At 41.1% G+C, this 144179-nt stretch overlaps 2 protein-coding genes across 3 annotated transcripts in view; one reads left to right on the top strand and one right to left on the bottom strand.

Moving 5' to 3' along the window:
• The window catches only part of PALMD (palmdelphin), a 65214-nt gene extending 21006 nt beyond the window's left edge, over positions 1-44208 (top strand). The window contains exons 3-9 of one of the 2 annotated variants that reach the window (XR_008631292.1): positions 3053-3177; positions 35711-35825; positions 35976-36009; positions 36111-36224; positions 38435-39529; positions 43656-43770; positions 43868-44208. Coding sequence is in view for 1 of the 2 variants with exons in the window: in XM_004614648.2 (XP_004614705.2) it covers positions 3053-3177; positions 35711-35825; positions 35976-36009; positions 36111-36224; positions 38435-39529; positions 43868-43911 (1527 nt within the window). In the remaining variant the exon portion in view is untranslated. The remainder of the gene's footprint in view (positions 1-3052; positions 3178-35710; positions 35826-35975; positions 36010-36110; positions 36225-38434; positions 39530-43655; positions 43771-43867) is intronic. The other variant, XM_004614648.2, reaches the window with a different exon arrangement.
• A 13681-nt stretch (positions 44209-57889) lies between these two features.
• FRRS1 (ferric chelate reductase 1) lies at positions 57890-118859 on the bottom strand. Its single transcript, XM_012934089.2, has 16 exons — positions 118845-118859; positions 105451-105646; positions 104286-104422; positions 102931-103025; positions 100803-100950; positions 95738-95920; positions 88863-88961; positions 87412-87559; positions 70373-70486; positions 68459-68571; positions 66718-66804; positions 64317-64414; positions 64005-64063; positions 62752-62895; positions 59462-59523; positions 57890-59382 (listed from the first exon to the last, which is right to left on the bottom strand). Exons 2-16 carry the CDS (start codon positions 105644-105646, stop codon positions 59290-59292), a joined length of 1776 nt encoding a protein of 591 aa, XP_012789543.2. The 5' UTR covers positions 118845-118859; the 3' UTR covers positions 57890-59289.
• Positions 118860-144179: the final 25320 nt, after the last annotated feature.

The following is a 144179-nucleotide window of genomic DNA, read 5'->3' as shown; positions in this document are numbered from 1 at the left end:
GGGAAAACAGTTTTTACAAACAGCTCCACGGCTATAATTAAAGGGTAAGATAACACTGTGGGAAGGAATCTCTGGCTACAAACCTGAATAACACAAACTGCCCTTACAAGGCAAGTTGTCCACAAGCAATTGTTTGAGACTCTGAAAATACCAACTCAAAAATGATGGCGCGGATAAGGCCTTGACTTAATCCAGTGGTTTTCCAACTGTGTTCCAGGCATTCAGAGATGTTCAGGCCTCCCACACTTCAACTAAAGCAGCCCAGGAGTTTCCTATTATACAATTACAGTTGCAAATAATATTAATTTGTCATCCATATAACATTTCTTCCTGGTTTGAGAGCCACTAACTAATATAAACATCTTGGGCAATTATCTTGCACAATGTATCTTATTTAATTTTTTTAATTCAGAGATATTTATATTCCAGTGGTTTTCATTCTAGCACCTTTTTATTATTATTATTATTATTGGCTCTAGCACCCTTTTAAAAGAGACAAAAGGATTTCTTACTTGCTCTCATCTTTTTTATACTGTTGGAAAAGTCCTAGGAAAAAAAAACTTGCCATTCTTCTCTCTCCACACTGTACCCACTAACAAATTGTTGAAGTGGAAATTATTTTTAGTTCTTTGTCCTCTTATCTTTATCTAAAGTAGCCTTACATCAATGTACTCCTGCCTCAGGGTACTCTGAATCTGTCTCCACTGGCCTTCCCTGCTATTCCTTCTTCATTCTTTTATAGTTTAGCATCTTTTGTTTCCACATGAAGAATTCCTGTGAGCACTTCTTGTCAGACCCATTTAGTGATGATGCAGTCCCTCAGCATCTCCACACTCACTTAGATGGTCAATGTCCAGTGAATAATTATTAAACAAATCATGTACAGAGGCAGATGGTCACTGTGCCTTTTCCTCAGGGAGAAAGTGAGAAACTTAAACTCTGGACATTCGGATATCCTCCGCTTCTCAAAATTTTCAGTCATACAACTTTTCTGCAGATCTTTCCTGAAAGACCTGCATTAACACCTGATTTCACTACCTGAAAGAAATCTGAGAGGATTTTCTCTTTCAGGACTCAACTCAAAAAGTACCACTGCCAGGTGACCAGGTTAGTCCCCAACATGCAGGATGACGCAGCACCTCAGCTACCTCAGACCCTCACATTGAACCATCCTCCCAGTTGGCTGAGAATCATCCCCTGGAAGGGCTCATTGACCTCTGAGCACAGCTTAGGAGGACCCCCACCCAAAAAAAGCAAAATCAGTACACAGCGCTTGTTTGGTCTCAGTCATTCTAAAGGCAGCTTCCTGCCCTGACCAGCTAGAGGATAAACAAAGCTCCTGTCCTAATAACTAGTAGATGGGCTGGATATTTATATTATTTCAGTACTTACTACATATTCGTTAGTCACTGTCACTGTCATTGTTGTCCCGTTGTTCACAGATTTGCTCAAGTGGGCACCAGTAACATCTCCGTTGTGACTTGTTACTGTTTTTGGCATATCGAGTACACCACGGGTAGCTTGCCAGGCTCTGTCGTGCAGGCAGGATACTCTCAGTAGCTTGCCGGGCTCTCCGAGAGGGACGGAGGAATTGAACCCGGGTAGGCCACATGCAAGGCAAACACCCTACCCGCTGTGCTATCGCTCTAGCCCATTAGTAACATACTTTTTTAAAATTTCCTGTGTTATTTGGCATGACTTCATCAGGTTACTTTTGGGGTCTAGAAACACTAAAAAAATCCATGAAGATGATTAATAATTGCTACTTCCCTAGTGCCATGATTGTCACAGGCATGCTCTGTTCTCAGATATCAGGGGAGACCCATAATGCCTTACAGTGTCCAACCTGGATAGGGTGCCAGCTCAACAACTCCCCAACTTGTAGGTGTCTTCACTTGCTTTGAATCTTCTGAAGTTCAGGAATAAGAATATAATTTTTTCCATGCAAACTCAAGAAGATTTTGTTTTCCCTAAGATGAAGCAACAAATGAATTTTGTTGTTGCGTTATAGTCAACAAAAATTCAACTCATAAATATTTAGACAAATCAGTGAACGTTTTGCATGGTATTATTGGAATATAAAGAGAGCTGAACTTAAAAAAAGAAGTTTATGTCTAGAATCAGGAAGAGTCTCAGAATGAAAAGACAAGATTTGGGGTTGAGGAAATAGTACATGTGAACTGCATGGCCTAAGGCAATTTTCAATCATTATATGATACAATAGCAATCTTTGCCCACCATTCAAGTTAATACCACAAAATATATTTTGAAGTTGTAGCTATATGCTTTCCATTTTGATGAAAATCAAAATGGCTTCAGTAGTGATTCAATTTGTCAAGAACATAATACATATACCCATTAACCAGATGAATAGCAGTCAAGTATCGCATAATGAAGCCCTATTACTTGACTATTATAATCAAAAAGCAAGCATGCAACATAGTAAACATGGGTGACTTGGAAAGAGTTCTCTGAGCATGAGAATGGGGTTAGAGGTTGAGATTAGGAGAGATAAATGGCTAGGTGAGAAGTAGGACAAAGATCTTCATTTAAAAAAAATCGGGGAGGAAGGGTTTTCACTAGATCTTGAAAGATAAAGAAGAATTTAATTAAATTTAGAAAAACTGACTTTCTAAAGACTCACCAAGGGAGCAGTGGAAAAAAAACAGATTCATTCAAGCAAGGCCGTGAGAAAACAATTTTTCTCCAATATGTTGGATTAGAGTGATAGCACAGCAGGTAGGGTGTTTGCCTTGCACATGGCCAATCCAGGTTTGATTCCTCCATCCCTCTCAGAGAGCCCGGCAAGCTACCAAGAGTATCCTGCCCACACAGCAGAGCCGGCAAGCTACCTGAGGCATATTCAGTATGCCCAAAACAGTAAGAACAAGTGTCGCAATGGAGACGTTACTGGTGCCCACTCAAGCAAATCGATGAACAACGGGATGATGGAGCTACAATGCTATGTTGACTGTTAAAATTCATAGTATCTTAAAGAAGACAGAGATTTTGTTAACTAATATGAGAACCTGTCTTTGTTTCCTGCTTCCAGAAAAAGGCCTTGAGGGAGAAATGGCTTCTAGATGGAGTCACCAGTGGAAAAGAACAAGAAGAGATGAAGAAGCAAAATCAGCAAGATCAGCATCAGATTCGAGTCCTAGAGCAAAGTATCCTCAGGTATGGCCCTTGGCGATACTCCTTATCTATTTTTATTTGGTCTCTATCCCATGATGCATGTAGAAGAGCCATTCTAGGATCAATAGTACAGTGGGGCAGATGCTTGCCTTGCATGCTGCCAACCCAGTTTCTATCACCAGCAACTTGCATGGTTCCCCCAAGCCCTGCCAGGAGTTATCCCTGCATCCAGAGGACAGCCATAGATAACCCAAAACTTTTACTTTCAAGTGAAAAATAAAAAAGTACTTTTCTAATTTTTTAGGGATAGAATCACATCCTCCACTTAGATTTGTAATAGGAATTTGTACCATGAGTATCATATACACATAGCAAAACAAGACTTTTAGAGGGCAGGAATGAATTACACCCAGATTTATGTAGGGGTTACTCCTGACTTAGTGCTTCAGAATCATTTCCATTGTTGCTTAGGGGACTATGAGATACCAGAGGTCCCACATGCGAAGCAGAGTGGTGACTTATCCAGAGATCTCTGCACTTATTTCTTTAGCTATGAAATGGTAGTGACATTGTCTATTTTTAAGAGATGTAGAACAAGTAAAAAAGTCTAGTTGCTAAACTCCTCATAGCTACCTGACCATGCAGATGATCGAACAACCCAAACCCCCACCATCACCTTCAGATTCTAAGGGGATGTTCACACTGTCCTGCCATCATAACTTTCCCAGACCCTCCCCGGGTAAGAGATTTTAGGGGGTATGTCATTAACAGTGACTCACTTCTAACAGTGACTCGCTTCTACTGCTCGGATCATTGGATCACGGGTGTTGACTTCACTTATTACCTACGCCTTTCTCCACCCAGCACCACTAGGGAGGCCCAGGTAATCCCAGGACGGTAGGGCCCAAGCCGCACCACATGCTTAAGCCCTGCATTAAATCACCTGCCTCTTTGGGCAAGAATCACCAGGAGGGCCTGCAGGGTCTCCTGAGTACTGCTTAACAGGCCACCCCCTCCTCCCCACAAAGACGGCATAAAATAAAGAGATGTGGAAGATTTCAGAATCATTTCTAACCTATGCATGGATTAAAAAGATGGAATTTCTTATGATAATCTAATGACAATAAGTTAAAGTTTATGCTTCTTTGTAACACACATGTTAAAACCTAACTATTGGTGGTTTTTGGTTTTGCTTTGTTTTAGATTGATGGGGGGGAGGAAGAACCACATTGTTGATACTCAGGGGTTACTCCTGGCTCTGCAGTTAGGGATCACTTTCTGGTGGGTTCGGGGGATCATATGGGATGCTGGGGACTGGACCCAGTCAGCCACATGCAAGGCAAATACCCTACCCACTATACTCTTGTTCTGGTCCCAATCATTATTGGTAGCTTTTATTTTTTAGTGAGAATTGTAGAAAATATTAGAAGATGAAAATATCCAGTGGAAGCACCAAAAAGACTGTCCAGGCACACACCTTGCATGTACCCGTGTTTGATCCCAACACCGGTATAGCCCCGGGCGCCCCTGGCACCTAAGGGTTGAGCAGTCTCAATCGTTCAGGCACTCGCATACAATCACTGTGTCAGTTGGCCAGGGGGCCAAGGATTGCAGGGAGGAAGCTCCAAGTCCCAAGCACCATTTGGCAGGGATCCTTCCTCCCCTCCCCCAAATGAATCTAAAACTATCTATATGGCAACATTAGGCCTCATGTTGATAATGGGAAATGTTTACTTTCCCACTCATACTTATTTAGGTGTTTTGAGTTAAAAAATTTTATTTTATTTTATTTTATTTATTTATTTTTTTTTTTTTTTAGTTTTCCATTCAAAGATTGTATGTTTTCAGGTGTTAGAAAAGGTCGCACGGCCGCATTAGCGGCCGCGCGGCTCGGATCTGTCCCAGTCCCGAATCCTGGAGCCATGTTAGTTGCTGCTCAGTGGCGCCAGGGTTCCATCTGGAGAAGGTGTGGTGGCGGCACCTCCTCCTTCCGGCCCCCCGGTGTTGCTGGCCCCGATTCGGGTCCGGAGCATTGTCCGGGCCGCGTTGCTCACCAGAATGCCTGCCGCTTCTCTGTGGATTGTGGCATGAAGATGGCGCCGAGGGTGGGTTGAGGGCGTGACTTCCGGCGGCCGGGACCACTTGGAGTTTTGGGCTGGCGCCGCCCCACTCCAGTGGCCCCCGCGGCTCGGATCTGTCCCAGTCCCGAATCCTGGAGTCGTGTTAGTTGCTGCTCAGTGGCGCCAGGGTTCCATCTGGAGAAGGTGTGAGTTAAAAAATTTTAAATGTTACATTTTATAATTGAAATGGAGAGGTTTGGCCACACGCAGCAGTGCCCAGGAGTGACCTGTGAAAGTGTTTAGCGAACCAATGTGCAACAGGTTTGTGGATTCTAACTTGATCACATCTCCAGGCACAGGCCTTAACCCTATACTATCTCACCGGCCCCCATAATTGAAACTTTGACTTTTATGAATCCATCAGTGTTCTCTCAAAGCCATGAACTGTTCCTGAGTGGTGGATAATAAAGTATTTAAAAATAACTCAATACATCACTCTACAATTTGAGACCCTAGAACTTTTTTAGCACGTCTCTTAGCAAGAATTCCCTAGCAATGTATGAATTCGCTATTACTTTGCTTATTCCTCAACACAAAACTCCTTGTCTCTGAAGGAGGCTTGAATTTAATCCCTATAAATTCTTTACTCAGCACAAACATTTCCTTACTTGCCTCAGAGTCCCCTCCATAGAATCTTGGCAAATACTGAACACCTATATTTTCTTTGCTCTTGATGAGAATTGAAGTGGCTACATGGACTCACACTCCATTAGCAAGTTTGGGCAGCACTCTGAGTAATCCCAGAGAATTTAGTAGGACTCTGCTGATTGTTTTTAGACCTTGCCTGGGTGCTCTAAAAGGTACATTAAGTTTCCAGTAGTATGGATAGTGACTCGCCTACTTAGAGTTCCAGGCTCACAAGAGAGAGAGAGAGACAGAGACAGAATCAGATGCAGAGGAGGAGGCAGGGAAGAAGGAAGAAAGGAGGGAAGAATGGAGGCAGGGAAGGAAAACATATTTACTGAGTCTTACGAGTCTTACTATATGCCGAGCACATTATATAAAACATATTTACTGAGTCTTACGAGTCTTACTATATGCCGGGCACATTATATATATGTGTGTGTGTGTGTGTGTGTGTGTGTGTGTGTGTGTGTCACTGTCACTATCACTGCTATCCCATTGTTCAAGTTGCTCAAGCAGGCACCAGTAACGTCTCCATTGTGAAACTTGTCGTGACTGTTTTTGGCATACGGGATACGCCACAGGTAGCTTGCCTGGCTCTCCGTGAGGGGCGGAGGAATCGAACCCAGGTCAGCTGCGTGTAAGGCAAACGCCCTACCCACTGTGCTATCGCTCCAGTTCATCCACTTTAATTTTCATGACCTCCGTGAGATGAAGATTGTTATCTTTACTTTTTGCTGAGATTAAAGAAATGACACAATTAAAAAGTAGCAGATGAGTCTAACTCATTTGACTAGTTGCACTGCCTGTAAGTGATGGCACACAACATCTGCAGACTTAAAGGGATTGTCTCTGAAGCATTTCTGTCCCTTGATCCTCCCTTTCCAAACAGATCCTACCATGCTCCAGGCCTTTTCCTCTATGCTTCTCTAATCTCTGTCTTGAATGACTAACTACATGTGTCTATATCATCTCATTTCTGGCACCTCATTGCAAATGTATATCTCCAAGATGTCATTAACCCGTCTGTAACCCTTTATTAACACCAAGTGATTTTTTTCTGCTATCTTGTACATCTAGGACTGGAGCGATAGTACAGCGGGTAGGGCATTTGCCTTGCACGCAGCCAACCCGGGTTCAATTCCTCTGTCCCTCTTGGAGAGTCTGGAAAGCTACCGAGAGTATCCCACCCGCACAATAGAGCCTGACAAGCTACCCATGGCGTATTTGATATGCCAAAAACAGTAACAAGTCTCACATTGGAGATGTTACTGGTGCCCACTCCAGCAAATTGATGAACAACGGGACAACAGCACTACAGTGCATCTTGTACATTTTATAGGCTATTAAAATATCTATTTCTAGTTTTAAAATTTTATTTTATAGATGAAAATGATACTTAGGCAGATCAAACCCTACTAGTTTAAAAAGTAATATTACTTCATACCTGATAGAGTATTATATAAGTAGATCTATAATAGGTTGATAGGTGGCTTCAACCTAAGGTCATTTTTACTGGACCAAGTGTATACACCCTAAAAGTTTCCTTACTACGTGTCAATAAGAAGTAAGTCCTATTTGTGAGTTTACTTATCAATAAGTGCATTTGCGAAGAAAATGTATATAATGCTTTTAGATAAACAGAGAAGAGAAAATATCTCTTTCTGTGTTGGAATTCTTTCAGTGACATTCAATATAAAATAAACCTTACGGACCAGGAATGTAGCTCAATGGTAGATCACATTCTTTGTATGTATGAAGCCTTGAATTCAATTCCCAGAACTTCCAAGAGAGAGAAAATATGCACATATATATATATACACACACACACATACATATGTATCACTGTATCACTGTCATCCCATTGCTCATCAATTTGCTCGAGCAGGCACTGGTAATGTCTCCATTATGAGACTTGTTGTTACTGTTTTTGCTATATCAAATATGCCACAGGGAGCTTGCCAGGCTCTGAGTGTGGGTGGGATACTCTTGGTAGCTTGCCAGGCTCTCTGAGATGGACGGAGGAATCGAACCAGAATCAGCCTCATGCAAGGCAAATACCCTACCTGCCATGATGTGGATAGATAGATAGATAGATAGATAGATAGATAGATAGATAGATAGATAGATAGAGAGAGAGAGAGAGAGAGAGATAGAATTTGCTCCCCCATCAAAAAATAGCCCTTATAGAAAAATGGCATACTGGATAATTTATTTTCATGTTCAAATAATGTAAATAATAATAACAGTAATGACTTTTTTAGTGGACATGTGCAAATTTTCAAAGCACTTGTGTTTATACTATCATTTAATACAACAATCCTAGAAAACAAGCATTAAAAACTTCATTGCCTAGATAAGAAAATAGGCTAAGAGAGGAAAGAACATTAAATTAAGGTCACAGAGGCAATAAAGAATAGACTTGGGCCTCAAGACAAGTTAGGTTCAGTGTTATCCAGTTGTGAAATTAAAAGTGAGTAAGAGGGCTGGAGCAATATAACAGCAAATAGGACATTTCCCTTGCACGTGGCTGACCAGGGATTGATCTCCCGCACCCTATATGGTCCCCCAAGCCCACCAGGAGTGATCCCTGAGTACAGAGCCAGGAGTAAGCCCTGAGCACCACTAGCTGAGGTCCCAAAACAAACAACAACAGCAAAATATAAAAAAAAGAAATTGAGTAAAAGGAGTAAATGGTCTAGGAACAGTGAAACACCATTTACCTAAAAAGCAAACTACTTGGTTTAAGGAAGAATCCTAAAAATATATATTTGTTTGTGAAGAAGCATCACTGTGACCCATAAGGTATGTTGATCCTGTTGAAAATACGCCGGACTCAAAATGTTCTAAAGCAACAGGTAGAGATCACCAAAACCTCTCTGCCTTGTCTGTACCAAGCATCCTCCACTGCCCACAGCCTTGCAGTGAGCTCATGGCCAGAGCAACCTTCCCAGATAACTGAACATTTTCACTCAGAGTTTGCTGTAGTTGCTGTAAAGTCAGGCACATGGTTTGGAACTCAATCTTTTTCCTAAACAACTACACACAGTGCTTAAGAAGCGTTTATTACCAGTTACATACACTTCATTTTCCTGTTAGCTCTTAACAGCCATCAAGCCACTTGATGACATTGAATCAGGCAAAACTACCCTTGCTTTGCTGAACAGGGGAAGTTCCCCAAACCTTGTATAAGATTTATCACTTGACTTAGGTGCCTGCTCAAGAATGACATTTGCCAACTGCCAAGACCTCTCAACTAGAGGATAAGATTTTTTTAATAGGAATATCAAAATAGAAAGGTCACTATTACCTCAGAGGTTGTGGCAGGGCCAGACTTTGTTATGAAGCCTCCATTCCTTCCACTGCCATCGTTTTGTGAGCTGAACAGACAAAGCAAAGCCTTTGGCAGTTGACCTGTCAGTTGACCACATTGTTCTTCGACCTTGACCTCCCCCTTCCCATCCCTAGCTTCCCACTGGGAAATCGTGATCAGTATAGGCCCCCAGGCAAAAACAGTGTAGGTCTATAAACAGGCAGCAAAAGTGTACTCAGGAAAAAGTAGAATATAAATAGCAAGCAAAAAATACACCCAATTAAGAATAAAATTAAAAGGGGTTTTCTAGCTGCAGAATAAAATATAATCAAAGATAAAATAAAAAACTGGCATGATCTTAATTTATCCTTTAAGGGTGCCTGCTGATTGGCTGTGTAAAATATCCCAGCCTCTTGATGCTCTTAATATACTCATTGAATTTTGATGTGCTTACTAACTGCTGTTAATGTCCCTGGCAACTTAAACAATAAGTCATGTGATGGGAACAATGAAAAGAAGCAATATTGTATCGAATAAATGGCTGAATAAATGATTTCACCTGGGCTTTCTCCCTATCTGTAATAGTGCGGAAATGAGGGGCCAGAAAGATAGCACAGCTGGTTGAGCACTTGCCTTGCATTTGGCTCACCTGAGATGGTTTGATCCTCAGCATCCCACGTGGTCCCCAGATATGGTTGATAAATTTTCTTCATGACTAGAGTGTTAAAATTCTATTAACAAAGATTAATTTTTTGCAGAGCTTTTATTACTGACCAGACACTAGGCAAAACTCTTCATATATATTAATTCATTGAATTCTCACAACCACATTATACGGTCAATATCATTTAACAGATGGAAAAATTTGACATTTACAGCAACTAAACTTGCTCCAAATCATACAACTAAAGCAACTTGCTCCAAATCATACAACTAAAGCAACTAATAACCAGGATTTAAAATCTAATTAGAAGTTCTGATCATAAAAATAAAATTATGCCTTAAATCCTGCAGAAAAATCTTATGAAAGCTGCAACCTATGAATGCTACCTTTTGACAACATTTTTTATGTCTAATCCATGGTATTATTTACATCAGATTCATTATTGAATATAGACATTTATGCTACCCTTTGCCATATTGAAGGCACTCAAAGGTTCCCTGACTCACACTTAACCTTTCAGTAAAGCAAGTTTGCTTATTCATCCTTTAATCTTTTCTTCCAAGGAAAGTTAACATTTCAGAAAATAGCTTAGTTTCCATGGTTTTTGTCCCGAAACATTGGAACAATATTATTGAATATTATGCCTGTTTCCCTGATTAACACCTCGGAGGGAATGCTTCCCAGACAAAAAATTTGAACAGCTTATTTGTAGAACAAAAGATTTGAACACCTCGTTTGTACCACTTTACTTACAGTTTCCACTTGCTTTGCAAATGAGCCCTAAACCCTGCTCTCACTTGTGGCTTTTTTTGTTTACAAAAATAAAAATAGAGAGTCTGGAGTGATAGCACAGCGGGTAGGTCTTGCACTCGGCCAACCTGGGTTTGATTCCCAGCACCCCATTTGGTCCCCTGAGAATGGCCATGAGTAATTCCTGAGTGCATGAGCCAGGAGTGATCCCTGTGCATCGCTAGTGTAACCCAAAAACCCCAAAATAAATAAATAAATAAATAAATAGAATTTAATAGGAAAAAACATAGTTCTTCCTCTACAAAGTTAAAAATATTACAATTGAATGAGTTTTTAAAAATCTTGACATACAAATAACATTAAGGATGTTATCTAAAACTGTTGTAACATTGAGGTTTTATATTCCCATGATAAATTGAGCATAACAATTATATGTGCTAATGTGCTTTTGTTTTCAAACTCTTCACTTCTAAATATTTATTCATCAAATGAGATTTTTAAAATCTATTTTTACTTTATAAGTCATACAGATAACAGACAGGAATATAATTTTTAATTTTTTGAAATCTCCATGCTCATCCACATCATTCTCTACCTTGTAACATAAGGTAATATTAAGGATTTTCACGTGTGGCTTTGAAGCATCATATGCTGTGTGGTTGTAGACAGAGATGCAAACCAGCACTCATCTTTGGTCATGTGTTCCAGGGCACAAGTTTATAGGCTGGCTTAGAGATGTCCTGTTCTATCATGCCCAAGGTTTCCCCTCATCTTGCCCCCCATATCATGCCCCAAATATTCTAAGAAGTGAATCTTAAGAAGCTGTATTTTTCCACCCTAGATGCTTCTAGCTGCCTGGCAGTTCTCTTTGACTCCCAAATGACTGCTCACCTCCAGGCACTTGCTCCTTGTTGAACCAGGTCCAAAGACCTCTGACTTGAATTGGAGCATGCAGAGCGCCTGACAGAAATGTCATAAGCATAAAATGCAAAAGGTTAATTGCCAAGGAGAATGATGCAAATACATAGCAGTCCCTTTAAGAAGGATCATCTACTTATGATTCAGTGTTCTCAAGTAAGAATTCTTTTTCAATATTCCAAGTACCCTTCTGGCCCTCTTCCTTTCTTCCATGAACTTGTACGTGGTCAACTAGAAGCTGACTTCCACCTCTCGTACTCTGGGGCAAAGCAACTTGCGAATTATGGGATTTCTGTGATTGTATGACCTGAGAAGTGTGCTGTAACAGCCTCTGTGGCCACCCCACATGACTTGAAGGAAATTGTTCCACAAATGGAGATGGAATACTGAAAAGGACATTCTCCTCCACATCTCAAAAGCAATAATCTACTCAGTGGACACTAAGAAAGCTAGCAGTCAAGATTCCGTTTTTAAAAAGAAATCCAAAGCATCAATGTAGAAATATAACACTTAGTATGTTGTTGTTGTTTCAGATTATGGTTTATCAAAGCCTACCTCGTTATGATTTCTATCCAAGTTCCATTCATACCATGCAGGAGAAAAGAGTGGGGTACACGCTTTGCATATGGATGCCAGGTTCCCTCCCTAGCAGCTCATCGTTCCCTGGCACCACTAGGTGTGGCCCAAAAACAAACAAACGTTTCCAAGTTTAACCCATTCTTAATGCTCCTACTGATATGTCAAGGCAATTATACCTTAATCAAGCAAATGTCTCTTGAAACACAGACAAGACACGCTGCATGAAATTGATCAGATTTTGAATATTCTGCTTCTCTGCTTGAACCTAACTAGCCACATCTAACATCACATCACATGAGGAGAGATAAACTGCTCTTTTATGACAACGTATGAGACAAGAAAGGAAAAAATGGCACACACACAAAAAAGAAACACCATTTGTTTTTTCTTAAATTTGCTGTTGCCTAGATACACTCAAGAAATTATTCTGAAGTAATTATATGAGTCAAAATTATTCCAAGAATGTTTTTCACTCTCCGTCATTGTCTAATTGGTTTACCAGATTCACAATATTTCATCTGTTGCTGTTTTTAATTTCCCAGATATTCTGATTATTTTCAATTCAGTATTTTTAATTAAAAAAAAAGAACTCAGTAAACTAGTCTATTTCTACCCCAAAAAAGAAGGAACTTAAATATCCCTAACAAACACACACACATACACACACACATACATACACACACAAAAATATACCCAGTACAATGCTATACTAATATAAATACTTGTGAAAACTTAGTACATAGAAAATGTTTAGCAAGTTAATGTTTAATAAAATGAATGATGAATAGGCCAATGGATGACTTAAAATTACCACCTAATTAATGACACTAGCTAAAACAAACTAGAGACTTTTGAAATATTCAACTATGAATTGAAAATTAATTAAAAGGAAAGTTCTGACACTTTCCAGAGCTATATATTTAATAAAAAAATAACTATTTAAATAAATATATTTAAATAAAGAATAAATATCCAACTATTTCTGAGTCAAGAACAAAGTTCTGGGACAATGGTGCTCCTGATTGTTGAAAGCATGTTTTAAAATTTCCGCATCACTTTCTTTGTCACTTTTTCCTCTATCATTCATTCTTTTATTTCCTAATCTTCACCTCCTACCCCACCCCCAGTGTTTCTTCTTGCTCATCCTTACCAGTTTTATCTCATATGTTAATAGAAATAGGCCTCCAACGATTACCCAAAATAAATGTTACCCACATGGTAAATTAAAATATAGATTAACACAAGGTCTGAGAGGTCTTCCCTCACTCCATCAGTCCAATAATAACAGTTATTTTTATGGAACATGTATTATACTCTAAGCTTCATTCAGAAACTGTTTTAGACCAAAGCATGAAAAGCAACATACGTCCAGTCACTGCAAGTCACATGTCACACATAGATCTTTCCGAGTTCGGCCCTTTCCACCATTTCTCTGCTGCTTATTCTTCATTCAGTTCACTGGATATTTATTGAGAATATGCCACATGTTAGTAGTTTTTGGTCTTCTAAAGGAGATTTGAGGTTCCTCAAAGCAAAAGTTTGTTTGTTATTTTTGTTTGTTTGTTTTAGATTTTTTACTTCTCAAAGTTAAAAAAAATGACTGTTTTTACACTAGTCATCTCATTCCAAATAAAATTCAATAACTTAAAACACAAACTCAAGGTCATTTTCAGGGATGTCATAGATCTTCAACACCATTGACAGAAATAAGGGAAGGAACAAAAGACTGTTGGATGTAACACTCTTGAAAGTTTCAGTGATCTGGCCACGATCACTAAGAAAAATGTTCAAGGCCACAGACTTAGTCTTTGGAAAAAGGGTTGTTGCTGTCACCTGTAACATCTGCCTTGGCCATCACAGTACTTCAAAATCTTTTGAAAGACTCATATCACCTCTTTAGACATTAACTTGAATTATTTTGTTTACTTAGCTCTTAGTGTATTTGTCTGTGCTACAATGTTCTTCATAAAACCTAATTAAAAACCAAAGCGTTTGAAAAGCCCCTGACTTGCCAATTTGCCATAGCATATCAGTCTCCAGGGTTTACGTTTACTTGCATTCATTTGAAAATTCCATTTGTAGTTTGCCCATGAAAGCGGCTGATTCTCTGAAAATTAGTTTGGTTTCTTGTTTTTTAATGGCAAAGCCTTTATTTTACAAAATATTATTCTGATTAAAAGGATTCGTCTTCTAGAAAATCGTTCTCTGCTAGCATTACCTATCTACAGAGCAGTTTCAAATCAACTGCCCATAAGGTAATTATTAATATTTATAGCGTTCTGTTAGGAAATGGGACCCACCCGTGCAAAAGACACTCACATGTAACTATAAATTATTCAGCTTTTCTAAACATCTGCTCTGTTCCCAATTATCAGAACAGACTGAAACTTGTTTCGTGTCACTGTTGGGGGGTAAGGGAGGGCCTTTTGCTTCTCACTATCTTGAAGCTTCTGCATTGTATTCTAGTCCTATCCTTAAATGCTCAGGATTAGAGGCAGTAGATCTGGCTCAGGGCAACTGTGTTGTTTGCTCCCTGCCAAATGCCCTTTTATTCTCTGGCGGGCTTCCCCAGGGCATGTGATTGTTTATGCTGCTGGGTGAGGTCTTCCATATTACACACATGCCCATGGCAGGGGCTAATTGGAAAGAAATTCTTGCCATCTGTTTGCATCTAGAAGTGTCCTTCACCCTTATTTAGACACTCCTATTTCAGATGGTGAATAAACTGTACCTGACAGTAGTCAGTGCTCAGTGAAAGTTTTTTTAAATGTTTTATGAATTTTTCTGGACCCCAGCTCCAAAATAAAACAAACAGAATAGCTCACTCTCCACCAGACTACATAATCTCAATTTCATTGATATAAAATATATCTTCATTTTATTGATACTATTATAATAACCTAATACTATCACTGACCAAATTGCCTATGTCAATATCTTTAACCTCTGACCCATTAGGAATAAGTTATCTGCCCATAGCATGTGAATGACATATTTCAGTTGGGATTACCTGATACAGTCATCAGCTATGTGGACTCAATAATATCCATTATATTCCTAGAACTATACATTTAAAAGAGCTATTATAAAAATATAAAATTTAAAAATTAAACATAGAATTAAAAATAAGGTTTTTTGGTGCAAACTTTAACAATTCAATACTATATAGCTAATGTCAATATAAACCATGTAGGAGTTGCTTTATCATTTATAAACAGGTATATTCTTTTACCATCAAGGACAAAACTGATTCATCTTGTAATTTTTAAATTTTTTATTGGTTAGTTATGTGAAATGCAAAGTGCTGCTAATGAATAATTCTGCAAGCCAATGAAAAGTTTATAGAGAAGCTCATAAAATTGATCCCACTGATCCTCCCAATAAGGTTATTCACAATAGCACGCTACTTTGGATGCTTTAAAAGACACCATAATAGTAACAACTTAAGTAGCACTGTAGCACTGTCTTCCCATTGTTCATCGATTTGCTTGAGTGCAGTAACATCTCCATTGTGAGACTTGTTGCTACTGTTTTTGGCATATCAAATACACCATAGGGAGCTTGCCAGGCTCTGCCGTTAGGGCAGGATACTCTCGGTAGCTTGCCAGGCTCTCCTAGAGGTATGGAGGAATCGAACCCCGGTGCAAAGCAAACGCCCTACCCACTGTGCTATCACTCCAGTCCAACAACTTAAATAAGATTATAAAAGTTTCTTTTCTTTCTCCCACACATAAAAATCCTACCCTAATCATCTCAGAAGAGTGAGATGATTATGTGAGCTGATCTGGAAGCCCTTTTCCTTTCTGTCTTGATGCTCTGCGGCCTCCTGAGTGATGGTCTCAATTTGGTGGTCGAAGGGCTTAACACTGGGAAAAGAAGATCATCGGAGGACAAGCAGACTTACCAAAAGACCTGCCCGGAATACAGCAGTGGTCCCTTTTGCTAATGTCCTATTGGTCAAAATTTAGTCACATGCCATCATTTAAATCCAAAGGATACTGAGAAACGTAAGCCAGGACACTTGTAAGCCAGAGGCAAAAGAACTGGTGAAACAGACTAAGAGAAGTTAACAGGTTCTCAAAAGAGATTTACAGAGTCTTTTTTATTAGTGGGCGTGGGGCCTCCTAAGTGTGCTCAGGAGACTTGGAGGTCATTCCCAGGAATGCTCGGTCTGGGTTGAGACGGTCAATACTGGGGCCCATGCATACAGTGTCATTTGAGACCTTCAGTGTTGGGTACCACAAAAGCCACCCTAGCAGTGCTCAGGGGCCTCTCAGGTCATATCTGTAGATGTTTTGGGAGCCTCCAAAACTAGACCAGCAATGCTTAGGGGACCAGGCTAGATCTAGCACATGCAAGCAGGTGCCCTCACCCCTGGACTGCCTCCCTAGCACATAATCTTGCATTTTTAATAGTAATAATTTGTTACCAGTAGTAATAATTTATAAATAGAAAGCATGTATGAAATAGACATCATACTCCATAAATGGGCTGGAGTGATAGCACAGCAGCAGGGCGTTTGCCTTGCACGCAGCCAACCCGGGTTCGATTCCTCCACCCCTCTCGGAGAGCCCGGCAAGCTACCGAGAGTATGTCGCCCACACGACAGAGCCTGGCAAGCTCCCCGTGGTGTATTCAATATGCCAAAAACAGTAACAAGTCTCAAAATGGAGACATTACTTGTGCCCGCTCGAGCAAATCGATGAGCAATGGGGGATGACAATGACAGTGACTCCATAAATATCAAGAAACAAAATAATGCGAGAGCACACTTGTTTTCTAACAAGTGTCTAAAACAGCATGTTTTGAGACGACATGTTCCCGAAGCCCTTGTAACATCATGCTGATCTAAAATCACTGAGAATAAAAGTTCAGATCTTGAGCCATGTAGTATATCAGGTAGGGTGTTTGCCTTGCACATGGCTGATCCAGGTTCAATCCCCAGCACCCCATATGGACCCTAAGTTTGACAGGAATAATCCCTGAGTGCATAGCCAAGAGTAAACCCTAATGTTTACTCTTGTGGCTCAAAGAGTAAAAGAGTTTTGAGATGTGGCTCTAAAACAAAACTAAACAAAACTTAAAGATCTCATCTCCAAATGATCCTGTAGGTTTGATTTGCACTGGAGTTATTAAGCATAGCTCTTCTCTCCCAAGCAGACCGTGAAGAGAATGGGATGACTAATCATCTGATGGGAATGCATCTGTATTGAGCCCTGTGTTAGAGGCTTAAAAACATTATCTCACTTACCACCTTAAGATAACCCTTTATGAATAATAGTATTGTTCTCTAAAAGCTGAAGCTTAGAAGGGTTCTGTCATCAAGTCAAGTATGTTGGTTTTCACAGGGATTTACTTTCTGTTTCCATATTAAAGCCAACACATTTGACTTAATGAGTAAATTAAGTAGTAGTTTGGAGTGGATTCAATGGACCTTCACACAAAAATTCACAAAATATTGGTAAACCACTAGCCTTCTCTGGTTGCCCAATATTCAATGTGTAAAGCAGGAAGAATTTCTAACTTAAGCCAAGAGTGAAAAGTTACAGCTACTCACAGCTCCAGATATAATTTAATCATTCGAAAATCCTGTGAATTACAAAAGAAATTAAATTCTCATTGTGTGTGTGTGTATCTTTGGGGTGTAGGAGAAGAGTGATCCTAATATTACATCAATAGATCTCAGACTTTTTCCTTTGGGAGGGCATGTAGCAGGGGGTGGGTTAGGGCCACACCCACCAAGGCTCAGGGATCACACCTGGCAGTGTAGCCGAGACATGGGTCGCCATTAATCAAACTCAAGCAGGCTACATGCACGGCAAGCACTCTACCTACTGCACTGTCTCTTCAGCATCCCACTAAGATTTTCTTTCAATGACTCTGAATCAAAAACCTGCTGATTCAGTTGTCCCAAAAATGACCATTAAACTCTCTCTTTGGGCGTAGTAAATCTTCCTGGATTTCAGTTAGAGATCTTAGGCTACCAAGACACAAGGAATTCATCTGTCCTCTCCAAGTGCAGATGTATAGCTAGTCATAAACTTTATTTCAAACATAGTATTGATGATTACATTTAAATTGTAGTATCCTCATCAAAATGCATTATAAAGCTATACTGCTTTGAACAATATAGTCTTATGACCAAGCAAAGAATGTCTCTATGAAGTGGAATAGTTTCAGAAGCCCCAAAATCTTGGAAGGAAACTACTCTAAGAAATTATACCCCCAAAAATAACAACAAGATAACAACCTTCAAGAAAGCAAATAAAAAGCCTGATCTTTAATTTTGGACAGAATGACTTGTTCAGTAAACAAAGAAATTCCCAGTATGACAAAGACACCCTAATAGAAAGAAAGAAATATCCTGTTATGTCATGAGTCAACGCTTTTATCTGTTGATGGACCTCAGTGATCATTTCAATCTTCTCCTTTTTTTATATTTGTAGATGGTAAAAATCTTTTTATGCTACTGAGCAAAATGAATCTGTGTTCATTAGATTTTATTGTTTTAAGTTTTATTCCCATGGTAGTTAATTAGAAAGGAGTTAAACAAGCAGAAACTAGATTTCAAATTCCCTCCTGCCACAGGCTACCTGTCATTGCCCTTCTAGGTACCCGGCTTGTTCATCATCAAATAAAACTGATAGTAGTACTCACAGGGGTTGTTTGAAGACTAATTAGGCCAGAGCCTGGTACAGTGTAAATATACAATCTATGTTAAATGCTGTTAAAACCACTTACAGAGAAACTCTGTAAGGTAGCACACACTTTTGATTTTCGTTTTTCTGAGTTCCAGTCTGTTTGGCCCCTAATGACAAACTCCATCAGGTTGTTAGTTCTTGTTAACTTCACCAAAAACTGAAAGAGATAAATGGGCCCTTACTAGCAGAAAAATTGCTTCGAAATCACTCTTCCTTGGTTCATCCAGCAACAATATGCTGTCTTTTTTTTCCTCTGGGGAAAAAAAGTCCCATATTGAACTGGATTGGGGACATTACTTGTGATGATTAAGGGAGGTTATTACTAGAACAGTGCATGAAATGAGAGCTACATGCTTTCACCTACAAAGTTCTTGAAAATAATTTCTTTTCCCCAGAAGATAGGTAAGAAGAAGAAAGATCCCAATAATGGATACCATTACAAATCCTTTTTCATGTAATCTGCTTATCTAAACTGGCATATGATGTCTGCCACCATCTCTCAGAGAGGTGCTAACTCATCCATCAGGCCCCACCTGACAGTCAGGAGGCACCAAGGACATTTCTTTTTCTCTGCCACCTGTTTCACACCACACTGAATCAGCATTTCTTGAAGCTTAATTCTCATTCTGAAAGGTAATACTTTCTAAAGAAAGGATGGCAGCACTTAGGAAATTCTACCCCACCAGCTAAGAGAGAATCAGGTGAAGGTTAGACAGTTATCCCTCAGTCACCTCCCTCAAACATTTTTCACATAAAAAACATTAGCTTTATGGTGCAAGTGCTGCCTGAGCCCATGTGCTGCCTGTGCCCATGTGTGGCTGCCGAGCACATGTGTTGGTCGTATCTCCCCCTCTTGAGATGTGTACTGTCATATGTTCAGATCTAATGCTGGGATGTGTACTCAGGTTCTCTCCATTCTGGAGACGCCCATGTTCTCTCTTGTTCTCTCTCTCTTCCCTTCTTCAACACTTCCAAATAAAATATATTTTATACTCTCCCAAAAATAAATAAATAAAATAGTTTTGTACACATACATAGAACTAAAATTATACGTACACACATATCTGTACAAGCCACAAATATGTTTCCCAATTCTCCTACACATGCTAAATTTTACTTTTCATTCAAATATTTTGGAGAGGGATTGAATGTGAGTTCCTAATTGAGATCCGCATTTTCAAAGTTTTAAGTAAGACTGAAGTGATCTTTTAACTATGGTCACTCAGGCTGGAGCAACACGATCATTGGTAGGGTGCTTGCCTTGCAGGCCATCGACCCAGATTTGTTACCCAGCACCCCATAGGGTTCCTCAAGCAGCACCAGGAGTGATCCCTAAGCACAGAGCCAGGTGTAATCCTGAGCACCACCAGGTATTGGCTAAAAACTGAAAAAATATATATACATATACATATATATATATATATATACACCAAGAAAAAATATGTGGGGGCTGAGCAATAGCACAGCGGGTAGGGCGTTTGCCTTGCACGCGGCCGACCCGGGTTCGATTCCCAGCATCCCATATGGTCCCCTGAGCACAGCCAGGAGCAATTCCTGAGTGCAGAGCAGGAATAATCCCTGTGCATCACCAGGTGTGACCCATTAAAAAAAAAGCAAAAAAAAAAAATACGTGTACGTGTAAACACACACACACACACACACACACACACACACACACACACACACACCCCTAAGAGTAAGAGAGCATTAAAAAGCGAATTAATTCAATTGGTAGTTTCATTTTTCAAATCTTATGATTTATCATTGGTTTACATTACTGTAAAAATTAAGAAGTAAGTTTTATGCATCTATAGATCTCTTATGTGTACAAACCTCTTGCAACTATCACCAAAGTTCTCATTCCTTCACTATCAAAACGAATCTTTCCACCTACTCCTCATGCTCCATTTTTTCCTTTTCCTCTGTTACATCTAAATAGTTTAGTTTACATCTCTTACTGTTATGTTTAACCAGCTAGTTTGTGGGGTTTTTTAATATTCCACATATAAATTAAACCATCCATCATTGTCTATAACTTTCAGACATGTTTCACTCAAGTCCCATCAATGTTGTTGTGAAAGGCAAGGCTTCATCATTTTTTAAATAGCTGAACTGTGAGTTGTATCCCAGAGAAACCATAACTTCTTAATTGATTCATCTCCCAAAGGGTATTTTGTTTGATTCTTGTTTTGACCACCCTGAGCAATGCTGCTCTGAGTAGATGCAAATATCCTCGTACTTTAGCAGCTTTATATCTTCAAATGCCTAGGGGTGGTTTGTTACTATATCATATATGACTCTATTTTTAATTTGATAAGTAATCTCCATACCCTTTGTTATAGAGACTGCATCAGTCTGCATTCCAATCAACAATATAAGAACTCCTATTCCCCACCCTCCTTGTCAACACTTGCTGTTTTTAGTCTTTTTTGTACAGGTCATTCTCACAAGTGTGAAAAAATGATTCGTTGTGGTTTTAATTTGCATTTCCCTGATAAAAAGTGAAACTGAGTGTTTTTCCACATAAATTGTGGGCCATCTATTCAACTTCTTTGGAGAAGTATATATTTAGGTCTTTACCTTGTGTGTGTGTGTGTGTGTGTGTGTGTGTGTGTGTGTGTCTGTGTTGCTTACTTTTGTTGCTTGCTTTTTTGTACATTGCTTAGTAATTGTAAAGATTGCCTTTTATTTTGTGCTAGGTTTTTTTGCTTGGTTGATTGGCTTTTTTTTCTGTGTAAAAATATTTTAATTTGATGAGACCTATTAATTTGTTTTTGCCCTTGTTTTTCTTGCCCTCAGAATTGAGTCTCCAATCCCTGAGGTCTAAGTTCATGAAATATCTCCTGTTTTCTTTCATATATTTTATGGTTTCAGTCTTATATTCAAGTTCTCGGTCTACTTTAAGTTATTATTTTGTATACAATGTTAAATAGAGTAACCTAGAGTAAATTTTTACATGTGACAGTTCAGTTTTCCCTGCACAATTTGTTCAAAAGGTTTTCCTTTCTCCAGTGTACGATACTGGTTCCTTTTTTATAATTAAGTGCTAAAAGTGTGGCATTACTTCTGGGCTCTTAAATCCACTAATTTTGATAAGATGTTTCTTGTTTCAATAACACACTGTTTTTTATTACTATAGCTTTGGAGTGTAATTCAAAATCAGAAAGTGTGTCTCTATATTTCTTTTTTCTCTCAGCACTGCTTTGATTATTGAGGGTCTTGGTGGTTCCATTAAATTTTTTTGTAGCTCCATTAAACTTTTTGTGATTCCATTTAATTTTGAGAATTAAGAGTGTTCTAGAGTTGATGCACTTGCCTTGTATGTGGCCCACTCCCGTTCAATCCCTGATACCAGTATGGTTCCCCAAGCGTCATTGGGTATAGTCCTGAAGCCCCCCAAGCACCTCTAGGTGGGCTGAGAGGCCCCTGAGCACTGGTGGGATGGCCTCGGTAATCCTCAACCCACAGAACTGCATCCGAGAACTCACACATTGAATTGCCAGCTCAGTGGGCTGAGAACCACTGGGAGTAGTTCCCGGACCTCTCGCACACCATGTGAGAACCCCACACCCCTCCAAAAACATTTAGAATTTGATCAGGGAGATATCTCAAAAGACTCGCGTGCATGCTTTGCATGCAGCAGGTCCAAGTTCGATTCCTGGCACAGCGGCTCTCTGAGCAGTCTAGTCATGTCTTAGTTTAGGTCTTAGTCTAATATGACATGGTTTTCACCTTCTTTATTAGGGTTACGCTTCATTAGGTTACTCTTATTTTAACCGCTGTGGTACAATTGTAAATAGAACTTAACTAATGTATGTTTTTCTAATTTGTGGTGATAGAAATGCAGATTATATATATATATTGCTTATTTTTTTCTGCTACTGTACTCTTCTCAGAAATTTTTTAAAGAGTTTTTATTTATTTATTTATTTTGCATTTGGGTCACACCCAGCGATGCTCGGGAGTTGCTCCTGGCTCTGCACTCAGGAATTACTCCTGGAAGTGCTTGGGGGACCATATGGGATGCGGGGAATCAAACCCAAGTCAGCCACGTGCAAGGCAAATGCCCTACCCACAGTACTATCACTCCGGCCCCCAGCAGAAATTATTTTTCGTTCTTTTGGTGGCTTCTTTGGGGTTTTGTTTATTTTACTGGGGGTCACATCAGGGTGCTCAGAGATCACTCCTAGAGGGGCTCAGGGAACCATATGTGATACCAGAGACGGAACCCAGGTAAGCCTTTGCAAGGCAAGTGCTGCCCCTTAAGGGTATGCATATTATCATATCATCTAGAAACAGTGATAGCTTTACTTATTTTTTAATTTGGTTCCTTTTGCATTTTTTTCTTGACTAATCCTGGCTACGACTTCTAAATTATGTTAAACTAAAGTTTAGAAGTCCTGGCTATGACTTCTAAATTATGTTTAACTAAAGTTTATAGTAGTGGGAATCCTTATTTTATTCCAGATCTTAAGGGAAATTTTTTCAGTTTTATCATAATTGTGTATGATAATGTCAACATGTCATAGATGGCCTTTATTATAGTCCCTCTTTGGGAATTTTTAATGAAAAATGTTGCTATTGAATCTTGTCAAAGGCTTTTTCAATGTCTTTTACAATCATGTGATTTTTCATTCTAATCACTGTCACTGTCATCCCATTGCTCATCAATTTGCTCTAGCGGGCACAAGTCTCCATTGTGAGACTTGTTGTTACTGTTTTTTGGCATATCAAATACACCACGGGTAGCTTACCAGGCTCTGCTGTGTGGGTGAGATACTCTAGGTAGCTTACTGGGCTCTCCGAGAGGGGCAGAGGAATTGAACCCGGGTTGGCCACGTGCAAGGCAAACACCCTACCACTTTGCTATCGCTCCAGCCCTTTCTTTCTAATATGAAATTAAATTACTTTACCCCCATATTTTGAAGCATGTCTGCAACCCTACAATAAATCTTGTTTAGTCATGATGAATTGTTCTCTTGTTGCACTCCATCTGCCAAAAATTTTTTGAATATTTTTCATCATTGTTCATTATAAATATTAGTCTGTGATTTTCTTTTATCTATACAATGCTTTTTGTTTGGAGAGTAAAGTGGTACTGACCCCATAGAATGTTTTAAAGAGTGTTCCTACTCTGATTTTATAGAAGAATTTGGCAGGGAGAGATATCAGATATTCTTTCAAAGTTTGGTAAACATCACATGTGAAACTTTCTGATACTGTGCTTTTGTTGGGTGAAAATTTCTGGCTCCTATTTCAATTTCTGTACTTGTGAGGGTCTGATAGAGATACCTATTTCCTCCTTATTCTACTAGCAATGCTTTTTAATTCTAAAATTTATTATTCTAGTTTATCCAATTTATTGGAAGTAATTTCCATAATAGTCTCTTATGATCCGTTGTAATTCTGCATTATCATCTGTAACTACCTAATTCATGTCTGATTTTTATTGTCAGGGTTTTTTTCTCTTTTTATTAATGATCCTTTCAAAAAACTAATTGCTGATTTTATAGATTTTCTGCAGTCATTTTTGTTCCTATTTTATTCCCACTCTGATTTTTATTATTTCCTTCCTGATGCTGATTTTTGGTTTTGAAAGTTTCTCTTTCTCTAGTCCCTTTGAAGAAATAATTAAATAGTTTAAATTTCTCACATTTTTAAATGTGGGCCGGTATTTGCTTTTAACAGTTTCCCTCCTGATTGTTTTTGCTGTATCCTTTTGAATCTGATAGCCCATATTTTCATTTTCATTGGTCTGGTTTTGTTGTTGTTGTTGTTGTTGTGATTTTAATTTAGGGCCACACCCAGCTGTGCTCAGAGCTTCGTCTTGTTTTGCTGTTATTATTGTTTTAATTTGGGGATGGGGTATGCCTGGCTTTGTTTGAGCCACTGCTTTTAGGGTTTCCTTCTGACTCTGCTCAGGAATCAGTCCTGACAGTGCTCAGGAGACCATATGCGGTGTTGGGGGTCACACTGGAGTCACCCAAGTGCAAAGCAAGAAACTTACCCACAGTACCATCTCTCTGGCTTCCTATTGGTGTTAAAGGTTTTGCTTCTCCTTTGATTTTTGCATTAATTCAAGACCTATTGTTAAGTCTCCACATATTTAGATTTTTTCCTGTGCTCTTTTTATTGTTGATTTTTACCTTGTATCACTGTGTTTAGAAAAGATGTAGCACTTCACTGTAGCACTGTCGTCCTGTTGTTCATTGATTTGCTCGAGCGGGCACCAGTAATGTCTCCATTGTGAGACTTGTTATTACTGTTTTTGGCATATCGAATACGGCACGGGGAGCTTGCCAGGCTCTGTCGTGGGGGCAGGATACTCTGGGTAGCTTACCAAGCTTTCCAAGAGGGACGGAGGAATCCAAGCTGGGTCGGCCGCATGCAAGGCAAATGCCCTATCCGCTGTGCTATCGCTCCAGTCCTTAGAAAAGATACTTGATAAAATTTCAATTTCTAAGTTTCTAATAAACTTATTTTGTGTCCCAACATATGGACTATTCCTGAGATTATTTCTTGTGCACATGAAGACCATGTATTCATTTCTTTGGTATGGAACATTCTCTACCTGCTTATTAAGTTCATCTTATGTTATTATTACATCTTCATATATTAATTATTATATACTGCCTATCTTTGTTTATTAGCCTTTGGGCTGCAATTCTATTTGACCATAAAAGAGAATAGCAGTTCCTATCTTTCTCTTTACCGTTGAAATGAAATATCTTTCTTTTTAACTTTTTATTGAATCACTATGTGGAAGGTTACAAAGTTCTCAGGTTTATGTCTCAGTTATACAATATTCAAACACCCATTCCTTCACCAGTGCCCATATTCCACCACCAAAAACCCCAGTATACCCCCCACCCCCACCCCCTCACCCCCGACTGTATAACTAATGAATTTTACTTCATTTTCTCTTTACCTTGATTACGTTCCATATTTCAACACAAAACTCACTATTGTTGGAGTTTCCACCCAAGAAAGACAGCCCTACTACCAAGGAAGCATTTGATAATTAGTTTTCCATTGCTGAGAATGAAGAGATATGTAGCCCCACTGTTCCAAGTACATAACTCTTTTTTTTTTTTGCCTTTTTCCTTTTCCTTTTTTTTTTTTTCTCCTCCTCATCCCCCTTCCCGCTCCTCATAGTATGGTGTACGCCACGCTGCGTTTCTCCCTGAAAATGGAAAACAACCGGGAAAGAGGGATATTTCCTCTTCTTGGCCGACGTGGGGCTTTTGCTTAGTCACAGTCCAGAGAAGTGGCTGCTACATTAATAACCTTCAATATTTCAACAAAAACTCACTGTTATTATTTGGAGTTTCCCCCCCAAGTCAGACCTGTTCAAAAGGAACCGTTTCACATTGCTGACAATTATAGATGTTAAGTCGCGGTTTTGGATTTCTGTATAAAGTCCAGGGAAAATTCTGCCAGAAATTGCATAGCCCAGCTCTCAGTCCCAGTGCATTGCTGTAAGAAGTGTCTGGAATCAAAGTCTTTAGGCGCAGAGGGTCCGCTTCACTCTCAGCAGCTCCGAATTTATCTGGGCCAAGGGCGTGCCAGTTACACCCTCTTCCCATGATTCCCTGGGAGCCCCAAGTGTAAAAATCAAATACCTCTGGGTTAGGAGTCTTAGAAGATGGCGCCTGCCATGTGGAAGCTGCCACTGCCACCGTTTTCCGTGCAGGAAGACAGGGTGGGGAGGAAAGATCCACCCCCGGGCAGCACAGAGTTGCAGCCCAGTTCGCAGTCCCAGTGCACTGCTATTAGAAGCTGTGCTGAATGCCCGAACATGTTAGGGCTCTGGAATCAAAGTCTTTAAGCGCAGAGGTCCTGAAATGAAATATCTTACTCCAGTCTTCTAAGTCAGTGTTGGTATTGTATCTTTTATGGGACTCAGATGCATATTATAGATGAATCCTGTTTTTTAAAATCAATCTAGTCTTCTATTTTTTTTTTTATTAGGAAATTCACAACATTCATACTTAGGATCATTAGCTGGGACTTATTTACTACCATCATACCCCTTTTCTTTTAAAAAAAATTGTTAAAATTATTTATTTTAGGTTTTGTTTTTTGTTTCTGGGAGCCACACCTTGTGTAGCTCAGGAGTTACTCCTGGCTCTGCACTCAAGAATCACTCCTCATATGCTCTGGGGCTATATGGGATTCAGGGACTGTACCCTGGTTGGCTGCGTACAAGGCAAGAACCCTACCCACTGTACTATCACCCCAGCCCTTATATCCCTTTTTCTGATTACATATTTCTGTTGTTTCTCCTCTCTTTTCTTTCACTTGTTTTTATCTGCCTTCGATTTTGGATGATTTTCTCTGGAAATTCAACTTCATTATTTTTTCTTCTAACTGCTTCTGCTCCAGATATTTATTTTGTGGTTACTATCAGAATTATTCAAGCTTTCTATATCTAAAATATCTATATTTTGTGCTGATATCAACTCTTCATTTGGCTATACAAATTTTTATTTGTTTTATAACTTATATTATTGATGTTTATGTTTCTAATTCTGTGTTACTATTTTTCATCTTATACATGGTCTAATGGAATTTCTATTTGTTTTTTGTTGATCTGAAATAAAAGTAATTTCCCCAGATCTAGTAAGGAAGTTCTGGTGATAGTACAGTAAGATCCATTACATTTAGTGAGTCTGAAAAAGGTTTTATTTAATCATCATACTTGAATGATGATTTATTTTCAAGGTAACATATTCTTGACCAGCAGTTTTTATCTTGTAATATTGTGATAAAGTCATTCCACTCTCTAACCTGTGAAGTATCTAGTGAGAAATCTGGTGAAAGCCTGATAGAGGTGACATTATATATTACAATGCTTTGTCATCCCCTGCCTTTAATGTTTTTTCTTTAACATTTACTTTTGATAAATTAACACAGTGTTTTAGAGTAAGTCAATTTGCATCTAGATTTTTGGGCTATTTCTACTTCCAGAATATCTTTGTCTTTGAGTGCTCCATTCTCTCTGTTTCCTCTCTGTAAAATCCATTATCCTAAAATTTCCTTTGCTAATGGAGTCTGACTTTTCTCTTATAAAATTTCTTCATCTTTTTTGTCTTGTTTCTCCTCTTTCATTACTACAATCTTATCTTCATCTTGTTTCCTCTGCCAAATTGAGCCTGTTTATTAGGCTTTCCACTGTATATCTTAATTTTATTGATGTCGTTCTTCAAACTAGCATCTTTGGGTGAAATTTTTTAAAATACCTTTATTCTCATAAATAACTTCTCTGGTTGAATTCGTTTTTTCTTTTTGGGTCACACCCAGCGATCCTCAGTGGTTATTCCTGGCCCTGTACTCAGGAATTATTCCTGGAAGTAATCAGGGGACCAAATTCAGCAATTCTGGGGATCAAACCCGGATCAGCTACGTGCGAGGTAAACACACTACCTGCTGTACTATCACTCTGAACCCTGGTTGGGATATTTTTAATACATTTAATATCTTTAGATATCTTCTAATATCTTTACATAAAATCGCTGATATTTTCTAAAATATCAAACATTTTATCTTTGATGAAGAACTCTTTGTTCTTCTGTAACTCTTTTTCTAATACCTTGCATCTGCATTCTGTATTTGAGATTCTTGGGGGGGCAAGGTTAGTATACAAATGTATGTGTCTGTGTCTGTGTGAGAGAGAGAGAGATTTGGGGGGGCCCACACTCAGAGGTGTTCAGGGGATATTTCATACTTGGGGACCATACAGAGCTAGAATTGAATCTGGGCCTTTATGCTAAGATGCTTTCTTCATTATTTAGCTTAAATATACTTTCTTGGCCTATGCATAAATATTTCTTCTAAAATGGGTAAGAATATTGAGAGTAGGGGGCTGGAGAGATGGCCCAGCATGTAATGCATGTGCCTTGTATGCTGCTGACCAGGATTCAGTCCCCAGCATCCCTTATGGTCCTCTAAGCACCACCAGGAGTGATTCCTGAGTGCAGAGTCAGGAGTAACACCTGATCATTGCCAGGTGTGGCCCCAAAACTGAAAATATGTGTATAAATTAGAAGTGTTTTTCACATGTCTAGAATATGCTTGAGTATTCCTTCTATCACAGTAGAGCCTGGCAAGCTACCCGTGGTGCACTCGATATGCCAAAAACAATAACAACGACGGTCCTCATTCTCCTGATCCTGAAAGAGCCCCCAATACACTACTGGACTACACTAGCAAGTGACAGGGATGAATGGAGATGTTACTGGTCCCCTCTCGAGCAAATCGATGAACAATGGGATGATAATGATAGTGACGCTAAGTATGTGCTCCAGTTCTTAGGGCTATCTCTCTAACCCTTACTGAAATCCTTTCGTTTCACTATTATTAAGTTTCATTATTAGGTCTCTTCTAAATTAGTTATTGTCATTGTAGTTCTGTACCTATATGTTTGCTCTCTGGAAATTTCTCATTCTCTTCGATCAACTCAATTTTGTTCTTTAAAATGGTTGTTTGCATCACCTTTTGCTTAGGCAAATCTGGTTAACTTTTCCCATGAGGTGGTTCTGTGGCTTTGGTGTTTGAATCCTCTCTTATGTATACAGTCATAGCAAATACGAGGCGGGTGGGGGACAGCCAGCCACAGTGCTACTGGGTAGATGGGGGGGAGGGACCAGCCAGAGACAGAGTTCTTCATTGCCCCTCTGCCGCCATGTCTACACCAGGTCCAAATTATAATTTTCAATAAAATTATGAGTAATCAAAATCTAATAAAAAATATTGTTTGGGAGTTGAAGAGATAGTACAAGGGTTAAAGTACATTCCTTGTACATGGCCTACCCTGATATACCAGGATGCCCTTGTATCTAGCCCAGCACCACCTGCTACCAAAAGAATTATCTGGTGCTCCACCCTCTGCCTGAGTGATCAGCACCCCAGATCCAGAGCAACATTTTCAGCACTTCATATTGAACCATTGGCCCAGTTGCCAAAAATTGCCAGGACCGGTCCCTGGGCCTTACCTAGCACAGCTTGGAAGGTCAAAAACAATTAGTAATAGCAGTTTTTGATCTATCTTATAGCTAAATGGATGAAATGAGATAAATTTAAGATATCAGAAATGTACATATGATTTTCATTTTTATTGAGGCACCATGATTTATAATATTTTAAATGATAAAGTTTCATGCGTACAGCATTCCAATACCACACCTTCCACCATTGTATTTATTTTCCTCTACCAGAGCATTTCTGCACATTTTTAAAGTCTCTTTGTAAAGCACACATCAACCTCCTATACTATACCAGCCATTGTAGAGGTGTCCAAAGTTTCTCAGCTTCGACACAACATCTCACCCAGGGAAAACTTTATAGGGAGGGATTGATCCTGCATACCGTAACATGTTTTGCAGCTTCTCTTCCTTCTCCTTGCTAGTTATCAGTAGCACACCTCAAGTTGCGACAACAAAATAGAAGCCCCATGTTGCTAGTGTCCTGTGGGTGGGGCAGTGAATGAATGAATCACCCTCAGTGAGACCTCCTGTGCCTTTTGCCTCCCAATGTCAGGTTTTCTTTGATGGTCATTAAAATCAGCCAATTCTCAAAAACTCCATACATGACCTGGTGTGGAGTTTGTCAGTCTTTTCTTCTGCTGCTGCCCTCCCACCACTATGCCTCCCGCTAGATTTCTTATTTGTAGAAGAGAGTTTAAGAGATAAATTGAGGCCTTACCCTTAATTACTGTTTTCTGTGTTTTCCATCATTCACACTGTGTCTGATCTAAAGATATTTTCAGGACCATAGCGCTCTGACACTTTCCAGTTAATGATATTTACATTGTTTATGAATAATAAACAGCAGTATCGAATCAACATAGAGAATACTGAGGGTTTTTTTTTTTCATTGAAGCAGGAGTTTTCAGAAATTCTCTATCAGTAAGCATCTCACAGAGTCAGAGATTTGTGACACTAAGTAATTAGCACCAAGATGCTTCCTTATTATCGTACTTTGTCAGGAATTGGCTATAACTAAGTGATAAAGGACAAAAGGGAGGGTTTTGAGTGTTGCTCCTTGACTTTCACAAACATGGCATGATGGGTCATCATTTGACTGTAGCCTCCAATTAATGTAGCTTTCACCCAGAGACTTCAAATTTTTCAAAAGCTTTCATTTAGTGAGCTTAGTAAGCTTTCAATCATATTCCTACCTTATTAAGCTATAAACGGTGATGAGAATCATATGGCATCCCATTATCTATGGACTTCTCAACTGAATAAAGCAAAGTCCCTGAGATGTAATTAGCCAAAATGAGCAAGGCCCCTGGAATTTGTGGCAGAGACAGGAGAAAACCAGAATTTCTGAGTGCTCGTAACTTCTTTTATTACTTATTAAATCCTGTGAAGAAGTTAAACTCTCACAGACCTCCAAAGTTTGAATTGTCCAGGATTCTTTGACTTCTGAGGAAATATTATCTACTTTGATGGCCCAAATACCAATTCCCAAGTGTATCTCTTCAAACTCAGACTTCTTGGAGCTCCCCACTCTTTTATCAAGCTGACTTCCCATACCAGGACTTGACTGTTGAACAGAACACATCCTTGAGTGATTCCATTTCTTATCTCGCCCCGGTTTCTCTTGGGCCAGTTGCATGCACATTTTCTCAGTTATTCAGGTCACAAACATTGGACTCACCCTTGACATCCTTTCTTGCACAGCTAACATGCAGCCTACCAACAAATCCTGGCAGCTCTTCATCTGAAATATTTCCAGAGTCCTATCACTTCTCACCCTTCTCCCAGCAACCACCCCGGATTGAGAAATCTTGATCGGAATTATTGCGACAACTCACCTCCACGTTTGTCTCATCCCGTCTATTCTTGACGCAGTCAATGTCATTGTTTAAATTTCATGCCCTGACATGTTTCTCCTCCACTCATATCCCGCAGTGGCTCCCAAAGGCCTCACAGCCTAAGGTCCTATGTGATGTGTGACCTTCCATCTCACTATTTTTATTTCTTACAGCAACCCCCCTTAATCCTGCTGCTCCTACTTCTGATTCACCCTAACCAACTCTATATAAAACAATGTGCCCTCCACAGGAACACTCCACCCGCCATATTTTCTATTATAGTTTTATCCTACCTTTTTATAAATATTTCTCTTAATAAATATGTTTACACACTTATTTAGTATGAATAGTGTGTGTGTGTAAATTGGGGTAAATTCTGGGCCTTAGTTTGCCAGCTTCTGCAAATAGATAAAAACAGGAGAAATCATGTATGTATATATGTGTGTATATAAATCAAAGCTAGCAAACTGTGACCCATAACCAATATCACCATGACCTAGTTTATACTGCCATAAGCTGGGAATGCCCTTTGTATTAGCAAAGGGTTGTGAAGGGGAAAAAGATGAACATGCAATGGGAACAATATGTGAGCTACAAAGACTAAGTTAGTTGCTTTCTGACTCTTTTTCAGAAGGCTTTGCAAACTTCTATGTTAGTGTATTGTTTCCTCCTCACACTAGAATATAAACTTCTGAGGGCAGGCACTTCCATTTTAATTCAATATAATTTGCTCAGAGCATAGGACAGTGTCTGGTACAAGGTAGATGTTAAATAAATGTTTTTAACTAAATGAATAAATCAAGTTATTGAGCTTAGTGTAGTCTGGTGACTTGTCCAAGATCACATAGAAGTTGACAGGCGGACCAGAAATCAAACCCAGTCTCATCTGTATCCATAATTCAATCTTGAGGTGCAAAGGCTACTTACAGCAATGGTTTAGGTATCCTTGTTTTCTACCTAAGGTCTCCCATTATAATGAAACATCTGTCCCTCTGGGAAATAGCATGGAAGGAGAGAGAAATAGAGAGCATTTCAGGCAATCTTTAATAACTATCATAAAAACACATAACAACCATATTGTTATCAGCTGTATCAACCATACTAAATACGCATTCATATACATTATCTCTCCTTTTCATGCTTTTATTGATGTATAATTTGTGTATAACATTTTGTTTCAGGTATACAATGTAGTGATACAATGTATATATTTACAAAATGGTCACCATTACGATTCTAGTTACCATATGTCACCATAAAAAAAAACTAACCTTTAATGTTTTACTCTCATAGAAACTTAAAATATGTTTTACAACATTGTTGATTATGGTCACCAAAATATGTTACAGCCCCACGACTTTTTTCATAACTAGAAATCTGTATCCTTGGTCCTCTTTCCACTCCCCTAAACTTCCTTCTTCCATTATGACCATTTTGATATCTGTATCATTGAGTTTTATGTCATTTTGTTTGGTCATTGTAAAATTATGTAACATATATCTTTCTCTGTTTCACTTATTCCACTTAGCACAATAATCTCAGAGGTCACTTATATTGTCACAGATGGCAAGACTTCTTTCTTCTTTTATTGATGAGTAGCATTCCAGTCTATCTGCGGGGCCACATCTTTATCCACCCATACATTAATTTGTGCACTCAGATTGCTTCCCTAGCTTCACGATTGCAAATAATGCTTGAGTGAACAAAGGACTCCATACATCTTTCCCAGTTAGCATTTTAATTCTATTCAAATGGACATTTTTCCAAAATACTTCAGGTATATTTAGCATCATGGACTGGAGCAATAGCACAGTGGGTAGGGCATTTGCCTTGCACGTGGTCAACCCGGGTTCGATTCCTCCGACCCTCTCGGAGAGCCCGGCAAGCTACTGAGAGTATCCCGCCTGCATGGCAGAGCCTGGCAAGCTCCCCATGGCGTATTCAATATGCCAAAAATAGTAACAAGTCTCACAATGGAGACCTTACTGGTGCCTGCTTGAGCAAATCGATGAAAAACGGGATGACAGTGCTACAGTGCTATATTTAGCATCACTAAATTTCTATAAGAAAATAAAGTAAAACAGGCACTGTATGCTCAGAGTTCACATTACAAAACTGAGTCTTAGGGAGGTTAGAAGAACTATCTCTTACAAGTAGAAACTATCAGAAGAATAATAACCCACATATATTACTCTGGTTTAGAACTTTATACTCTACCAATTAACTTATATTTCACAACTCTACTGATGGGCAAATGTGCTGGTTCAGACATAGAAGATGTTTACTAAAATAGCAGTCAGGCCTCAGTAACATTTAAAATCCAAAGTCACTGTCACCCCGTTGCTCATCGATTTGCTCACACGGGCACCAGTAACATCTCCATTGTGAGACTTGTTGTTACTGGTTTTGGCATATCAAATATGCCACAGGTAGCTTGCCAGGCTCTGCCATGTGGGCAAGATACTCTCAGTAGCTTGCCGGGCTCTCCCAGAGGGACGGAAGATTCAAAATATTATATTTAAAATACAAAGCCCTCTAGTATGCAAGAAAATATCTTCACACTATTGTAATCATCTTACCTAAACTATAATGCAAATTTTTTAATATTTAAATTTTTAAATCACCAACAAATTAAATAAATTCAATGAAATTTTTACAAAGGAAAGAAAGAAAAACTCTCAGCCACAAACACGAAGTACCAGTTCCCAGAAGCAGCAGCCAAGTCAGAACTTTGAAACTGAAGCTCTAAGTAGAAAAATAGTCAAATAGATCAAATCTTGGACTTTAATGGTCTGACAACAACACGGGATTTTGAGGCTGCCAGATTCATAACCATCTTTAGAAGAGGAGTCAGGAGAGCTGACAATTATCTCAGCTGATCCCCATAGCTGTCATCTGGACTAACTGCTATATCCAATCAGACATCCTCTGAGGCCACTGACTTTAGAACTTAGACTAGCTTGCTGAGATGCTACGTGTATTTCATGACTGCCAAGAGTCAGCCTTTCTAAATGTGTGAATGCCAGTGGTTATATGTTTTTATATAAGGTAGAGGTCATGATGTCACACTCGGGTTAACCTAAAAATGATAAGCAGCTGTATGCTGGCCAGGATAACATGCTTCTGGCAGTTGAATTTCAAATGTTGATCTCTTTGTCTCCATAAGTTCTTATATACTTTGTCATATCATCTTTCTTCCCACCTCAAAGACAAAGACTATAAATAGCAACAACTGAGGCAAAAATACTAAGTTTTGTATATTTCTTATTGCTTTATCGACACACTATAATATCACAAAATTCTTAGGAAACTTTGAACTTAAAGTATCATTTTTAATGTTAGACTATGCAAGGGGGTTAAGTGTTAAATAGCAGGTATTATATAGTTTCATCATTATAGGAAGATCAAGTATAGATTGGCTAGAAAAAAATAATTGCAATGTTTTCACCAAGTAAGTTATGTAGAGACTTTGTAAGAAAATATTGTGAACTGATAATAGTGAATTTTATTCCTTTGGTTGAACTTTAAACACAAGTCTCTTTGTATAAGAACTCACTATATTTCATTTGGAATTAATTTTGGTAATTGCAATGAAGACCATAGGGTAAACCCTAATTCCCTTTATCAACAGAATTTTTTAAATTTGCACTGAAAATACATAAAGTCAGATATTAGCTAGATATCTTCTATATGGGCTGGAGGGATAGCACAGTGGGTAGGGCACTTGCCTTGCAAGCAGCCAACCCGGGTTCAATTCCTCCGACCCTCTCAGAGTGCCCGGCAAGCTACTGAGAGTATCCCGCCTGCATGGCACAGCCTGGCAAGCTACCTGTGACGTATTCGATATGCCAAAAACACTAACAAGTAGTCTCACAATGGAGATGTTACTGGTGCCCACTTGAGCAAATCAATGAGTAACGGGATGACAGTGATACAGTGCTACCTTCTATATACTAAATGTAATGTTCAATATATGTCCATGTTCTTAGAAGGTATTTAAATATTTACATGCAATATCCCAAGTAGAGTTTTGAAAACTGTATTTTGTCAATAACACTGTATCTTTGTTGTTGTTGTTGTTGGCAGACTTGAGAAAGAAATTCAAGACCTTGAAAGGGCTGAACTGCAAATCTCAACCAATGAGGAGGCAATTTTAAAGAAACTAAAGTCAGTTGAGAGGACAACAGAAGACATAATAAAGGTGAGCAATAAATAATTAGAAAAATAAAGTTTCTAATTTACTCTTCTTTCTAAAAATGAGTTCACAAATAATATCCAATTTTTCAAAGTATATCCACAGTTAGGATTTAAATTAAACCATATTAATCATGAAGAATTTTTTTTCTTATAGTCTGTGAAGGTGGAAAAGGAAGAAACACCAGGAGGTATATTTATTTTTTGTCCTTTTTTTAGTAAGTCTATAATAATTTTTCCTATTATTATAAATATACTCTAAATGTGTTTTTCATTTATATTAATTTTACAGTGTCCATTGAAGACATCTATGCTAATATTCCTGACCTTCCAAAATCCTACATACCTTCCAGATTAAGGAAGGAAAGAAATGAAGGAACAGAAGACGATGAACAAAACAGAAAAGGTATATGAGAAAAATGTATTTAATAGCACCGTAGCACTGTCGTCCTGTTGTTCATCAATTTGCTCAAGCGGGCACCAGTAACGTCTCATTGTGAGACTTGTTGTTACTGTTTTTGGAATATCGAATAAGCCTATGCCACAGGTAGCTTGCCAGGCCATACTACTACTGAACGCATGCCCAATCTCACCTGATCTCGGAAGCTAAGCAGGGTCGGGCCTGGTTAGTAATTGGATGGGAGATGGCCTGGGAATGACTATATAATTAATATAATTAGCATAAACTTAATAGCAAGTTCTCTAATTTTTCTTACAGTATCAGCTATTAGCAATTTTCTATGACATTCTATGCTTCAGGTTAAGCAATGGCTCATTTCATAAAGTTGCATGAGTTTGTGAACCATTTGTATAGACAAAGTTAATGAAATTATCGTATTCATTTCATGCTTTCTACTCCCTAGCAAACTAGCCAGACACAGAAAAGATAAAGACTTAAAATAAACAGACACTCTCAAAAGCAGTGCTTCCAACTCAAAAATACCTCTCCAAATATATTCCTTTGGTAGATACTCATTGGGTTTCAAGATCTTTTATGAAAATATTCCTCTTGGAAAGGTTAGGCATTATTAACCCCTTTAAGAGAGTGATTTTTCAACTTCAAACTCCATGAAAAAAATAAATTTTGTACTAGAGCAAAGAGGGAATTTCAGACTGGGAGGAGTAACTACACTCTATTTTTGTAATAATATTCATTTGTTGCCCTAACAGTATTTAGTGAATATCTACTATATGCCAATTCAGCTTTTATGCTAAAAAATTGTGAGAGGGAATAAACAAAATAACAAAACTATCTTCTCTCATGGAGTTGAAACTCTTGATAAAATAGAGTCAAAAATAGGAAATAAATCAAATTACCATGTGAGGGCATAAAAATGTTAGAGAAAAATATGAATCAGTGAAAAGACAATCATGGATAAGGGTGTTTCAATTTTAGAGAGCCAGGAAAGGTCAAAAATAATCAAGCTAGAGGTAGGTAAAGTGGAGTAAAAAAAAGAAGGAAGCAATCCACAACAATGCAAGCTTCCGCACATTGTAATTTGCCTAGAATTTTATTAGCAATGATATGCCATTAAACTCTGAGGATCTTATCTGGGGTATCAAGTGGATCTCAACTTCCCCCACCCCAAATCAACCAAGTCTCACCAGTCTAGTAAAAAGCTGCTAACAGCTCTATTTTCAACCCTTCCTCTGTTTGACAAAAGAAACAAAAAAAAAAAAAAGGAAAAGCATGTGATTTCAGTTCTTTACCCTACCTCTTCAATACCAGTTCTATGTTTAAACAACAGCCCTGTCGTAAAAAGTTAAGAATAATGAATAAATTGAACAGGCTGGTGGCCTGGAAAGTGAGAATAGAATTTAATAAAATGGACTGCGTTAAATCTTTTTACCCATTGTAATATATACAATGAAAAAGAGGTTCCAATCTTTCCCTTGAAGGAAGAGCACAAATCTTTCTTGCTGGATTATCATTGAAAAGAAAGGGCCTACCAGGAGCCCACCAGGAGTGATATCTTCTGTGGGCTCTGAGGATTCAAGAGTAAGCCTTGAGCAGACCCCACATCTGGGCCCAAAACACAAAACAAATAAACAAAAAAGATAAAAAAGAAAAGAAAAAAAAAAGGAAGAATATTCTTGGATTCCCAATGAATATTCTTACTGTTTGGAGTCTCTTTTTCAATTCTTCACCCTTTTTAGTAACTCTGTGTATCCATAATAAAACCCATAACATTATAACATTGCTAATCTTATAATTAACAATAGCACTGCATTGTAGCACTGTCATTCCATTGTTCATCAATTTGTTCAAGTGGGCACAAGTAATGTCTCCATTGTGAGACTTGTTACTGTTTTTGGCATATCTAACATGTACCCGTAGCTTGCCAGGCTGTACTGTGCAGGCAGGATACTCTCAGTAGCTTGCCGGGCTCTCTGAGAGGGACGAAGGAATCAAACCTGGGTCTGCCACATGCAAGGCAAGCACCCTACCCACTGTGCTATCACTCCAGTCCATAATTAACAATATCAGAAAAAAACTTAAAATATACACCTCTCACATTAAGTCAAATATACTTAGCTAAAAATAGATATATTAAAAGCAAGCTGGCTTAAAGGGAAAAGTTAACAAGATCAAAAATATACTTTGTCTCTCAACAGCTCTGTATGCAATGGAAATTAAAGTTAAAAAAGACCTGAAAACTGGAGAAAGTACAGTCTTGTCGTCAATACCTCTCCCATCAGATGACTTCAAAGGTACAGGAATTAAAGTGTATGATGATGGACAGAAGTCAGTATATGAAGTAGGCTCCGGTCCCACTGAGGCACACAATGGCACAGATGGCTTGGCACCTGTGGAAGTAGAGGAACTCTTAAGACAAGCATCAGAGAGAAACTCTAAATGCCCAACTGAGTACCATGAGCCTGTATACGCCAATCCATTTTACAGGCCTACAACGCCACAGAGAGAGAAGTTAACCCCTGAACCGAATTTTCAAGACCGGATAAAGGTGAAAGCTAATGGATTAAGAAATGATATGAATGAATCCGTACATAATATGGACAACGGACATGGTGAGGAGAGGGCCAACAGCTTCAATCATGTCAGCCCTGGACGGCCAGTACCTCACCCCCGTTCAATAATTCAGCCAACCAAGGAGACATCCCAAGCCCTTCCAAAGAAGCCAATAAATCCCCAGGAAGAACCAAGTATGACTTGGGGCAAGCCTGTGTCTTCTCCAAAAGCAAGACTAAGTCCCAGGGAAGCACCCGTTGGGAAGTCAGGATACCAGGAAGCGTATCCTACTGGCCAGGAGGAGGAGGAAGATGTCAGGTATAACATCATGCATGCCTTGCCCCCTGACATGAACAGTACAGAACCTGTGACCATGATCTTCATGGGGTATCAGCAGGCAGAAGACAATGAAGAAGAGAAGAAGCTCCTGACAGGATATGACGGGGTTATCCACGCTGAGCTGGTCGTGATTGACGATGAGGAGGAAGGTAGGGAAGATGCTGAGGAACCATCCTACCACCCTGTCGCTCCCTACAGTCAGGTCTACAAACCTCCCAAACCAACACCACTTCCCCGAAAGAGAGCTGAAATTAAACCCCAGGAGAACACCAACAACAGATCTCCTCACAAAAATTCCATATCCCTGAAAGAGCAAGAAGAAAGCTTGGGCAGATCTGCTCGCCATTCTCCCACTCACATTCAGATCCCGGGAGATGGGACTGAGGACCCATCCTTAACAGGTAATAAAAAAAATAAAGCTTGCCACTGCTGTCTACTCATGTGACAATGTCCTCCTTGGGTGGTGAACCAACCCTCTTCTTTTCAGCTTTATTCAACCACCTCCTAGATGGAAGCTTTCATTCTAAGGGCTTTTTGAACGCTGATTTACCTTATCCACCCCATAAGTAAAATTCATAAGTCACTTCAAAAGATAAAGAAAAAAACTTGAATTGTTGCCTTATTTGGGTATTATACTGATTGATCTTAGTAACTTGAAATTGTTCCTCCGCCATAGTATGGTACTGTGCGGGAATGTTTTTGGATCATTAATACACTAGATCATCAATAGTATATCTTTTCCAACAAAAATGTAATGCCAGCAACTTTTCTGAGCCTTTCTGTGATTTGGACTTCTTCCATAAGTTAATGAATTGCCTTAATTTTACCCAAAAAAATCAAACTGAAAAAAAACTAATTTTATTTTCAGGATGATATTTTATTACTTTGCTATATCTTATTCTCTATACATTTATAGTTTTGTGAACTTTATTTCCTTAGATTATCTACATTTTTTAAATGTCAATTTTACTTACATTAAGCTATACAGTTAACTTTGCATAGCTTTCCCTAACTTAATTTATGTTTTATATCTTTTTATTTTTATTCTTTATATATTTTTCTAATTAGCTTTTATAGCTGTCAGTGAAAAATAATACTTTTTCTACAAAAGTGATAGATCATCAAGTTTAGATGTCACGTATTCACTTGGATACTATATTTCTCATGCATAAAAAAAAGAATCTGACTATATCATTTATAATAGTTCTACTTAACTTGGCTGAAGACAAAGTCAAATTACCCAGACACATAGGTATCAGGTATATGAAAGGAACAGTAATTTTAAATGTCTCTAAGTGGAATGGAAGAATTTATACTTATAAGCAATAATTATTAAATTCCAGTTAATCCAGCAAAAAAAATCCTTATACTTCCATAGAAATATGACAACACCGGCACAATTTAGCAGTTGTTCTCTTCTAGAATCCATCACTCCAATTTTGGGTTGCCAATAATGCAATCAAAAGGACTTTCATTCTCTTAAGAACTTAAATTAGGTATATTGCTTGTAAATGTAATTATCTAATAAATTTCTAACCTCTTGGCAAGTATGCTCTTAGATTATCTTTCTAAATTAAAATTGAATGGTGTGCCCCACAATGGAAACTTTCGAAAACGAAAAGTTCTTTTCTGTTTTGAGAATGAATTTTGTTTGCTAAGCAGACTTGGCAAACACATTATTATGTGAAGTACAGTGACATTGTCCATTTAAAACCTTCTTTTTTTAAGTTGAACCTTGGCCAGCTCCTCCTGAACACCCTTATTCCTTCTCCCCTCCCCATGTCAACACATTTACCCTGTAGAAAAAGACAGGAAGTGACTAATGTTTCCAGACAACACTAATCATGTCACAGAACTAAAATAATGAAAACAGGAAGACCTATTCCAGACAAAGTAACAATACAAAGTTCTGTACTACCAATCAAAACATCTTATAAACAGAATGCTCCAAATTCCTTGCCTTCCATCATGATATTGTTTTACTTTCTTGTTTTCCAATTCAAGACATGGCTAAGAGAACTGATATGGCTTTTATTTTCTTTAATTAAGTATATTATATTGACAAATGCCTTCCACATACATAGAAAACCCCAGTCACCTTGATTTCACAAACACCAGGTAGGCTGAGCTTCGCCCACAAACCTCTACCCGCCTCAAAAAACTTATTGATACTTGAAATTTGACCACTTCTCTCCATTTTTTTATGATACAGTTTCACTACTAAATATAGGTATTCCTGGTTGGCATGATAATTTAAAATTCATAGTCCCATTTCTCTTAGTGTAAATATTAAAGTCTTCTCTGAGAACAATTTTTGACTTGGAAAAGAACATGAAGGAGGAAAAAATGATAGAATAGATGGACCTGGGGACCCCAAAGACAAGATCTTTCTGTCAATATTTCAAATAGAGTAAGACATGAGGAGAAAATTTAGACAAAGCTGAAGCCATCTGTTAATGAAAACGTTCCAGGTTCATATTCTGAGAGATAGATCAGTTCCAGACATTTCCACCACCAAGTGGCCCCTGCATTACCGAGATCCCATGACTGTTGCCACCAGACAGTTGCCTTTCTTCAGTGGTCCTTATTCTTGCACTCCTTCTCTGTTCTCTCCTCTTCCAAGAAGATGGCTACAACATTTTTAGAGTTGGGAGACAGGGAGCCTTAACTCCAGGGAAACTGCATGCTATAGTGCCAAAATTGCAAGCCTGTGACCACCCTAGGAATCAAGGGTTACTGGTAACAAGGAGAAAAATCTCTCTTCCTCTGAATTCAACTACCCAGATTTGTATAAAAGGTAGAAAGCAGAGACAAGCAGTAAAAAGAAATGAAAGGAAAACTAATGGCCCAGACACTTGAGCTGCTCCATCCAGATGCCTTCTCCCTGCTGCCATGCTCCACTTGCCCTGATCTGACACAGACTTACTTGCCATAGACCTGCAGAAAGGGAATAAAGATGCTACTGACTGGAATACTCCACCCCCTCCCTTCAAGACAGGGGTCAGCGAGTTAACTGGATTTCCTAATTCCTGAGGCTCTCACACCCAAATATCGTAGTATCATATTATTTTTAGAGTTGGGAGACAGGGAGCCTTAACTCTCCCTGCAAGAGCACAGCAATATGCTCTTGCTGTGAATGCAGCCAAACCCTGTTCAATTCCCAGCACCGTACCGCATATGGTCCCCCGAGCACTGCCAGGGGTCACTCCTGAGGACAGAGCCAGGAGAAACCTCTGAGCACCACTCGCGTGACACCTGCTCCCTAAGAAAGAACATCATTGAATAGCCACAGCACTTAGGACTTACCTGACTTGCTCAAAGCGAGGAGGGACTATGAGAAAAGTATGTCCTGGCCTTAAAAGTGACCTTTTACAATCCCTTAATTCCCATTACTCTCTTTGGTGTGGGCACAGTGAAGTGCACAAAATCTAAGAGCAGAACCTTTGCACATTGTTACCTTTTGCCTCTAGTTCACTTCTGCTGTCAAAATACAGTCCTCACCTCAGGCTTTATCATCCCACAACTTCCAGAAACAGGCAACCTCCGTGCTACAGAGGGAACGAAGGTCTCTCTGCACTGGTCCTCAGTTGAAGGGACTGCTATTGGCCATGGCCACTAGAAACGATTTTTCCTCCTAAGGTCTCAGGGGAACTAATGTCATTTGTCTTCATTTTAATAAAAATCAAACATGATTAGGTGATACTAAATATAACCATAGTTTTATTATTATTAGATTTCCATCCTTTCTCATATTTATGAAAAAGTGCTTCTCAGAGATCTATCCATTCGTTACTAACACCTGGCTGAGAAGTGAGAGGTTATGTCTTTTCTTTGAAAACGAAAAAAATTTTTTTGACTTTGGGGCCACATCCAGCAGTGCTCAGGGCTTACTTCTGGCTCTGAGCTCTGGGGTACATAGGTGGTGCTTGGATTAAACCCAGGTAGACCATGTGCAAAGCAGGGTCTCTACCCACTGTACCATCTCTCCAAACCCAACTTCTTTAAATGTTAATATCCCACAAAATGTCATGATCAGTGCCTTGAAAGTTTCTCTCAACTTCTGAAATATGACTGAGGCAGTTGTATGCTGTAGTCCCAAATACTAAGGGCATCATATTAGAACATCAAAGGAGTGTTAAAATTTCTAGACCTGTTTTTTAAAAACAAACATATTTCTATTCCAAATATATAATTATCAGCAGAAGATACATTTGCCACTTGAATATTTTAATGGTTATCTTATAATTACTCCAGTTCTTAATTACTGATTCACATTATTTTATTCACAATCTATTTCTATATCCAAGGTTAGAACCCCTTGAAATAACTAAGGTGGACAACTTATAGAATAACTTAACCATCAATTAGAATGTCAATATCAATGCCTTTTTTAAAGTGATGCCTACTTTAGAAATACGCATAAAAGCCAATCATTGACCTATAGAAACTATGCCTAATAGTGAAAATATGCAGTTAACCATAATTTACTCCATATATTTTATTTGCTATTTTTTCTAATTTTTATAGAAATTGGTTCCTAGTTCTCAACCTGCTTCTGCTCTAAGTTAACCATAGCTTATTATTTCTACTGTCTTTTTGTGCTACTAAACAATGCTTACATTGTCGGAAAAAATCATCTGAGGTATGTTCTAAACTTTCCTGCATTCTATGAAATGGTCATTGAGAGTGGAAATTTAGACTTTTTCTAAAGTAACTTTTTTTCTCCCTTTAATTTACAGCTTTAAGAATGAGGATGGCAAAGCTGGGAAAAAAAGTTATCTGAGACGTGTACCATCTATCTTAACATCCTCTGGAGAAGAAACTAACAACTTTTACAAATATCTTTTCTGGATATTTTTTTCTTGCTGAATTCCAAAAAAATGTATAATTATATTAAGCCATGTGAATAAGCAGTAGTCATTATTTGTGAAAATTTTGAAAGGGCAGGGGAGAATAACCATGTAACTTTCCCGTTTACTTGACATGATTCAGTAGGGGTGGGTGGGGACCAGCATATTTTTATTGTATCGATGCCAAAGCATTTCTTATAAGAGCTTGTAAACTTTAAGAATAAAGTTATTTAAAATAACATGACTACTTCTATTGACATTATAGCTTTGCTACTCCACAAACTGAAAGCCAATGCACTTTACTACAGAAATAGTCATTTTGACCTTGATCAGTAACCCCAAATAAACAGGGAGGGAGGGAGGGAGAGAAGGAAGGAGGGAGGGAGGGAGGGAGGGAGGGAGGGAGGGAGGGAGGAAGGAAGGAAGGAAGGAAGGAAGGAAGGAAGGAAGGAAGGAAGGAAGGAAGGAAGGAAGGAAGGAAGGAAGGAAGGAAGGAAGGAAGGAAGGAAGGAAGGGAGGGAGGGAGGAAGGAAGGGAGGGAGAGAGGAGGGACCCTCCTGCTAAAGACCAATCCAATTAATTTTACCACATCATCAATCCCTTAGCATATACATCCAGTGCCAAAATTACCTGCAATCATTGGTCTCACATTTGAAGTCTTGATTGGATGACCTTGATAGTGGACGTGACTTTACACATAATTCCTGGCACAGTGGTTCATCTTGAAATATCATCCTTTCGTTCATAGAGTCCATGTACCTTTGATGCAATGACTGGTCCTGACCTAAGGCTCCTAGATCGAGGCTCCCTGTATTCTCAGAGAATACAGATCTGCTCCACATTTTACATATGCTTGGAGCTAGAGCGATAGCACAGTGGGGAGGGCATTTTTGCCTTGTGCGCGGCCGACCTGGGTTCAATTCCCAGGATCCCATATGGTTTCCTGAGCACCCCTAGAAGTAATTCCTGAGTGCATGAGCCAGGAGTAACCCCTGTGCATCGCCGGTGTGATGCAAAAAGCAAAAAAAAAAATCAATGTTTACATATGCTTTTACAGAATATAATACTTAAACTATTGATACTTAAACTAATTTTTAAAAAATGTCTAAATCCTAGTAAGAATGTGTACCTCATGTCATCCGAGATATTGTTGACAGGGTAGTAAATTGTTTTGAAGGAGAATATTCCCATGCCAATAATCAGGTAATAATCAAAGAATAATAATAATATTCCTTACCCTACCTGATTCCACTGACCTCTATCCAACACCCTCAAGATTCATCGCATCTTCCCCTGGACATGGCAATGCCTATCACTCTGGCCCTGAAAATCTGCCGCCCAGCAGAACCAAAAGATGTGAGAGACTAGAGCTGCCTTTTGCACAGAGTTACTGGGAAAGTGGCTGCCTTTTGGCAAAGTGAGGTCTCAGTGAAAAGCCAGAACTATGGTCAGGACCACTGAGGTGAGACCTGGCCATCCACACACACACCAAACCCCTTTTGTGCCACTGAAAAGGAAGGGAAGCCAGAGGCCCAAGGGACGTGCTTTCATGTGACTGTTGCCTTCCCTCCCCTCGCTGACAAGGTCTAACAACACAATAGCCGGCAAAGGAGAGAGCTGTCATAAGTGTGGGAGCACAAAGACAACAATGGGTGAGTATTGAGATAAAAGTATTAAATGGACAACTGGTATAGTCCACCTGTTTTTACTTACCGTCCATACTTCTAAATACATATCTAACTGAAAGTCAGCTGTTTCCCCTGCTAAGACACAGCTATTCTTTGCACAAAGATCTTTATCTCCAACATGAGGACACAGATACTCCCAACTGTCACTGCAGCCACAGTTGGCAATAGTAGCATAATCTGTCTTGTTTGTTTAGCCTGTACCAGGTTATACTTAGGTGCCACTCCCTGCTCTGCACTCAGGTGTCACTTTTTGAAGTGCTCCGGGGACCCTGAAGTGCCGGGGTCAAACCCTGACCTTCTGCTCCCAAAGCATGTGCCTCAGCCCATTACACTGTCTTTCTAGCCTCAAGCTACACATAATTGTTTTATATTAATGGAAAAATTGAGAACATGCAACATCTTCACACCCAGGTTTTCCTAGTATTAATGCCTTACATTAATAAGGTACAATTGTTATAATTAGTGAATCAACAGTGATCCATTGTTAAATGGAATCTCATAGTTTGTTCAGAATTCTTTATTTCTTTTCTAACGTCCTTTTTCTGTCCCGGATCCCTTTATATTTTTGTGACACAAAGTCTCCTTAGGCACCTCTTAGATGTGACTTTTACAGTTTCCTTGTTGCTATATTTTCTTAAGACCTTGACAGTTTTGAAAATTATCAGTCATGCATTTTTGTAGGACAGTCCTCTATTGCAAACTGTCTGATGTTTGCTCAAGATTAGACCAGGGTCATGAATCTGGAGGAGGAAGACTAGAGAGGAAAAGTACAATTTTCAGCATGCTACATTAGTGGTACAAACTTTCAACATGATTTATTACTGGCACTGCTGATTCTGTTCACCTGGTTAATACAGTATTTGTCAAGTACATCCCTAAGATTGTTCCTCCCCTTTCTATTCTGCATGCTGAGAAGGAAGTCATGTTGTTTAACCATATTTAAAGAGCAGAGAGATAAGCTCGCTCACCTTGAGGGCACTTATCTAAGTGTCTTCAATTCTTCTGCAGAGATTTTTTTTGCTTATTGTGCCCCATTTCTTAATTCAATCATGGATCTAAATCACTTGGGCTCGTGGATATTTGGTTCTGCTAAATAATATAAGGCAAACGTTGCAATGTTGCACAAATTACCTAACTTTGGGGACTTTCGAAGACACATCTCATTTTTATCTTCTCTAATACTCATCTTTGACTTTTCACATAAGAGTTGACATCCTGTAAGTGTATCCTAACTTTTTATATGCATTACATCTACATTCATTATAAACACTACAAAACTATGTAAACATTGCTTTCCTCCCCTTTGGACCCTGCTGTGGAGCGAGCATGATGGAAGAGCCCAAGGAAGCGCCCTTGGACTCCAAACAGCCCACTGAACTAATTCCGGCATGGGACCAGAGACCCCACGGTGCGCTGAAACAGTGGGAACCGGGCATCCCCCAATTCTTTTAACCTCTCTCTCTCTCCACCCTCCCTCCTGAGCACAGCGCAGGATCCGCGGTTTTCCTGAGCGCAAAATGGAGACGCCGAGCCTCTCTCTATGCTTCTCCATCTTATGAGCACCATAAAAGGGTAAAAGATTGTAGTGATAGAATTTCAGGCAGAATTTTCCCTGGTCTTTATACAGAAACCCAAAACCACGCGGCCGCTGTTGCGGCCGCGCGACCTAAGGTCATCTTAGCATCAGCAATATGTAATATGTCCCTTCTTAATGGGTCGGACTTTTGTGGGAGATCCTAACAAGAATAGTAAGTCTGTTGCTGAAATATTGAAGGCAATCAAAGTGGTAGCCATCTCTCTAGACTGAACTGAGCTATATCCCCACGCCGGCTGAGAAGAAATTTTCTTCTTTCTCGGGAAGAAACTCGGCGTGTCGTCAACTACAGTGTGATGTCCATTAAGCAAACAGACCTGGTGGCGTGGGAATGGGATATAAGGGGAAAAATTATGTACATGGAACAGTGGGACGCTGGTGGAATCTCGAGCCGGAGCCGATACCAGCGCAAGCCCTTCGGTTCCAGAAACTGCTTGCAGACACTCTACTAGTCTATCAACTAAGCCAGAGACCCACGCCTGCCGATGACGGGAAATAACCATCCTTTTCGGTTTTTTTTCCCTTGTCAGGCAGCGTGGCGATTACTAAACAGGCGTGAACTCGGTGGCGCGGGGCAAGGGGGAAAAAGAAAAGTTATGTAACAAACAGCGGGACTTAATATCTCTATATTCTTAGCAGTGGAGAACTATCAAATGCTTCCTTGGCAATAGGACTGCTTTCCTTTTTTTGGGGGAAACCCCAACAACGGTAGTGAGTTGTGTGTTGAAACATGGAATGTAATCGAGATAAGGCATAAACGAAGTGAAACTTATCATGTACAAGGGTGGGGACTGGGGAGGTGGGAGGGGGCGGCAGGTATACTGGGGGGGTTGGTGATGGAAGATGGGCACTGGTGAAGGGAAGGGTGTTTGAGAATTGTATAACCGACATAATCCTGAGAACTATGTAACCCTCCACATGGTGATTCAATAAAATTAAAAAAATAAATAAAAAATAAAAAGAAATAATAAAAAATAAAAAATAACATTGCTTTCCTGGGTCACAAACATTTAGAAAATAATTTAAATTCGAAAAGTCCAAATGGTTTTATATTTACAATTATTTACAATTCTAAGCATTCTTCATTCCTTTCTGATGTTTCATTTTTAAAATAAGGGCTTTTCCTCATTCTTACTGAGGTACAGTAAGAATTTACAATATTGTTAATGTGATTTACAATATTGTTAATGAGAAAGTTTCACTCATACATTGTTCCTACACCACATCCTCCACCAGATTATCAGCTTTCCCCCACAATGACCCCAGGACCCCTCCCAGCCCCATGTTAGCTCTGTGCTGTACACCAACTCTCCAGCCTTTTCTTGAAGTTCATAGGTGCGAGTAACAAACTCTTTCAGATCTCTTACCTAAAAATGGTTTCCAATTTCTGCCTGCATTCTTGAGGGAATCTTTTTCTGAGCATAGCATTCTTAGTGACTTTTCTTTTTCCCTTTACACCTTTAAAAGATGTCATTCTACTCCAGTTAGTGTTTATAGATTCCTAGAAGTCAACTGTTAACCAATCACTGTTCCCCTGGATATAATGTTTCCTTTTTCTCTTTCTCCTTCGAATGCAAGAAGCATAAAGTACATTTTCAAGAATAAGACTATGGGGGCTGGAGCGATAGCACAGCAGGTAGGGCATTTGCCTTGCACTCGGCCAACCAGGGTTTGATTCCCAGAATCCCATATGGTTCCCTGAGCACTGTCAAGAGTGATTCCTGAGTGTAGAACCAGGAGCAACCCCTGAGCATCGCCGGGTGTGACCCAAAAAGCAAAAAAAAAAAAAGAATAAGACTGCGATTTGCGTAAGCATGCATCTTCATGATTTCCTACTTGTGTTGGCTTCCCATCAAATGAATCAGTGAAGGTAAGTCTTTGATCAATCTCTACTCATTATTGCCTCAGATTCTTCTTTCTTGAGATAGGAACAAAAAGATGCTATCACCTCGTCAACAGCTCCACAAGGCTCTGCTCAATTACTTCCAAAGATTTTTCTTTCCTATCATCAAATACTAAATACCTTACATTGATCCATTCGTTCTTTCCCTGAGATCTTAGAAGTCTCTCTCTACTCGGCCCTCACAATGATGTCGCACTGGAGGCTCTTTCAGGGAATAAGCCTCCATTCCCTGAATGGAGAGGTAACTGAGCCCACTCAAGAAATCGATGATTAACGGGATTTCGTGATCGTGACATTGATCCATCTTCATTAGTTCTTTCTTATGTCCTGCCATGATATGAATTCTCTCACATTATATTAATTCTGTCCAGTTGAATTTTCAAACATTGTTTCAAGGAGCCAGAGAGATAGTGCAGGGTTAAGGCAGATGCTTTACATGCTGCTGACAGTGTTTGATTCCATGTACCATGTGCCCCTCACACACACACACACACACACACACACACACACACACACACACACACACACCTGAGCATGGACAGGTGCAGTCCTGGAGCCCCCAGCACTGCAGGATATAGATAAAGAAGCTTACGAGCAACATGAGGGCAACCCAGGAAATCCAGGTCCAAACAGAACCACGTCCTCAGAGCCTTAGCAATGAACCACTATCCAGTGGCAGTTTAAGAACTGCCAGTTGACTTCCAAAATGACAAAAAAAAAGGGGGGGGGACAATGGATGAGCCAAAAAGGGCCACGTGAGCACCAACTGCACATTCACATCCAGGTGGTAAGGAACTGTTCTCACGAAGTCCGCAAGGACCAACCCCCAGCCCCACAGAGGTTCAGATCTGTGGGTGTTGCCCCAAGACCCCCACCCAAACCCATGTAAGGCAACTACAGACCTTAAGGATTGAAGACAAACTCTTCTCGGGGAAAATAAAGTGGAAATTATACCTCGTGTAGCCTGTTGAGTGTCTGTTGCCAGACAATGGTGGGGCTGTGTGTAGTTGCAATGGGGGTTGTAATTTTATGCCAAGTATTCAGTTGTGGAGTTTCACAGACTGTTTTTAAAATCAAGAACTTAATCGGCCAGTTTCTTTTGCTCTGCTTTGTGTGGGCCGCCCTCGGGTGTGTTCTGAGATGACGCCTGGGGAGGTGGGGTGAAACCATGTAGGGTGCCAGGGTTTTTGTGTTTTTTTTAATAAAGTTATTCACAACTTAAAAAATATATCTCCCAGCAGGCCAAGACCCCCAGCCGCCACTTGGAAGGCCCATAAGTAAATAAATAATTTTTCCAGTTTTCTAACTATTGTATTGTCTTTTTTGTATTTTTTTACTTCCATGCATCTTTTTATTTATATTAAGCATATTTTCTGTCCCATTATGGTGAATCATCAGAATAGAGGCTCTAAAATTCTTGTTTTCTGAATCTAATCATCTATGAAATCTCAAAAGTTGGTCTCCTTTAATTGTTTTTTCTTTAAATCACAAGTTGACAAACTGTGGCCAAAGGCCAAAACCAGACCACAAATTGTTTTCCTGTGGGTCCATGAGCTATAGCAGCTCTTATATTTCTGAAGAGTTGTAAAATAGAAAATAAAAATCAATTATTCCACTACAGAGACCATATGGGGTCCACAAAGCCTGAAATATTTTCTATCGTGCCCTTTGAAGGGAAAAGTAAGCCCCACCTGTTCTGGAGAATAGGTCAGAGCTTCCTGCTTCTGAGAACAGGCAGTCTGGAATTATCATCTACACTGTCTGAAGGATCCCAAGAACTGCATTTACCAAGGGCCGGAAGCAGGGGTGGATGGATGGGGCCACTGGGATGCTGGTGGAAGGAAGCGGCCTGGTGGCCGAGTGGTGCTGGAATGTGTGTGTGAAACCCTTTCATAAACAGTACTGTAAGTCACAGTGACTAACATGTTTTTTATTAGGTTACAAAAAAATCACTAGATTTCTTTTTTTTTTCTCTCCAATGAATGCTTCATCTTTCGTGTTAGCAGATAATAAACTGAGTTAGAAAGAACACTTTTATGTGTCAACTTCAACATCAGGGCAACTTTATGTGTGGTCTACATGTCTTGTGTCAGCTTCACACATGTGTTCAGGGCTCAACCAGAGCCAAGGACATGGGAAGCCCCACTCTGGTGTTTTGCTTGGCACAATCACTAGTTTCAGCCTTCCCTTCCTTCCCCAAGAACTGCTCCTACAAGCGACAGAGAAAAAGTACAACAGGTAAGGTGCTTGCCTTGCACACAGCTGATGCAGATTCGATCCCCAGCATCCCACATGGTCCTCCAAGCCTGTCAGGAGTGATCTCTGAGCAGGCAGCCAGCAGTGAGTCTTGAGCGATGCCGGCTGTGGCCAAAAAAAAAAAAAAAAGCTGCAGTTACACCAGCCAGCAAATGTTCCAGCCATTCACCAGAAAGACTGGGTCCCAGGGCACCCAGCAAATGACACAGTTCACCACAGCTGCCTTGAAACTAACTCCTTGGGAAGCAGAGAACTCGTGCCAACAGTTTTTCTTCTCGGGACTCATCAACAAAACCTTCTAACTTCTACTCCCTCGTGGAGTGGTCAAGCGAGCTGCTCTTCGTAATGCTGGAGAAGGACAGGGTCTGTCTGGTGGGATGGCGGGAAGCCTCTATAATCAGGGGGAGCCTAAACATACATTTTGTCCAAACATACATTTTGCATGCATATTTTCAGGAAATTCTTATTGCAAGAGTTTGATTATCATAGATCAGTGTCTGGTTTAGTATTTAAAATTATTTGTTTATGTCATCATCAAAAAAGCTAGAATGGGGGCTGGAGCAAGAGTACAGTGGGTAGGGCGTTTGCCTTGCACAGGGCTGACCTGGGTTCGATTCCTAGCATCCCACATGGTCCTCTGAGCACTGCCAGGGGTGATTCCTGAGTGCAGAGCCAGGAGTAACCCTTGTGTATTGCCAGGTGTGAACCAAAAAAGAAAAAGAAAAGAAAAAAAACACTAGAATACCCATAAGATGCATTTTATGTGCGAATAAGATGAAAGGAAAGAGAAACTTTCTTAAGATAAGCTTTTGGAACTTTTACTTCCTAAACCAGAGGTATATGACCAGGCACAATATAAAGTCACATTAATTTTTTTTTTTTTGCTTTTTTGGGTCACACCTGGCAATGCACAGGGGTGACTCCTGGTTCTGCACTCACGAATTACTCCTGGTGGTTCTCAGGGGACCATATGGGATGCTGGGAATCAAACCCGGGTCGGCCTCGTGCAAGGCAAATGCCCTACCCGCTGTGCTATCGCTCCAGGCCCCCACATTAATTTCTTGTATAAGAAAAATGTAAGAAATGCGGGTTAGAGTGAGGGCTGTAAAGGACTCAGCACAAGTGTCACCTGCAGGACACCCAGGTTCAGACTACAGGACCCTGGGGGCCACAAGGAGCCAGGAGGGTCCCCCATGTACTGCAAAATAATGCCCTGACCCAAAATAACAACAAAACAAGGGTAAGAAGTTGACAGCAAGTTTATGACCTACAAATGTCCTAAATTTTTTCACTTGAAAGCAAAACCTAAGAGCAGTAACTAGAAAACCAAACATGCCCATTATAAAATGGGCAATGCTGTGATGTCATATTTATAATGCTACACAGCTACCACTTCTGTCGCTCTACTTTCTTTCTTTTTTTTCTTTTTTTGGCTTTTTGGGTCATACCTAGCAGTGCTCAGGAGTTATTCCTACTTCTGGCTCTGTGCTCAGTAATTACTCTTGGCAGTGCTCAGGGGACCGTATGAGATGCTGGGGATCAAACCCTAGTCAGTCACATGCAAGGCAAATGCCCTACCCACTATACTATTGCTCTGGCCTCTGTACATTTTCCTAACCTCAAAATAAAATTTCTTACCCATTAAACAATTAGTACTTGGTCCTCCTCCTCCAGTCTCAGCTCACTACCTCTCTGCCGTCTGCTCTAAGGCAGAAATGTTCTGCCTAACCAGAATATTTCACAGCCATGGAACCATAAAGCAGAAAACTATGGGAATTTTTCTGCCCAATTTCTTTTACTTAGAATCATATTTTGTAGGTTTGTCTCCAATGAAGCATTTGTCAGTACTTGATTTCTTCTGCTGCTCATTAATTTTCTCTATATGTTTTATCTCCATATGCTCATCCATTTATCCACGAATGCACGTACCTCCATCATTTGGCTGTTGTAAATAATGCTGCTCTAAACATCGCATTTGTTCTAGTTTTTTGTTTAATAGTGGCAAAACATACAAAACATAAAGCCTGGCATTTTGAGGACTGGGGGCCCTGTATACTCTGTTGGGAAGGTCTGTGCTACTCATGGTGGCAACCAGGCACACAGGAACATAGTCCAGGGGCAGGGCACAAGGATTGGTAATATCTGGGCTCAGCAATGCCAGACACCACCAAGGTCAGCGTAAGTCCCTTGGGGACTTCTAAGGTCACATCCAACGGTGCTTTGGGGCCTCCAGGGCAATACCCAGTGATGCTCAGTAAGGCCATGTGGTGCTGGGGGTGGAAGCCATGTAAGGTATATGCAAGGCACGAAAGCCTGCCCCGCTCCCAAATCTACCTAGTCCTGAGGCATGAAGTACATTCAGTGTCATGCAACTCTCACTACTCTCCATGTCCAGACATTTTGCATCATTCCAAACAGAAACTACGGTATTAAATAATTACTCTCTATTCCTCCCTAATCCCTCTCTCCCAGCAGACCCTGGAAACCACATCCAACATGCTAAAAACATTTCACTCATCTAGATACAGCAAATCAATAAAGTCAGACAAGAACTATCATTTTTTATCTGGCTATTTCACATAGCAGCAGACTTTCAAAGAGAATATCAAATATTTTTATAAAATAAAACATTTACATTTTACAAGTAGAAACTGTCCAAATTGAAAAGTGCAAGTGAAATCCAATGTAACCATCAAGCAAAAACACAAACAAAGCAACTTCTGTTGGTGGTGTGATGGTGACGATCTGGGTTGAGGCACCCACCCAGCAGAATCTAGGATTGTATCTAACAGGGAATGTGCCGGGGACAGAACTCGGGGCATCACCTATGCAAGACAGATTCTCAACCCCGAGCCACACCTGATTTCACTTAGGCATTCTCCCAGTTGCTGCAGGAAATGAGCTCTGCAGACATACAACTTGTTAGTAAGGAACAGTGAGTCTTCCAAGCCCAATTCCAACCCCCAGACCCTTCTTAGAACCACTTGATCTACCAGGATGGCAAGGATGCAGAGGAACCCAGGATGGAGAGTCAGGAAGGGTCCAAGGAGCAGGAAGTATTTGACAGAACCCATGATACTCCCTTTTGCCAAGGAAACAAAGTCACCTTAGGCAGGTGACCGACATTGACCTGGTGGGTGAGTCTGGGAGGTGCTGGCCGGGGAAGAAAGAAGCAGGATGTGGATAAGACAGTGGATATCCTGATCTGACCTGAAAATAGCTGAGAAGAATCCTTCCTTTCACACCTGTCTGTAATGGATTACCTGAAACAAGGGTCTTTGTTCATTCTTCTCGTTCTGCTTCATTGGAGTAAAGAGAAAAATAGAGTTTCGGCCAAGAGCTACATGTGCCTCAAGCTCCCTCCTGTCTGCTCCATCTGTCTTTTCCCACTGCCCCTTAGCCAGGGAAGGATGAATATCACTTAGCATACATCAGAGCTAAAGTCCTTATAAAAGATAAAGGCGCCACAGCAGAGGTGATTCATTTATCTAATAACCCATGCCATAGGTTACATATGCCTTCAAGGCTGATTGCCACAGACCAAAATAATAAGAACCAAAACAGTCTCTATTTGGTGTGCCACTTCAACCAACAATATTCTAGGATTTGTTTCATTTTTTTCAGGAAAACATTAATTTTTATTCTAAGGAAACAATTTCAGTCACAGTCACAGTCATCCCATTGCTCATCAACTTGCTCGAGCGGGCACCAGTAATATTTCATTGTGAGACTTGTTGTTACTGTTTTTGGCATATCGAATATGCCACGGGGAGCTTGCCAGGCTTTGCTGTGCGGGCGGGATACTCTCGGTAGCTTGCAGGGCTCTCCGAAAGGGGCGGAGGAATCGAACATGGGTCAGCCGCGTGCAAGGTGAATGCCCTACCGCTGTGCTATCGCTCCAGCTCAAGAAAACAATTTAGGAAGAAAAACTGTGATTTTTTTCCCCCTGCTTTTGACAATACTGATGAAATATAAAGGTATCTAGGTGGTTTTTTTTAAGCTTTTCTTTGGTCACATCTGGCAAAGCTCAGGGGTTACTCCTGGCTCTGCACTCAGGAATTACTTCTGGTGGTGCTCAGGGGACCATATGGGATGCTGGGAATCAAACCCGGGTCAGCTGCGTGCAAGGCAAACGCACTACCCACTGTGCTATCACTCCAGCTCCTAAAGGTATCTAGTTTAATAATACAAAGAATTATTTTTAAGCCACCCAGGTTGTTTATTACAGAAATGCAATAAAAATATATACTTATTTTAAAAATTACCTCTATCAATTATTTTTTTAAACCACTCAGGTTCTTTATTTTAGAAATAAGAAAAAAAGGGAAAGAAAAGAATTTTTAACTAGCCATAAGTGGATTAATCAGTATTATTCCATATGTATAAAATAATTCAAAAATTGACAATTTTTAAAATTTGGTCTATTAATGACAATACTTCTTTGAAGAACCTTGCATGCCAACTGATGATATATCAAAATAATAGTCCAAAGGGTAGCTGACCCAGGTTTGATCCCTGCCACCCCATATGGTCCCCTGAACCCACCAGGGCACAGAAAACAACACCAAAGTAATGTCATTTGATGATTCAATGAAAAAGAAAAAGCTAAGATGCCTTAGTCCCAGAACAAGAATCTACCAAATTTATCTATTTGAAAACCAACAAAGCCTCATCTTTCTCCATCTTAAGGCTTTGTCATTGAAAGCTAGAGTAAAATATTTTAGCATACATTTTTTACATATATATGTTACAGCAACGTAGACAATGTGTGGGTATGTGTGTATGTACACCAAACCCCAGGCCTCACACCTGAGTGGCAGCCCTCTCCCACTGAGTTACAACTCAGACACCTAAGAAAAGTATTTTATGAACCAATATTCAAAAGGAAACTGATACAAAACATAAACACACAAAAATCAGTACCCTTATTATTTATTTAAAACACCTATATAAGTAAGACACTTCTGTATTATTTCCCCAGTAAAATATGTAAGATACACAGCTCGGACCATTAATGTAGCACTGTTACATTAATGGTCCCATTGCTCGTTGATTTGCTCGAGCAGGCACCAGTAACGTCTCCATTGTAAGGCTAGTTGCTACTGTTTTTGGCATATAGAATACGCCATGGGGAGCTTGTCAGGCTCTGCCATGCGGGCGGGATATTCTCGGTAGCTTGTCGGGCTCTCCAAGAGGTTCAGAGGAATCGAACCCGGGACGGCCGCGTGCAAGGCAAACGCCCTACCCATTGTGCTATTGCTCCAGTCTGGACCATTAATACCACCCAGAAATTAGGTCTTTGCAATAGAAATGAGGAGCGGGGGGGGCGGGGAGGGGAGAGGTATATCGTGATTCTTGGTGGTGGAATAAAAAAAAAAGAAATGAGGAGCGGGAGAACTGGTGCTTAGTGGGAAGCTTGCCGCTAAGGGGTGGGGGCGGGGAGGGAGGGGAGTGGGGTGAGCCACTTCCCACTTCCCGTTCTATGACCATGACAGAGGTAAGTGGCCCCTCTGGGCCAGAACTGAGTGCTGAAAGGAAGTCAAGTGATACGCACAACACTCTATCAGTAACAGAATTACAAATTGCATAAAAGAAAGAAGGGGGTAAAAGCTCCCATGGATCCAGGTTGGAGGTCGGGAGGGAGATGGGGAACACTGGTGGAGGGAAGTGGGCACTGGTGCTGGAAAACTGTGTGCCTGGAACCCAGTCAGAAATAACCTTGTGACTCACAGTGATTCAGTAATCTTTTTTAATTTTTTATTAGTGAATCACCGTGAGGTACAGTTACAAATTTATGAACTTTTGTGTTTGCATTTCACTCATTCAGTGATCGTTTACCCATCCCTCCACCAGTGCCCATTCTCCTCCACCAATGCTCCCAGTATCCCCCCACCACCTCCACCCCTCAGTAATTATTTTAAAGAAAGAAAGGAGTAGGTCTTTGAGGACCAGAGAGATAGGACAGTGGTAGAGTGCTTGCCTTGCACACAGATGACTGGGGTTCGATCCCCGGCACCCCATATGGTCCCTTGAGCCCAAGAGTGATCTCTGAGTGCAGTCAGGAATAAGTTTTAAGCACAGCTGAGAGTGGTCCTCCTCCCCCAGGAAGAAGAAAGAAGTTAGGCTTTGTGTCAAGCAGAAACTAGAATATAATCAGAAAAAAGCTTCAAGAAATAGAGCAGATCTCCCTAAATGTTTTTATTTTAATAATCTCCATCTTGCAGGGACCCAGGAGAGCACTCAATGGCGGGAGCTGATGCTTGCTACCCAGGAGCCCCAGCTGTCATCTCTGCCTGCGGGCCAGCAGGTGTGAACCCAAAAAAATACTTTCATTAAGAATCTCCGATTGAGGGAAGTGGGTACTCCGATGGTGGATATTGTGCTGGAACAATGTATGCATGGAACCATTAAACACAGTATTGTAAATCACGGTCCCGCAACAAAAACAGAGGTACAAAGAAAGAGAAAAAATTAATTTAATTTTTAAAAATAATCTCCATTTTGCTTCTCTTGCCCGATATCCTATTCATTTGTTACAAGGTGAGAACATAAAGAGAAATATGAAACGATATCACGTAATTACAATTAATCATGGCTAGAATGCAAACAGAAATTAAACCAGAAAATAACAATGCTGAGCCCTAATTTTCTCTTAGTCCAAAATCCTACTACAAAAGCACAGATTTTTCAAATGTATCTTAAGAATTGGTGAATCTTCAGGGAAATGCGTTCTCATGTTTTATCTAAATACTAACAGAATCATAGCAAATGGGAACAAAACAGTATTTTGGTGTTATGGTGCCATCTACTGGCTACATGTCTTCATTGCAATTCTACGATCAGTAAGGCGTTTCAGAGGTTTATTTCACCACAAAATTCAAGCCCACCATGATTCAAGGCTATCCCTTATATCATACAGTCAAAACAAATGTACACACGAGGTATGATGTTGAACACCTAAAGTACTATAGTGTTATAAACTAACAGTAAGACAATAAAATTTAATTAAAGAAATAATTAACAAAAATGCCATTTCAACTGTGAAGCTGAACATAATTTGGTCTGAGTAGAAGATGAACATTTGAATCTTGTTTCTGTTAAAGAAGTTATAATATTTATAATTTATTCACATGTTCATTAACCCAACAATGGATAAGGCAAACTCTCCATTGCCAAAGAAGTAATAAAATGCATATAACGAAGAGCATATAAAAACCTGGAATGAAAAGATTGTTTCTCATGAGAACCTAAGACAGACAGTTCAGATAAACGACTAGCTAAAAAAAAACTTTTTCTTGCAGTACTTTTATAGCAATTTGTAGTCCAAAATATATTTCCCTTCGTACAGTCTCCTGTTTGATCTAATGATAACTTTTTGTTTTCCCCAATAGTTCTTATTTATTGTCTTAAATGCTAACATTCTTAAAATTTCATCATAGGGGCTGAAGCAATAGCACAGCAGGTAGGGCGTTTGCCCGATTCCCAGCATCCCATATGGTCCCCTGAGCACCGCCAGGAATAATTCCTGAGTGCAGAGCCAGGAGTGACTCCTGTGTACTGCCAGGTGTGACCAAAAAGTAAAATAAAAAAAAAATCTCATCATAGATAGTTGAGGGTCATCTCTCAAGGAAAATTTTCACTCCATAAGACCAAATCGCACGTAAAGGCTTGACATCAGCTGACAGCCCACCAGGCGCTATAGAAGGTTGATTTCTAACGATCAGGCTTCACGATTCCTCTGTAGACCTCACCTGCACGTCTTCCAAGTTCAAGTTCACAAGTTTGCTCCAGGTAGTCCTTACAGGCTTCAGTTTTCTTCGATTTGGGGATAATTATCCCCCAGTCTTCAAAAGCCAAGGTCTTTGCCTCCTCATAGATGGTTGATTGCCGATAAGAATATTATTAGAAAGGTCACATTCCCACAGATATAAATTGCTAACACTGCCTTTTTAAAAGCATGACCCTGAAAGGAAAATCACATCGTCAAGGGCTGCTACTATCATTAAGGTCTCTCTCAAAAAAACAAGAAAAGGAGAACTCACTTCTGCTTCAGCTACAGTAAATGATTGCAGGATCTGAATTCTGGTATCATCCAATATTTCAACTGTAAAGAACAATACCAAGTTTATAAAGTCAATGACATGTAGGCAAACTATCTCAAAACAGACAAAACACAGATGTGTAATATTCACAGAGTTTCATTTTGCATTCACTCATCTCAAACTACTAAATGTTGTAAACTTCAGAATATTTAAGATTTTCTCAAACTGGGAAAAATCAGATTATAAAACACTTTTGTCAAAGGACTTAAAATATGCCCCTTCTTCTAATCAACAAACATCATGATGAGTGTCCTAACAAGAAAGTTTCAAGTGCATCTTGTAAACAGCAAAATAATTCAGTGGTCCTCAAAAGCCCGTGAATGTTACCCTATCAAGAATTGTAAAAGAGGGGCTGGAGCAATAGCACAGCGGGTGGGGCGTTTGCCTTGCACGCGGCCGACCCCCCCGGTTCGATTCCCAGCATCCCATTTGGTCCCCTGAGCACCACCAGGGGTAATTCCTGAGTGCAGAGCCAGGAGCAACCCCTGTGCATCGCCGGGTGTGACCCAAAAAGCAAAAAAAAAAAAAAAAAAAGAATTGTAAAAGGAAAATGTTCTGATTTTCCACCGTGAATATTAGCCCACATATGGATGTGAGATAATGTATTCTCGGCTTTTTTTACAATCTCTCCCTCTCTCTCTCCCTTCCTCCCCCCCCTACACACACACACACACACACACAGAGCTGTGCTCAAAGCTTGCTCCTGGCTCTGTGCTCATATGTCACACCTGGAGGTGCAAATTAACAGCCTAACCTAACCCACTGTCTTACCTGTCCAGACCTGTGTTCTCTCTTAAACATGTACCTCTCTTTTTCTCTCTATTCACATTTCTTTAATTAAATTCCTTTAAATAAAACTATTTTACCTCCCAAAATAGAAAAAAAATGATAGGAGAGAATATTTACTACTCAGCTCCTAAAAGCTACCCGTTTTCTTAACATTTCCAACATATACACTAGGCAACAAAGAGGTTTAGCTTTTAGAAGGTCCTTTATTCTGATTTTAGGACTAGGAACTAAAGAAAATATGGGAAATTAAACTAGCCTAGAATCCACGCAAGTTTAAAATGTCATGAAACTTCCTCAGAGAGGAAATACAAATGGCCAAAAGGCACATGAAAATTTGCTATCCAGCTAATCTTCAGGGAGGTGCAAGTCAAAATAACAGTGAGATATCAGCCCACACCACAGAGACCGACACATATCAAAAAGAACAAGAATAACCAGTTCTGGTGCAGACGCAGAGAGAAAGGGACCCTCATTCACTGTTGGTGGGAATACTGACTCATCCAGCCTTTTGGCAAACAACATGAATATTCCTCAAAAGACTATAAATTGAGCTTCCATATGACCCCACAATACCACTTCTGGAATATACCCTGAGAGCCCAAAAGCACACAGCAGAAACACCATCTGCACTCCTATGTTCATTGCAGCATTATTCACCATAGCCAGAATCTGGAAACAACACAAGTGCCCAAGAACGGATGACTGGATAAAGAAACTATGGTACATCCACACAATGGAATACTATGCAACTGTTAGGTAAAAATGGAGTCATGTAGTTGGCTTATAAATGCATGGACATGGAGTGTACCATGTTGAGTGAAACGAGTCAGAAGGAGAGAGATATACATAGAATGATTGCACTCATTTGTGGGATATAAAAAAATATATAGTATGAGACTGATACCCAAGGACAGTAGAAACACGGGTCAAGAAGAATGATCCACAGTTGGAAGCCTAAGGTACTGGGGAGAGGGAGCTGGGTTAGAGAGGGGACCATGAGAGCCATGATAGCTGGAAAGGATTTGTCTAGATAAGAACTGCGTGCTGAAAGTAGGTAAAGGAACTAACATGACAACCTCTCTGTATCTTTATTGCAAACCATCATGCCCAAAAGGAGACAGAGGACAGAGAAACAGAGAAGAAAAGTGCCTGCCATTGAGGCAGACTGAGGATGGGGGCTGGCGGGAGGGAAACCGGGGTCGGTGGTGCTGGAAGTGTACACTGGTGGAGAGACAGGTGTTGGAACACTGTACGGCTGAAACCTGATCATGGACAGCGTTGTAACTGTGTATCTCATAGTGAATCAATACAAAAGTAAAATAAAATAAAAAACAAAATTAATAAAATAAAATGTTATTTTATCATCGCCACTGTAGTACTGTCACTGTCATCCCGTTGTTCATCGATTTGCTCGAGTACCCACTCGAGCAGTACAGGTAGAGTGCCCAGTAACGTCTCCATTGTGAGACTTGTTACTGTTTGGGGCATATCGAATATGCCACAGGTAGCTTGCCAGGCTCTGCCGTGCAGGCAGGATACTCTCGGTAGCTTGCTGGGCTCTCCGAGAGGGACGGAGGAATCAAACCTGGGTCAGCTGCGTGCAAGGTAAACGCACCAAGACCAAAACAGGTATTGTCACTAGAGGGTGCGGTCAATGTATGTCCTTCCCTACACGGTGACATAAATGAGCAGACAGCCATTTGTCCATTAGGTAAAATTTTATCCACATTCTACCCTGTCTTGACGTTGAGCAGCTCTTCTTTTTCCAGCTCAGGCATTCAGGTTATGCAGTAGTCTCAAGTCAGACCAGCACTCAGAAAAAAGCACTTAAGAAGAAGACTTCTACCCTAAAACTTATCACTTTTTCCTTGTATTTTGCCCACTTTCTAACAAATATCTAAAATCAAATTATCTAAATAATAATAATAATAATGGCAGAAAAAAATTTACAATTTCATCTATATGTTTAAAGATCACAGCAGAAAAAACTATACTTTATGACAAAAAAAAAAAGATCACAGCAGAAATGTTTAGTGTGTTACCACATAGAGGGCAATCATTACTATCAAAAAACAAAGTAAGGGGCTGCAGAAACAGTACAGGCAGAGGCTTGCCTTGGATGCAGCTGACCGGCTTTGATCCCCAGCACTCCATATGGTCTCCCCAGCCCCACCAAGAGAGATCCCTGAGCACAGAGCCAGGAGTAACAAGCATTGAGTACAGCTGGGAGAAAGAAAAAAGGAAAGGAAGGAAGGAAGGAAGGAAGGAAGGAAGGAAGGAAGGAAGGAAGGAAGGAAGGAAGGAAGGAAGGAAGGAAGGAAGGAAGGAAGGAAGGAGTGAAGGAGGGAGGGAGGGAGAGGAGGAGGGAGGGAGGGAGAGAGGGAGGATTCCATAATTTATACAAAGGTGTTCCTACAAACATGGCTTTGCAAGGTGGTTACCTTTTTGAGATAGTCGGTAAGCATGTATCTCCAAAATAATCTCAGTCCCAACATGCCAGGCTACAAATCCAATCATTGCATAGGTTTTCCAAGGGTCAGGGAGATTCAATCCTGATACATCCATTCCCAGGAACAGTGTAGTCACTGAGTTTATAAGAAACATATATTATATATGTTGCCACCAACAACAGAAATCAGTGCATGTGTGTACTTACTTGTGTGTATTATGCCCAGTAAAACTGACTTAAAAAGTTTCTGTAATTAATAAGAACAATATTTAAGAGCAGATAACTTTTTGTTTTTCAGTGTAAGATGAAGAAAGGTAGGATAGGAAATTGTTGTTATCAACTACCAGGGGTATGGGTCAGTGACAGAACCTATGCCTTGTATGTGTGAGGTTCTGGCTTCAAACTGTTTACATGTCCACATACACTCACAGAAAGAAAAACACACCCAAATTTCCCAAAAAATGTTAATCTGCAATGAAGGAAGAAAAAACATGCAAAAAACCCATTAATAGTTATGTTCCTCTTTTCCTTGAATTTTTACAAACCACAGAAATGTGAGGCTAAGAGGTCTCAGCTTAAGTATTTAGTAGTCATGCACCACATAATATTTCAAGAAATGACAGACCTCAGATATAACGATGACCCCTAAATTCATTTTTATCATACTAGGTACATAGGCAAACACACCATCAAGGCTTGCTTCTATACATAATATGCTTATATATCATTCACACAAGGACAAAAATCATTCAATGAGGCATTTCTGTGTTGATAAGCAACACGATTGTCCAAGGAATCAAAATATATTACACAATCAGTTCATTTTCAAAAACCACCCTTTCCTGGAATGTACTTATTTTCTCAAAAAGACCTGGGGACAGAGGGCTGGGACCCCCACATCTCATGTCAGTCCAACTCATAAATGACCCCCAAATTGTACCAATTAAATGCTTGACTGCCAGCCCTACTTACTCTGCTGATAAAAAGCAAATCTGGGAGAGAAAACATCTCAAGAGAAGAGTTTTTAAGTCATTAGAAAAAAACCTTAAGCTTAAAGCTGAAATAATGACTTAAATAGTTACCTCTAGAAATTACTTTCTGGATTTCAATGTTTAAGGCTGATTTCTTCTCAACAACCAATTACTCCAATTACTAATGCATCTAAAAATCATTTAAGCCAAATTACAACTTGCAATTTAAACAACCAGCAATTATATATGAATAAGTGGCATCACAATTACTTACCTGCTATTATTCGAGCAGCTGTTCCAATACTCCAATGAGTCCAGTTAAATACTTGCCTTCTACCAAAATAAAGAACCAGTCAGTATTCTTTAAAATGATGGAACGACAATTAATTCCCAGGAGAAAAAAAAAACATGCAATTACCCTTATTGCCCAAGAGGCAGATATCTGAAATTCATTTTAAAAGTCTTTCCAAGTAAACAACTTATCACCAATTTTTATAAATTGCAAAATCTTTCCACTTGAACTGGGATTAGTTTGACAACTAACGATCCCCACATTGAGAGTTTTATGTATAAAAGCTGTCAGTACCTGGGGTGTTGCAACGGTGGTCTGAAGGCTGCCAGGAGAGGCTGAAGAACTGCTAAAAACATCACCACACAGCCAAGGTAGGGGTGATAACCTGCATGCTAAACAAAGACACATCGTTCTAATGTCCTGATCTCCCCCCACCCCTTCCACGGGTGAAAAATAATACACACAGATAAGAGTCCTGGTGTTTTTCGGTAGCATTCATCAGTGATGATTGATTGTGGCGGGCAATGTTTACTGAGTCTCTTTCTACACATCATCAGTGATGATTGTGGCGGGCAATGTTTACCGAGTCTCTTTCTACACATCATCAGTAAGGCTCAACCATCAAACCAAGCTTGACGGTTGGTTATCAATATCCCAGCTTGATGAATGGGAAAGCTGAGGCTCAGAGCTATCAAGTAAGACGTACAGGGGCCCCAGTGTGCAGATGGCGGTGGCAGAATCCACACGCAGAACACTGCCACCACCCAACATGTGATCATGTGAGACTATCAACAACACTAGACCTGGGCGGCCACAGGCACATCACGAGTGATTATCCCAACCTCCTGCCCGACTGAAATTATAATGGTAAACCACTGTGTCTGCCCGAGCCACGGGCTCTATGCTATTCCTCATGGCTCTGGGGCTTAACAAAGCCTTGATGACTCAGTAAATGTTTGTTGCTGTAGTGAATAACCTGCAGAGCCAAGGTATTCAAATCTTACCTCACCAGTTCAAAACAAAGTTCTAATCAAAACAAAAAGCAATGACAACAAATATCTCAACAGCTTTGGCACCACTCATCTTTTAGGGGCACTCCCCTGTGCATCGCTGGGTGTGACCCAAAAAAAAGGGGGGGATGGAACCATAGCACAGTTGGTAGGGCATTTGCCTTGCACGTGGTCGACGCGGGTTCAATCCCCAGCATCCCATATGGTCCCCTGAGCACCGCCAGGAGTAATTCCTGAGTGCAGAGCCAGGAGTACTTTTTAGGGGCACTATCTGTCCACTCAAATCTGTCCACTCAAAATTCCCACTCCAATGGGACCATGTTATATAATTATTTTATTTAGCAGTCAGCTGTGGGACGAAATGAACTATGAGATGACGGGCAGAGGTGATCAACTAGAGAACAACCAGATGCAAAGTCAAGGAGAATGCTGGGAAAACCTTGATATTTACTTTGAATCAAGATGAGACAATAGACAAACCCGTTTGAGACATGGGAATGACATTCCTTTATCAAAAAAAAATCACTCTACCTTAAGTGAAAAACAGATTGTCCGTAGACAAAGAAGTGGAGAGAGCAGCTCTCTTGCTATTACAATAACCCAGGTAAAACATGAGGGACTCTGGGCCTTAATAGTACAGGCTCATCTACAACCCAGATAAGCACAATTCCCAGCACCACATATGGTTCCCTGAGCACTACCAGGAGTGCTCCCTGAGCACAGAGCCAGAAGTAAGCCCTAAGCATCACTAGGTGTAGACTCAAAACCAAACAAAAATGATAAGGTAGTTCAAACCCACTGCGGCCAATGATTGTGATAAGTGTATTTTTAACACTGTACAGACAATGTGTCATAGACATTCCTGCTGGATATCTATGAAAGAGAGAAGAGTTCAAGCATTCTAAGGGTCTGGTCAACAACGGATGTGGGGGTGGTAGCAGGTGAGGCAGAGCTGAAAGGGGTGATTGGTAATTCTATTCTGGACTCTCTGTTCGGCTAGATATGTCAGCTGAGGTACCATGTAAATACCTGAACGAGAGTCTCAAACCAGCGAAGAAGTTCAGGCTGGAGATAAAAGATTTGAGACAAAGCCCCGTCACTTCATTTGTGACCCAGGATTACGACCAAAAGCTACTTCATTTCAGGTTTAAATGTGATGACACAAAAGTCGGAGCTGTTCAGAGAGCAGGACTACAGCTCGGGGAGAGCAGTGACCTTAAGGTCAGAGAAAAGCGGGTGCTCGTGCTCAAGAGAGCACCTGAATTTCCAACACTCTAGAACAGGAAAAGCGCAAAGGGCAGGAGATGCCAGCAGGGAGGGCATGGCCTTGCATGTGGCTGACCCACGTGTGATCCCAGGAGTTCTGGGAATGGCCCCCGAGGACTCCTACCAGGAGTGATCCTTAAGCGCAGGTCCAAGAGTAAGCCCTGGGCACAGGAAGTATGGTCCAAAACCAAAATCATTAACAGTTAAAAAAAAACAAACAGAAACTATACAGTGATAATACAGCATCCTAAAAATCCAGCCCACTTCCATTCTCGTCACTGACATTCTCGCTCCACGGCTGAGCCCAGACACTTGAAATAGTGATCAGATGATTCAGAGGGGAAAGAGAATATATCTATCGGCAATCTCCTCCACATCACGATGGGTTTATAATGACATCCTGTTAGAGATCTACTCACCCAGCTCCAGCCTCCCCTGTAAAGAAAGGGCAGAATGACAGCAATGCAGGTGAGCGCAGATGTGGTGGCCATGAGCAGTCGATGCACCTGCCAGGGGGAGATGAGAAAGTGCAACAGTGATGGGTACATAAGAGAAAGGAGCTAGTGCGACAGGGGGAAGAAGAATCACATATGATGGATATTCGACTGGCATCTGATCATAGTCTGTGGTCAGTTAAAAAAATACAAACCTCATCTTCCATCAAACGTGAAAGAAACCTTAAATTGCCATCCTAGCCTTCACAAGCGTTTGCCAGACTTCTGCCACAGGAAGTATACAAACAGATATAGATTTGCATATCCAGAACTCAGACTTCGGAATCCTTCGTTGCCTTCCAAAGTTACTTAAGTTCCATCATCAGGGCTATGGTGTTGTTATACCAGACTTGATGAGAAGACAGCGAGAAAAGAAAATATATTGTCTCCTAAAGAGTTTAGATTCTAATTCAGGACCTATGGAAACAAACACCAAATATATTTCCCAATCCAGAGAATAGTGAGAATGAAAATGGGCGGTATTAGTTTTGCCAAGATAACTTGTGCAAACAAAAATAATCTCCAGAAAAGGAGAAACCACAGCCACTACCCGCCTGTGAGTACAGACACACATGTGTATTTAAGATGCAACAAAGGTTTAAGTGAAGTGGAGAATTTGAGTAAGGAGGAAAGAAGAACCAGGAAGAGTTTCCAAATGCGAATAGTCCCACGAGGAGATGAGAGAGACAGAGTGATCAAAGGCAGGATCACACAAACAGGAGAAGGCATGTGAGAAAGCATTCAACAGACTGACCCTGTAAGCCAACGGTGAGCAACAGGGATAGTTAAGCTAAACCTCACAGGCTACAATTCCAGGATACAGGAGACAGCTAAAAAGGATGCTTCACGTACAGATTTGGGTCCACAACCAGGTTCCCTGTGTACCGGAACAACCATGGCACTATGCCAGGAATAGTCCCAGGCACCACTGGGTGTGTACCTCACCAAAATAAAAGCTACAATCATACAAATGTGAATTTTGGGGATACCCTCTCACATGCAATCAAAACTGTCCAAATAGGCAGCATTGTTCCCTACCTCAACACATATGCACTGATCTTCCAGTATGGGAACAAGTGTCTATACTCTAAGACACAGGAAGAGTGAGGTTTGTTTTGTTTTGCTTCGAGAGGTACGTAATGTCTTTTTTCTCATGTTTCAAATGATAGAACATCTTCCCATCTCTCAAGAAGAGGCTGAAAAGGAATATTTCCCACCCACAGGAGACAGATGATCTTGACTGGAGAGCTGGAGGTAGCCCAGCGTTCATTGACTCATCAACCAGAAGACTGACGCCTGCTTTGAATGCAGCAAGCACTCTCGAATTCTGTCTGGCTGTCCTGCATTCCTTGAGCCATCTGTACTAAGAGTACCTGAGTGTTCTTCCAGCCCTCTCTTAAGTTAGACAGGTAAGGCAAAACAATGTGGGTTTCCAAGTTTGTCTTACAAAGAGACACACTCAGTCTGGACACAGTCCTGGGCCCTTTGTAAGGCTGTCTCTATTTTGATGTACATCTTATATCTACCCTGAACTGGCTGAGAAATAAAAAGGCAAAATAGAAATTATTAGGAACCCAACAAATATAGACACACACTACTTCATATGATTTCGTAATTGCAAATTTAAACAATATGAACATTCCATTAAACTTTTTCTCCTACCTACCTGGAACCAAACTGCTTTACCAAAGAAAATCTGTGACCAAACAGGTTTGAAGAACCGGGCAGTGAGTACCCCTATGCTAACGGTAGTCATCCACGCCACAAACATTAAGGCACCTACAAGTGAGAAAACAGGGGTTGTCATCACAAACTAATGAAACTGTTTCTGAAATGACCAAGTCAGATGTCTCAGAAAACAAAAACAGCCGCAAAACACACTCAGCTGACACCAGCATAGCCTAAGAGAGCTCTCTGTATTGTAGCTCATTCCCGCCACTCCTGAAAGTTGACACTTCCCATGGCTCTCTCCCATGTCAGGAACCAGAGCGCCTCACGTCCACTGATCTAACCTTTCCAAGGATCTTACGAAGGACTAACAATTGTTATTTCACTTTTGCTGACCGCAAAAGCAAAAAACATAAATAAATGAAGTAACTCCCCATGATTACAGAGTTTGAATTAAAATCCAGTCTGTTTTGCAGACTTAACCCTGGGCTAATACAGCCTCTCAGAATCTTCTCACAGCTTGTGCAAAAAAAAAAAAAACAATGTGAAAAGAAATAGACACAATAATGCTAAACCAAAAACATCAAATCAGGGCTACTAATAGCAACAAATTCAGAACAATAAAGTTATTTTCAAACTTGACTGTCATGACATTTGTTAAAACCCACTAGAATGGATAAGTGGAGAGAATACAAGATATGAAGAGTAAGAAAAGTTACTTATTTTACTAAAATTACTAATACTCTACTATAATATTCACTATGCTTTCCCTATTTCTTTTAATATTTTTTGGGATCACTGTGAGATACACAGTTACAAAGTTGTTCATGATTGAGTTTCAAACATACAATGTTCCAACACCCTTCCCTTCACCAGTGTCCAATGTACATATGTACATTTCCCACCACCAAAGTCCCGCTTCCCTCCCACCACCACCCCCAGCAATATTTCACTATCCCTCCCTCCCTCCTCCCTCCCTCCTCCCTCCCTCCCTCTCTCTTTCTCTCTTTTTCTCTCTCTCTCCTTCTCTCTCTCCTTCTCTCTCTCTCTCTCTCTCTCTCTCTCTCTCTCTCTCTCTCTCTCCCCCTCTCCTCCCCCCATGTTCCCTTTTTTAGGTCCCATTTTGAACACAGAGCTGGTTTTTCAGCTCACATTCTCTGTAGAACCAGAGCATGCAAGAATCTTGTTCTAGACTACTGCTCTTCGAATTTGGTTCCTACCATCATTTTCTAAGTATATAATACCTAAGAATATCTTGAGTGCTTTGTAGACACTTAATACTTGTATAATGATGTTCTTAAACAATGAAATTGCATCTCAGAAACAAATTATTATTATATTAAACAATCAAAATCATAAATTCCTTTCTTATTAATGTTTATTGTAATAATGGCATAATTAAAGTCTCAAGAAAGTTAAATTAACCCATTAACTCTGGCTCTTGTTAGAAATAAGTAGGCTACTTTTCTAAAACTTATGTGTTTTAGGGTGCCACTGTAAATTTTTTCCCCTTGATTTCGAAGCCATACCCAGCAATGCTCAGGAGTTACTCCTGATTCTGCACCCAGGAATTACCCCGGGAGGTGCTCAAGGGACAAATATGGGATGCTAGGGATCAAACCCAAGTCAGTGGCATACAAGGTAAATGCCCTACCCATGGTATTCTCCAGCCCCTAAACTTCCACTGTAATTTTAATGTACACTCAAGATTAAAACCAATGAATTATCCCTATTCTCCATGTTTTAATAAAAATTTGCAATCATTAACAGAGATAATGGTACCTGAAAATATTAATGTTTAAGCATAAATCATTTGTTAAATTACTCCAACACAGCTAGTAATCCAGTCAATACTGTGTGGTTGGGTAAGGTTTTTCCATAAAGAAGTATTAGTACTACACAAGTAACTTACCATGAGCCTTCAGAAGGAGAACAGAACGCGAGCCACCTACGTTCTTTGGATTGTCTGTCACATTGTATTTTTCATATGTAATCAAAGGTTGCTGAGAATGCTTATGAATTCGACCTGAATTTTTTAAATAAAAAAAGAAAATGAGAATCAATGAAAAGAAGTAGCATAAGATAGGAGAGACCGAACAGGGAAGTATAAGTGTTTGCCTTATACTTGACCATCATCAGTTTGGTTCCTGACACCACTTACAGGGTGCCTGAGCACTGCCAGGAGTAAGTCCTGAGCACAGAGCAAGGAGTAAGTCCTGAGCACTACCAGATGTGCCCTCCTAAAAGAAATCCCTCAAAAAAAGTGACATCAAAACAAATTTCTGAAGGTAGTAAAAATAAATACTACAAGATAACAGATAATGTCATTTCTAAACAGCTTATATTCTCTTTTAAAAATTAAAGAAATCGTTTAGCCAACTGAAAGATAAATTAAAATAAGGTCTAGGTACATATGATCTCCTTCATGTGGTATATAAAAAAAAAATAAAGCTAGAGAAAAGACAACATCCAGTGGAACGAAATCCTGAGATTCTAATTGTACTACTGAGTTTAGCAAAGATGGCGAGAGAGAGAGGAGGTGATTGGGTCCCATGGACTCTGGTAGTAGGATTTTGTCACCAGCCTTTCGTTGGTGAGTGTGGTATGGCACCATTCTTACTTCTAAACATACAAACATCTGCAGTTTTGTAAACCACTGTCCCCTCAATAAAGTGAATAAATAAATAAGGACCCGGAAGGGGAGAATCACGGTAAAAGAACAGCTATAAGCAAAAAGACGAGTTAAGGAAGTCAAATAAAGTTAATGTGATCCCAAACAAGTAAAAATGTCCAATACCACATTTTTAACAAATACATATTTAAAAAAAAAATCTAGCCTTTCCTCCACACAGCAGTGTTCCTCCACGCAGCAGTGCTGTTATTATTTCAGTTAACAGTTAATTGCGACTCAACCAGGGATAATCAGATCCAGCCCACCCAACCACGTGAAGCTGCAGAAAATGTGGATCTAGAAGCATCACATGTGACAAAAGTACAAAAGAAGAAAAATAATGAGACTGAATGGGATTTTGACAGCGGGAGAATGCCCCTCAGAACTGAACAAGATGTGAATCCTTCCCAAGGATTTCTGATGAACACTGTGCCCTACAATCTGGCCTCTGCCTTTTGAAAATCACCATCATCAAGAAGTCCCTGTGACTCACAGGAAAGGCCCGTGCCGGGCTCAGGCAGCTCAGACTGGGATAATGAAGCTGGCGACATCAGAGGTGGCTGTTGAGCCCAGGATGCCACCCATGTGTCATTAAATTTTAATTTTTCTTCATTTGTTTATTTCTTATATCACTTGTATAATCTATAGCCTCCGGCTTATCTCCCAACCGTTAAGGGCTGATAAAACTGAGGCATAATCAAAAGAAAAATGTTTTCAGCAAGCCAGCCAGCAGTGTATGTAACTGTTGAGTACAGTAGACTCCCTGATGTGTACGACAATTTTCACCAATTTGTATGGCCTTAACTCAACGGTCTCAAAGGCAACACATGTGCCAACACAGTTACTGAACATTGTGCATCACATATCTAACATATTCGTCTTCCAATATAAAACATCTCCTTAATCACAGAAGTGTAAGACACTTAGAGAAAAATCCTCCTTTCTGCAGAGGGTGGAGGTGGGAATTTATATTCCTGGGCCAGAGAACTAGTACAGCAAGTTAGGCACTTGTCTTGCAGGCAAATGACCCCAGGTTGATGATCCCCAGCACCCTACATGGCCCACCAAGCCTCGCCAGGAATGATCCCTTAGCACAGAGCCAGGACTAAACCCTGAGCACCACCAGGTGTGACCAAAAACCAAGGGTCTAAAATAAAATGTATCTTTCTTGACCTGGAGAACTAGCTCAGTTCTCAGAACTTAGAGTACCTTCTTCACTATACAGTCACAAGTCCAAATCCTGTTACCCCCATCAGCAGCCGACACAGCCTGCTTGCATGTGGCGGCTCTGTGATTCCCAGGGCCACAGAAATTTCCAGCAAAGGCCCCAGCAAGCATTGCAACTAGTAGGAATTGCAGTTGCTGTGGCCAAGAAATACAACCTCTAGTGGGGACATGTGCGAGCACCACCACCACCAACACAGCTCAGAGTGCAAGCTCCTCCAGCATGTACTATAGAAATGCAAGCCAGCCACAATGCTCAGAAGTAGAAAGAGAGTAGGAGGGAAATTGTCTGCCATAGAGGCAGGAGGAGGGGTGGGAGAGATACTGGGGATACTGGAAAATGTACACAGGTGGAGGGATGGATGTTTATCATTGTATGACTGAAACCCAAACATGAAAGCTTTGTGACTGTATCTCACGGTGATTCAATTAAAAAAATTAAAAATAATAAAATAAAATAACAAAGAAATGCAAGCCTCGGGGAACACCACAGCTAACTGTACAAGCACTGCAATCTACATATCCTTGGTGATGACAAACACACCTCCAGCATTTCATCATATCAGCAAGGAAGGAAGGGGGAGGGGAAGGGAATAATTCATTGATAAACATAAAAATAAAGCCTTTCCTTTTTCTCCTATAATGATGGCAACTGTAATTATAGGTAGGATCAGTTTACTGCTGTATCTTGTATAAAAATCTATTGACACTGCTGGCATACCTCCACAAATGCAATCCATGGATAAGATTCATTGTTGTTGTTTTTATTTATTTATTTTAGAGAAGACTCATAGATCAATCTTCTCTCAAGCATCAAGTTTTAATCTAAGCACAAGAAAACTGACTAGTCTACTCGCCCCCACCTCCGGGGTAGGGGTGTAAGAGCCCTTCCCACCCCAAGGGACCCAGCCCCAGCAGCCGACCTCCATAACCCAACTGCTGCCATGCTCAAGGCCGCTTTTCACATACTCAGGCCAAGCCTCACATATGAGTGAACATATTCCTGACACATCATGAGACACTCCCTACCCATCTTCTATAATTACCACACCATATTTGATGGGATTCAGACAGTAGGCAACAAATCTTTAACAACCAAAAGTTTAACGACATATTAGTGATATCCTATAGAATGTCTTAATAGCTCCTGACAAAACAGAACAATCTGCACAGTGTTTTCTTCTTTTTTTTTTTTTCTTTTTGGGTCACACCCGGCAACTCACAGCGATTACTCCTGGCTGATACACTCAGGAATTACTCCTGGCAGTGCTTGGGGACCATATGGGATGCTGAAAATCGAACCCAGGTTGGCGTCGTGCAAGGCAAATGCCCTACCTGCTGTGCTATCATTCCAACCCTCTGCACATTGTTTCCTATACAAACACTTTTTTGTAAGCGTGTTCAGAAGTTCTTCATAACAGACAATACAAAATATATTCTTTCATTTGTATTTTGGGACAGGGATTGGGGATTGGGATGGAAACATCCCGAATTTGGTGGTGGGAAGGTGTAATGGTAGTGGGATTGGTGTTTGAATATGAAATGGAATCAAAAATTGTGAAGTAACTTATAAAATAAAAAAATTTTAAAAAGAAAACTGACTAAAAATCTCTCTAATACTAACAACTGAATTAAGATGGATTCGAAGTGCCAGGTCTTTCCTAGATAAGGTGAAGCTGACTCCAAAATATGAATAGTTATGGAGCCTATGAGATAGTGTAGGGGGCAGAGCCCTGGATTAGACCCCAGCACTGCATATCATCCCAAACCTGCCAGGAGTGATACCTGAGCACAGAGCCAGGAGTAAGTCCTGAGCACAGCCAGGAATGGCCCCAAACCAAACAAACAAAAAATAATGAATGAATGGTTGGATTCAATTTTAAAATCTAGAAAACTTGTCTGGGAAGGGGTGGTTGAAAATGTTGAGAACATCCCCTTCACTTATCCTGAATGATAAGAGGGTAGAAACCTTCACCAGAAATCTTTATTTGCAGTTCACAGTGTTATGGTGGAAGAATCTAGTGCCCATTGGTCCTTTTAAATCTCACCTGCATGGGACAGAGGGAATAACTCAGGACAAAGATAACCAGGCATAAAAGAGGGCACAGTCAGGTAGCTTCCTCTCTGATCCCATGCTAGTGCCCATATATACAGCAGGAAGATACAACAGCTCTGTGTGACCCCTCTCCTGTGCCTGGGTGGGGGGCAGAAAAAGCAGCAGTTCTCACACACGGGAACTTGGCTGGAGAAGAAAGGAAAAGCCGTATGTGCATCGAACAAAAATGCTTTGTTACTCTTCTCTTTTGACTACATGTTCTTCACACACACACTCACACACACACACACACACACACACACACACACCTTCTCTTCCTTTTGTTGTTATTGTTGGGATGACTAGGTATCATACACACTTAGTTGTGGCAATCATCAGTGGTCACATACTTGAGCCAAGGATCACAACTACTGACCCCATCACCCGGGCCCCAGTATTCTGTTCCTTTAAATGATTACCTTAATGGACAGGCTTCCTCTCCTGAGAAGTCCCACCTGTGCAACTGCACATAAGTTGGAACCCACCCAGTTTGGATGTGAGGCAGGAAAGCAGCTATTTCAGACTCTGCTGGAATCTTCCTTCGGGCAGCCCTCAACTTAAGCTCTTTGAAATCATTTTTTTGTGTCTTCCGTGCAGCAGCGATATTTTCTTTTAATTAACTCTCATCATAGAGAGCAGGGTGATTCTTTGTGGGCCGTGCATAATCCTGCACAGCACCGGCATCTGAATTACAATGAGAAATTACCAACTAGAAATGTTTTCTCTAACTCTAGTGTAAATTAATGGGGCAGCAATTATGTTTCTACTAAAAACATCTGTGGTCTGAAAATTATGATATGATTATTTTCTCTCTTGAAGTAAGGGGAAACCACATTTAACAAAAAGGTTATTTTTATAAAGGCATGTCGAATAGTAGCTGTCAAAATTGACTATATCGTGTGACAGGATATTTAACTTAAAATATCCTAGTATCAATTTTAAAAATCTGGACCTGAGGAGATTTTCAGACTGTAAGATTTCCCTCAAAGAACTGAGTACAAGCTTTGTAGGTAGAAGGCCTGGGTTCAGCCCCCAGCATCACATGGTTCCCCAAACACTGCCAGCTATTGTCTGTACCAAAACAAAAAGTAAAGCAAAGTAAGCCAACAAAAATCTACTATTACAATTCATAAAATCAACAAGACTTCATAGTTTTATACCTATGTATCAGATTTTTTTTTTTTGCTTTTTGGGTTCAGCTGGTGATGTACAGGGGTTACTCCTGGCTCTGCACTCAGGAATTACCCCTGGTGGTGCTAGGGGACCATATGGGATGCTGGGAATCGAACCTGGGTTGGCCGCGTGCAAGGCAAATGCCCTACCCGCTGTGCTATTGCTCCAGCCCCTGTATCAGATTTTAGTATCTATCATTTACGAACTTGGCATTATTATTAAGTAAAGAATACAAAACAAAAAATAACAATTTTCTATAATCCAGAACCTAGATTATTCTAAAGAAAATTGGGCATATGAAAAGGGTAGGGATAGAGAACAAAGAAAATCATTTTGAGGGTATGTTATCTGGCATAGGAGCAATTCAAACTCACTTTGATTGACAAATAAAAATATCAGAAGCTAAAATGATAGTAGAGTGGGGAGGGCATTTTCCTTGCATACAGCCGACCTAGGTTCAATCCCCAGAATCCCATATGGTCACCTGATCACTGTCAGGAGTGATTCCTGAGTGCATAGCCAGGAGTAACCCCTGAGCATCACCTAGTTAGTGTGACCCAAAAAGCAAAGAAAAAAAAATTGAAATATCAAATAAGAGTGGTGTGAATCTGAGAATGTATTGAGTACCTCCAAGTTGTGTGTGTATAAGAACATGTAAGTGTGAACATTTGTCTTAGAATCTGTCTTACATAAATACTCATCTTTCAGCATCTACAGGAATGTTTACTGGGGCCAGAGAGAGCTCTTAGCAATGGGTTTTGTGCTTTGCATGTATTTTGCATGCAGGAGGTCTAGGTTCAACCTCCAGCAACACATGGTTCTGCAAGCAGTAGTGTCAGTAAGTACTAGACCAGGAGAAGCTACAGAGCACTTCTGGGTGTGAAAACAAAAAATAGAAAAGGAAAGAAAAGGAAAGAAAAGAAAAGAAGAGAAAAGAAAAGAAAAGAAAAGAAAAGAAAAGAAAAGAAAAGAAAAGAAAAGAAAAGAAAAGAAAAAAGGTTTGCAGCATATTTTTTATGCTGGCCAAAAAAAAAGTAAACAAACTCAATGTCCATCTATTTTTTTATAAATTATATACAAATTCTTGTCCAAAGCAAATATTAAGTATATAGCAACAGCTCAATTACAATTCAATAATCTCCAAAAAGAAATAGTTACACAAAATAAAGTTATATTATCTACCCAATAAGCAGTATTGAAATTAACCAAGGGAAAAAAACTATGGTTAAAAAAAATAAGTCCAGGGGCTGGAGCAATAGCACAGTGGGTAGGGCGTTTGCCTTGCACGCGGCCAACACGGGTTCGATCCCCAGCATCCCATATGGTCCCCCAAGCACTGCCAGGAGCAATTCCTGAGTGCAAAGCCAGGAGTAATCCCTGAGCATTGCTGGGTGTGACCCAAAAAGAAAAAAAAAAAAAGGTCCACCTGGATATTTATAAAACTGCTCTTTTAAATAACCCTTAGGTTAAACAAGAAATCAAAATGAAAATCACACATCTTAAAAATGAATAACAATGAAGACACTTCATATCAAAACACGTGTGATGTAATCAAGGTACTATTCAAAACAAGATTTTATCATCTTAAAATAATTTCCTCAAAAAAAGACTTGAAGTATTGAAGTAATCATTTCATTCAAGAGAGGAAAATCACCCAAATATAACCTAAGAAACTAGAAAGGAATATTGATTACAAATAAAGACAGGCATTAGAAGACTATTAAGCAAAAAATTAATAAAATCTGTAAAAAGACAATAAAATCAGCTGTCTTCTTGACAAGCCTAACATCACAAAAAGAGAACCAGAGAGCTAGTACAGGCGCTCAGGTGCTTGCCTTGCATGCAGCTGACCCCAAGCAAATCCCCGGCATCACACATGGTCCCCTGAGCACTGCCAGAAGTCCTTGAACACTTCCATTTGAGAAGCCCTGAGTTCCTTCCCAGGCACAAAGAAGAATGAAATGAGGAGACAAACAGAAAGAGGGAAGGTAAAATAAGGAAATGTTCTTAAGAGGACCGGAGAGATAGCAATGGGCAGAGTACTTGCCTTGCGCGTGGCTTACCTGGGTTCAATCCCCATTTCTGGAAAGTCTAACAAAAAAGGATCAGAGAAACAGTAACTCCCAAAAATAATAAAAAGAATTTTACCTTAGTCAAATGTTTTCATCCCAAAAGGCTCAGTCTGTGATGTGAAAGAAATCTGCCATTTAAAAAAGTCTCTGGAGCACAAGGTCTGACTCAGTGGCTAAAAGTGACTCCTTAGAAGCATCAGGCCACGAGTTCCATCTCCAGAGCCACCCATACGTGCCATGTGAAACCCCGCAGCTCTGCTATCTCGGCGTCCCAGAGCCATGACCGTGTGTGATCCCAGCACACAGCCAGGCGTCTGCAAGGATCTCAACTAAAGTGTCATCTCTGAGGAGCACCACAGAGAAAAGCTGTGGGAGCACCATAACCAGGAGCGCGACTTCCAGGGAGCACATGCAACCCCCAGTGATCACAACTACAGGATGTGCACAAGCACCACAACTGAGTGTGCTCCCCAGCAGTGGCCTCGTGTGAAGGCACCACAAGCAAGCACGCAGCGACAGCATGAAGGGGAAGGAGCAGACTATGTCCACAACCTGAAATTCTTATTGAAACTCTTCTGTGAGATTAGCAAAACACTCAAACCAGGGGCTGGAGAGATAGCACAGCGTGTAGGGCGTTTGCCTTGCACGCGGCCGACCCGGGTTCAAATCCCAGCATCCCATATGGTCCCCTGAGCACAGCCAGGGGTAATTCCTGAGTGCAGAGCCAGGAGTAACCCCTGTGCATCGCCAGGTGTGACCCAAAAAGCCAAAAAAAAAGACTCAAACCAACACTACACAGCATGCACACACCCAATCCTCCAACCACAGACCAACATCATTTAGGAAAAAAGAAGCAAAACTATGAAGGTATTGGCTCCAAGGGCTGGAACTTTGCATGTAGACCTTAGTTCAATCCCTGGCAGCGCATAGACCCCAAAGCTACACCCCAAGAAAAAGGCCAAAAGAGGCCCTGAAAATCTGATGGCGGGAGTGGAGGGAGCTTTGAAATGTTCTAGAATAAATAAAAGTGACTAAAAATAACTGAGAGAATAATGAAACATGACCAGGTTCAAGCTTAAGGGACATTATCCTTTCAGAAATCTACAAAAGAAAGGACAAAATATCATTGATTGCCTGAAAGACATTAGATAAAATTCAGCATACATTCATGATAAAATCTCTAAGCAAATAATATTTCCTAAATAAGATTTTTCTTAAATCCACCACGGGGCTGAAAGATACACAGTGATTTGGGCATAGGACTGGCATGATTCTGACCCAGGTTGGTTCCAACACCACTTGATTCTTTCCGCATCAGCAGGTGCAACTCTGGAGACCCCAGGCCACTGTCAAGTGTGGCCCTGGAAGCTCCGAGCACTGTCTGGATGACCTGAGTATCTCAGGTGTTGCTGCATTGAAAGATTAGTCTGGTTGACTGAGAATCATCAGTAGAAGCCTCCTGAGCACTGCTTGAGAGACCCACCAAAGCAAAAGACAAAACACTAAACCAAAACAAATGAACCAAAGAGAAAAAGAAATAGATGATACTAAACATTCACTACCAGATGCACTCCCATCAAAATAAAGTATCAGACAAGAAAGCCTGCCTTATTACCACTGCAATTCCATGGATCCAGGGAAAACTAGAAAAGAGCATTTTAAGAGAAGCAGACTCTATAATTTAGAATAAAAATGAGAACTATTGGGGCTGGAGCGATAGCACAGCGGGGAGGGCGTTTGCCTTGCACGCGGCTGACCCGGGTTCGTTTCCCAGCATCCCATATGGTCCCCCAAGCACCGCCAGGGGTGATTCTTGAGTGAAGAGCCAGGAGTAACCCCTGTGCATCGCTGGGTGTGACCCAAAAACCAAAAAAAAAAAAATGAGAACTATTAAACTCTGTCATTATGAAGACTGGATGTAATGCTCATCTAAAACACACATAGGCCAGAGGTAGCTGGATGGCCTGAACATTTGCTTTGCAGGCAGGAAGCCTGTGTTTGATCCTTAGCACCTTATGGTCCCCTGAGCACCGCCAGGACTGACCCCCGAATACAAATCCAGTCTCAAAGCACCACCAGGTATGACCCAAACTACCTATCCCACTCACTCCCCAAAATATATATATATGAAGACAATCAACTGAAAATGTAGGTGGCATCATTCAAGATGAAGAATAAAAAAAATTTACTTTTGTATATGCCAGCAAATTCAAAAAAGCTAAGAGAATAATTCCATTCATGATAGTTTGGGAAATCTATGTTTTAGAAACTAAAGAAAAACTATTTGAGTCCTGATAAAAGAACTATAAAATTTACCTGAAATACATGTACACAGAATTTGAATAAATGTAATATCACGATATACTTCTAAATAAGAAAACTCATTATTAGAGATATGTCAATGGTTCCCTCAAATTAATTTAAAACTTCATTTCAATTTAATTATAACCAATAAGATATTTAATGGAATTTGACAAATCAGTTATTAAATTAATATAAGGAGAGACAATGAAGAGGCAAGATTCCTGAAAAAGAATGCCCTGAACTATAACATGTTCTATCAAAATTCACAACATATTCTAAGGCTAAAGTAATTCCAACCAGAGGAGGAATAGACAAATAGATCAATGGAAGAATAAACTAGAAATAGTTTAATTCATTAAAAGATTTTTGTATATGATAAAGACATTTTTGAAGCAGCAGAAATAAAATAGACTGTGCATCTTTAAAAAAACTGTGTTAGGACACCTGGTCATTCATTGGGCAAATACTATTATATCATGGCTTACTATAATAGAGAAGATCAGAGAAAAAGCAGAAAATGAGAACGGTTATATCTAGTGAAGACCCAGAAAGAGACTGTCAAGAGGAAAGAGACAATCCCCATGTGAGCTACGAAAATGTCAGAAAGAAAAGAATAAAGAACTTTCTGCTGCTGCACGAGCATGATCCTGGAGGCCAACTGAACTACTCTGGACACCAGCAGCTCGCAGAGAGGCCTCTGGACTGTGAACTGAGCCGCTGCCCCATGCGGCGCCAGTGGGCAAGGGTTTCTCTCTCCAGGCTTTTCCATCTTATGAGCACCACAAAAGGGAAGTAAAAGCTTGCAGTGATGCAATTTCTGGCAGAATTTTCCCTGGACTTTATACAGAAATCCATCTCTTAATTGTCAGCAATGTGAAACGGTTCCTTTTTAGCAGGTCTGACTTTGGGGGGAAACTCCAAACAATAACAGTGAGTTTTTTGTTGAAATACTGAAGGTAATCAGAGTAGCAGCCATTTTTCTAGACTATAAACTAAGCCATAGCCCCACGCTGGCCGAGGAGAGAAAATATCCCTCTTTCCCGGTTGTTTCCCATTTTCGTGGAGAAACGCAGCGTGGCGTCCACCATATTATGAGGTCTATTAAGCAGGCACGAACTGGGCGGTGCGGAAAGGGGGAAATAAAAAGGAAAAAGAAAAAGGAAAGAGTTATGTACTTGGAGCAGTGGGGCTACATATTTCTTCATTCTCAGCAATGGAAAACTAATTATCAAATGCTTCCTTGGCAGTAGGGCTGTCTTTCTTGGGGGGAAACTCCAACAACAATAGTGAGTTTTGTGTTGAAATATGGAATGTAATCAAGGTAAAGAGAAAATGAAGTGAAATTCATCAGTTAGGCAGGAGGGGGTGGGGGGCGGGGGGGAGGTATACTGGGGTTTTTAGTGGTGGAATATGGGCACTGGCAAAGGGATGGGTGTTTGAGTATTGTATAACTAAGACATAAGCCTGAGAACTTTGTAACTTTCCACATTGTGATTCAATAAAATAAAACACACACAAAAAAAAAAGAATAAAGAAAACTATCATAAATGACTCAAAGTTATTTAATAATTTTATAATAGGGCATTAGTAAAGTGACAGTGATGAAAAGCTCATTCCACACCGCCTCAGGATCATGTTTGAGGAAAAGTATTTTTAATCTTTGATTCACTATAGAACTATGTGAACTTAGTCAATAAGTAACCTAATTTTCACTCAAGCACAAATCCATTATAATCTTTAAATTCCAAATAATCTTACATATATCAGACTATATGTAAAATATAGTCTGGAGCGCTACCACAGCGGGTAGGGCATTTGCCTTGTATGTGGCTGACCCAGGTTAGATTCCTCCGACCCTCTCAGAGAGCCCGGCAATCTACCAAGAGTATCCCTCCCACACGGCAGAGTCTGGCAAGCTCCCCGTGGCGTATTCAATATGCCAAAAACAGCAACAACAAGCCTCACAATGGAGACATTACTGGTGCCCATTTGAGCAAATCGATGAGCAACAGGACAACAGTGCTACATATCAGACTATATATGTAGAATCCTACTGATTGATACCATTAGTTCTTCTCTAAGGAATGTGGCATTCAGGCTGGAGACAAGGCTCTAAGAATGATGTGACCTGCAGTATTCCTAAACTGTTCAAGTGACAGGTCACGGGATAACAGGGGCCTCTAACTTTGTTAATTAACTAAATTGGTAGATTTCTTCATTGTGAATTACCTAGGAAGTTCAGTCTTTCAGTTCAAACTCTCAGCATTTCATCTAACTGCTTATCTAACAGGAGGGCAATGGGCACTGGCAGTGAGTCTGAGTAGAAAATAGCAGCTAGTAAAGGATTTTAAATAGATTTTACATTTATATGGGTTTCAGGGATTCTATGACTGCTTTGAAAAATAGTTTCAACCTCGGAAAACTGCACTGCCTTTAAGTGGAGCACAGCTCATAAATGATCCACATACATGGGACCAGATAACAGAAGAATGATTTATACTGTCGTTGCACTTTGTTCTCCGATACAAAGATACTGGAAAGTTAATTTCTTGGAGCAATCATCTCTAGGTATGTTTCCCAGACATTTTGTTCTGTTGTTTTTCTTTCCACCAAGCTTTTTAAAAGTGTTTCCCCCCCCAATATATGTGTTTTTGTTAATAAGCATATTTACATGCTACTTTCAAATTTTTATACAGACACAGTGATCTTCACACTTGTTTACAATATGTTCCAGGTATATAACGTTTCCACCTTCAGTCCTGCCACCCCATGAACACATTTCTCTACCAGTCACCCCAGCTTCCCTCCCACCACCCCAACCTGACTTCTTGACTTGGGTCCCGCACTTTCACAAGTGTGAGGTCTAGACACACAGATACTTTACCTCTACAGCACAGATGAGCCCAAGGTCACATGCCCCTATGCTACCTCCAGACTCATCACTTGCTTCCCTCCCCCTCCCCATAGCTCTTCTCCTTCAGTACTTGTTTCTATAAAATAGAACTAATGTTTTTCCTACTGTTGATAACTTCTGTTTCACCATTCCATTATTTCATACATCACAGATTAGTGAGAATATTAGCTATGTGTCCTTGTCCCTCTAATTTACTTCCCTTAACATGATATCCTTGAGTTCCAACCAAGATGCAGTAGTCTGCATGATTTCCTCATTCCTTGTGGCTGCATAGTATTCCACTATATTACAACTTCACTATTTTTCTTCTGTCACTGAACAACTGGGTTGTTTCCATGTCCTGGCTATTGTACAAAGTACTATAATGAACATAGAACTGCATATATATTTTTTAATGAAGGTTTTTGTCTCTTGGAGGAAGATATGAAGTAGTGGATTGGTTGGATCATATGGGAGATCTATTTTTAGTTTTTTTGAGAAATCTCCATATTGCTTCCCATTGTTTTAATATAATATGAACATCATAGAAGATTAAACTGGAGATTTTTTATGACATAAAATAAACCAAATCCAAAATTCTAGTGCTGAATCATGTATCCTAGACCACAGTACAATTTGCATGGCATGATGGAAGATTCTTTTTCTAGAGAAGTAATTTATCAAGCTAAAGAATACAGAAAAATCACTTGAAATTCTTGCTTAAAATGCTTACTCCAGGGATTTAAGAGACAGCACAGTGGATTGGAAGCTTGCTTTGCACATGACCAACCCAAATTCAATCCACAGCACCCCATACAATTCCCTGAGCCCCTACAGGAATGATCCCTGGACATAGATCCAGGAATAAGCCCTGAACACTACCAGGTGTCCCCCCCCCAAACAAAAAAATAAAAATGCACACTCCAGAAGAAATAGCACAATGGGTACGACACTTGCCTTGTACATAGCCAACCCAGGTTCAATCCCTGGCACCACATATGCTCCCCAGAGTTCCTCAGGGGTGATCCTGACTACAGAGACAGGAATCTGAGCACCTGGTACCACATGTTATAACCTGAAAATACAAAAACAAAAGATTGGGGGGGCTGGAGCAATAGCACAGCGGATAGGGCATTTGCCTTGCATGCAGCCAGCTCGGGTTCAATTCCCAGCATCCCATATGGTCCCCCGAGCACCACCAGGAGGAATTCCTGAGTGCAAAGCCAGGAGTAACCCCTGTGCATTGCCAGGTGTGACCCAAAAAGCAAAAAAAAAAAGATTTAATTAAACACACAAAAAGAAAAATGCACACTCCAGCACTATATCAAACTGAAGAGTTTCTGCACATAGAAATTTTTTTAAATTTGTATAAGCATAAACAACAATCCTACTGAATGGGAGAAAATATTTGCATATCATACATCCATGACAGATTAATACTGAAAATTTACAAAGAACTCAAAAACTCAACAAAGAAAAAAGCAAACAACTCAATTTTAAAATGGTGCAAAGCACATCTCCAAACACAACTGAAGAGATGGCCAATAAGCACATAAAGAGATGTTCAGTTTTTGAGGGAGATGCAAATCTAAACAAAAAACAAGCTATCCCCTCACCCCTTTGGCTAGTAACCAAAGGCAAGAAACAACAAATTCTGTTGCAGATGTGGGGATAAGGGAAAACAAGAGTGGGAATTACACCAGTCCAGATACAAAGCAGGAAAAGCTCTCAAAAAATCAAAAATGGAGATTTAAAATGACAGCTGTCCCACTTCTAGGTCTCTAGCTGAAAAATACAACACTAATTCAAAAGGACATATGCACTCCAATGCTTATTGTAGCATTATTTGTAATAGTCAATAACCAGAAAAAATCTACGTGCCATTCAGTTGACTAATAGATGAAGATATATACACAATGGAATACTGTTCAGCTCCAACAAAAGAGAAAACCTCACTGTTTTTAACAAGATGGAACCTAGAGGGTATTGTGCATAATGAAATAAATCAGATGGAAAAGACAAACACTGAAATTTTACATAGATTTATGTACATATGTGTATACAGGAAAGCCAAATAAATGATCTCAATAAAACAAAAATAAACATTTGGACATAAAACCAATTAGTGGTACTAGAACAGAAAGAAGAGGAGTGAGGGCATTGGAACAAATATAAGTGAAGGCTAAAACTGGGTTTTTAATGATGAACTAAATGTTCATTATATTTATTTACAATGATGCACACCTGAAACACATAATGTCATAATGCAATGTTAATTCAATGAAAAAATAACAAACATGAATTTTATAATGAAAAAATACAGATTTTTTCATTTAACGTTTTTAAAACTATAATAAGACCAAGAACAGGTGCTCAGAGGTAGAGCACTTGTCTTGCAAGTGTGAGGTCCGGGGTTCAATTTCCCGAATCAAATCAAAAATTCTGTTGTTGTTGTTGTTGTTATTATTATTGTTGTTGTTGTTGCTGTTGTTTTGGGAACACATTCAAGTAAGCTCAGGGCTTGCTCCTGGCTCTGTACTCAGAGATCACTCCTGGTGGCCTCAGAGGCCATAGTGGGTGCCGGGGACTGAACCCAGGTTGACTATGTGCGAGGCGACACCCTACCGGCTGTACTATCTCTCCAGCACCCCCTCCCATAAAATCAATGTAGATTCCAAGCACCAACAACAGAGATTCAATAGGTATATGACGAATCAAATAATCTACTTTTTTAGCTGTTTTTCAGGTTCTGAAGTAAGTTGTTTGAGCACCATACTTTGAGAAATACTACAAAAGACAAGGTATATTCTCCTTCTATGACAATCATGTAGCATCAGAAGGAGATAAAACAATGCCCTATCCAGCACAGATATTATCCACAATCTAGTTTTTATGGGGGTAATGTCAGAACTATCACTTAAAATATTATTCTTAACAGAAAATATATTCTGACTTTTACAACGCTGACTCAGAAGAAATTTTTAGCATTGTTATAAACTGCCACACATACAATTTATCATACAAAAGAACTCATCCACTTCAATAAAAATTGCTTTTTTAAGGATTCAGAGACTGAAATCAGAAGAAAGTGATTCTCAGATTATACTTGTTGTCATTGCTACAAATAAGAATGTGTGATTATCTTAAGATAACTATGCATATTAACTGCAGTTAAATTCATACATGTTCCTATACTTTCTCTAACACTGGCTAGAAATTTTAATTTTGCCACATTTTGATCTCCATTGAATCTACAGTTATGAAACCTAAACCTCATAATAAAAGATGAAGTTTTTCACAACTTTGCTTGTGCAAAGTTTTTTTGTTCTTCTTCCTCCTTTACCACATTTCCTAGCCCTTCTGACCTGATGCTCAACTTCTCACCAAGTTCTAAGTAAGCTATGTCCTCTAAGATTGGAGTATCAGTGCTAGATAGCTCGAGTCACTAATAAAACTATCTTGGTACTCCTAGTTACCTAGGACATCATTAATCAATACTTCAAAAAGAAGACTGAATCATTCTATGAATGTATGCTACACTAGGATACTCTTCTTAGGGATAAAGCCGACATTCAAACTCATCAAACTGAATTTAGCATCATCTCACCTTCCCCTAGAATAAGAAGAGAGAGAAAGCCACAAGGGCACCAGGGGGGCCTGCTTCAAGGATCCCTCTGCCCACAGTAGCAGGTTTACTCGCTGTTGAACAGCTATTCTCTTTAGCTCTCTGTTCTCGCCAGGTCCTGGGAGATGAGAATCCCTCTGTATTGGACAGGCTATTCCACCAGAGACATTACCTCTTCCAACATGCCCACCATTGCTGCTTCAAGGATCCCTGCCAGGGATCTGCCAATGTCTTCAACTCAGAGACCCAAGAACAGTTTCTTAGTAGGTATTTACAGTTCTTCCTCATCTGAATGCAGTTCACCAGCATTTTTTTTATATGAAATAGCTCTAAGGAAACTATGACCCTACTCTGGTTTTAGTTGTTTGTTTATTTGTATGAATTCACCCATTCTTATTGTAATGTGTATGATTTGTGTGAATTATCTAGTGCCTACTTTCATCATGATAATGACTGTCTAATTCCATCATCAAATCCATTTTTCCCAAATAAATTTTTCAGGAATAGCTTTGGGATCTAATCTAATAGAGTAATCCCAGCTCCACAAAGGAGATGCTGGAAGACATTTTCTGTCCCATTAGACTCTGTGGCATAAGGGTGTGAGGTCAGTAGCTGTAGCAAATAATCTGCTGTCCACATGAAGAACACACATTTGTCATAGGCATATTGCCTTAAATTCAGTTGACAACCACCTTCATATAGTTTCCAGGGAAATAAAGCTACAAGTCCAACAAATGTCAAACTGTCAAGTAAAAAATGACAGTGGGTTTCTACAACTTTTTAACCCACAGATGAATTTCTTGAAAATAAGCAATTACACTTGTCACTCTAGATAAATACAGTGGAAAATGAATGTAAAAAAACTATGAAACATCATTTTTATAATATACATACCATCAGCAGTAGCACCATTTGCTAGAAATATGTAGTAACTTGCATTTAGATCAAATCTATTGTTAAAGCCAGGAAGGGTAATGTTTCTTCTGAAGGAACACTGCATAACGCCATCCGCCAACCTCCAAGCCATATCCTCAAGAGTATCCTACAAGTACACACAATGGACTTTTTCAGTACCTTCCAAAACTTTGCTAAAAATAAGATCTGATCAAAGCCTCATGCTGTTGAATTTCCTTTCTCTAAGACCCTTTGTGCAGGTTTTGTCTATAGAATAATTGTTTTTCCACATCCTCTTTGAAATGTCAAAAAAAAAATTTTCTCCTAGTTTGTTTTCTTCATTCCACTAGGCAAAAATATTATTTTTACTTTGAGTGAGGACCTCACAATTTCTCTACCCAAATCAGAAGCTTGAGTAGATTGACTAAGTCTGGCCATTATCACACAGCCAGTAAGACTGAAGAAGCAATTAGCAACCCTAATAGCCCAAATGCCACATGCAAGGAGGGCAAAGTTCCAACCCCAGGGTGGGACTCAATCCAAGGAAGCTCTGCAGAAAACATCACTATCAATAAGAGCAGCTCTGTTTGCCAGAGTTCACTTGCTGGTCAACTGTCAGGTGAAACACACTTTCTCTACAAACAAAAAAAAATTCTAAAAAATAGGCCACCTTTGGCACAGTTACTAAAAGACACATTCAAGCAATGTGCAAGACCCTGACCAGTCTCTACCACATGCTCCTCTTTCTTCAGCAGTCAAGAAATCCCCTGTGTAGCTCACATGTGCCTTTTTTAGAAACTGTCTATAAGCTTTCAAAAAGGTGTTCTGTCACTTAACAAAATACAAAATGTTTTTTGGAAGATGCCAAAAGCACTGAAGTGACACAAGCATGAATCCATCCTTTCCTATATGAGAGACGCGTCTTGTGATTTATAAACTGTAAAAGAAAAAAAGGTATACACACCTAGAAACATGCAAAGCAGAAATGACCACAGTTAATGACGCTGTTAACTGTTGACTGGAAATTTGCACAGAGCTGATTTCAGACACTCCAACCACACACATGAAAAATGTTTGTCAGAAGGAAAACTGGCTAATTAGCTAGACAGAGTAATCTTTTAACTATGTATATGAATAAGAAAACAACCTGTTTGTGTACCTTAAATATATATAATTTTATTAAAATGTGTATTAACAAAAATAGGGGAGAGGAGAGGAAGAAAGAGAAGGGGAGGAGGAGAGAGAAAAGAAGGGGAGTAGAGAGGAGAGGAGTGAAAGTAAGGAGGGAAGGATTAAGGAGGGCAAGGGAGAGAAAGGGAGGGCAAGAGGGGTGGGAAGGGAAGAGACAGTAGAGGAAAGTGAAAGGGAAGAGAGGAATTGACCAAGGGGAGGGAGGTTCAAGCCAGAAAGTAGAGCAGCCAGGTGGAGGTTCCCAAAGCGTCCACACCTACCTCTGAGTCCATAATAGGATGCTTCCGACCTGTCAAGTGGGAAGGTTTTAGGTGCACAGTCTGATCTTCACGAATACACATATATGCATCATCATCACCCTGGAAGGCAATTGCAAACAAGAAAACTTCAAAGGTATTCCAACATTCATTTTAATGTCCCCACTGAAATAAAATAGCATTTGATGCTTTGAAAACATCCTTTCCTGGAGAAACAGCACAGTGAGTTAAAGCACTGCTTGTATCATGCCCACCCATGTTTGAACTGTGGCAATGCCCGGAGCCCTGCCAGGAGTGACCCCCAAGGGCGGGGTGAGACCAAAATAAAAAACAAAACAAACTAATGAAATCTATTTCACTGGCTCAAGCTTTTGTTGCAGTGTTATATTAGTGGTGGAGGCATACCTGTACAACCCCAAACCTACTACAGGGCGACCAAGGATCTAGGCATGGCACTGAGACCACCTCACTTGCACCTGAGAAGAGAACGGAGGTATCTGCTGAAGGATGGAAAGAAGAGGGGAAACCTCACAGAGAAAAGTGGACTTGTGAGTAGTTACAGCAGCAGCCCAGAAAGGGGACAATAAAGGTCTAATGCGCCAAGTCAAAGGTAGTGGCAAGGCAATGCAGAGAATGAAAGACGTTATGCTCAAGAGATAATCAAAGGTATCGGGAAGATCAATGGCAGTACACATATTAGCATCCAAATCCAAGCTTCTAAAAAACATTCCTGTACCAAAAGAAAACAAGAGGGCCAGAGCTGTGGCTCAGAAGTAGAATGCCTGCCTTGTATGTGTGGGGCCCCAGGTTCAATTCTGAGTATCACTGTATCCCTGTATCACTGTCATCCCGTTGCTCATCGATTTGCTTTGCTCGAGCGGGCACCAGTAACGTCTCCATTGTGAGGCTTGTTACTGTTTTTGGCATATAAAATATGCCACGGGGAGCTTTCCAGGCTCTGCCATGAGGGCTGGATACTCTCAGTAGCTTGCTGGGCTCTCTGAGAGGGATGGAGGAATCAAACCTGGGTCGGCCGTGTGCAAGGCAAATGCCCTACCTGCTATGCTATTGCTCCAGTCCAAGAAAAAGAAAGAAGCTGACTTCAACTGAAAAATGATGAAATTATTAAAGTGTAAGTTTAGCGAACAGTGCCAGAATATGAGAGTATGCCCAAACATTAATGGTAATGCATCAAAAGATCACTATAACCAGCTAGAATTGGCTGCCTCTGGCCACATCTGAGTCAAAATAAGTATCTTAAGGAATAAGGTAATAAACTGTCACAATAGATAAGGATTGTATTAGTCCATAGTGTTATGCTGAAAGGGAAAGAAAAAATGCAAAGAAATGCTCTTCATTCAGAAGAATCCTGGTTAATAAATAAATTCAAAAATTACCATCTTACAACTACAACTGATTCAGGTGACTCAAATGATTCAGGAAAACAACAAAAGCAGAGGCTGATATCACTTGGGAAAAATGTTACTGAGAAGCAGAATATTCATGCTGTGTTAACCCACTGATTGCCTACTAACTAAAAAAGAGAAACTTTACCTTTACAATGGAGAAATCTGACAGATACTATCACATGTAGAATCATCAATTATCTACGAGGTGGATCATCAATTATCAGAGGAAAAATCTAACATTATATACCTTTGCATATGATAGACCGAAACCATGCCTTATCCAGTATTTGGGCCAAAAATTCTTTTGTTTTTTACATGTTTGTTTTTTTAATTTTTTAAATTTTTATTAGTGAATCACTGTGAGGTAGTTACAAACTTATGAACTTTCATGTTTGCATTTCATTTACATCCCTCCATCAGTGCCCATCCTCCTCCACCAATGTTCCCAGTATCCCTCCCACCACCCCCACCCCAGCCCCCACCACCCCACCCTGCCTCTTCGACAGGGCATTGTTCTCTCTCATGTTGGATGTTGTAGTTCGCAATAGAGGTATCGGGTGGCCATCATGTTTGTGCCAAAAATTCTTAACCTGAATCTTTGTAGAAATTATGGGTAGTTCTATAAAACTAAGAACTAAAGCAAAAAAAAGTGCATTGAGGATAGCCACACATATCTGAAACTCAGGAGGAAAAATTGTTATAAAGGACTTCATTAGGAGTAGAGAAATCAAAATATAGAAATGAACTTTTATCAGTATAGTAAAGATATGATGGGAACATCAGGAAAATATTTTTATTCTTAGTAAACATGCTGTAGACTTGAAAGACAAAATTTCATATCTGCAACTTAATTTCAAATAAATCACGAAAAAATCTGTTCAGAGATACCTACTAAGTCTATGTACACATGCATACACAGATGAGAGAATAAAAGATAAAAATTAAGTGGTATATGTAGGGCAATGCTGTAGAATTCTTTCAACTTTCATATAGGCTTAAAACTAAAGTGAGAAGCTGGAGGTGAGAGATTTAGGAAGAGAAAGGACCTCAGAGGTGAAGAAAAGTGAGTTTTTAAAAAGCTAGAGAAATAATACAAGGATTAAGGCACTTGCTTAGCGGGCTGCTAAACCCAGTTTGACTTTCGGCACAACATATGACCCACCACCAAAGTGAATGGCTCCTAGCACAGAGCCAGAAATAAGGCCTGAGCACAGCCAAATATAACCCAAAACCACAGAGGAAGAAAAAGAGTGAAGAAGAGAGTGTGCAATCTGAGCAGGGAGATGGCTCAAAGGGCAGAGTGTACTTTACGTGTCAGAAGCCTGGGTTCAATATCCCCATGACACCAACCCCACCCATCTCCCCCACACTGCATGACCCCTAAGCACTGCTGGGAGCAACCTCAAGAAACAAGCAGAGAACAGTCCCTGAACAAGCTGGAGGTGGAAAAGAAAAAAAGAAGGAGGAGGAAATCTAACCAGACAACCAAATTTCTTTCCCCGATAGCAATGAATACTCTATTAAGTGATAATTTAGATATTAACAATACCTAAAAGGAAGTAACAAATAAGAATTGTCGCTTTTTATTTTACTGTCATTATGTTACTGATCATCAAGAATAGGGAGTACCAGGAAAAAAAGACAGATACACACACACACACAAACACACACGTTCAGTTTTATAGGTAATGCTTGATAGTGTCCAGAAATCACCCCTGGATGAGACCAGTCTGAAACTGGAAATCCTAATCTGCAGTATCAGTATTGGGACCATTTTAGAATTTTAGTATTGAGAAATAAAGTATAAAAAAAGATGCTAGAGTGATAGCATAGCAGGTAGGGAGTTTGCCTTGCACGTGGCCAACCCAGGTCCGATTCCCAGTATCCCATATGGTCCCCCAAGCACTGCCAGGAGTAATTCCTGAGCACAGGGCCAGGAGTAAACCCTGTGCATTGCCGGGTGTGACCCAAAAAGCAAAAAAAATAAAAAAAACCAAAAAGCTATTGGGCATGGGGAAGGAAGAAAACAGAAGTTAATGTAGCTTGCATATTTAACATATTTTCTTAATATATTTTCTAATATTTAACAAAATCACTTGGATGGAAAAGATATACGTGCTTTGAAACGGAGTTAAAATTCAGATATTAGCAAGCCATTGTTAGTGGAAATATGGAAAATCACACTTTTCATCAATTTTAGTGATGTGGTCTAATACCGAAACAATTGCTAACATTAATTTACTAACCAAATTGAAAAGGGTGTATAATTTAGGTTACCTAATCAGCATTCATAACATCAGTTTCCTTCGGTATTTAAATTTACATTACATACCGAAAAGAAATAGCAGATCATAAAAATATCCTCAAATTTTAAAAATAACAACTAAAAATAGAAATAACCACTTCAAAAATATTTCTGAGGATGATTTATTTCCCCCAATTTAAGCAAACAGGTGTAAAGATGATTTTAATGATTAAGTAGAATTGCTCTGTAAATCAACTGCACCTGCATAATTAAATCTTTTTTACAAACATTTTTGATGAGTGCTATACTAGAAACATAAGATTTCTAAGTGAGATAAATATATCTTGAATTAGAGATAAATGCTTTTGTGCCAGTTCTGCCTACAACTTAGAGAGATCTGGTTTACCTGTATACGACCTCTTACCACACACAGAGCAACAATAGAAGACACTCTTGATGAGTGTGATCAGAAAGGAAATATGATCAGAAAGGAAAAAATTCATCTGACTTATGAAGTGACTGGAATTTTATGGATGGCTGACTAGCACACATATCTGAACGTGCACTGAACCTCAGAGTTGAGCCCATATGAAACTAGACATGTATGCCCATAAAGCTTCCATTGTTTATCCTTGTTAGACTCATCCTTATACTTGGCTTTCCTACCAATGTGTCACCTTCACACAACGAGCATTATCATCACCTATCCTTATTGCTTTATATAGTCACATTTTATTTTTAACCCAATACTTTGTACACCAAAACTTGCTCCATTTTCCCAGTTCATACTGTTCAGGCTGGAGCGAAGCACAGCGGGTAGGGCGTTTTCCTTGCACATGGCCAACCTGGGTTTGATTCCTCCATCCCTCTCGGAAAGCCTGACAAGCTACCGAGAGTATCCTACCTGCACTGCAGAGCCGGGCAAACTCCCCGTGGCATATTTGATATGCCAAAAACAGTAACAACAAGTCTCACAATGGCGACATTACTGTTGCCCGCTAGTGCAAATTGATGAAAAACTGGACGACAGTGCTACAGTAGTACTGTTTGCATCATTACTAAAAAATACTCAAAATAATATGCTAGAGAAATGGCTCAAAAGCTGTAGTTCGGGTTTTGTGGAGCTTCAGGTTCAATCCTGGCACTGACTGAACAGGATTCAACCCAGAGCACCTCCAGGTGTGTTCCCCAAAATCAGAAAAAAAAAGAGATAAGATGCTGTAAGTTGTATTTGTTTGCCTTGCATGCAGCCAACCCAGGTTTGATTCCTCTGCCCGTCTCGGAGAGCCCAGCAAGCTACCCAGAGTATCCTGCCCACACGGCAGAGCCTGGCAAGCTACCCGTGGTGTATTCGATATGCCAAAAACAGTAACAACAAGTCTCACAATAGAGATGTTACTGGTGCCCACTCGAGCAAATAGATGAGCAATGGAAAGACAGTGATACAGTGCTATAAGTTGGGTGGCAACTTATAGGGGAGTAGGGGATATGGTTTGGTAATTGCAATATCACTTTAAAGTATAAAATTTCCCACAAAAGGAAATTCAAAGGCCAAGAGTTATATACTTTCCTATACATTCATCTTAAAAGCATATGACATACACTGTTTCTAGGTTTATTTCTTTTTTTTTTTTTTTTGCTTTTTGGGTCACACCCAGCGATGCACAGGGGTTACTCCTGGCTCTGCACTCAAGAATTACTCCTGCTGGTGCTCGGGGACCATATGGGATGCTGGGAATCAAACCCGGGTCGGCCGCGTGCAAGGCAAACTCCCTACCCGCTGTGCTATCACCAGAGCCCCTGTTTCGATTTAAAATATACCCTTTGTTTACTGAAAGAGGATAAGAACTGCATTCTAGAACTCTACAGTAGAGAAAGTACATCACATGCATGCATAGATTTCAATATCAGCCCCTACAAAAACTTACACCTGGCTTCCTGCAACACTTGCAAACAATGTACAATAACCAACAAGAGCAGAGCACACTTTTAGGGGAAAACAGTTCTATCACAATAGCTCCAGTTATTTCACTTTGTATTAGAGAAATGAAGTGCAAAAACCTGAGCGTAAGACAGCTCCAGAAAAGGCTGCTTGCCTTCTTGATTTTACTAGCTGGAAGTAAAAGGTATTCTCTTCTTCCACTTCTCCCTGTGTGTCCCTTTTCTAACACTAAGACTGCTTGAGCAGTCCTTGCCCACATGTCCCGGGCACAAGACCCTTCTTCCTTCTCCCTAGGAAGTCAGGAATACTTCACTCTGCAGACACAGCACAAGACTGCCACCTACAGAGTCAGTGCCGTTCAGCACGACGCGAAGACACAAACAGCTTCAAACCAAGGCTGCCTTCTCCAGAGGCGATAAAAGAACGTACTAAGAATAAAGAGCAAAAATTTTGCCAGGATATTCCAGGCTAAGTTCTCTGTTGGGAAAATATAACAATAACTGCTATCATGGGATGCCCCTGCTTTCCTTGCTGGCCACTGAGAAAACAACCAGAGTTGAAAAACCCTCACAAATGACATCAGATTTGTTGTGTATAGCAACTTTTTAAAAACAGCACTCCCTCAAAACAGGTAAAGGAACAAACATGATACCTCTCAGTACATAGACTGCAAACATAATGCTCAAAAGGAGAGCGAGGGGAGGGAGGGGGGGAGGGAGGGAGGGAGGGAGGGAGGGAGGGAGGGAGGGAGGGAGGGAGGGAGGGAAGGAAAGAGAGAGCTACCATAGAGACAGGCTGTTGGGGGCAGGGAGGGCAGGAGGGAAACGACGGACATTGGTGGGAAATGTGCACTGGTGGAGGGACAAGTGATAGAAGACTGTATGACTAAAACCCAGTCATAAACAACTTTGTAACTGTGTATCTCACAGTGATTCAACTAAAAAAAAAATAGATAAAAACAGCACTTCCTGCTTTCGCACAGAAACAGACATTGACAGATAAAATTCCAAATCTACTGGAAATAAAAATAATTTTTCTAAGGACAGTTAGCTCTTATAAATATATAACTGCCCACTTGTTAAAAATATGAAACCCTCAAAGCTCTTTAACTTAGAATAAGCTCGAATTAGTTTACCCTGCCTTCCTCCCCGGCCCCTCACAAGTAGGATAATCAGAACCTGGAGCAAACAGGTGACATGCTGTTGACTAGAACTTGATGCCAGCAATGCTCATGCCAACAGTTCTCCTTTCACTACCACGAAAGAAAGTGAAAAGTACAAACCATCCATCGGTCATGAGAAAATGCAAAGGATAAATAGCCTTCACTGGGACCACTCATTTCAATCTTCACTGACTGGTCATCTCGAGTGAAGGACAGGAAGAGGCAGGCGTGATCCTTCCCGGGGTCACAGGTCAGAGGGCTCCTGATGCAGAACTTCTTCTTCCCACAATCTGAAGCATTGAACTGGAAAAATAACATGGGGTAGGGGGTAAGGTGGGGTCATAATTAGCAAACAAGAGATTCATTTCCAGTGACAGAGAGCTGTTACCCTGAAATACAGCTTCAAAGAAAATGCATATCATATTAAAGATTCAAATAAGAGTTCAAATAAGAGAACAAAAGAGGCATCCCAAATTAGAAATGATTAGAGCAGCAGTTAGGCTGTGAACTTTTAAACTTATTCACTTTAATTATAATTTGGTTTGGTGAGGGGCTAGGGAGGTCTTGGGGGGGTACACCCGGAGATGCTCAGGGGACCACGTAATTTGGGGGAGCAAACCCAGACATTCAGTATGCAAACCATGCTCTCAGCCTGATGAACTTTTGGCTTCTTGATTAAATTTTGGAAGTCAATACTAGTTTAGCTCTAACTGTGAATGAATATTAAAATCTGTTTGATACAAAAATTATTGGCCCTGGAGAAATACCTCAATGGGCTGAGTGCAGATTTTGCATTAAGGAGGCCCGGACTCTATCCCTGGTACCACATGGTTCCCAGAACCCTGACAAGAGTGATTTCCCAAACACTGAGCCAGAAGTAACCCCCATGGGTGTGGCCAAAAAGCAAACAAACAAATATCCACAAAAGACATCACATTACTTATGTTCTGGAGCAAAGTTTTTTATAAGACTTGAGAACCCTCTTAAGGATATACAAGGCCACACTGACATTCTTAACCTTAAGTGTACTATTGGTTTCCCAAAATGGAATTTAAAAAAAAAAATAACTTACACTGGTTTTTACATTTAGATACTGGACTCTGCTAGATACATTTTCAAATTTGATATTAAAATAATATAGGAAAAAGCTATCATTCCTATATATGTCACCATTCCAAATAATAGTGATAACAAGTCAGTGAGCCTGGCAAGCTCCCTGTGGCGTATTCGATGTGCCAAATACAGTAACAATAACAGGCTCTTTCCCCTGGCCCTGAAAGAGCCTCAAATCATTGGGAAAGATGAGTAAGGAGAGGCTGCTAAAATCTCAGGGCTGGGACGAAGGGAGATGTTACTGGTGCCCACTCGAGCAAATCGATGAACAACGGGATGACAGTAATACAGTGAACAAGTCAGTGAAGAAAAACAAGAGCAATAAAAGATTTAATTCAAAGCTTTTTGGCAAGGTAAAGTTCCAAAAGTGTCCGCTCTACCATCTTCTGAGATGACTATTTAATTGGCAGAGCAGTAAACTTGGGAGAAGGGGTACAAACAGTTACATCTGTTTAAGAACAGATGTAAACATTTATGTAACAACACTGATTAGAAACCATATGGGAAAAACTTCAACTTCTTCTCTACCAATATTTCTGGCCACAAAATTAGAGGCAAGTGGGGGCTTCGCCTACAAAAAATGTGTACAGTGCTCTTTGAATACTAACTAGATGTTCAACAATCCACTCCATTCTGGTACTGTCTGAAATTAGGTCCAGATTCCACAAGTTAAGCACTCTGTCCCACAAAACTGCTCCCAGCCCAAATGCACATCATAACTTCCAGGCTGGCTGTCACCTGCATTTCTGACCAATCAACTATCAATTGGGGGTTCCCACAACCCCCTTCATAGGTTGAGTAACACTAACAATGCCTTTCTCCGCTGAGGAGCGCCCACAGAACCCAGGAAAGCCACGTACTGAACAGAGTATAGCAACTCATGTGTTTACTGTTTGCTGAATCTTCTCCATCCTAATCTTTTCAGCTTCAGTGATTACCTTCTCAGTCACTGATTAAGGCTATTTTTATGAGGCTGATTAAGTTTGGTCTGCCAAATTACCAAAATCTGTACCAGAAAGGCTCTCACACTTCCAGTAATGTTTCTTTTTCATTTCAGTAGGTGCATTTGTTACTACTAAAGCATCCTCAGGAGTTTTAAATCAAGCACTCTGTGTCTCCTTCTAGCCACTTTTAAGACTGGGGCCACAGTACTCCTGACATGCTTCCAACCAGGCAGATGCTCAGTACTAAGAATTTTCACAGCCACGACACTCAAACTGTGATCCTGACACATTCACCTTCTCCCGGGATCCACACTCCTGGCCGTTGGCTAGTTCCTGCTTTGTTCCAGAGTTATTAGATACTGCATGATCTGTTTCCATTTCTGACTCCAATTTTATCCGAGATATTGTTTTCTTTAAGAAACCAGACTGGCTTTTTTGCAGTGCTAAATAGCTTTTTTTTTCAAATCCATCCCTTCGCTCTTTGGACAGCATTCTAGATGGTATCCTCTCTTCTATTTTATGTCTCTATTTTTCTATTTTTCTTCTTACGATTCATCTTTCTTTCCAACAGTGATCCATCTTTTTTATCTCTTGTATCTTTTCTCTCTGCAGCATAAACTTCTGAATCGTTGTTTTCTTTGGAAACGTCTGAGGTTACATCTTTAATGTCATCTTTTGAATCACTTTCTTTCCTTTTGATCTGGGACTTAGTTCTGCATCCTTGGCAGAGCCTCTCATCCTCTTCCCTGCTCTGACTAGAGGTAATCTGGTTATTTCAGCTCTTTGTTTTTGTTTTTGTTTCCTTTTTTGAATGTGGCTTTGGGGATTCAGTAGTCTCCACTTCAAAGCCCTCAGATGCAGTCCTAAACCTTTTTTATTTTATAGGCACTCTCCTTGCTTATGTCTGTATTTGACGCTAGTCAATATATTGTGTTCCTTAATTGGGCCTTTCTTCTTTTTCTTTTTTTTCTGCCAGTCTTGGGTAACTTATTTTTCACTATCTTAGGAAATACACCAGGTTTCCTTGGCTTCTTCTCGTGGATTCTTAAGAAACTCAATAGCTTTTGCTCCGTGTTTTTTTTTTTTTTTTGCTTAAATTCCATGAAGGAAAATCCCTTTGGATCTCCTACAGACTTATAATGTGCTATACTTACATAAACAACATTGTCACATTTTTCAAATACCCTTTCAATCCATCTATGATTAACAGAAATTACTTCTTCTGGAAGTAATTTCACATACACTGTCCCCTCATCCTCAAAGGCCATAGATTGTACAATATGAAAGAGAAGAAAAATGAAAATAGACATTACATAAGACTGCCTTAGTTAGTCTTCTTATGAGACCAAAGAGTTATTTTTAAAACTATCAGAAAAGGGGATCCTAGAAATAGTTCAATGGGCTTGAACACATACTTTGCAGGCAGGAGACCTGCATTTGATCCCTGGTCCTTTTATGGTTTCCTGAGCACTGTCAGAAGGAGCTGCCAATGGGTGTGACCCCAAAACAAACACATGAAAAGATAGGAAAGAAAAGAAAAGGAACTGATATTTTATTTACTGGATATATGTTAACTTTACGTTTATTCTAGTGTTTAGTTCTCACAGTGATAATAATAACAAAATAAAATTATTTCCCACTATATCGGTAAAAAAGTGAGACTTTGAGAATCACATCAACATCACAAAGCAGATGAGTCTGGTCCTGGCAAGGCTGTGGGGAAGCGTCTCGTACAGGCATGAGGCTGCAAGGTCAATCCCTCACAGTGCCCACATGCCAAGCACAAGACAGATCTTGTGTACTACCCACATGCCATAACCCAGTGGCGCTGCTGCTTGTGATTTCTGATGCCATGGCAAGGGGTGAGCACCTCATGAGCACCCAGACCAAGTGTGACTGTACCATGGGCAGATTTGAGGAAGTGAGGGACAACAACAGCAGCACAAGGAAGTAAAGGGAAGGGATATTATTATTTTTAAAAACATAGCAGAGGCTAGAGTGATAGCACAGAGGGTAGGGCATTTGCCTTGCACGTGGCCGACCCTGGTTCGATTCCCAGCATCCCATAAGGTTCCCTGAGCACCACCAGGGGTAATTCCTGAGTGAAGAGCCAGGAGTGACCCCTGTGCATCACCGGGTGTGACCCAAAAAGCAAATATATACATATATACAGCAATATATATACAGCATATAATATATACACACACACATATATATATATATAGAGAGAGAGAGAGAGAGAGCAGACAAGTCAAAATTCAAGTCCAGGTATGTTCTTTTCAAATGTGATAACCTGCCTTAAGACACTTTTCATTGCATTCACTTCTGAATTAATAAATCTAATTGTCAGAATTGCCTCCAGAAAAGCCTTTCTAAAGTTTCTAATATGTATTACCCTTTCCAAGACATGTTTCTTTACTAGTAATTCATTTGAATCTAGACCCAAAGTGGAATTCTTGCTGATGAGATTTTATTTTTTTTTAATTTTATTTATTTTTACATGAATCACCGTGAGGTACAGGCTGATATGCTTTTAAAAGAGTTTCTAGGGTTCAGCACAGAGAACTCACAATAGTCCAAATGAAATATGATCTAAGAGTTATGTCACCACTTGAAGATTTTCCTCCAAATCTTCTCTAAGTTTAGTTTAAGCTTTATGTTTCCGTTCCATGTTTGAAACACTGGGGTTGTTTAAAGAGAGAAAGAGACAGAAGGGGAGATAAAAGCTCTTGCAGCTTCCTCAAGTTCTCTTTTGCTGTCTGTTTTGTTTGGGGCAACACCAGGGTGCACAGTCATTCCTACGGAAGCTGTGGACCATGAGACACTAGAGGAAGAGCCTATATAAAACCTTTGAGTCATCCCCTTGGCCCCAAATTTTCTTTGAAATAAAAACATAGCTGGGAATGTATAACCATACACTGGACAAGCAGTGTTGAGCATTCCCTTTATTCTAATTTATAGTGCTACAATGACGACTTTCTTCAGGTATCTTACAGAGAACCCAAAACCTTGCTATCTAAAATCAGTGAGCTACTTCTTTAGTACTTCATCGAGCATTTTGAACCAAAATTTCCAGGGAAGCTTTTAAGCCATATTGCATTTGGTGAAGCCACACCAAAGTTACTCACTGATTTGGTTAAATGGGAGACTGGAGCTGATGTTGACAAAGGCTGTCTTGTAGCTTCAGGAGTTGTAAAAGGAAGTGCATCCGGCTGTGAAATGATGGGACCAGGAATCTTCACCCAGTAGATTTTATACTTCTCAACAACTGTAGCTCTGAAATGCAGTACCAGTGACATTACACAGTTGTTATCCACCATAATCAAACCAAAACCTTAAAGGCAAAAAATAAGCAATAATCTACAAATCGATCACTGTCACTGTCATCCCGTTGCTCATCGATTTGCTCGAGTGGACACCAGTAATGTTTCCATTGTGAGACTTGTTGTTACTGTTTTTGGCGTATCACTATGCCACGGGTAGCTTGCCAAGCTCTGCCGTGTGGGCGAGATACTCTCGGTAGCTTGCCGGGCTCTCCGAAAGGGACAGAGGAATCGAACCCAGGTTGGCCGCATGCAAGGCAAACACCCTACCCACTACAAATACATGAGTTAATAGTGCCTCACTAATTGTGTCTAAGGCAAATCTCTAGTGCCTCTCTTGCATTTCATCATTAAATGATCTTTCATTATGTTCACACCCTTCTTTTCTTGCTCTAAATTCCCTTCTCTTAATAGGGTGTTCTTTGGGTGTATTCACAATAGTCGAAAAATCCCAGGCTCAAGGCTTTTGACCTCCTGGCACCTAAAGAACATAGTACTAATTCCTTCCACAGCACGCTGTTCAGAGCACTCTGAAGTGCATGTGGGGTAGGCATCCAGAGCAGGAGCGGTACAAAACTACACAAGCAAGCCCCTTCCAAGCGTTATCTCCCATATCCATGTTCCACACCACACACAGGGGCCAGGCTGTGTTACTGCATGTGTTGGAGCATTGTGCCCAAGGTGAAACAGAAAATAAAGATGTGTTAGGAGAGAAACGTTCCCCCTTTATCCATAACATCACTCAGGAATCATTAGATAGTCATGACATTACTCGGAAATCATTAGGTAGTCATGACATCACTCAGAAATCATTAGATTTAATGATATGATTTAATGATATGATTTCCTTGGCTACAGGTCTAAGGGAGAAGTACTACTCAATTTTACTGAATTTTGTCATTCCAAGCGTATATAAAGTCTTCCTGACAATCTACTCTCAAGTTGTAACAGAAAAAACAAGTAAACTTACGGAATGTCTTTGGTTTTTAATCTTTTGTTTAAAAAAACACTCTTCTTTTGCTGTAGCACTGTCGCACTGTCATCCTGTTGTTCATCAATTTGCTCAAGCGGGCACCAGTAACGTCTCCATTGTGAGACTTGTTATTACTGTTTTTAGCATATCAAATATGCCACAGATAGTTTGCCAGGCTCTGACGTGCGGATGGGATACTCTCGGTAGCTTGCCAGGCTCTCCGAGAGGGACGGAGGACTCGAACCCGGTCAGCCACGTGCAAGGCAAACGCCCTACCCGCTGTGCTATGGCTACAGTCATTAGTCAGGTTTGAATGACAGTCCACGATGGCTAACCTTAGTTCGATCCCCAACACCATATATGATCTCCCGAGCTCTACCAGGACTTAAACCCTAAGCACAGAGCCAGGAGTAAATCCTAAGTAAAGCCAGATGTGACCCAAAACAAACAAATATAAAAGTATTAGTCTAAAACTTATCTATATATCATATAAACAGCATTAATTCACGATTCTTGGGGTTTTGTGGGGTATTTTTGGGGGGGTTGGTTTGTTTGGGGACCACATTAGTGCTCAGAGTTTATTCCTGTGTTCAGGCTCTGTGTTCAAGGATAATTTTGATGGGATCAAGAACCATCAGGGGTTCCAGGGATCAAACCCGGGTTAGCCACATAAAAGGCAAATGCCCTACCCGTGGTACTATCACTCTGGCCTCTAACTGATAGCTCTTAGAGTGTGAAGGCAGTACAGTACTTCATTCACTCGACAAATGCCTATCCTATAAGGTTTCAGGCTCTGTGCTTGGTGTGGAGTATATAATGGTGGCAGGGAGAACAAAACACATCACTAAGGTGGTATCATTATTATATCAAACCTCTCTTCTAATGATCCAATAAGTATAAAAAATGATAGATAACGTTTTTGTTGTCTATACTGGTTACAGAGCTATAAATTCTACTCACAAAAACTGTATGTGATTTGGGGCACTGCTGGGAGCATTCCAATCAACTTTAATTTCTGTTTTCTTGGATGGGCTTGTATGACTCACAGCTGATCCCTAAAACAAAAGAGAAAATAACTATTGTTCAGTTGCTCAACAGCTAGCAAGCACAGATAAAACTACCATCATTTTGCAAAGTAATGGATCACTATATGACCTGGGCGTCCAAGGTCATATTTAGAACAGAGATTCAGATTCTCAGTAAATACATGTGAACTGGCTGATACAGTGTCAGTACCTGAGTGTCAAAATAAAAAAAATGGAATCAGCACAAATTTAAGAACTGAAGAAAGTGACAAACACTGAGTGTCTGGATATACAAAGTCTTCTCATTATTTTATTTATAATATGATAGTCCATCTATTGATAAACTATAGCTGGAATGCCTAAGATTATCAAAAGAAAAAAGTCCTCTAAAAGCCCTGTAACTGTTCTCATGGTGACTCAATTAAAAAAATAAATAAACTATTAAAAATATATATAATTCTAAATTTTAAAAAAAAGTCCTGCCTCCAAATGTGTAACTAGGTCATATTTTGATAATTCCTCTCTCTTGAACCATCTTGTTTCCCAGTCTCAATCACCTGGTAAATTTCTGTTTATTCGTTGTGGGGACTCTTGCTCAGATCATCTCTTCCAAGAAGTTCTCTCGAATCCACCATCCTACGTGTGGTGCCCCACTGTGCGCTTCCCACCTACCCCGTGCCTGCTCTACTCTAAGTGACTTCTCTACACACGACTCTCCTTATACCATCTTATAGTCACACACACATATTCCTATGTTATTATTTCATGCCTCCAAATGTCTTACTTATATGTAAGTCTATGAGTTCTTCCAGAGACAGGAGGGTCTTACTAACAGCATTATCTTTGGCATCAAGGACAGTTATTGGCATAATGTTTAATGAATAAATGAATGGGAAAAACTAGACTTCAATCCACTCTCAAACTCTTGCTTTCTCTTTCCTGTTCTTTTTTTCTTTTGCTATTGGGATAGAACATGTGTTCTATCACTGAGATACATCCCATCCTTACTTTCCACTCTAAAGCTCTCAGCTTCCATACATATCTCCTTTAAAAATCAATATGCTAAGAATCAATATAATATAAAATACAAAAATCTATGAGCTCTTAAAGCCACTGTCCTACCATTCCTGGGATGGTTAGATGTAGCAATATATTGCCAGTATTAAAATGAGGGGGAAAGTTTGAGTTTTAGCAGTCAATTTAGACAACTGCAGCAGGTGGGCGGTGTTCATCCTACAACTACCATTCTGTAGCAGGAAGGCAGAAGTGACTTCCAATACACACACTGACCTGTACATCTTCGCAAGTCAGAAGTTGTGCTTCTTGGCTCTCAATCAATGTGAATGAGCCAACAGGAGGGCCACTCAAATCCTCAGCATCCCGTGCTTCCAGGAGAAAGCCCTTAAAGGGGGGCCCTGACAACGTGACTGAGAAACAGAAGGAAGGAACAGTGAGACGGTTAGCAGGATCTCAAAAAGATGACTGTGTGGAGGAGACTTGTCACAGACTCTGGGAGACAAAACAGGAGCAATTGCCCTATAGATAAGGAAATTCTAAACTTTTCCACAAAACATTCATTCCGTGAGACTCTAATAGCCACTCCACAGGAGCAAAAGGGAGCGGTGGTAGTGGGTTCAAATTATTTTGGTTTTTTGCTTTGTTTTTTTGTTTTTGTGTTGGGGGCCAGCTCCCTCGTTGATGCTCAGCAGTGCTTGGGAGGTCATGGAACGCCTGTACATGCCAAACACACACTGTTCTGTGAGCTCAGTTGAAATTATTTTGGGAAATGTAGATGAAAGTAAATACTTTTTTTATTGCAAATCCCTCATGGCTTTTAACATTCTACTGTGCAGCATGAAACTTTAATAGGGGTGTGTGTGTGTGCATGTGCGTGTGTGTGAGAGAGAGAGAGAGAGAATCACACAAAGCACTGTAAACATGTCTTTCAACATACCCCTTTAGTTAGAGAGAAACTATTAACATTTTGCATTTCTAGAGTTGTTGGAAAATACTCAGTAGAAGTACTTTTGATAGTCAAATTCCTTTACTAGTCAAATATCAAAGTACCTTTAATAGCAAAATTAAAGGTACTTTAAAGAATAAGGGATTAAAGTATATCACAAAGTATGAAGGCATACCAAAAACCAGATAAAATAAACTTGATTTTCTTTTTCTAATAGAGTATTACTATTAAGTACTTTAATGAAGCCAGTTTAAGTAACAGTAAAAAAAAAACAGACTCTAAAACCTGTGTGAATGTGAAGGAGAGCAGACAGACTACTTAAAAGTGACAGTCATCTGTATTAGTTAGACACAACAGTAGGAAATTTAAGACAACGGTGCCTTATAAAACTGGGTGAAGAGATTTAACAGTTACATTTCCCCTATGGTAATCAAAATTCAATGGACAATGAAAATAAGTAGAAGGCAACTAGTTGCTAATTCCAGCAGGTACCTTTGATCTGACCTCCGGGTCTGAATGTCACTTGACTCACTGCGATGCTGTGGACGGGATCGGAGAGTGGAGCATGCCCATGTGTAGGCGTCATTCCATGGCACGAGTCTGTCACTTTCCCATTGGGATAATTAGTCACGGGACTCATGTGCAACAGGAGAATGCAGGCAACAAGGATACCTCCAGGAACCGCCATCTTAAATAAAGAAAATCAAAAACACATTATTTTCTGTTTGTCTTTTTTCCTTTTTTTTTTTTTTAGAAGGAAGGTAAATTTTATTCGGATTTATTTAGAAAGATGTGAGGAGACAGAGAGGCAGAATGTTTGGGTGAGAACACGGGCTTCTCTAGAGAGGAAAAAGGCAGGCAAAGAAACATCAAGACAAGCAAGCGAGATACCCATTCCAGGGAGAACATGGGCTCGAAGAGCTAGGAAAAATCACATTATACACGTACTCCCGCCCGCATGGCAGAGCCTGGCAAGCTCCCCGTGGCCTATTCGATATGCCAAAAACAGTAACAACAAGTCTCACAATGGAGATATTACTGGTACCCCCTCGAGAAAATCAATGAGCAACGGGATGACAGTGATACAGTGATACTACAAATATATGGTTTCATACTACAGACTAGTAATTCTAGAAAATCAGTAGTTTTCATTCACCAACTATACTCAATAAATACATAATATATATATGTATATATATATATATTTGCTTTTTGGGTCCCACCTGGCGATGCACAGGGGTTACTCCTGGCTCTGCACTCAGGAATTACCCCTGGCCATGCTCGGGGGACCATATGGGATGCTGGGATTTGAACCCGGGTCGGCCGCGTGCAAGGCAAACGCCCTACCCGCTGTGCTATCGCTCCAGCCCCATAATATATTTTTTAACCGTGAAGTTTGTCTTGGATTTGACTCTCAACTTGACAACTACCAAATGTGAGGCTTTACACAAACCACTTAAGCTTTCGCTTATTACTTGAAAAATGAGCAACTCGTCCTTTCGATTAAATGAAGATAATCCCCAAAGTTTGACAAGGAAGATGTGTTAGGATCTATATGCATGATTGAAATACACAAAACTAGACCCATAAGAGCAAACACTCCTCCTCCACTTCACCTTAGGAAAGCTAAGGAATAGCACCAGACCTGTATCTCCCCTGGCACAGCCTCCCACCTGCAAGACACGGAGTTTCATCCCGACACGGCTCCTCTTCAAACCCACACCAGCACCTGTGGTCCCCACAGGGATCTTTTTTTAAGATTAAAAATCAAACTAGATAGGAGTCTCCAGAATTAATATCATCATCTCTTGGGGCCAGAAAGATAATACAATAGGTAGGGTGCTTGCCTTGCATACAGTCAACCCGGACACAAGACCCTGCACCCAGTTGGTCCTCTCAGTTTTCTATCATTTTACAAGTTTTTAATATCCATACACAATAGAGAACAAAAAAAACTTGCTTTCTGCATTTCAGAACTGAAGTATGTTTAACATAAAAAATTAAAGATATTACCCTAATTCTTTTTTTGGGGGCGGGGGTCACACCCGGCAATGCACAGGAGTCACTCCTGTCTCATGCATTCAGGAATTACCTCTGGTGGTGCTCAGGGCACCATATGGGATGCTGGGAATTGAACCCGGGTCCACCGCGTGCAAGGCAAATGCCCTTTCCATTGCGCTATCGCTCCCAGCCCCATTACCCTGATTCTTGAACTAAATTATTCCCACATCTTGAGAGAACTATAGTTTTCTTTCTTGCCTGAAGGACACTTTCTAACAAGATATAAGGACTGCTTAAACCTTGTTTCACACTGGGGCTGGAGCAATAGCACAACGGGTAGGGCGTTTGCCTTGCACGCTGCCGACCCGGGTTCGATTCTCAGCATCCCATATGGTCCCCTGAGCACCGCCACGGTTAATTCCTGAGTGCAGAGCCAGGAGTAACCCCTGTGCATTGCCAGGTGTGACCCAAAAAGCAAAAAAAAAAAAAAAAAACACCTTGTTTCACATATCTCACACACACAAAAAAAACTTTGAGAACAGTTGTATTCATTATAAGTACCAAATTCTTATATTTGGATTAATATATAATGATCTTTATATTTGCGGGACACACATATAATTGGTATAAATTTAAACAATATATTTATTATAACAAAAATTCAGATAAAAATTAGAATTCAATTGAAAAATATTTCTGTAGAAGAAATGAGTCCAAAGCCTCATGTAAATAAGGCAAGTGCTTTGCTCCTAAGCTAATCCTAATTAAGCATTTTTAAGTGACTTGTTGATTAAATGTCTTTATTATATGATTCTAAGAACATTGAAATAAAGACAAAGAAAATACATTTTTTAAAAAAACATGGAATTAAGCTAGCAAATAACTAGTTGATTCTAGTCATTCTGCAATAAAGTCCAAGCTCTGATTGTTAATCACTAATTTTAAATTAAGGCATCAGAGGAGTTCAACAGTTCACAAAACAATTATGCAAACTCATCTCAGCAACACCCACCCACTCTACATCACCCAAGATGTGAGTTTCAGCACATGCTAAGAATCTTCATTGATGCACAGGGCTGAAATCACAAGCCTTTCTTAATTATGAAAAGCGAGCCACAAAAGAACAAGAACTGGGGCTAGAGCAATAGCACAGCAGGTAGGGCGTTTGCCCAGGTTCGATTCCCAGCATCCCATATGGTCCTTTGAGCACCACCAAGGGTATTTCCTGAGTGCAGAGCCAGGAGTAACCCCTGTACATTGCTGGGTGTAACTCAAAAAGGAAAAAAAAATCTTAACCAAAAATGTTCACAATAAGATACATTAATAAATTGAGGGGCAAGGGCTCTTAACCAAAAATGTTCACAATAGAATACATTAATAAATTGAGGGGCAAGGGCTCTTTGTTTATATGCAGTGGGTTTATTTTTTAGCATAATCAAAATAAGTATTTTTATATTACAACTCAACAAGCATTTCAAGATCATGGTTGCCTCTCTCACCTGTAATAAACTCCTATCCATACCTTCTACTCCTTCCTCATTTTATTCAGCAAATAATCCTACTGAATTTGGGGGGTCACACCCGACAATATTCAGGGCTTATCCCTGTGGTGTTCGGCGACCATATGGGAAACCAGCGATCAAACCCAGGTCAACTGCATGCAAGACAAATACCCTACCCACTGTACCATCACAACGCCACCCACCTTTTTTTTTCTTTTTTCCTACTGAATTTTTTTTAACTCTTAAAAGATCTCCAATGGAGATAGGAAGTCGCCCAAGCCATGTGCACAACGAACCTGGGGTCACCCCAGCAGCTATACACCCAACCATTCACACTCATGCTTCTATACTAAAAAAAAGCCACATAGTGCCCAGAGATGAAACTCAGGACCGGAACACGCAGGGCATGTGCTCCAGTTCCTTTAGTTCCCTTTGCAGCCCACTACCAATGAATCTGCACTTAGAAAATATTACATACAACATATATAGACCCATGAATTTCAACCATGGTCCAAATTCTAAATTAGGATTATCAGGATTGATTTATAAGAGGATGCAGAGTAAGTTTCAGGACATGAACATAAAGAGGGAGTTTTCAGGCTGTTTTCATTCAGAGTGCCCCAGAGGGGGGCAGGTAAGAACCCTGGCCGCCCCAAGGAACCAGCCCTGGCAGCCGACCTCCACTACCCAACCACCACCATGCTCCAGGATGCTTTCCGGACACATTTTAAGACACTTCCTACCCATTTTCCATAATTACCACACCATATTTGATGGAGTTCAGACAGTAGGAAACAAATCATAGAGAGTAATATATATTATATTATATATGTATATATGTACATATATATAGTACACATACCTCTCAGAGAGCCTGGCAAGTTACCAAAAATATCCTACCCGCAAAGGCAGAGCCTGGCAAGCTACCTGTGGTGTATTCGATATACCAAAAACAGTAATGATAGGTCTCATTCCCCTGATCCTGAAAGAACCTTCAATCATTGAGAAAGATGAATAAGGAGAGTCTGCTAAAGTCTCAGGGCTGGGAGGAATAGAGACGTTACTGGTGCCCACTTGAGCAAATTGATGAACAACAGGATGACAGTGATACAGTAATACAGTGATTTGTAAGGGGCCAGATAGTGCAGGAGGTAAGGCACTTGCTTGTATGCAATTAGATCACAGTTTAGATCCCCAGCATAATATAGAGTACTCCAAGAAATGCCAAGGGTCTCTCCTAAGCACAAAGCCAGGATGATCTTCACTGAACAGTAATACTGAACCTCAGTATTTCTAACCACTGTTTGAGACATGTAACTCATGGGGTGGCTCAAACCTCATACCCCCACAAAAGGAAGAATTTCCTTTACTTCACAAAACTTAAAAAATAAAAAAGCCATGAAGGAATTTAGAGACAAAATATGAATTTATGCAACTGAAAGGTCTTATTCTCATTTATTTCATTTTTGAACCAAAACAAAAACTATTAATACAGCTAATTGGTATTTTTATAGAGACCTTCTGTATGTAGGAGAAAAGTATTAACCATAATTTTAAAACCTTCAATTTCTAACACACCTGAGCACTCATTTCAAAATTTCTATCAACTGCATCCTAAAATTTTCAAGGGAAAAAAGCTACTTGTTATTGACTATTGTTTTCTTTTCACCATGGCACTGTACTTCACTACAAGCATAAGTATTTCCATCAATATAAGAATTTAGGGACCCTCTGCGCCTAAAGACTTTGACTCCAGAGATGTAACACATTCGGGCATCCAGCGCAGCATCCGATAGCGATGCACTGGGACTGCGAACTGGGCTACAACTCTGTGCTGCCCGGGGGTGGATTTTTCCTCCCCACCCTGTCTTCCTGCACGGAAAGCAGCGGCCTGGCGGCACCCACGTGGCAGGCGCCATCTTCTGTGACTCCAAACCCAGAGGTATTCGGTTTTTACTTTTGGGGCTCCCAGGAACTCATGGGAAGGGGGCGTAACCAGCACGCCCTCGGCCCAGATAAATCCGGAGCCACTGAGCGCGAATCGGACCCTCTGCGCCTAAAGACTTTGAATTCAGAGACTTCTTACAGCAATGCACTGGGACTGTGAGCTGGGCTATGTAATTTCTGGCAGAATTTTCCCTGGACTTTATACAGAAATCCAAAACCTACTTAACATTTGTAATTGTCAGCAATGTGAAACGGTTCCTTTTGAACAGGTCTGACTTGGGGGGGAAACTCCAAATAATAACAGTAAGTTTTTGTTGAAATATTGAAGGTTTTTAATGTAGCAGCCACCTCTCTGGACTGTGAACTAAGTAAAAGCCCCACGCTGGCCGATGTGGCGTGGCGTATACCATACTATGAGGTGCGGGAAGGAGGATGAGGGGGAAAAAGAAAAAAAAAGGGAAAAAAAAAAGAGAGAGAGAGAGTTATGTACTTGTAGCAGTGGGGCTACATATCTCTTCATTTCCAGCAATGAAAAACTAATTATCAAATGTAGTAGGTCTGTCTCTCTTGGTTGGAAACTCCAACAAATATAGTGAGCTTTGTGTTGAATTATGGAATGTAATCAAGGTAAAGAAAAAATGAAGTGAAATTCATTAGTTATACAATAGGGGGTAGGGGGTGGGGGCGGGGGGTATACTGGGGTTTCTGGTGGTGGAATATGGGCACTGGTGAAGGGATGGGTGTTTGAATATTGTATAACTGACATATAAACCTGAGAACTTTGTAACTTTCCACATGGTGATTTAATAAAAAGTTTAAAATAAAAAAAAAATAAGAATTTAATGTACTTTTGCTTCTTGGTTTTTGATCCAGAAACAAAGCCACTATTTACAATATTGCTTCTAACAGAAAAACGGAACGGAAATTCTAAATGGAATTAGAAATTAAATTCGGGGCTGGGGGGACAGTTCAAAGGTCTAGAGAACAACAGTTTTTAATGCAGGGACTCCAGGTTCTATATGTTATATTACAGGGTCCCTGGGAAGTGCCAGGAGCTTCCCGAGCGCTGAAACCAAAGTAGCCCCTACACATTGCCAGGTGTAACCCAAAACAAAAAAATTTTTAAAGAACATGACTAAATGCAAAATATTCCTATAAAACAATAAACAACAAAGAATATGATGGGTGGAGGGGAGAGAACTAGTTTTTGCTATAAAGGGAGAATGAAGTGGGGAAGAAAGTACAGAGAAAATGAAAAAGAAAAGACATTTGGAACCCAGATGACAGTTAAGAGATTTAAAATCCTTGTTCAAATATCGGTGCCCCCTATGCTCGCCAAGGTAATCCTGGCAGCGCTCCTGTCTGGAATATCCAGCAAGGATGGATGGCTGGGGATGCAACTTGTGAGAACCTGGTATATGCTGCAATGAATCATAGCAACAGGATAATTTTCATCCTAGAAGTGCAAGAAACTGAGAACAGGACATGGAGGCTAACCCCATATACTTGTGGGATTAGAACCTAAACCAAACCCCAATATCTATGTTCTTTCTGCTCACCATCACTGCTCCCTCCTAAAGTCACAAGGACCTGGGGAAAGAAAAAAGTCCCCAAAATATCTAAGTCCCCAAAATATCTAAACCTCACAATGAAAATATGGGAGTGGGGTATTTTGTAAGAAATATTAAAATCAGGGGCTGGAGCCATAGCACAGCGGGTAGGGCATTTACCTTGCATGCAGCCGACCCGGATTCGATTCCCAGCATCCCATATGGTCTCCCGAGCACCACCAGGAGTAATTCCTGAGTGCAGAGCCAGGAGTAACCACTGTGCATCGCCCAGTGTGACCCAAAAAGAAAAAAAAATAAAATAAAAAAATAGCCCACATAATTCAGAATGTTGAGTCCACTATGACTTTGGGAAGCAATGCAGTGATCTCTCTTGTAGAACCAGAATTCAAGGCTTAAAAATACTGCCGGGACCCTCTGCGCCTAAAGACTTTGATTCCAGAGACTTAACACATTCGGGCATTCAGCACAGCTTCTAATAGCAGTGCACTGGGACTGCGAACTGGGCTGCAACTCTGTGCTGCCCGGGGGTGGATTTTTCCTCCCCACCCTGTCTTCCTGCACGGAAAACGGCGGTGGCGGCACCCACGTGGCAGGCGCCATTTTCTAAGACTCCTAACCCAGAGGTATTCGAGTTTTACAGTTGGGGCTCCTAGGGACTCATGGGAAGGAGGTGTAACCGGCACACCCTCGGCCCAGATAAATTCGGAGCTGCTGAGAGTGGAGCGGACCCTCTGCGCCTAAAGACTTTGATTCCAGAAACTTCTTACAGCAATGCACTGGGACTGTGAGCTGGGCTATGCAATTTCTGGCAGAATTTTCCCTGGACTTTATACAGAAATCCAAAACCGCATCTATAACGTCTATAATTGGCAGCAATGTGAAATGGTTTCTTTTGCACAGGTCTGACTTGGAGGGGGAACTCTAAATAATAACAGTAAGTTTTTGTTGAAATATTGAAGGTTATTAATGTAGCAGCCACCTCTCTGGACTGTGAACTAAGCAAAAGCCCCACGCCGGCCGAGAAGAGGAAATATCCCTCTTTCAGGTTGTTTCCCATTTTCAGGGAGAAACACGGCATGGCGTACACCATACTATGAGGTGCGGGAAGGGGGATGAGGGGGGAAAAAAAAGGAAAAGGAAAAAGGAAAAAAAAGAGTTATGTACTTGGAGCAGTGGGGCTACATATCTCTTCATTCCCAGCAATGGAAAACTAATTATCAAATGCTGCCTTGGTAGTAGGGCTGTCTCTCTTGGGTGGAAACTCCAACAACTATAGTGAGTTTTATGTTGAAATATGGAGCGTAATCAAGGTAAAGAGAAAATGAAGTAAAATTCATTAGTTATACAGCAGGGGGCGGGGGGTGGGGGCGGGGGTATACTGGGGTTTTTGGTGGTGGAATATGGGCACTGGTGAAGGGATGGGTGTTTGAATATTGTATAACTGAGACATAAACCTGAGAACTTTGTAACTTTCCACATGGTGATTTAATAAAAAGTTAAAAAATAAAAAAATAAAACTAAAATAAAATAAAAAATTTTTAAAAAATACTGCCAATGTGTGGTAATTCATCACCAAAAACTTTCTTACTAACCTAAAAATTCAGAAAGACAGTAAAAGGCAAAGATAATTAAGGTCAAAGAGCTGCAAGCTGGAATCTACATATTCTGACAGAAATCTAAAATATGTCCCAAGGGGAGGCACAGTAGGGGTTGTATGAGAAGAAAAGATGGCACAGCTAATTAGGGGGGAGGAGGAAGGCTTGTTCTTCAAGCCCGAGTTCTCCCTTGAACACATATCTTGCTTGCATTTCTCTTTGCTCAGTTTTTGCACTCTGGAAAAGCCTGTGTTCTCTCTTGAATACTTGCTTCCTCTCTTTCTCTCCCCTTAAGTCTTTCCAAGTAAGTTTAAATCAATAAAAATTATCTGGCCCCAAAACAAAAACAGAACAAAGTTCATTAGTGTTGGGCCAGGAGAAAGTTCAAAGAACTGAGCAAAAGCTATTTGCATGCAGGGAGCCAAGGTCGATCTCTGGCATCTCCAGGAGAGAATTTCTAGCCCAGAATATTTCCCATGCAGTGCTGGATGTGGCCCCCAAACAAAAAAAAATTAAAAGTCAGTGTTAACTAGCTTAAACAACTCTTGACTATACATCATTCATAACTGGGTCTATTATTCTCTGACCAAAAAAGTCTAAAATGTGATCAGTTCTCAAGACCCAGACTTCTTAAAATATTGTTTGCTTAGTGATTTCTTTTTTTTTTTTTGGTGGGGGAGGGGGAGGCAAACCATGCAGTGCTCAGAGCTAACTCCTGACTCTAGCCTTGGGGAATCACCCCTGGCAGTGCTGGGGAACCATAAACAGTACCGAGGATCGATCTGGATCAATCACTTGAAAGTAGAGCACTCTACCCACTACACTATCATTCATTGTTTGATAGTTTCTTAAAGAAATCCCTTTTTGAGCGAATCCAAAGATCTCTGACTAGTGCAAAGGAGATAGGAAATGCAGTTTCTCCATAATACTGCACGGCGAGACTGAAGTCCAAAGAATGGTGTCCGAGAGGCTGGAGAGATAATACAGAGGCTCACATGTTTGTCTTGCATGCAGTCAACCCTGGTGCAAATGCTGGTACCACATATAATCCCTTATCACTGCCAGGAGTGACCCCTGAGTTCATGTGTGATTCTTCCCAGCCCCCTAAAAAATCTCCACAAATGTCACTTTTTATATTACATAACAGCATGGACTAATTTCTTCTAAATTTCGTGGTGGTTAAGACAATTAAGATTTTTCACATATTTCTTTTATCTGCCCTTGAAAACATTAAGAAAATGTGTTCCTCTTTCTCTTTAATTTTACCTTCACAGAAGACTTCCAAACCAAGAATTAAATTGACTTTGAAAGCTGAATCCCAAATTATAGAGAAAAAAATTGAAAATCAGGTCAATTATTTCCAGTTTCTCACAGATAAAAAATGTTCCAGACTTCATTTTCACCGTAGGAAGCACGGAGGGAAAAATAAGATTTCTAAATTAATGATATTATGACATTTTTAGACAAGTTTCTTCCAAAAATAAGTATTTTTCAAATGGCACATTGAACACCAATTTGAAATTTGTCAGGTTTGACAACTTCAACTGGTTGAAAACATGCCAAGGAGATGGCCAGAAGGGCTGGAGCACATGCTTTGCATGTGAGAGCCCCAGATTTGAACCACAGCACTGCATGCTCCCTCTAACACCACCACATGGTCCTGAGCACTGCATCAGAAGTATCCCCCAAATACAGCCAGGTGTGACCCCAAAATACAAAGCAGAGAATGACTGAAAAAGCTAGAGTAACAGTACGGCAAGTAGAGCAGTTGCCTTGCACATAGCCAGTGTGGGTTCAATCCTTGGCACCCATATGGTTCTCTGAGCCGGCCAGGAGTGATTCCTGAGTGCAGAGCCAGGAGTTACCCCTGAGCAATGCCAGGTGTGACACCCCGTCCCCTGCCAAAAATAAATGACAAAACATATTTTAATGATGCACCTGTACTAAGTCCATTTTGTTCTTGACATAAATGACTCCATTTCCGTTTAGTTCTACATCAACACTACTGTATCCTATGAGACCAGAAACAGGGCTAACTTCAGATCGCAGGCTAGGACTGAATCCAGTAGGCACCAAGTTAGTGACTTTCAGCAAATCAGTTAACCTCACCTGGTCTTCCTTTTCTCATTCTGTTAAACAATGTCCCAAAAACCAAGGACTTTTTCAAAGTGAAATCTATGAAACATCTAGCACAGTATACACCACAAAACACCTAAAAGCACAGGAACAAGTGAATAGAAAAGAGGGGCTTTACTGGCAAAGAACAGCTTACACAGGGCACATGTCTACCAGCACAGACAGGCCCTAGAGAAAGCTTCCAAGAGAGGAAGTGACAGTCTAGTTTTATAAAACCAGCAGAGCTGGGGTTTGGGGGGAACGTAAAAATTTATACATATTTGGGGCTGGAGCGATAGCACAGTGGTTAGGGCGTTTGCCTTGCACTCAGTCAACCCGGGTTCAATTCCCAGCATCTCATATGGTCCCCTGAGCACCACCAGGAGTAATTCCTTAGTGCAGAGCCAAGAGTAACCCCTGTGCATTGCCGCGTGTAACCCAAAAAGAAAAAATAAAAGTTTAGACATATTCTAGTATTTCAGGAAACTCATACATATTCATGAAGGGGAAGCATAGACAAGGGCTGGTGAGAAATATATCACAGACATTAATGATGCATATAGAAAATGGACGGAAATGTTTCGGCATGCTCTGAAATATTTTTCACTTAGGTGATGAAAGAAATAGGTGACTGATGTCAAGAAGGGCTCCACTTCATCATCTACACTGGCCAGCAGTGTGTGGTCAGGCATCTCAGTCCTTCTCCAAAGGCTTCCTGAGATTCTGTTTTGGCCCAATCACAGCAGAAGGAATGTAACCAAGTAGCTTTTTCCAGAGTGACGTTGCTAACACTCCCCAAATGAGTCAGTCTGGAATTTTCCTAACCCTAGCAAGCACTTCTAAGATGCAGGAACAGGAGTAGGAGAGGGGGAGGGGAAGCTGGGGGCAACCTGGAAAAAAGTTTTAATTAGTTAATTACAAAATTAACTTCTTTGGTGTCTTGCCTACTTTGCCAGCCTCATAGAACTGCTTTTTCCAGGACATCCAGAACTTCTATTTCTAAGGAAACAAAAAGTGTATCATGTTTTTCCACCACAACTGGTGATGCGTCTTATGGGAAACTCCTGGAGACCACAAGGACGTCCTACTCACCGTCTCCATTCACACCGACATCCCTCACCCCGACAGCAGCTCTTGGACACTGTGGTTTCCAAAGAATCTGTGATTTCCAAAGCCCGAAATGAGTAGGTGTGAACAGCCGGCCAGCCCAAAGAACCGGCATGCTCTGAAACATTAATATTAGCAGTGCCCTGAATCAGGGTGATTCAATAAAAACACATAAGTAAATAAATTTTTCAAATAAATATCTGGTGGGTGAAAGAGTTCAATGGGCTGAAGTGCATGCTTTGCACACAAACAGCCCACGTTGGGGCCAGAGTAATAGCACAGCGGGTAAGCTGCTTGCCTTGCCCACCCGGCTTAGACTCCTGACATCCCCTATGGTCCTCCAGGGCCTGCCAGCAAAGATCCCTGAGAGCAGTCATAAGTTATCCCTTGAGCACCAATAGGAGTGACCCAAAATTAAAACAAAGTCCCATGTTTGGTTAGGCCCCCACAATACTGACCCCCAAGCACTGAGCTTGGAGTAGACCTGAGACCCCTTGGATGTAGCTCGAAAACCCTGGAGAGACAGCACAGGAGTTAAACCACGTGTCTTGAACTCGGCAGACTCTGGTTCAATCCCCAGCACATATCAGGTCCTCAGGAACCTGCCAGGATTGGTCCCTGAGTGCGGAGTCAGGAGTAAGCGCAGAGCAACGCTGGGTGAAGTCCCAAAATAAACGAATTAATGTCATAAAGAATGAGAATAAGAAAGAATCAACACACTGGTTTGTTAAACAACTCAGCAACAATTCATTCCTTTGAACAAAACCATCTTTAAAATGTCTTTTAGGAGATGGGGTTGGGACGCTCACTCATTCTCTCTCTCTCTCTCTCTCTCTCTCTCTCTCTCTCTCTCTCTCTCTCTCAGAAAAGGTGATACTCGATCTCTCTAAGAAAAGATGGGGCTCAATCTCTCTCTCTGCCTCTCTGTCTCTCTGTCTCTGTCTCTGTCTCTCTAAGGTGATGCTCAATCTCTCTCTCTAAGATGGGGCTCAATCTCTCTCTCTCTGCCTCTCTGTCTCTCTGTCTCTGTCTCTCTAAGGTTATGCTCAATCTCTCTCTCTAAGATGGGGCTCAATCTCTCTGTCTCTCTGTCTGTCTCTCTGTCTCTGTCTCTGTGTCTCTGTCTCTGTCTCTGTCTCTGTCTCTCTCTCTCTCTCTCTCCCCCACCCGCCCCAAAAAAGGTTTTGTAAACTGACATTCCAGATAACACTTTCTTCTTTTTTTTTTTTTGCTTTTTGGGTCACACCTGGCGATGCACAGGAGTCACTCCTGGCTCTGCACTCAGGAATTACCTCTGGCGGTGCTCAGGGGACCATATGAGATGCTGGGAATCGAACCCGGGTCGGCAGCGTGCAAGGCAAACGTCCTACCCGCTGTGATATTGCTCCAGCCCCAGATAACACTTTTTAAACCAAAGATCCCGCTTCTTCCTAAGGGAAAACTGACAAAACCCAGGGTGCATGAAGGACCGCGGTAAGGCAGTGGCACAGGCCTCCCCCGCTCCCTAAGGACACAGCAGAAAGGACAGAAAGGACAGGGAAAGCATTTCTCCAGCTAGAGAAGAGGCACTTGAGAAACTCCAGAGAGCACGCAAAGCACTGCGAGCTCAACCCTCGGAATGAAGAAGACACTGGCAGCCAGGGAGACTCTGGGTTGTTATTAGGCTTCCACATGCCAGAGAACTTTGCTGCTTTGAAAACAGCTTTCCTAAAACAGAGATTTAAAACAGGGTGAAGGAAAGCTCTGCTTTCCAGTCACCCAAACACGTCTCGATTAACGATCGACCTTGTTGGGGCGGGGGGGGGGGGTGCTGGGGGAGCAGGAGGGGGCTGGAGGTGAATTCAAGCTCGAGGGTCAAAGTCTCCAGGTTATCCACCGGCCTCAAGTGGGTCCCCCGTGGGCGAAGGCTCCAGACCAAGCCGCGTGGTACAACGCGCCCCTTAGCATCGCGGGGTCACCCCCGGTGCCCGCTCTCACTGCCGCCCCCCTGGGTTCACTTTGCTGGTTTCTGAGAGCTGGGACAAAAGGAGAAAGTCCGAGACACTTACCCCGAAGTGGCGGCACCCGGCTCACTTCCGCCTCTCGGAGCATTTGTATCCAGTTTCAACCGCGGGGCGGGGCCGCTGGCCGCAGAGCCACGGGACGGGTTCCCGAACCGGCCCCCAAGCCCCGCTGCAAGGCCGGTGGGAGGGCACGGCGACGGAGGAAGGATTGGGGTTTTGTTATTGTTTGTTTGGTTTGGGTTTTTGGTTTTCCAACGAGAAATTGTTTCCCGAAGAGATCTGTGTTTTTGTCTTTATCTGCAAAATCATCTGAAAAGTCGTTACCCGCTCTCTATGATGCTAAGACAAACCAAAGCACTACCTCCTTGCGATTAGGAAGGGTTGTGGAAATAAAATATAGGATACCCCCGGTAAATTCGTATTATAGATAGATAGCTAACCGTTCTTTTGTATAAATATTGTCCTCTGCAATATCTGGAACATAGAGTAGGAAAAATAATGATTCATCGTCTTTGAAAATTCAAATTTACCTTCGGTGTCCTTTATTTTATCTGGTAATCCTTCCTATATCAAATAAATGCAGAAAATGCAAAAGAATCAGATTGCATGGAACTGAGAACTTTGGAAGTGTGAGTGACATAATGCACAAGTCATATTTTAACAAAATAAAACATGAAATTTAGGAGTTTTGTTTACATTTGTTTCTTTTTAATTAAATCTTTCAATCATTGTTTTTTACTAACTTCTTTTACAAAAGAAAGATTTTAGGACTAGGGGGAAAATTGGGGATCTGAAAATATTATTAAACATTCCTTCAAACTCAAGCGTGCAGAATGGAGTAAACCAGCTCACACACACATGGTTTATCTGATATCATGGTTGACAATTAACACCTGTCAATTCTCTAGAACCACTTGTATTTCAAGTTTTCTTGGGGGGGGGGAGGGAAGGTGGGACTGCTTCTTACAAAAGAAGAGCTACAAATTTCTAGATTGTGTTATCTTAAAGCCCAAAATTAGATGGGCTTTTTGAAAGCCCAAAATTAGATGCTATCTGAGACTGGAGGAGTAAATCTCTCAGTCCCTCAAATATGTCTTTTGACAAGAGATTCATTTCACAGAAGGGGACCTAAGGACAGAATGGAGATCACCTTTGAAGAGATCTTCTCATATGAATACCCGACCCAAGGCTTTCTCCCAGGGAAGATGTGGTTAACGGAGAAGGCAGAATTTAAGTTTACTTTTTCTCTTATCTATCTGTCTCATGTGTATTATATTATTTGCCCAACCTCTGAAGAACCTAGAATGATACATAACGATGTATTTAGTGACCAAGGAATCAGGGTATTAGGACAAATCAGAAGCTGTTCCAAATTGCTTTCAAAAAATAGAGCTACACTGCAGACCAATGGAACAGGGTTGAATACTCTGACACACACCCCCAAATATATGATCATCTAATCTTTGATAAAGGAGCAAGAATGTGAAGTGGAGCAAAGAAAGCATGTTTAACAAATTGTGCTGGCAAACTGGACAGCTACATGCAAAAAAATGGGCTTAAATCTCCACCTATCACCCTGAACAAAAGTCAGATCAAAATGGATTAAAGACCTCAACATCAGACCAGAATCCCTAAGGTACATTGAAGACAAGGTCGGCAAAACCCTCCACGACATTGAAGCCAAAGGTATCTTCAAAGCTGACACGCCACTGGCCAAGCAAGTGAAAACAGAGATAAATAAATGGGACTATCTCAAACTAAGAAGCTTCTGCAACTCAAAAGAAACAGTGACCAAAATACAAAGACAATCTACAGAATGGGAAAGGATATTTATGCAGTACCCATCTGATAAAGGGTTGATAACAGGGATATACAATGCACTGGTTGAACTCCACAAGAAGAAAACTGCCGACCCGATCAAAAAATGGGGTGATGAAATGAACAGAAACTTTTCCAAAGAAGAAATCCGAATGGCTGAGAGACACATGAGAAAATGTTCAACATCACTAATCATCAAGGAGATGCAGATCAAAACAGCAATGAGATACCATCTCACACCACAGAGACTGGCCCACATTCTAAAAAACAAATGGATGTAGGGAGAAAAGGACTCTCCTTAACTGCTGGTGGGAATGCCAACTGGTTCAGCCCTTTTGAAAAACAATATGGACAATTCTCAAAAAATTAGAAATTGAGCTTCCATTTGACCCAGCAATGCCACTCCTGGGAATATATCCCAGAGAGGCAAAAAGGTGTAGTAGAAATGACATCTGCATTTCTATGTTCATTGCAGCACTGTTTACAATGGCCACAATCTGGAAAAACCAGAGTGCCCAAAAACAGATGACTGGTTAAAGAAACTTTGGTACATCTACACAATGGAATACTATGCAGCTGTCAGAAAAGATGAAGTCATGAATTTACATATAAGTGGATCAACATGGAAAGTATTATGTTGAGTGAAATGAGTCAGAAAGAAAGAGACAGACATAGGAAGATTGCACTCATATGTGGGATATAAAGTAGCAGAGAGGTACAAGCTTGCAATGATGCAGTTTCTGGCAGAAATTTCTCTGGAGTTAGTTACTAAAATACTAAAATACAGAAATCCAAAACCGTGCGGCTGCTAGTGCGGCCCCTCAACCTCATATCTCTTCTTTTTCAGCAATGGAAAACAAATTATCAAATGCTTCCTTTCAGCACGTCTGACTTTGGGGAGAGAAACTCCAAACAATAATAGTGAGTTTTTTTTGTTGAAATATTGAATGTAATCAAAGTAAAGTGAAAGTAAAGTGAAATTTATCAGTTACACAGGCAGGGTGGGGGGCTGGGGAGGTGGGGGGGAAGGGGGAGGTATACTGTGATTCTCGGTGGTGGAATATGTGCACTGGTGAAGGGATGGGTGTTCGAGCATTGCATAACTGAGACTTAAACCTGAAAGCTTTGTATCTTTCACATGGTGATTCAATAAAAAATAATAAAATAATAAAAAAATAGAGCTACAAAATAGAAAGCTAAATTTCTATCAAGAAATTCTTCTGACAGGAGCTAGAGGGCTAATACAGTGAGGAGGTCATTTGCATTGAATGCAACAACCTGGAGTTTTATCTCCAACACCATATATGTTCCCCCAGCACTTCTGGGAGTGAGACCTGAGCCCTCAGCACTGTCAAGTATGAAGAAAGTGTGTGTGTGTATGTGTGTGTGTGTGTGTGTGTTGGGGGGAGAGAAAGAAAAGAGAGGGAGGGGGAGGGAGAGAGAGAGGAAGAGAGGGTGGAGAGCAAGAGAGAAAAAGGAAAGAAAGAACGAAAGAACGAAAGAAAGAAAGAAGGAAGGAAGGAAGGAAGGAAGGAAGGAAGGAAGGAAGGAAGGAAGGAAGGAAGGAAGGAAGGAAGGAAGGAAGGAAGGAAGAAGGAAAGAAAGAAGGAAAGAAAGAAGGAAAGAAAGAAGGAAAGAAAGAAAGAAAGAAAGAAAGAAAGAAAGAAAGAAAGAAAGAAAGAAAGAAAGAAAGAAAGAAAGAAAGAAAGAAAGAAAGAAAGAAGGAAAAGAAGAAAGAAAGGAAGGAAGGAAGGAAGGAAGAAAGAAAGAAAGAAAGAAAGAAAGAAAGAAAGAAAGAAAGAAAGAAAGAAAGAAAGAAAGAAAGAAAGAAAGAAAGAAAGAAAGAAAGAAAGAAAGAAAGAAAGAAAGAAAGAAAGAAAGAAAGAGAAAATCCATCCTTACAACTATAGTTTGTCTCATGGCTTACCACCCTCTCCCCTACATTGTAACAGTAGGACTTATTGCAAACGAGTTACTCCACTACAAAACATGCATTACAACATCATTTTGAAATACATGTATCTACCTGCAGAGCTCAGGAACAGAATGAGGCAATTAACCAGGAAATAAGTACAGAAATCCAGCAAGAAAGCCCCTCAAAAGAAGGCAAAGATCTGTTCAAAAAGTTTCTGAATTGGAAGAGCTAGAGGATCAAAATATATCAAAATATGACTGTGTATCTACAGTTGGTTGTAAGGTTTGCTCCGACCACATGGCGATCAACTGATGAGATAGCAACACTATCTGAGAGGAAGATCACCCAGCCCCCAGCACCTATGGCCCACCTGGCACAGGAAGCCACGAGGTTACATTGTATACTTCCTCCCCTCGACCCCCTACAGAAGACAGAAGGCCAAAACCGGTCCCACAGGTCTTTGTTCCCTTTTCTTGCCAAGACAACTTAAAAGGCCCCTTAGTCTTTCCCAGGCGGGGCTCTACCCAGGTCTTGCCGGGGCTGTGGCAAATTTTCCACCGGGGAGCACGTCTCTCTATATCTCCACTTTGTATTAAACTTCTCCTATCCCTTCACTTTATTGTCTCTGTGCCTCTATCTGCGCCAGACAGGGTCCCCAAATCATCGGTTTCACTTCATATATGGGATAACTAGATAGTTTAAATGCCTATGGCTAAGCCCTTTTCTCTATTTGTGTAGATAAAGTTAGCAGTGTACTATTAACAGCTACCAACTTACTACTTTTGTCGTTTGAAAGAAGTACTTAATTTGATAACCGGACTCATAATACTAGTGCATAACAAAGAAAGTCCCAAGTTATGCACATTGGGGTCTACACAGTTGGGGTATTTAGGGATCTCCGTTTTGTCCTTTAAGACCTCCCTTTAAGGGACAGACATAGAATGACTGCACTCATTTGTGGATATTAAAAAACATAGTATGAGACCATGAGGGTCAGGTCTGATCCATGGTTGGAAACTTCCCAAAATTGCAAAGGCAGTGGGGGAGGGAGGCACTTAGGACAGAGACCACTATGAGAATGAGAGCTGAGTGAGAGAGAAGAAAAATGTCTGCCACAGAGACTGGGGTGAGGGACTTCAGCTACAGGAGGGAAACTGGGGACATTGGTGGTGGAAAGTATCCACTGGTGAGGGGACGGTTGTTGGAATATTGTATGACTAAAACACAATCCTGAACAACTTGGTGATTGTGTATCACATAGTGATTCGATAATAAAAATTAAATAAACGGACTTCCCCAAACCAAATTCAAAAGACAGAAGAGAAAGAGGAAAGACCACCAGCACTTGAATCTTTCTAAGAGCTAATTAGTCACCATTAGCAAAAGCTACAGGATTTGAGAGAGGCTTTGAACAGACAACCAGGGCTGGAGAGATAGTCCAGTGGATAGGTATGGCTCTTGCCTTGGATGAGGCCAACCTGAGTTCAATCCCCAGCATCCCTTTGGGTCCCCTAAACCCCACAGTAGTCATCCCTAAGCACTGCCACATATAACCCAAAAACAAACCAAGAAAATAATAGGTGAAGACAACCAGAAATTGGTCTTATAACCTAAAGTTGCTTGGAAAGTGAATAGATTTATTTCATTCTGTTGACGGTCAACTGGAAGAAAAATCTCAGGTGGTTACATAGTTTTAGACATTTGCAGAAACACAGTGGAAATTTTTCATTCTAAATGAACGTTAATCTTTAAAACAAGTGATTCATAGAATATATTTTCTTACCCTTGCATCCTAAAAACACTGTAAGGAAGCAGTATAGCAAGTGGAAAGAATTGAACAGCTCTAACTCTGACCAAAACCCCCTTTCTAGACCTTAATTTTCCTAGAATTCCTCTTATCGCTCCCTTCCAGAAGTTCTTCCCCCATGCTCTTTCTTCTCCAGCCCTTTTCATGCCTGCTGTCACAAAAGTCAACTTCATTAAAATATGCAGTGGAGCGTGGACTCTAAGAAGTTGACATTACCATCGTGTTATTTCATGTCTCTAAATGAGCAGTTCACAAACGTTTTGGTTTCAGAACCCCATTACAGCTCATAAAACATTATTGCAGTCCTAAAGAGATATTTGTTTAGGAGAATACAATCAGTATCAGTTTTATTAGAGATTAAAATAGAAATACTTCAATATTCATTTTCACTGTATCACTGTACCACAGTCATCCCGTTGATCATCAATTTGCTTGAGCAGGCACCAGTAACGTCTCCATTCGTCCTAGCCCTGAGATTTTAGCATCATCTCTTTACTCGTTCTTCCCAGCGATGCCGCATTGGAGGCTCTTTCAGGGTAAGGGGAATGAGATCCATCATTGTTACTATTTTTGGCATATCGAATACGCCACAGAGAGCTTGCCAGGCTCTGCCATGTGGACAGGATGCTCTCGGTACCTTGCCAAGTTCCCTGAGAGGGAGAACTAGAGTGAGTGGTTGCGTGTGACCTATCATGTGTACAGTTGTTTGGTCATTCGTCCAAATTCTTAATGCTCCATGTACATCAAGTGCAAACTGGCAACTTTGCTGCCTGTGCCAGGCAGCCCTGCTCTCTGCTCTCTGGGGCTGCAAATAATTTCTGTGAGGACCACAGGAAGGTGCAAACCCTGACAAGAACCACCATCATGATTTGCGTGCCTTAACTGAGTACTGGAAAGCATTGTCTAAACAATGCAGCTGAGAGTGAGAACCTCAGTGAGCACCAGAGCTGCCTGTCAGCACTGAAACTGGAAGCTCAAGCCCCTGGTCGGCCGCGTGCAAGGCAAACCCCCTGTCCGCCACGCTACTGCTCCAGACCCTAGAAGACTTTTGATCCCTTCCACATCATGCTTCAACGTGGAGCTACAATTCACTTACTGGTAAATTGTAAAGTGCTTAGTGTATCACAGAAAAACATTTTATTTTATTTTTTTAAAATTTATTTTATTGAATCACCATGTGGAAAGTTATAAAGTTCTCAGGCTTATGTCTCAGTTATACAATGCTCAAACATCCATCCCTTCACCAGTGCCCATATTCCACCACCAAAAAAAAAAAAAAGAAGAAAAAACCAGTACACCTCATACCCCCCATCCCCCACCCCCACCTGCATAACTGATAAAATTCACTTCATTTTCTCTTTATCTTGATTACATTCCATATTTCAACCCAAAACTCACTATTGTTGTTGGGGTTTCAACACTAAACTCACTATTCTTCTTGGAGTTTATCCCCCGAAAATACGGCCCTATTGACGAGGAAACATTTGATAATTAGTTCTCCACGAATGAGAATAAGGAGGTAAAATGTGGCGCGGCCACGGTAGCAGCCACATAGTTTAGGATTACAGAAAAACATTTTAATAAAATCAATTAGAAAATATCAGAATGCATTATAGAAGATAAGGGTAAATAATGCTGTTTCATGAGTGTAGTCTGATCATTCCTAGATGTATACATGCCTTATTTGTGAGATAAATGCCGTTCTTACTGTGGGTGGCAACCCAAAATGTTGAAACCAACTTCATTTTTTTAATGACAAACTTTTTTAAATTTTATTTTTATGAATTTGTTCACAATATTTTATTACATTTAATATTTGACAGCAATCCTACCACCATTACACCTTCCCACCACCATATTTAGAATGCTCTCATCCCGAGCCCCAAACCCTGCGCCCAAAGCAGACTCAAAATGATTTATTTTGTATTGCTTGTTATGAATAATCTGCTAAAAAGGATCCCAAAGGTTTCTTAGAGGAAAGCATGCGAAGATTGTTGTATTTCACCCAGGAGCCATTAAGCCCTTCTATAAGAGATTAGTAACACGTTGCTAAAGGTTGAGACTTGTGTGCCTATATCTATATTGCATAAATATATTTCCCCCTAAGATTGGTTGTAATTCCAGTCAAATGTGGTGTGCTACTCGGTATATTGATGGTGGAAAGTACGAGATGTCACACGGCCTCAAATGCAGCTGTGCTGTCCAAGAGTCGGTTCATTCATGAGTGAGGCTCCTCTGAGTGTGTGGAGAGCGGTTTTTGTCTGCTGGGACTGGCTCCATTGGGGCAGGAAGATGCTTCACCCACCTCCTCTGGGTTGCCCCAAATGAAACAGCCTGGCACGAGGTCCAGTGCCATGACTACAGCGTATCGTTTTATGTTCTCTTCTGAGAGATTTATATTGAGTCTCTGGCTATTAATGAGATTATATTCCACCAGTGGTAGCTTGTGGATGTGACTGCCAAGCTACAAGGAAAGGTGGGGAGATGGGGGGAGGTCACCCATTCCCAGTTCCATGGAGCCTGGAAAAACCAACTGCTTTTATCATCTCACCAAGTCAATTTTCAGTTACTCCTTTCTGAATACTCATTCATCTGTAGGATTGCTTTCCACTTTATTTGTTCTAATCTGGAAACAAGGTGCTAGAAGTTTGCCCAGGATTTGAAATTCAGCTCTACAGTTAACTTGGAAAACTAAAACTCTTTGAACTGGTTTCTTCATTTCAAAATGAAGATCGTGATAGTTTCCTCAAAATGTTGCTATGATTAACTAATATAATAAATGTCAGATGTTTAATTCAATACCTGAACATAAGAATGTTCAAAAAAAGGTTTATGCTATAGTTATTTCTGCGTAAATTCCTTGCATGTTCTAGACATCTGACATCTTTCATGACCCCCCACTAATCCTGCCAATAGTACTCCAATGTTATACTAATCTTTACAGTTTTTTCATCTGACTGTGGTTAGGGTCCAACCAGATCATACTGGAGGTGTTAGGGGGCAGGATGTGATGCTGAGACTTGCACCCAGAGTCTTGCACCTGCATGGATGGACTCTACCCCTTAAGACACAACCCCAGGTCCAGATTAATCCTTTTAAAATAGTGCCTTATCGCCTTTGGACCCTGCTGCAGAGCGAGCATGATGGAAGAGCCCAAGGAAGCGCCCTTGGACTCCAAGCAGCCCACTGAACTAATTCCGGCACGCGATCGGAGACCCCAAGGCAGCTGAAACAGTGGGAACCGGGCATCCCCCAATTCCTTTAACCTCTCTCTCTCAACCCCTTCCTCCCGAGCACAGCGCAGGGGCCGCGGCTTTCTGAGCACAAAATGGAGATGCCGAGCCTCTCTCTAGGTTTCTCCATCTTATGAGCACCATAGAAGGGTAAAAGTTTGTAGTGATGTTATTTCTGGTTGTACTTTCGCTGGACTTTATACAGAAACCGCGCGACCTAATGTCATCTTAGCATCAGCAATATGTAATGGTTCCTTCTTAATGGGTCGGACTTTTGTGGGTGATCCTAACAAGAATAGTAAGTCTGTTGCTGAAATATTGAAGGCAATCAAAGTGGTAGCCATCTCTCTAGACTGAACTAAGCTATATCCCCACGCCGGCTGAGAAGAAATATCCTTCTTTCTCGGGAAGAAACGCGTTGGGGCGTCAACCATAGTGTGATGTCCATTAAGTAAACAGACCTGGTGGCGTGGAAATGGGATATAATGGGAAAAATTATGTACATGGAACAGTGGGACGCTGGTGGAATCTTGAGCCGGAGCCGATACCAGCGCAAGACCTTCGGTTCCAGAAACTGCTTCCAGACACTCTACTAGACTATCAACTAAGCCAGAGCCCCACGCCTGCTGATGACGGGAAATAACCATCCTTTTCGGTTTTTTTTCCCTTTGTCAGGCAGCATGGCGATTACTAAACAGGCGTGAACTCGGTGGCACGGGGCAAGGGGGAAAAAGAAAAGTTATGTAACAAACAGCGGGACTTAATATCTCTATATTCTTAGCAATGGAGAACTATCAAATGCCTCCTTGGCAACAGGACTGTCTTTTTCTTTTTTGGGTGAAACCCCAACAACGGTAGTGAGTTGTGTGTTGAAACATGGAATGTAATCGAGATAAAGCGTAAACGAAGTGAAACTTATCACTTACAAGGGTGGGGACTGGGGAGGTGGGAGGGGGCGGCAGGTATACTGGGGGGGTTGGTGATGGAAGATGGGCACTGGTGAAGGGAAGGGTGTTTGAATATTGTATAACTGACATAATCCTGAGAACTATGTAACCCTCCACATGGTGATTCAATAAAATTAAAAAAATAAAAATAAAATAAAATAGTGCCTTATCAGTAATGTAATGGGATTTACCATTGCTTATAGAGTTGAATCCATACTCTTTTCTTGCTTGTTTGTCTGGGGGGCAAACCGGCTGTGGGCAGAGGTGACTCCTGGCTCTGCACTCAGGGATCATTCCTGGTGGGGCTCCAGTGACCATATGGAATTCCAGGGATTGAACCTATGTGAGCCACATGGTTAGCTAACTCCCTGGTACCCCATATGACCATCCACACCCTGCCAGGAGTGATCCCTGAGAGCAGAGCTAGAGGTAAGCCCACACTGCCAGGTATGGCCCCAAAGCAAATAAACAAGCAAACAGACAAACAAAGCACTCATAATCTGTTCACACTTACAGCTTTCTCAATACTATCCTAGGAGGTATTGTTGATGAAATCAATCCATAAAACACAGATTCATCCCCAGGTTCCAAATTTGCTCATGCTGACCCCTCCTTTCTGTCCACCTACTAAATACCGAACACTCTTCCAAGTCATTAACAGAATTAATATTAGTTCCTCCATTGTAAAATGGCAAAGTAAAAGTTTAGGTTCTTTTTAATTTGTTACCAAAATCAACACTGAAATCGAAATCCCAGGTCTGCTCTTTAATAGTAGATTGATTTCAGGCCAGTTGCTTATCCCCATAAATCTCACTCTCTCCATTTGCATAAAGAAATAATGACTTGTAACCATGCTTGTTGTGCTGTTTTCATGAAATAATACCTCATGAAAATTCCCATCCACTGTAAGAAATTCATTATTTTCAATTCTTTTTTCCAGGAACTAAAAAATTATAAATGTAAGGTCATAATGGTAGAAAGACAGTAAGCCTTTTGTTTTACTGCTCTCCAAACGTAGTTTGAACTCCAGCTCATTTTAAAACCAGATTATTAGCTCGAATAAAAGCACAGCAAACATTCTTCACCCTCTTTAATTACATTATTTTCTCTTGTACATTTTAATTTAGTGGAATACAATATTAAAGCTTGGTAATTATATGCCACAGGCAAGACACCACTGATCAAAGTAGAATATTAAGAGGTTGTCTCAGTTCTATCAAATCATAATAAAAATCTTCACTGATCACCTAGAGACATGCTATAAAGTCAAGTTTTGATGATTACAATCAGAGGCCTCCATTACTTCCTCCCAGTTATGGTTATTACAATTAAATTCAACCCTACCTGCTATTAAATAAATTAAACTTTAAAAAAAACTTTTTAAATCAAGAGATAAAAAATGGCATCTACTTAGCAAGAACCTATATCGATTCAGTAATAACCTGTTTTTTACTTACCAAAATTTAATAATGAAATAATATTGGAATTTACTATAGAATTTATTTTAGTAGCTCTTGGGCTATGTGACTTTTTAAAATGCTATTTTCTCAACTGCTTTTTGGGAGGTCACACTCCACAGTATCCCCAAAGCTACTCCCAGCAAAATATTTGGAAGACCATGAAATGCCAAGGATCAAACCTGGGGTTTCTATACCCAGAGCGTGATTTCTACCCCACCGAGTCATTTCCCTAACCCAGACTCTTTTTATTAGAATATGGGTTCACTCTATTAAATGAGAATCTTATATCTATCTGTGCTACCCAAGTTGTATTCAATATGCCAAAAACAGTAACAAGTCTCACAATGGAGATGTTACTGGTTCCTGCCCGAGCAAATTGATGAGCAATGGGATGACAGTAACACAGTGATATATCTATATATAAATACACACATATATCACTGTATCACTTGTCATCCTGTTGCTCACGTATTTGCTCGAGCGGATGCCAGTAACGTCTCCATTTGTCCCTGTCGAGTGCTAGTGTAGCCCAATGGCATCTGCTCAATCCAGGAATATGAAGAGCATGTCATTGTCACTGTTTTTGGCATAGTAGTCTTAATTCTAAAAAAGTATTCTCAGAATGAGAAGCAATAGACATACTGATTGGGTAAAAGAGGATTAGTTACTTCTATGCGAAGAACACTATAGAGTATGGGTAACTTTTTTATTTTGGTGAAGTGAGTCACACTAGCTCTTTCTCAGGACTTACTCCTGACTCAGTGCTCAGAAATCAATCTTGATAGTGCTCAGGGAACCACGTGTCATGCCAGGGATCAAACTAAGTTTGCTGCATGCAAAGCAATCTCTTACGTGCTGTAATGTATCTCTGCCAAGGGTGACATTTATAATGGAAGTTGTCAGCTCACATAATCATTTTTTTTTGCCTTTTAGGTCACACCCATCATCACACCCAGGTTACTCCTGGCTCTACACTCAGGAATTACCCCTGGCAGTGCTCAGGGGACCATGTGGGATGCTGGGAATCGAACCTGGGTTGGCCACTTGCAAGGTAAATGCCCTACCTGCTGTGCTATTGCTCCAGCCCCTCACATAACCATTTTCACAAAAACTCCTTTTCCTCCAGTGGGTGAAACACCAGTATTGTGTGTTTTATGTTTTGGTTTCATTTTTTAGTTCAACAAACTTGAAGTAAACACTAAGATAAATTGTTATGGTGATGATGGTGAGGTAAACTTGCACATAAAAATAATCAACATTAGCAGTAGTATTAACTATTGTACCTCAGTGACATAAAACATTTTATTTTATTAATGAAATTTTAATTAAAAAAAGATAAGGCCTTAGACCTTAGGATCTCAGTTTAATCAGAAGAGAAATGTAGCTAAACAATCAGTATAAACAGGGATTATTAACTGTAAAAGGTTATGAAAGCAGCTCTGAAGGCCAAGAAAGAAATGGCTGCCCGTATGAGTCCTCACAGAGATGGACAAAAGCTAACTAGCACACATTCAGTACTTCCTGGAAAACAAGAGGACATGCTATACAGAAGAAAATGGCACTATAACACAAACACTTACTTTAAAAGTGGTTGAAAAAGCATCATGTGTCTAGAGAATGGAAAATAATCCCTACCTGAATTAAGGAAATATATAGGAGAGGTAGTCAGTGGAATTAGGCACTTGAACCGTAGGGAACTGACCCAGCAGCATATATGGTCTCCCAACCACCGCCAAATAAAATCAAGTATTTCATTCATTTTTATTTTATTCTGCATTCTTCATATTTTCCTTCTACATAGGAGAGACAGATGTTGGATCATCAAGATACCAGGATGTATCAAGGAAAGAGGCAAAAAGAGAGACGTGGGCAGCTCTTTCACTTCAAGGGCCAAATAGCCAGTCTCACGGGCTATTTCTCTTCAACTTCTTGTCACTTGTCATCCTGTTGATCTTTGATTTGCTCGACTGGGCGCCAGCAATGTCTCCATTCTTTCCTATCGTGTGCTAGTGTAGCCCAATGGTATCTGCTTGCTCCAGGAATAGGAAGAGCCTCAAACATTTCATTCAGGGTTTTGAAGAAGTCTGACCATCTCGTAGGTGGGTGGCCATGTGGTCTTTTGACGTTCCGTGGAATCCAGTCGGTAACAGCTCTAGTCCAGTGGTTGTCTCTGAATCTCATTACGTGTCCAGCCCATCTGATTTTTGACGCCTTGGCAAACAAGACAGCATTTCCCTGATTCTTGATCATCAACAGAGGTTTGAACTCCGGATTCCTTCTCTCACTTGAGTGAAACATGATACTCCAAGCATAGATCTTCCAATTCCTCTTTGGATACCCGAATAGCGTTCTCATCCTGTTTGTGTAGGGCCCAGGTCTCTGAAGCGTACATTAGCCCAGGAAGAATGGTGGAATCGAAAAGATGTGCCTGGAGTCGGAGGTCCTTCGTCCTCTTAACCACTTCCTCGACTCTTGAAGGTGTTCCACATTGCTCTCTTCCTCCTGCGCAGTTCTGGCACCAAGTCATTCCTCATCTTGAGTTCTCGACCCAGGAACACATAGCTGCTGCATTCAGAGATGTTCCTTCCATTGAGAGCAAATGGAACTTCAAGGACTAGTTCGTTTTTCATTAACATTGTTTTGGTGAGATTCAGCTGCAGTCCGACCTTTCCACACTTGCAGTCGGAGTCAGCCAGCATTTGTGCCGCTTGGCTAATGTTTGGTGTTATTAGAACAATGTCATCAGCGAAGTAGAGGTGGTATAGTTGCTGACCATCTATTTTCACTCCCATTCCTTCCCATTCCAGTCATCGCATGATGGTGGTGTCTGGAAGGTGGCACTGAAGAGTTTCAGTGAAATGGTATTGCCCTGCCAAACCCTTCTCTTTACATCAATGATCACTTTCTTGTAGAATGATGAGATCCTGGTGGTGAATCCATAATACAGCTCGAGGAGGATCTTGATGTACTGAGTTTGAATGCCCTGTTTAGCTAGGGCATCGATGACCGCTTCAGTCTCAACAGAATCAAAGGCCTTCTTTAAATCGATGAATGTTAGACAGAGCGGCATCTTGAACTCCAGGAAAACTTCAATGAGTTTGGTCACTGTGTGGATATGGTCAATCGTGCTGAATCCACCTGGCTTGCTCTCATGGTTGTCCTTCATCTAGTGTTCTGCCAATTCTATTCAGGATGACTCAAGTGAACTTGTAGACGACAGACCACAGGCAGATTGGGTGATAGTTGCCGATGTCATGGATGTCTCCCTTCTTGCAACAGAACAGTCCTGCTGGTATTCCATTGGGATAGAACCTTGCATACGGACAGGTAGTGTGTAAAGAGCCCAGCCAGTGTATTGATGAGTACTGGCAGCAGATTTTTCAGGTGTTCTGGTCTGACCTTGTCTGGACCGGGTGCTGCACACGTCTTTACTGACGAAATGGTGTGTTGTATTTCAGAAAGGAGGACATTGGGAACGACATATCCTTCCTGCAGAATTTGGTATGTGGACAGGTGGACGTGGTTGTCAGAGATCTGAGTAGAAGTCGTAAATAATCCTCTCCATTGCCCTTCTGGAAAATGTGATTGATCCATCAGGTCATTGGAGAGCAGTCATCTTGGTCTTGTAGTTGGTGAAGGACAGGCAAGCGTTGTGAATACTTTCCCCAGCTTCTGCTGCACTGGCCAACACTGCTGCTCTTCTCTCTTTGAGGTCTTCCTTTACCGCTTCTCTGCACAGCTTTGTGAGTCGGACGTTAGCTTGTGGTTGCCTGAGGCTCGTGCCAAACCACGTTGACAAATGAGCTCAGGAGTTTCTGAAGACAGGCATGTTTGTGGCTTTCCCACTCTCGGTATTCTTCACGCAGACATGGAGGTGCTGAACCAGTCGATCATATTCCTCATCAATGTTGTCAACAACAGTATCTTCCCACGTTGCCGCAATAGTGCCAAAGAGCTCCCAGTTGGTGGTCAATCTGGGAGTTCTCTTCTTAAACTTAAACTTTGAAGACCTTTCTCCATGCTCTGTGAAGTAGAATTTTGCACAAAGGTCTGATCCCGTTTTGAATTTTGAGACAACAGCGACATTGGTCAGGCAAAACCTCCAATTGAATATGATGTGGTCAATTTCGTTGTGGAACTGTCCACTGGGAGACTTCCATTCAACTACTGATTATTCATTTTTTCTCTCTCCCATACTTTGAAAATGGGTCTAAACTCCTTTGTTTTCTTTTTTTCTCCTTACCAAATCCAAATCCACAAGGTCAAGATATTAATTTTTATTTCCACAGGGCCCAGCTTCAGTCGTAGACGGGGCAGACATGCGCCTCTAGCATCCTAGGCTGTGTTAGGATGATAGTACTCAGTCAGACAGTGTGGGGCTGAGTGGACCCTGCAGAGCTGGAGGGCCACCAGGATCCCCTGGGGCTCTTAGGGGCCACCACTGTCATAGCCAGTGATACTCATGGGAGCAATGTGGTGCTAGGATCAAATTCAGGGCCTCACAAATGTTGAGTGTCTCCCCACTTAACACCCTCCACTAAGACTTTTTTTCATTTGAGGGATAGTTTAGCTTATTGATAATGTTAAGAAAACAAGGCCCAGAAAATGAAGGTATGGAGAAAAGTTTATGAATCCTTTGTGAATCCTTGGAGCTTACTTGTAGTATCCTAATTATTCCTCAGTTTTTTCTCTCTCTCTTTCTCTTCCCTCCCTCTCTCCTCTCTCACATATACTCTCTTTCTCCCTTTCTCCCTGTCTCACTCTCCTCTCTCTCTCTCTCTCTCACATGCACATATTCCTTTGCTCTCTTTTACTCTGCCTCTAAATCTCCTCTTTTCTACAAATAGATAAAACTAATACTTGTATCATAAACTCCTTCACTCCCTTCCCTTTTCCCTCTTCTATACACACTCCGGACATCATTTAAAATGTAAACTTCAGGGGCTGGAGCGATAGCACAGCGGGTAGGGCGTTTGCCTTGCACGCAGCCAACCCGGGTTCAATTCCCAGCATCCCATATGGTCCCCTGAGCACCGCCAGGAGTAATTCCTGAGTGTAGAACCAGGAGTAACCCCTGTGCATTGCCGGTGTGACCCAAAAAGCAAAAAAAATTTTTTTAATTAAATTTTAAAAAATAAAATGTAAACATTAAAAACAAATGTGACCTTCAAGGCTAAGGCTGAAGCTCTGTGGTAGAGCGCTTGCCTGCATGTGTGAAACTTGGGCTCTATCTGACACTGCAGCAAACAAACAAGTGCCCTACCACATATGAGCTTCAAGAATACAAACACATCACCCACCTTATTTTGCACTCTCCGCTTTGCACTGAGGCTTAAATCCAGGCCAATGCTAGATTTGTGCCCACTAGGAGATGAGTCAGGGAACTGCAGTTCCCACTGTGCAATTCCCATTCTGTGGCACTTTGTCCATCACGTGGTCCTCCTCAGAAAGGAGCTATACTAAAGAGATCAGATCACAGGAAGCTATTCTATAGCAGCCTTCATGGGAAGGGAAAGACAATTCTGAGCACAGAGGGTCATTTGTAGTATTTATGTTGAAGAACAAGTCTGCAAGGATTTATATTGAAGCCCCTTCAAAGAGAAGTTATTGACATAAAACAAACAAACAAACAAACAAACAAAAAACCCAGATATTAATCACCCAGAGCTGTGTGACAACCATCAGACATCTAATGCTGAACATCAGTCACGGGCACTGGATGAGTGGCAGGGCATTTGAGTGGCCCCTCTCCAATCCCTATGGATCATGAGTTAAAATCCCATGGCCCGCTTGGGTGGGGCATGGTTCAGGCAGCTCTGCAGACACAACAGACAATTTCACACACCCGGGCACTGGGGGGACGAGCAGCACTGAAGGGCGTATGACCCCTGTGGTTGTGCCACGAGAAAACAGAAATGCCAAAAGCCCAGCTGGGGGGGGGGGAGGCGAGACTGTATAAAGCATGTCAGTGTGCCCTGGAGACCCCCAGAGTCATGACTCGGATGCTTTACCCAAGAACTCTGGGGAGAGCACTGTGCAAGTAGGTGACTCAAGGTGTGAGAACCTCCAGGAATGGGCACTCAGGCCCCCAGAACAACAAAGGGAAAGGGCACTGGGTGAAAAGTAAACATGGGGGGCTGGGAGATAGTATAGCATTAAGGATGCATAGGCCCAGGTTCAATTTCCAGCACCCTCTGCTCTCCCGAGCATCCCAGGGTGTAATGTCGGAGTTCCCCAGCATCCCCAGGGTGGCACAGCCACACCCCCTATACCTCAGGGGCTAAGTAGCAGCATATCCTCACGCCCTTGTGCTGAATCACCAGCCCACCTGCCAGCTCTCCTGGGCTGCGGGGAATGAAGGGTTGAGAGAGTGAATGAAAAGGGTGGCGAACAGGAAGCTGATACCCACAATGCCTCTGAGGCAGACTGTGGGGCCTCTGGCCCATCCTGATTCTCTTATTTCTGTCCCATTTTACTGCTGTCCCGTTCATCAGGGCCCGTCCCCAGCACTGAGCACTACGCAAGAGCCTCCCCCCTGCCAATCTGTACCTATTCTCTTTCAGACCAGGAGGACAAAGTAAACCAATCTTCTGTGTCAGGCTCTCTCAGGAGCCTGTCCCCCAGGTGGCGGCAAGGACTGGCTCTCAAAGAGAAACCAGCGTGGGTGCTGCTGGCAGCCTGCAGAATTTGCGCTGGGTGAAAAGAGCGGGCCTGAGCCTCCACATGCAACTTGGAAGCTCTGGTGTTCCGCGTGAGCCAAGCACAGTCCGTGCTGCTCTGTTGTTTGTGATCGTGAGCTGTAAGTGATTTCCAGACACACCAGGCCCGGGGGGGCATCACATACACATATGCACACACACACAGGAACTGCCAGCCCAGGGTGTATCTCTCTCTCTCTCACACACACACACACACACACAGGGACTGCTAGCCCAGGGGTGTATCAGACACACACACACACAGGAACTGCCAGCCCAGGGTGTATCTCTCTCTCTCTCTCTCTCTCTCTCTCTCACACACACACACACACACACACACAGGGACTGCTAGCCCAGGGGTGTATCAGACACACACACACACAGGGACTGCCAGCCCAGGGTGTATCACACACACACACACACATAGGGACTGCCAGCCCAGGGTGTATCACACACACACACACACACACACACACACACACACATATACACACAGGGACTGCTAGCCCAGGGGTGTATCTCACACACACACAAGGACTGCCAGCCCAGGGGTGTATCACACACACAGGAAGACTGCCAGCCCAGGAGTGTATCTCACACACACACACACACACACACACACAGGGACTGCCAGCCCAGGGGTGTATCACACACACACACAGACACACAGGGATTGCCAGCCCAGGGGTGTATCACACATAGACACACAGGAACTGCTAGCCCAGGGGTGTATCTCACACACACACAAGGACAGCCAGCCCAAGGGTGTATCACACACACACACACACACACACACACACACAGGGACTGCCAGCCCAAGGTTGTAATACACACACAGAGAAACTGCCAGTCCAGGGGTGTATCACACACACACATAGAGGGACTGTCAGCCAAGGGGTGTATCACACACACACAGAGGGACTGCCAGCCCAGGAGTGTACCACACACACACACACACACACACACAGGGACTGCCAGCCCAGGGGTGTATCACACACACGCACACACACACACAGGGACTGCCAGCCCAGAGGTGTAACACAAACACAAATTGCCAGCCCAGGGTTGTATCACACACACACACAGTCACACAGGGACTGCCAGCCCAGGAATGTATCACACACACAGAGGGACTACCAGCCCAGGGGTGTATCACACACACACACACACACACACAGGGACTGCCAGCCCAGGGGTGTGTCACACACACACAGGGACTGCTAGCCCAGGGGTGTATCTCACACACACACACACACACAGACAGGGACTGCCAGCCCAGGGGTGTATCACACACACAGGGAGACTGCCAGCCCAGGAGTGTATCACACACACACACACACACACACACACACAGGGACTGCCAGCCCAGGGGTGTATCACACACACACACAGACACACAGGGATTGCCAGCCCAGGGGTGTATCACACATAGACACACAGGAACTGCTAGCCCAGGGGTGTATCTCACACACACACAAGGACAGCCAGCCCAAGGGTGTATCACACACACACACACACACACACACACAGGGACTGCCAGCCCAAGGGTGTAACACACACACAGAGAAACTGCTAGCCCAGGAGTGTATCACACACACACAGGGACTGCCAACCCAGGGGTGTATATCACACACACACACACACACACACACACACACACACACACACACGGACTGCCAGCCCCAGTTAGCACAGTGACTGAAAAAAGATCTGTCTATCCCACAGCCAGGAAGTATAACCCCGGGGGAGTAGCAGCCATGTGACCCCGCAGTGATCCCCAGGGAGCACCGCAACTGTGACTAATGCACACTCGCAGTTTGTGCCCATGCGGAGCAAGCCCATGTGCACTGCCACTGAAGGAATGCACCCCCGCGGCAGGCAGGACAGCCAGGCAGCCGCGTCCCCCCACATCATCACATCAATGAAAAGAGCGAGAAGGTGGAGAGGGGAGAGATACTCATAAGAAATAAAGAGCGAAAAGCTAACAGTCTTCTAGCACTTTGGAAGTTGCAGTGCACCGGAGTGTAAGCGCAGGAGAAGCCTCCCTGACCTCTGCCCTTCACTGCTGGCTCGAAAGCAGCCGGTCGCAGGAGTTTCTCAGGGTCAAGGTGAAGGACTACAGGGTGTAACTGCCAGCGGGCAGATCAATGGAGACCACTGTAGAATGCCTCTGCCCCAAATTGATGTATCAAAAACCGAAAAGCCACCGGGGATATGACCACATAGCTTAGTGCGTAGGAACGCTTTAACGGAGTGAAACGTGAATCTGAATCACACACACAGAGGGACTACCAGCCCAGGGGTGTATCACTATTAGGTCTGGGGACCAAATAGTGGAGCCTCATTGTGACTCTGCTGAGTACGGTGACAGGACCAGAGTAGGAGCTCACGGAAGCTGAAGGACTCTCTGAATGAAACGTGCATTTGGGTCCAGGCTCTGCCTTAATAGGGATGCACGAGTGTTTGGCTTTAATGAATGTAGGTAGCCACACGGTGGCAGCAGATACCCGAGAATTCTAAGTATTATGAGCCTGGCAAGCTCCAGTGGCGTATTGGATATGCCAAATACAGTAACAGTAACAGTTCTCTTCCCCTGACCCTGAAAAGAGCCTCCAATCGTTGGGAAAAACGAGTAAGGAGAGGCTGCTAAATCTCAGGGCTGGATGAATGGAGATGTTACTGGTGCCCGCTTGAGTAAATCAATGAACAATATGCCAATGATACAGTGATACAGTGATGACACTGATACAGTGATACAGTGATGAGCACTCGGAGGCACAAAGGGCAAACTGATCTCCTTCTGCACCCACCCAAATGATCTTACTGTCTGGTCACAGCCAGGACAGAGAAATGACTCATATATTCTACTTACCCATTCCCAGAATAATACCTGGGTTGGAGCAATAGCACAGCAGGTAGGGCTTTTGCCTTGCACACGGCTGACCCAGGTTCGAATCCTCCATCCCTCTCGGAGAGCCCGGCAAGCTACCGAGAATATCCGTCCTGCACGGCAGAGCCTGGCAAGCTCCCCGTGGCGTATTCTATATCCCAAAAACAGTAACAACAAGTCTCACAATGGAGATGTTACTGGTGCCCACTTGAGCAAATCAATGAGCAACGGGATCACAATGACAGTGACAGTCACCCATGAAGAATGAGGATTCACACAATTCACCCTGTTCCCCTAGTTGCTGGATCGACAGGAAGGTCTTAGAGGGTGTCTGGGGAAACAACATGAAACAGGTGCGTATGAGGACTTCTGGCAATTGCACTCAAATATCTCAGGACTATGTTAATTTAAACAGTGGTATATTTAGTCTGGTTCAATTAAGGTTAATTTAGGTTCAATTAAGTATTGCTCAGACTTGAAATCTCTGAGGGTGGGGGGAAACAGAGAGGAAGAAATATTAAGTTGACAGGGGCTATTATTTTTACAAGGGCTCACATTAAGAGAAGTGAGTAGTACCAGTATATATGCCTATGTACACACACTCGCATATTCACACACACTATACAGAGACTCATGATCAGCAATACCCAACCAGAAAAGTAGATCTAGCACTCATTTTTTTAAGGGGGGGATAAGTACAGAGTGCCAAGGATGTTGCACAAAGTTAACTGTCTGGACATCTATATAAGCTCAGAAATATTTTTTTCAAATTTATTTTGTATTAAGACACTGTGATTTGTATTAAGACAAGTTACACATAGTTGAGTTTCAGGTATACAATGTTCCAACACCAATCCTGTTACCAGTGTCAATTTCCCTCCACCAAAGTCCCTAGCTTCTCTCCTCTTCTCCAGCTTTGGGGTACATTTTTGTGCCTTGATGGGCACATTTCGAAGTTCAGTTGCTGCAGTTTGTCTCTCGTGCTTACAGTGTTGATTCTGCATCAGGCTCCCAAATGATTCCTTCCTGATACCTTTAGACACAGCACCGATACAGTCAAGGTTGTGAGTCTCTGCCTTATGGTTGGCACCCATAACTGACAGAGACAAAAAAAGACAAGCAATTGGCCAACCGATAGCTATGAAAGGACGCTGGAGGTGGGAAGGAGAGGAGATACAGAGGTGGGATTCAAGCCCTTCGCTACAACTTTGAGTAGTTGTAATTTTATGTAAATAAGGCATAGCCTTAGCATTAACATGATTACTTTTTTTTTCCTTTTAATAAGAACAAGAGTCCATGGAACTCAGAGAGCCAGGGCCTTGCAGTGTGGGCCTGGAAGTTCATGATGGGGCCCCTGCAAGAGGCCCCACCAGTTCTGCTTTCAGTGGCATTTGGGAAGTCACGATGTCCGGGGAATCAAACTCAAGGGCTCGCACGTTCTGGGCAGACGCTCTGCCTCTTGGGCGACCTCCCTGGCCTCTTCGGAGTGCAGTAACTTGGAAGCCCCCCACTTCCTGAATATGAGAAAATAGAAGATGAGCTTCGAATCGGAGGCTTGCTTTTGCAGTATTTTCTCCCCTGCTGCAGAGTGAGTGAAGCGCTCCTTTTCATGTGCATCTCCTGGCTCTGGACAAAGTGTGTGGGAGCTATCATGGCGGGAAAGTCAACCTGTCCTCGATTGCCAAACAGATGGAAATTTTGCTTCAGGAGACTTGAAATTTTTCTTAATGGAAGGCACTGATATTCTACTCCCTTTCCTGTGAGATTTGGAATTAGAGATCCTGAGTTATATAGACCCTGGCCTGTCAGAGACGGGCCTCATCAGTAAAAGGCGTGTGTGCAATGCATGAAAATTGGGTTTGATTCCCCAGTACTGGAAAAAGTGCATGTGTGTGCGTCCGTATGTGTGTGTGTGTGTGTGTGAATTCAAGCTAGTCGTAGGCAATTCAATGAATTTTATGAAATAAAGTTATTATGAACACATAGCACTGAAGTACTGTCGTCCCATTATTCATCGATTTGCTCGAGTGGGCACCAGTAACGTCTCCATTGTGAGACTTGTTGTGACTGCTTTTGGCATATCGAATGCCCCACGGGTAGGTTGCCAGGCTCTGCCATGTGGGCAGGATTCTCTCAGTAGCTTGCTGGGCTCTCCAAGAAGGATGGAGGAATTAAACCTGGGTTGGCCAAGTGCAAGGCAAACGTCCTACCCGGCTGTGCTATCGCTCCAGCCCTATGAACACAGAGGGGAGAATAATCCCCAGCACTGAGCCCACTCCTGGCCAAGGGAGGGGAAACCTTTAAGAGGCGATGAGGCAGTGTACGATGGGGTCCGCCCAAAGCCAGTCGACTGGGGAAACCACTGTGCAGATTCACTAACGCCTTGTGTCAGGATCCTGCCTTACAGTAACCGCAGACTCAAGTATCAACCAAACCTGCTCTCTTGAATGACTACGAGGTTCAAACTCTGAGAAAGTAGGTGGGGAAGAAATGAAAAGAGTGAAGATTCTTTCACTATGGTAAGTCTGAAAAGACTCTTTTGAGAGCAACACAGCATGGGACCCCGGCCAAGATAGCAGCAGCACAGCGGCAAGTGCCAGAGTTGGTGGACGGATGGCAGCTCTCAGTGCTCTGAAGAGCCAATGGGGTCATAAAATTTCCGTGTGAGTCGATGTGGATGCCCTTTGGATATTCTGTCTCAAGGAGAGAGCCATTAAGCAAAACCGGCCTGTCACCCGCCACAGAGCACCGGTTTGGGGAGGACTCCTGAGTCGGGATGGGCTACCTCCCCCCATTTCCCAATACTCCTGGAAGCACTGGCAGTCACCCCCAGGAGCCAACTCCAGCACCACCGTGTAAGCTCTACTACTGACCTCAGTTCAGAGACCCATAAATAAATCTCAAAAGAGATCAAAAGCCACAGTTCATCTCAGAACCATGCCAGGCTGAACAGACCAGGGTCGATGGGGAGGGGTTAACCCAGGACCTGCCCCAAAATGCTCTCGGCAGCCGCTTACCCCCACAATCCCAAATAGCTGCTATGCCCCCAGCAGGACACCACCATCTTCAGGCTGACCTCTCTGAGATATTAACCTGCTGAAAATTCAGGTATGTGCGTTTTGTGACTTGAAATCTCCAGGATTTTTCAGAGTCGGAATGGGCTACCTTCCCCCACCTACCTGTACTTCCAGAAGTCCCAGCTGTCATGTTCATACCTCAAAGCCGCCACCCATTAAAAAAGAAAAGAAAAGGAAAGCTACTCCAGCCTTATTTACCTGATATGATAAAAATACTGAACACCCTGAACAAACATTATGTCCTCTTAGTACCTGTATTGCAGTAGAGGCACGGTGTTGGAACATTGTACAACCAAAACCCAATCAAAAGAAGCTTTGTGATAATCTATCTCACAGTGATTCAGTAAAAAAGAAAAAGAATTAAGGCAATAATAAAATAAGATTTATCTTTAAAACCATAATAGAAGAGATTAGAGATTCTCCTTGGAATGAGTGTTATGTAGTTATTTTATAGTAAGTTAAGGAAATTTGCTTTCCATCACATAAAAATACCATAAAAGAATGTTTATAGAAAACCATACATATAAGTAGTAAGAGTTATGGAAAAAAAAACCTCCAAGTTAATTTTTTTGAATAAGATCTTTTGGTAATGAAGCCTGTAATTAGTAATGTGTATTTACAAAGTTTATACAAATGTCAGTTAAAACACGTTTCAATTAAACTGTAGTGAATAAAATTTTATGGTGATGATCAGGAAAATCAGTGCGTGTGTGTGTGTGTGTGTGTGTGTGTGTGTGTAGGGGGGGTGGGGTGATAGCATGATGCAGGCAGAAAGACAGCTTAATGCGCTGAGCTCATGCTTTGCAAGGCAATAGCCAGCCATTAATCCTCAGCATCACAAAGTGTGACCTTAACACTGAAAAAGAAAAGAGTAGCTTAAAGTGAGAGTGACAGGACATGCCTTCAACTCTCAGTGATTGCTCCCAGCAATCACTTGTACAAGGGCGTTAGCCTGAGTTATGCAGGGAAGAGCTTCTGAGCTAAAGACAGGCCACTGACAGTGCAGATTTGCCAACAAAGATGCATCAAAAAACAGTTCAATTTCTCCCAAATCCTCATTTGCTCCTCAGTACTGAAGAGAAATGCACCAAGTTTTCATGGATAAACTAGTGGATGGCCTTCTGGGAAATTGGCCAGAACTGCACCTAGTATAGACATCTAGTGCTGCATGCTTTCTCCCATACTAATGAAAGTTATTTCCACCGAACACTGAAAGAAAGTTCATCTCTATTATGCTTTACACGTGTTAGGGCTTAAAAAGTTTGGCAATTGAAAATACGCAAACCAGTGCAGTGTTTTTCCAGGCGCTCAGCCTCCACCCATTTGATACAGCTGTCCACTGAAATCTGTTAAAAATAGAAGGCTGAATCCTTAAAGGAGCCATAAGTGATTTACATAATTTTCCATTTTTATTTGCCTAGATCAACTGTCTCCTTGGTCAAAATTTTTAGAATTATGTATCCGTCACATTTTCTTAAGTTGACCCCCTAATATTTTAATATATTTAAAAGTTTACTTATTCATGGGTTTCTATG

The sequence above is a fragment of the Sorex araneus genome, chromosome 8, assembly GCF_027595985.1.
Source record: "Sorex araneus isolate mSorAra2 chromosome 8, mSorAra2.pri, whole genome shotgun sequence".
Classification (NCBI taxonomy): domain Eukaryota; kingdom Metazoa; phylum Chordata; class Mammalia; order Eulipotyphla; family Soricidae; genus Sorex; species Sorex araneus.
Note: the sequence above shows the minus strand (reverse complement) of the source record. Positions and strands in the feature narration are given on the sequence as shown.

Coding starts and splice junctions, on each gene's coding strand:
- FRRS1 (XM_012934089.2), bottom strand. CDS start 105,646: ATGGCGGTTCCTGGAGGTATCCTTGTTGCCTGCATTCTCCTGTTGCAC. Junction 87,560..88,862: donor ATCCTATTATGGACTCAGAG/GTAGGTGTGGAC, acceptor GTGTACTTGTAG/GATACTCTTGAGGATATGGC. Junction 59,524..62,751: donor TTACCGACTATCTCAAAAAG/GTAACCACCTTG, acceptor TGTTCTTTACAG/TTGAAATATTGGATGATACC.